General features: G+C 50.8%; 2 protein-coding genes, 1 long non-coding RNA gene and 1 pseudogene across 17 annotated transcripts; 1 reads left to right on the forward strand and 3 right to left on the reverse strand.

Annotated features, from left to right (window-relative positions):
- Positions 1-22337: 22337 nt before the first annotated feature.
- On the reverse strand, positions 22338-30536 carry LOC125162084 (phosphorylated adapter RNA export protein-like; annotated as a pseudogene).
- Positions 30537-32170: 1634 nt separating this feature from the next.
- GNAS (GNAS complex locus) lies at positions 32171-86913 on the reverse strand. Of its 12 annotated transcripts, none has more exons than XM_047851932.1 (14): positions 85065-86913; positions 46927-46999; positions 43734-43778; positions 43206-43208; positions 39406-39460; positions 39196-39315; positions 37209-37306; positions 34010-34064; positions 33803-33876; positions 33629-33687; positions 33402-33522; positions 33131-33261; positions 32750-32817; positions 32171-32523 (listed from the first exon to the last, which is right to left on the reverse strand). In XM_047851932.1, the coding sequence occupies exons 1-14, from the start codon at positions 86911-86913 to the stop codon at positions 32377-32379; spliced, it is 2898 nt and encodes a 965-aa protein (XP_047707888.1). In that variant the 3' UTR covers positions 32171-32376. The 12 variants fall into 12 exon arrangements, with proteins under 12 accessions (XP_047707888.1, XP_047707886.1, XP_047707887.1 ...); XM_047851930.1 differs by lacking the exon at positions 43206-43208 and adding an exon at positions 84751-84870; XM_047851931.1 differs by lacking the exon at positions 43206-43208.
- Positions 86914-89383: 2470 nt separating this feature from the next.
- LOC125161531 (uncharacterized) lies at positions 89384-120674 on the forward strand. 4 transcript variants are annotated; one of them, XR_007150659.1, is made up of 8 exons: positions 89384-89709; positions 91292-91472; positions 92042-92098; positions 95801-95883; positions 97235-97396; positions 97843-98323; positions 118402-118569; positions 118739-118905. It is a non-coding gene; the product is annotated as an uncharacterized LOC125161531 (long non-coding RNA). The 4 variants fall into 4 exon arrangements; XR_007150657.1 differs by lacking the exons at positions 92042-92098; positions 118739-118905 and adding an exon at positions 119137-120674; XR_007150656.1 differs by lacking the exon at positions 92042-92098.
- LOC125161530 (neuroendocrine secretory protein 55) lies at positions 99248-100000 on the reverse strand. Its single transcript, XM_047851197.1, has one exon. It carries the CDS (start codon positions 99998-100000, stop codon positions 99248-99250), a length of 753 nt encoding a protein of 250 aa, XP_047707153.1.
- Positions 120675-141192: the final 20518 nt, after the last annotated feature.

Here is a 141192-nt window from a genome sequence, read left to right on the forward strand (position 1 = left end):
TGTACATCTTCTTAGGTTTGGGTTTTTTTTTTCCGAGAGAGCGAGCCTGTGCACGCAAGTGGGGGAGGGGCAGAGAGAGGGAGAGACAGCATTCCAAGCAGGCTCCATGCTATCAGTGCAGAGCCAGATGCAGGACGCGAGCCCACGAACCTCGAGACCATGACCCGAGCAGAGATCATGAGTCGTTCACCCAACCGACTGAGCCACCCAGGTGCCCCGGCCACCTGCACGTCTTCTGTGCTGAGTTGTCTGTTACGGTCTTAGGCCCGTATTTTAAATGTGTTTTCATGTTTCTTCCTGTCGAGTTTTAAGAGTTCTTGGTATATTCTGGATAGCAGTCTGTTATCAGATACGTCTTTTGGAAATGTTTTCTCCTGTTCTGTGTCTTGGCTTCTCATGCTGTTGTGACACTGCGTTTTGCTGAGCAGCAGTTTTTACTTGGGGGGCACGTGGGTGGCTCAGTCGGTTAAGCATCTGACTCTTGATTTCAACTCAGGTCATGATCTCAGGGTGGTGAGATCAAGCCCTGCATCGGGCTCTGCACTGAGCAGTGGAGCCTGTTTAAATTCCCACCCATCCCCCGACCCTCTCCCCCGCTTGAGCTCTAACTAGCTTTCTCTCACTCTCTCTCTGTGCTAAAAACGACAAAAAAAAAAAAAAAAAAGTTTTTAATTGTAGTGAAGTCCAGCTCATCAGTCATTTCTTCCATTGATTGTGTCCCTGGTGTTTTGTCTAAAAATGTGTCCCTGTGTCCAAGGTCACCTTGGTTTTCTCCAGTGTCATCTCATAGGAGTTTTAGAGTTTTGTGTTTTGCATTGAGATGTATGATCCGTTTTGAGTTAAATTTTGTGACAGGTGTAAGGTTTGGGTCTAGATTCATTTTTCTGCGCATGGACCTCAAGTAGTTCTAGCGCCATTTGTTGAACAAACTGCCTCTGCATTTGTTAAAAATTAGTTGGCTGTATCTATGTGGGCCCATTTCTGAGCTATTTGTCTGTATTTTTGCCACTTCCCGATCTCGATTACTATAGTTCTACAGTAAGTCTTTTTTTCTTTTTTTTTTTCAACATTTTTTTATTTATTTTTGGGACAGAGAGAGACAGAGCATGAACGGGGGAGGGGCAGAGAGAGAGGGAGACACAGAATCGGAAACAGGCTCCAGGCTCCGAGCCATCAGCCCAGAGCCCGACGAGGGGCTCGAACTCACGGACCTCGAGATCGTGACCTGGCTGAAGTCGGACGCTTAACTGACTGCGCCACCCAGGTGCCCCAGTAAGTCTTTTTTTCTAATGTTTGTTTATTTTTGAGAGAGAGAGAGAGCACAGGCAGAGGAAGGACAGACAGAGAGAGAATCCAAAACAGGATCCAGGTTCTGAGCTGTCATCACAGAGCCCAACATGGGGCTCAAACTCACGAACTGCGAGATCATGACCTGAGCTGAAGTCGGACGCTTAACCGTCTGAGCCACCCAGGAGCCCTACTTTACCGTTAAGTCTGAAAATTACGTAGCATCAGCCCTCCAGCTTTGTTCTCGTTTATTTTTTTTTTTTAATTTTTTTTTTCAACGTTTATTTATTTTTGGGACAGAGAGAGACAGAGCACGAACGGGGGAGGGGCAGAGAGAGAGGGAGACACAGAATCGGAAGCAGGCTCCAGGCTCTGAGCCATCAGCCCAGAGCCCGACGCGGGGCTCGAACTCACGGACCGCGAGATCGTGACCTGGCTGAAGTCGGACGCTTAACCGACTGCGCCACCCAGGCGCCCCGCTTTGTTCTCGTTTAATATTGGGTTGGCTTCTCTGGGTCTTTTGCTTCTGCACATAAATTTTGGAATTTGTCGATATCCACAGAATAATTGCTGAGGCTTTGATTACGACTGCAGTGAATCAAGTTGGGAGGTCAAGTTGGTAGAAACTGACAATCTGACAATAGTGAGTCTCTTACTTCACGCACATGGAGAGCTTTCCACTTCGTTCTTCTTCGATTTTGACCAAAGAAGTTTCCTCACGTAGTTTTCCTCACGTAGATCTTGTACATATTTCGTTAGATTTATACCCTAAGTATTTCATTTTGGAGCGCTGACGTAAATAGTACTTTGGAGTGCTAACGGAAACAGTCTTGTGAGTGTGCGTGTACGTGTGAGTTTGTCACACTCCACTTATTCATTGCTGGGACGTGGGTAAAGCAGTTTACTTTTTGTATTTTAAAAGTGTGTCCTGCAAGCTTGCTATGATTGCTCATTAGCTCTGAGAGTTTGTGGTTTTTTTCCCCCCATTCTTTTGGATTTCCTACATGCATGATCATGTCATCTAGATGCAAACAAAGACAATTTTATGTCTTCCTTCCCAATCTGTGTACCTTTTATTTCCTTTTCTCATCGTGTTGCATTAACTAGGAATTCCAGTAGAGTGTTGAAAAGCAGTGGTGAGAAGGGCCATGCCCCGTTATACCCGATTTTAGTGGAAACGCTTTGAGTTTCTCTCCATTCAGTGCAAGGTCAGCTGTGGGAGGAATGGGTTGCAGATATCCTTTATAAAGTTGAGGAAGTTCTCCTTCATCCCTGGTCTACTAAGAGTTTTTATCATGAACGGTGCTGAATTTTGACACATGGCTCTTCCGCACTTATTAATACAGTCATGTGATTTTTTTTCTCTACTAATATGATCACGTGGGATTACATCACATCCATTGATTTTCAAATGATGAACCAAGTTTCCTTGCGCCCCTCGGATAAACCCCCTCAGGTCATAGTGTATCATTCTTTTTATCCATCATTGGATTGGGTAGGCTGTTTTTAACAGTTGACCTAGAGTTTGCAACATACGGTGACAACGAATCCAGATCCACTTTAAGTAACACTGTTCTGCTCTACCCCATCACAGGTGGTGCAAGAAACTGTTCCTTAATCTTTCCTCCCATCCTTGTGTTGCTATGCCATTCATTTCACTTCTACACAATCATAAGTAAGCACATGCATATACGTTAACATGCATAACTGAATACATTATTGCTGTTACTGTTTTGAACAAAGTATTAAGATCTATTATTAAGAATATGAAAAATAAGGGACGCCTGGGTGGCTCAGTCAATTAAGTGTCTGACTTCAGCTCAGGTCATGATCTCATGGTTCACGGGTTCGAGCCCCACATAGGGCTCTGTGCTGACAGCTTGGACCCCGGAGCCTGCTTCAGATTCTGTGTCTCCCTCTCTCTCTCTGCCCCTCCCCCGCTTGCATTCTGTGTCTCTCAAAAATAAACATAGTAAAATTTTTTAATAAAAAGAACATGAAAAATAAAATACAAAGTTTTCATCTGATCTTCAGTATCCTATTCTGACGCTCTACCTTGCTGTAGGCATGTCTGACTCTCTGAGCACAGTGGTTTTCTTCTCTTTAAAGAACTTTTAGCACTTCCTGCAGGGCAGGCCTACTGGCAACAAATTCCCTCAAGATTTGTTGGTCTGAGAAGATTTTTTAAAATGTATTTGTACAGGGGCGCCTGGGTGGCTCGGTCGGTAAGCGTCTGACTTCAGCTCAGGTCATGATCTCACGGTCCGTGAGTTCGAGCCCCGTGTTGGGCTCTGTGCTGACAGCTCGGAGCCTGGAGCCTGCTTCCGATTCTGTGTCCCCCTCTCTCTCCGCTCCTCCCCTGCTTGTGCTCTGTCTCTATCTTTCAAAAATGAATAAACGTTAAAAAAAAATTTATTTGTTCAAATTCTAGTTGGTTAGCATACAGTGGTATTGGTTTCAGGAGTAGAACCCAGTGATGCGTCACTTACATATGACACCCAGTGCTCGTCCCAGCACGTATGTGCCCTCCTGAGTGCCCATCCCCCACCTCCTCCCCTCCACAAACCCTGCTTGTTCTCCGTATTTAAGAGTCTCTAATGGTTTGCCTGCCTCTCTGTTTTTATCTTACTTTCCTTTCCCTCCCCCCGTGTTTGTCTGTTGTGTTTCTGTCTGAGAAGATCCTTATTTCTCCTTCACACAGTACAGACTTGTAGATCGGTGGGGTTTCTTGCCTCTCAACACTTTGCAACATTTCGTTTTATTCTCTTCTTGCTTGCGTGGTTTCTGAGAAGTCAAATCTAATTCTTTTTTTTTTTTTTTTTTTTTTTTTTTTATGAGTGGTAAGCTCTTTGGTAAATATTTTTATTTTATTTTATTTTTTAAAATGCACATCCAAGGGGCGCCTGGGTGGCGCAGTCGGTTAAGCGTCCGACTTCAGCCAGGTCACGATCTCGAGGTCCGTGAGTTCGAGCCCCGCGTCGGGCTCTGGGCTGATGGCTCGGAGCCTGGAGCCTGTTTCCGATTCTGTGTCTCCCTCTCTCTCTGCCCCTCCCCCGTTCATGCTCTGTCTCTCTCTGTCCCAAAAATAAATAAACGTTGAAAAAAAAAAATAAAATAAAATGCACATCCAAGTTAGTTAGCCTCTAGCGCAACGCTGGTTTCAGGAGTAGATGCCTCAGTGCCCCTCCCCCATTTGGCCCGTCCCCCCTCCCACAGCCCCTCCAGCAGCCCTCAGTTTGTTCTCCATATTTGTGAGTCTCTTCTGTTTCGTCCCCCTCCCTGTTTTTATATGATTTTTGTTTCCCTTCCCTTGTGTTCCTCTGTTTTGTCTCTTCAAGTCCTCATACGAGTGAAGTCATAGGATTTTTGTCTTTCTCTGACTAATTTCACTTAGCGTAATACCCTCCAGTTCCATCCACGAAGTTGCCAATGGCAAGATTTCATTCTTTTTGATGGCCGAGTGATACTCCATTGTATATATAGACCACATCTTCTTTCTCCATTCATCCATCGATGGCCATTTGGGCTCTTTCCATACTTTGGCTACTGTTGATCGTGCTGCTGTAAACACGGGGGTGCATGTGTCCCCTCGAAATGGCACCCCTGTATCCCGTGGATAAATGCCTAGTGGTGCCATTGCTGGGTCGTAGGGTGGTTCTATTTTTAGTTTTTTGAGGACCCTCCATCCTGTTTTCCAGAGTGGCCGCACCAGTTTACGTTCCCCAAATATAATTCTTACCTTTGGCCTCTATACGTAAGATGGTGGATGCTTACCTCCAGCTCTTTTAAGGATTTTTCTATTCATCTTTGATTTTCTGAAAATCAGAATTTGAAATGATATGCCCAAGTGTAGTTTTCTGTTTTGTTTGTTTGGCACTTATCCTGCTTAGTGTTCTCTGAGCTTCCTGAGTGTGTGGTTTTCTGTCTGACATTAATTTGGGGGAACTTCTCAGTCGTCATTGTTTCAAATATTTTTGCCGTTTCTTTCTTCTGCGTCTAGAATCCCCATCACACGTTACACTGTTAATTCTCTTTGCATTTCTGTTTTTGAGGATCCTACTGAGATATCCTCAGCTGGGAGACTGTCGTCAGTCGTGCCCGGTCAGCTCATAAGCCCAACAGAGACGTTCTTCGTTCCGGTGTTTTTTTTTTTTTTTAACGTTTATTTATTTTTGAGACAGAGAGAGACAGAGCATGAACGGGGGAGGGGCAGAGAGAGAGGGAGACACAGAACCGGAAGCAGGCTCCAGGCTCTGAGCCATTAGCCCAGAGCCCGACGCGGGGCTCGAACTCACGGACCGTGAGATCGTGACCTGAGCTGAAGTCGGACGCTTAACCGACTGAGCCACCCAGGCGCCCCCGTTCCGGTGTTTTTTTAATCTCTACCATTTCTTTTGGTTCTTCCTTAGGATTTCCATCCCTGCCACACTGCCTATCTGTTCTTGTGCACTGCCTACTTAATCTGATAGTGCCCGTAGCACAGGCACACGTCAGAGGCCTTGTGGGGCTGGTTCCAAACAGACCACCAGTAAAGCGAGTGAAATGAATGTGTTGGTTTCCCAGTGCATATAAAACTTACGTTTACGGTATGACCTAGTCTATTAAGTGTGCGAGAAGAGCATCACTTCTGCAAAAATGATGCACATACCTTAATTTAAAATACGTCATGCTGGGGCGCCTGGGTGGCTCAGTGGGTTAAGCATCCATTTTCAGCTCAGGTCACGATCTCACAGTTCGTGGGTTCGAGCTCCGCGTCGGGCTCTGTGCTGACGGCTCGGAGCCCGGAGCCTGCTTCGGATTCTGTGTCTCCCTCTCTCTCTGCCCCTCCCCTGTTTGTGCTCTGTCTCCGCCTCTCAAAAATAAACATTAAAACATGTAAATAAGTAAAATACTTCATGCTAAAAAATGCTAACCATAATCTGAGCTTTCAGCAAGTTGTGACCACTGATCGTAGATTACCGTAACAAACATAATAATAATGAAAGAGCTCAAAATAATTGCAAGAGTTACCAACATGTGACACAGAGACACAAAGTGAGCAAATGCTGTTGGTGAAAATGGCACTGATACACTTGCTCGACACAGGGTTGCCACAAACCTTTGGTTTGTTTAAAAAAAAAAAAAAAAGCAGTGTCCACAAAGCACAATAAAAGGAGGTGAGGTATGCCTGTGTGTTTTCTTAATTGCTTAAAATTTCCTGTCTGACAGTTCCAACATCCCTGCTGTGTCTGGTTCTGATGCTCTGTCTCTTCCAAGTTTTTCTTTCTCTTTTTTTTTTTTGCCTTTAGGTATGCCTCGTCCTTTTCTCTCTCTCTCTTTTTTTTAAGAAACAATTTCTTTTTGACGTTCATTTAGTTTTGAGAGAGACAGAGGCAGAGCATGAGTGGGGGAAGGGCAGAGAGAGAGGAAGACACAGAATCCGAGCTGTCAGCGCAGAGCCCCATGCGGGGCTCGAACCCACAAACCGGGAGATCGTGACCTGAGCCTAAGCCGGACGCTGAACCGACTGAGCCACCCAGGCGCCCCTCTTGTCAATTGGTTTTTAGCCTTTACCTTCCCTGTAGAATGTGGACTCCAAGTGGGCCGGGACTGTGTCTGCTTGTTCACTTGTCTTCTCGGGCGCTTGGAGTCGTGTCTCGTAACATGGAACGCTCGAGTCATAGTTGCTGAATGAACCAGTGAATGATACCTAGAGCCAACCTGTCTTCTGGAAAGGTTGGGCCGATTGACACTTCGAGCAGCCATGCCTGAGCACGCTGACTTTTCTACTGGGAATTCAGTCTTTTAAAATTTTTGGTATGCACGTCCTTCACACATGTGTCACACTTCCATTGTCCTATCTTTTCAGAATTGTTTATTTACGTCATTTTTTCAGACTTCCATCAGGGTGTCCACCTTGTATTCATCTCTAAGAACTCTTTAGCATAAATGGGGTACCAGTGCTCTGTGTGACCTGGGGGTTACAAGTCCCCCCGCCCCCACCTGTCATTAGTCCCTTGATCTTGCTTGGAGGGATTCTGGTGGTTCAGCTTATTTTTGCGCTGTGGACGTTTAGTATGTGCCTGTGTCTTTATTTATGACGTTGAATTGTAGTGTCACGGTTGGAAAGGCATTTGCCAACTCTCTAATTCTTTCAGTCGCCAATATTTTTTGCCAGCTCTTGAATGGTTTCCTTCCTCCCCCCCCCCCCCTTAAATCCTTGTCCATATAGAATACATACTAACGTAAGGAATGAGGCAGAAATCTGGCATTTCTGGGTCCTGCCTGTCCATTGTGTTTTCTCTCTTTCACGTCCCTGTGGGGCGACCCGTCATTGCAGTGTCGGGTGGGCTGAGCCCATGTAGCACGCATGCTTGATCCACGTCTGATCCATCAGACTGTTCCGTCTCTCCAGCCACAGTGATTGGTCCAGGGAAGGGCTCGTCGTACAGGTTGGGCCAATCAGAATCTCTGCCTACGATTGCATTTTTTCTCTCCTACCACAACGATTAGGAAAGAACCACTGTCTTTAGGCTTAAATCTTCAAGGTGCTATGTGTGTTGGTTATTGGAAGTTACCACACACACATTGGGAGAGCTTCTGGGAGACACGGAAAGAAAGATGGAGATCTGATGACATTATCTGAGCACCTAGATCCAACTGTCCTACTATCCACTAGACTTTTGAGTTACTGGAACCAGTATGTTCGTTCGTTCGTTCATTCCTTCCTTCCTTCCATTCTTTCTTTTCTCCTTCCTTCCTTCCTTCCTTCCTTCCTTCCTTCCTTCCTTCCTTCCTTCCAGAGTGGGTGTGAGTGAGCAGAGGGAGAGAGCAAGAATCCCAACCAGGCTGCATGCTCAGCATGGAGCCTAATGGGGGCTTGGTCTTCCCACTGTGAGATCATGACCTGAGCAGAAATCAAGAGTCAGAAGCTCAACTGACTGAGCCACCTAGGTGCCCCCAAAGCGTTCCTTTTTTTTTCCCCCCAAAAAAATTAGCCTCAACTGAGTGTCTGTCACTTACAGTCAGAAGCATCCTGGATATATGACCTTACTTTTTACATCAAACACTAAGCTAGAGATTAGTGTTTAGATTAGGTTAGACTAATATTAGACTATTAGTCTAATAGATTAGACTAATCTCTTGCTTTGTCTGCCCAGAAGAGTGTCCGTTCCTTCCTCTCTGCCCACTTCCTCCCAACTTGTTCTGGGAAAGTTTTTTCTTCTATTCCTGCCTTGTGGTTTGAATAGAAGCTGTCGGGGGTATCTAGGTGGCTCAGTTGGTTGAGCATCCAACTGGCTGAGTGACCGACTCTTGATTTCAGCTCATGTCATAATCGTAGGATCATGGGATTGAGCCCCACGTTGGTCTCCTTTTTGAGCATGGAGCCAGCTTAATCTATTTTCTCTCTCTGCGCCTCTCCCCCACTCATGCTCACTTTGTCTGAAATGAAATGGAATGGAATGGAATAAAGTAAAAGCTGTCATTTTATAGGTCCACCTTCCCACTCACCTTTGATTGGTCCAGGAAAGGCTCCTGATTCAAGCCTGGCCTATCTTCCATTCTTGAGGTTTTTTTTCCCCAAAGAGTTGGGAGATGAGATGCAGTCCATTAAAATAATCAATTACTTTCTGGCAGAACAGGAATATATACGTATTTGTCCACATCCAAAAGATACTAACGGATATGCAGTAAAAATCTCTACAAGCAACTCTTGAAAATCAATAAGAAAGATATGGAAACCCTAATAGAAAAAATATGAACAAGCAATTTAGAGAAGAAGAAACCTAAAATCAATAAACATACAGAGAGATACTTAAACTCATTAGAAGTCAGAGAACTACAATTTAGAGCAGTAATAGCTCTCATTTTACACCTATTTGGCAAAATTTTCAAAACTGGTTATTGTCAAGCATCGGCAAGATGTGGGTACAAATGCCCGTAGCGTATGATGGAGCAGCCGTTGTGGAGAATGATCTGGTCCTCTTAGTGAAATTAAATACGTGCCTGCCTGCCCAGAAGCCCCACTCCTGGGCGCACATCCGAAGCGGTGGTCCAGTGGGCCTGTGGGGGACACGTACGGGAGTGTTCATCAAGGTTTGGGGTGGCAGGGGGGTGAAGGCAGCATCAGGGCATGTGGGACCACTCGCCGGGACCGTCCGTGACTGTTTCGACTCTCTTTCTATAGCTGCCTGGTAGGACTGAACTTCCCCGCCGTTAACAGTTAGGTAGAACCACGTGACACGCTCTGGCCATCGGAATACTGGCAGAGGGGATGTGTGTCACCTCCGGACGGGACTCAAGTCAGTGCCTGCTTTGCTATGTTCTTTTACCTCCGGCATGGCACCTGGCAGCGACAGAGCTGATGCGTCGGTCTCTGGGCGATTCAGTGAGCAAAGCCCTCCTGCGGTCTGTAGTGGGCAGGCAGTATGAATGAGAAGTAATCTTTGTGGCTTTCAGCCATTTCATTCTGGGGCGTATTTGTTGCCGTCGTGTAAGCGACGCTGACGGGTACAGTGGCCACAGGTAGACGTTGGAAGCTGTGCACTAGGGCACACACAGCAGTGTGCATAGGTCTTGGAAAGAGTTCTGGGTAGGGGAGAAGCTGAATGAGATCTCTCCCACAACACCATTTACATCAGTTAAAAATAATGTGCCCCAAACAATTTACGCATTTTTCCCAGAACACGTAACACACAAAAGGCTATGCCTCGAACATACTAGAATTGCTGCTGATGGTGGGAAGGGAGATACAGCCAAGGGGGCACGAGTAAATCACCGAAACACGTGACCTTGCACAGGCCAGTGAGGGCCTGGCCGGGACCTGGGGTGACAGTTGGCTCAACTCTTCTCCCGAGTTCCACTAAAGGGAAAAAGACTTCCCCCTTGGAACCCCCTCCTGAAACCATCTAATCATGCTTTGTTTACTGTGTATCCTGTTAGGGAGTTTATATCATAAATCTAGTGTAGTGTAGAATGATAAGTTATATATACTTTAATACGTAATATAGCATCTTATACATGTGTCGTTATATGAGCTATGTAAATATGTAACAACATCACAATATAACACAATTTAATCTACAGTAAGATGAAATTTATGATGTAGCATAGCGTATAAATTAATCTATAATTACATACAAACCATATTACAGAACTACATCCGTAGCAATGTGTTATGAATAATTTATACTATCTTGCGACATGGCACAAATAGTATTTAAAATCTCTGAAAATCGATAAAAGTATTAAAAAGTATTTGGCCCATTGTAAACACTCAGGAAATACAAAGTTTTACTATTACAGTTGTATGTATACGAGTAGCAAAATACTGAACGGTACTGGCACATGGTAAGTCCTCTGTCAGTCGTGGCTTGTATCACACAGTCGTACCTATGTGAGTCCTTAGCACAGTGCTGACTCAGTAGGTGTTAAGTCTAATTACAGTACACGCAGCGACTATTCTTTGGGGTTTTCCTGAGCTGTACGATCATATCATCCACAGGTAATGATGGTATTTCCTTCTACTTCCTCAGGTTTTTAATTCCAATAGTAATTATTATGTTTGTGGAATCGTACTGGAAGTGTAACCAGACCTTCCAGAGTGGAATTAAATAGCAGTGATGAGAGCAGGCACTGTTTTCGTTGCTCCTGACTTCAAGAATGGTGCGCATATCACTGGCTGCTGGACCCATGCTCACTTGGGAGATGTATACATGACGTGAAGGAGATATCCCTTTTATTACTCTCCTGCCAAGGGCTTTAAAAAACAACCAGGAAGGGACCCAAAGTTCTCCAATGTCTTTAAAAAAAAAAAAATATATATATATATATATATATATATAATTAATTGTCAGGTTAGCTAACACACAGCGTATACAGTGTGCTCTTGGTTTCGGGAGTAGATTCCTGTGATTCGTGACTTACGTACAACACCCAGTGCTCATCCCAACAGGTGCCCATCCCCCATTTTCCCCTCTCCCTCGCGCCCCCCCCCCCCCATCAACCCTATTTATTCTCTGTATTTAAGAGTCTCTTACGGTTTGCCTCCCTCTCTGTTTGAAACTATTTTTTCCCCTTCCCTTCCCCCATGGTCTTCTGTTAAGTTTCTCAAGTTTCACATATGAGTGAGAGCATATGATATCTGTCTTTCTCTGTCTGACTTATTTCACTCAGCATAATACCCTCCAGTTCCATCCACGTTGCTACAAATGGCATGATTTCATTCTTTCCCATTGTCAAGTAGTATTCCATTGTGTATATAAACCACATCTTCTTTATCCATTCATCAGTTGATGGACATGTGGGCTCTTTCCATGATTTGGCTATTGTTGAAAGCGCTGCTATAAACATTGGGGTACATATGCCCCTGTGAATCAGCACTTCTGTATCCTTTGGATAAATTCCTAGTAGTGGTATTGCTGGGTTGTAGGGTAGTTCTATTTTTAATTTTTTGAGGAACCTCCACACTTTTCCAGAGCAGCCGCATCGGTTTGCATTCCCACCAACAGTGCAAGAGGGTTCCTGTTTCTCCACATAGTCGCCAACATCTGTTGTTTCCTGAATTAATTGTAGCCACTCTGACCAGTGTGAGGTGGTATCTCGTGTGGTTTTGATTTGTATTTGCCTGATGATGAGTGATGTCGGGCATCTTGTCATGTGTCTGTTGGCCATCTGGGTCTCTTCTTTGGAGAAGTGTCTATTCATGTCTTTTGCCCATTTCTCCACTGGATTATTTGTTTTTCGGGTGTGGAGTTTAGCCTCCACTACATCATTACTTTACATCATTACATTACTAGTGTAGTCATCAAGACAGTATGGTTCTGGCACAAGAACAGACACACAGACCTATGGAATAGAATAGAGAACCCGGAATTGGACCCACAAATATATGGCCAACTAACCTTTGACAAGCAGGAAAGAGTGTCCAATGACAAAATGACATTCTCTTTAGCAAATGGTGCTGGGAGAACTGGACAGCAACATGCAGAAGAATGAAACTAGACCACTTTCTCACACCAGACACAAAAATAAACTCAAAATGGATGAAAGACCTAAATGTGAGACAGGAAACCATCAAAACCCTACAGGAGAAAACAGGCAGCAACCTCTTTGACCTCAGCCGCGGCAATTTCTTGCCCGACATATCTCTGAAAGCAAGGGAAATAAAAGCAAAAATGACCTACTGGGACCTCATCAAGATAAAAAGCTCCTCCACTGCAAAGGAAACAATCAACAAAACTAAGAGGCAACAGACTGAATGGGAGAAGATATTTGCAAATGACCTATCGGATAAAGGGTTAGCATCCAAAATCTACAAAGAACTTACCAAACTCAGATGCCTTTTGAACCTTCATTGAGCAGCGTGATGTGTCTGCTTTTTGGACCCTTTGATATGGAGAATCCCATTGGCCAGTTTTGTGATCCTGTGATCTGGTCCTGTAAACCCCTCTGGCTGTTGTCTGGATCCCATTGTCTCTATGTAATCCATCTCTCACTTTATAAGTAGTGTGTCAAGCATCAGGGTCAGAAGACAAAGCCTCACTATCATTTTAGGAAGAACCAAATGGGCAAGAAGCAAGCCTAACATGACAGCATCCTTCTAAATGTTGCCAAGTTGTTGAAGCAGCTTTGACAAACGCAAAGCAGCAGTGGAATGCAAAAGAACAACGGTCAGAATTGCTTTTTCTACAAGCGGGCATGGGTGGAAACCTAAATGCATCTGAAAGCTCATCTAAATTTAAACTCTTACATTGAAGGTTCGGGTTTCCGAAGATGCACTGAACTATACCTGAAAAAGCCCTTGCCTTGATCACGTGTGTAGGTGAGTTAATTCTACGTGCAAACTTAAAATTCCTAACTGAAGAAGAAGCAGGTGGCCCTTAAGTAGAATTTTTATTTGAGGTAGGTAGGTATAAAGCAAATCCTGGGTTTTTGTTTCTGTCTTTGTTTCTGTCTTTGTTGGGTAGAAAGAAACGCAAGACTGAGCTGTTGATTTCAGCACATCAGCGGGTTTCATTGAGGATTGAACCTTGGTCACGTGGACTCTTATTGTCACAGGCACACACTTGGGACTCCTGTGGCTTCCATATTAGTGTTACTACTTAATAAGAGTAAAAGCCTTAAGGCAAATGATAAGCTACTATTACAACTTCAATTTAATGCTGAAACTATTATAAGAATATTTGAACCTCTATATGAAGATAATGGAAATGTTTGTAGTTGTGGATGGAAGCAATTATAGAATTCTATATGGGGAATTTCTCAATTGGTTGTATAATAAGCTATAATTTTATGGGTAAAGGTTTAATGCTTTGTTACCATGTACTGTCGCTTTGAATTTAACCTGTATTACCTACTGATTTTTAGATTTTCACTTACTAATTAAGGAAAGACCTCTTCTCTTGTGAAACGTATTCATTTCTGTGTTGGACTCGTGTTCCAGGAGACAAATAAGAATTATTCTAGCTATTCCAGTGACAATAATTCCTTTCTGTGTGAAGGCAAGAAAATGTGAATTTTCCCTTAAAACTTTCTGTATTAACAGTCTGGTTTCTGCCTTACCTGTTAACCATTTGTCTTTAGGAGCCTCTGTTTCCTTGATCCACATCTTTGTATGGCCAATCTATTTGTGACCTGTGTTTTCAGTTTGAAACTAAGGAAAAAATTGTAGCACCAAATTACCCAAATGAAACTATATTGAGGGCTCCTTGAACTTTAGGAGTCTGAGACATTTCACACTTGAGAGGCATCAGAAAAAATGTCATTGTGGACACTGCCAACAGAGGCTGCTTAATAATTGAGAAACACAGAACAGTGGGAGGAGTACTGAATAATTGCAGATTTACCAAATACAGTGTGATTTTGTTTTTGCGGTGTGATTTTTAATGGGTCTTCAGATGTTTGCTAAGCACTATTAAATTATAAAACCCTAAAGAATGTAGTTTCATATGCCCTCACTGGCCACTTAGTACAATGTCGAAGGATCCCTAGTTTGAGGGGCTGTTTAGTAATCCCAGCCCTGTGTGCAGTTATCCATTTCTTAAAGTCTTTGTTCACGGAAACCCTATTTAATGGAGACTCTCTCTCTTTCTTTTGAGGTACCCCAACCTTGGTACCGCACAGCATTTTTTTTTTTTAATTTCTACCCTTTTGGAAAAAGGTGAGGAACCGATTCTTATCTGTGGCTCATGGATCCTTCTGACAGCTGAACTCAGTTGTTCTCAAACTTGAACTTCATCTCTGAAGCAGCCGTGTGTGTGTGTGTGTGTGTGTGTGTGTGTGTGTGTGTGTGTGAACGGTCTAGGTAAGTGGGGGTCAGGGAAGTCCTATGCTCGCCTCCCCGATATCAAGAGCGTCACGTTGACGAGCTTATTCGTTTCACCAGAAAGTTGATTGAAATGCCGTCCTGTTTCTCCAGTGGGTTCATTCCACAACTGTCATTCCAACAGGTAGTCTTTCCATCATCATTCACGCTCCTGCTAATCCCACCCCCGAGGCCACCCCTCCCAGCCAAACTCTTCACTTTTGGTTTGTGTTTCTGGAGAACCTCAGTTTGGAAAGGAAGGACCGAGGTGCAAGGCCAGAGGTCCCAGGCGTTGTCGTAAAAGTCCTGAATTACAAGCACACATTTGGGTCTCAAGATGTGTGCTTCGGGGACATGGGGTGCACCAGGGCCTTGCTGGGGGCTGTGCCCTGTGCCTGAGCTCCCCTCTCAGCCCCCACCCTCTGCCCACATTTCTGGGCTCAGGCCAGTGTCACCCCCTCAGACACACTTCCCTGACCACACCTTCTTTTTTTATTTTTTAAATTAAAAAAAATTTTTTAAGTTTATTTATTTATTTTGAGAGAGAGAGAAAGTGGTGGGGAGGGGCGGGGGGGGGGGGGTGGCTGGGGGAGAGAATCCCAAGCAGGCTCCACACTGTCAGCAGCACAGAGCCGGATACGGGGCTCGAACTCCCAAACTGTGAGATCTTGACCTGAGCCGAAATCGAGAGTCAGATGCTTAACTGACCGAGCCACCCGGGCCCCCCTTATTTTATTTGATTTTTCCCTGATCACACCTTCTAAAGTGATGCAGCCACCACCACATCGCAGGGCTTCAGGTGGACCTGGTGACCCGCTGAGTCACCTTGATTATTTATTACGTTACCCTTTTACTGTCTGAGTTCTCTCTCTAGAACGAGAAGGCTTTCCCTGCCCTGTTTGCGGCCAGCGGTGCCTACACAGCGCCGGGCAGATAGTAAGTGCCCAGTAACTATTTGCCGAGCGGGTGAAATGGTCTGCGCTGTGGCAGACAGGGAAAGCATCTTTTTAAGTTTCTATTCAATCCAAATGGTTAACACGCAGTGTAGTATCAGGTGTGCGATACAGCGATTCAGCACCTCCGTCTGTCACCCGGTGGTCGTCCCGCAAACGCGCTCCTTAAACCCCGACCCCTGCCCGCCTCCCCTCTGGCGACCATCAGTGTGTTCTCTGTAGTCAGAGTCTGTTTCTTGCTTTGCATCTCTCTCTCTTTCTCTCTCTCTTTTCCCCCTTTGCTCCTTTGTTTTGTTCCATTTATTTATTTATTTTAGAGAGAGAGCGTGCGCGCACAGGGGCGAGGGACAGAGGAAAAGAGAGTGGGAATCCCAAGCAGGCCCCACTCTCAGCTTGGAGCCTGACATGGGGCTTTATCCCACGACCCTGAGGTCACGACCTGAGCCAAAACCAAGAGTCAGACGTTCAAGTTCAACCAACTGAGCCACCCAGGCGCCCCTGCTTTTGCTTTTTAAATTCCGCCCGTGAGTGAAATCATACGGTAATTGCTCTTCTCTGGCTTATTTTGCTTTCGCACGCTAATTACTAGCCCCATCCGTGTCCTTGCAAATGGCAAGCGTTCTTTCTTTTTTGTGGCTGAATGCTATCCCTGTGTGTTGGTGTGCGTGTGAACCACATCTCCTTTATCGATTCATCAGCCGATGGACATTGGGGCCGTTTGCATAATTTGCCAACTGTTGACAGTGCTGCTGTAAACCTGGAGGAGCACGTATTCCCTTGAACTAGCGTTTTCGTATCCGTTGTGTAAAAACCTAGCAGTGCCGTGCTGGATCATGGGGAAGTTCTCTTTTTAACTTTTTTGAGCCACCCCAGACCGTGCTCCAGAGCGGCTGCCCCGCGTTGCCTTCCACCAACAGTGCAAGAGGGTCCCCGTTTCTCTGCATCCTCACCGACACCTGTTGTTTCTTGTGTTGTGTTTTTAAACTATAGAAAAAATTACTCTTAACAGATTTATGCAGAGGAACTACCAGAATACTGTGTTGATAAAAGACTAACCCCAAACTTGATATCAACAGTCCCCTTGAGCCTGCTTCACTGAGCCCCGTAACAGTGAAATACCACATTAGGAAAGTACTTTGCCTTCCTCCAGAGGCGTGCTTCGTGAAGACGGGAGCCACATCTGCCTTGGTCACCGTGATCTGCTCTGGTTCTGGTCTACAGGAGGCACTCACCAAGTTTGCGATGAGAAAACAGTTCCAAACAGTGTTTTGTCAGTGGGCTGCATCACAGAATTTATTTCCAATCTACCAATTTGGGGTGGTTTTTTAAATTAAGCGGGGTACCTGGCTGGCTCAGTAGAGCATGTGACTCTTGACCTTGGGGTCGTGAGTTCGAGCCCCACGTTGGTCTTAGAGATTAGTTAAGGAAATTAAAAAAAATTATAAATAAAAACAAATAAAGTGTCTTGGGTCAGACTTTAAAATTGCAGGTTCTGGGGGCTCCTGAGTGGCTTAGTCGGTTAAGCATCCGACTTGGCTCAGGTCATGATCTCACGGTTCGTGAGTTTGAGCCCCACTCTGTGGGGCTCTGTGCTGTCAGTGTGGAGCCTGGACCCTGCTTCCGATTCTGTGTCTCCCTCTCTGCCCCTCCCTTGCTCGTGCTCTCTCTCTCAAAAATAAACATATGTGTATATATATATAAACTATATATATATAGACAATAATATATATAATGTATATGTATTTTTTGCAAGTTCTGGAGCCTGACTGCCTGGATTTGAATTCCAAGTCTGCATTTTTGGCTGCGTGAACATAAACCAAAGAAATTGTTTGGCTTTTTACTCCTCAGTTTCTTCATCTGTAAAACAGGATACGAATAGCCCCTTGCATTATTCCTTGAAAAACACTTAAACCAGGGTGGAGCAGGTAGCATAGTAGCTGTTACTGCAGTCACGGACCACTGATGTGCTCATGCAGTTCCTAGTCATAATTGTTTGCAATGACCGATTGTAACATTAAAAGATTTAAAAATTTTAGGGGCGCCTGGGTGGCTCACTTGGTGAAGCGTCCAACCTCGGCTCAGGTCATGAGCTCGCGGTTGGTGAGTTCGAGCCCCGCGTCGGGCTCTGTGCTGACAGCTCAGAGCCTTGAACCTGCTTCGGATTCTTTGTCTCCCTCTCCCTCTGCCCCTCCCCTGCTCACGCTCTGACTCTCTCTGTCTTTCAATGATAAATAAACATTAAAAAAAAAAAAAGATTTAAACATTTTAATCTTGAAATTTAGGGGTTTTCATTTTTTTTGGAGATTTCTTGTTTTTTAAAAAATACTTGTGGGGTACCTGGGTGGCTCAGTCGGTTAAGCGTCCGACTTCAGCTCGGGTCACGCTCTCCTGGTCCGTGAGTTCGAGCCCCGCGTCGGGCTCTGGGCTGATGGTTCAGAGCCTGGAGCCTGCTTCAGATTCTGTGTCTCCCTCTCTCTCTCTGCCCCTCCCCCGTTCATGCTCTGACTCTCTCTGTCTCAAAAATAAATAAACGTTAAAAAAAATTTTTTTAAATAAAAAATACTTGTTTTGAGAGCGAGAGAGTGAGTGGGGGCGGGGCAGAGAGAGGGAGACAGAGATCCCAAGCAGGCTCCACGCTGTCAGCACAGAACCTGATGCGGGGCTCAAACTCACGAACCCTGAGATCATGACCTGAGCCGAAATCGAGAGTCAGACCCTTAACCGACTGAGCCACCCAGGTATCCCAAGGATTTTTCTTTTTAAATTTTTGGTTGAAATGTCAAGAATATACAGGATGACATGGGATTGTAATGTACAGCATGGTGAAGATAGTTTACTGTCCTGTATTGTGTGTTTGGAAGCTCCTGAGAGGGTAGGTCTTAAAAGTGGTCATCACAGGAAAAGAAAGGTTTTGTAACTATGAGTGGTGTTGGATGTTGACTAAACTTCCTCTGATGATGGTTTTGGGATATATATACGTATATCCAATCATTATGTGGTGCACCTAAAACGAATACAATGTTATGTCTGTGATAGCTCAGTAAACAAATTTCGAGAGAATAGTGTAACGAACCCCCATCCGCGTCACTCGGTTTCAGCACATATCCAGTCCCAGCCCGTCCCGTTTCGCCTCTGCCCCCGTTGGTGACGTGCTGTAGCTGGGTCGCCCCGTCTGCCAAGAGCTCCTCCCTTCCCAACTCCGTGCTGGGGGGGTGTACTACTGGGAGCGATGGGCGTGCTTATGTCGCGGAAATTGGCAAATACTTCAGACCAGGACTCCCCTGCCGCCCCCCCCCCCCCCCCCCCCCGTGCCAGGGAGCCTGCCGTTGGGCCGTTAGCGGCACGCCCTTGCTCCCTCTCCCACCCTGCCCTCCACCCGGCTAGATTATCTGGGAGCATCGTTATTTTCTTTCAGTGGGTACACCTAAAAGATTAGAATTCCTTCAGACCTTTAACTCTAATTCCCTGTCACACATAAAAGAGTTCATTTTTTTTTAGAATGTTTTATTTATTTTGAGAGAGACAGAGAGAGAGAGAGAGGGAGGGAGACAGAAAGACTGAGGATGAGCAGGGGAGGGGCAGAGAGACAGGGAGACACGGAATCCGAAGCAGGCTCCAGGCTCTGAGCTGTCAGCACAGAGCCCGACGCGGGGCTCGAACTCACCAACCGGGAGATCATGACTTGAGCTGAAGTCAGACGCTCAACCGACAGAGCCCCCCAGGAGCCCCAAGGACTTCCTTCTTTTTTAAGACTGAGTAGTATTCTATTGTGCGTCTGTGCAACATTTTCTTTATCCGTTCATCTCTAGACAGACTTAGGTTGTTTCCTTGTCGTGGTTATTGTAACACCAGTGAACACGGGAGAGTAAATCTCTCTTCAAGATACTGATTACATTCCTTTTGGCTCTCTGCCTAGAAGTGGGGTTGCTGGATCATGAGTTCGTTCTGTTTTAATTTTTGAGGTTTTCCGTAACGGCTGTACCAATTTACATTGCCATCAGCAGCGTACAAGGATTTCCTCTTCCACACATCCTCATCAACACTTACCTTTTTGCCTTTTTGACAACAGCCGTTCTGATAGGTGTAAGGTGATGTCTTATGGAAGTTTTGATTTACATTTCTCTGGTGATCAGTGATATTGAACACCTTTTATATACCTTTCGGTCATTTGTGTTTCTTCTTTTGAGAAATATCTATTCAGGTCCTTTGTCTATTTTGTAATTGGGTTATTTGGGGTTTTTGCTATGCTTTTGGATATATATTTTGGGTATTAACCCCTTATCAGATGTATGGTTTGCACATACATTCTCCCATTCCATAGGTTGGTTGCCTTTTCACTCTGTTCATGGTTTCTGTTGCTATGCAGAAGGCTTTTAGTTTGATGTCATCCTGTTTGTCTCTTTTGTGCTTTTGCTGCCTCTGCTTTTGGCGACATCCAAAAAATCATTGTCCAAACCAGTCTATAAGCTGTTCCACTATGTTTTCTTCCATTAATTAGAATTGCTCTTACATTTATGCCTTCAATCCATTTTAAGTTGATTTGTGTATATGGTGTGAGATAAGAGTCCAATTTCATTCTTTGGCATGTGGATATCCCGTTTTCCCTATACTCTTTAGTAAAGAGATTGTCCTGTTCTTCATTAGTACTCTTGTCAGAAATCAATTGGCCATAGATGTGAGGATTTATTTTGGGGCTCTCTATTCTGTTCCATTGGTCTATATGTCCATTTTTATGTCAACACCATAGTGTTTTGATTACAGTAGCTTTGTAATATGTTTTGAAATATATTTTAAAGTGTGATGCCTTTAGTGTTTTTCTTCTTATTCATGATAGCTTTGATTATTTTGAAGTGTTTTGTTCCACAATAATTTTAGAACTTTTTTTCTATTTCTGTAAAAAATGCCTTTGGGATTTTGCTAGAGAGTACATTGAATTTGTAGATAATTTGGGGTAGTACAGACATTTTAACAATATTTATTTCCCAGTCCATGAACATGGGATGTCTTTTCATTCACCTGTGTTGTCTTTAATTTCCTTCATTAACATTTTATAATTTCAGTGTACCAGTCTTTCACCTCTTTGGTTAAGTTTATACATAAGTATTTTATTTTTTTTGTTGTTGCTGTTGTGAATGGGATTTCCTTCCTTTTCTTTTCTTTTTTCTTTCTTTCTTTCTTTCTTTCTTTCTTTCTTGCTTGCTTGCTTGCTTTCTTGCTTGCTTTCTTGCTTTCTTGCTTTCTTTCTTTTTCTTTTCTTTTCTTTTCTTTTCTTTTTTGCCAATGTAACATTTTTAATACCCAACTTTTTATTTTTTTTTAATTTTTTTAATTTTTTATTTTTTTAATTAAAATTTTTTTAAATGTTTATTTTTGAGACAGTGAGAGACAGAGCATGAACGGGGGAGGGTCAGAGAGAGGGAGACACAGAATCTGAAACAGGCTCCAGGCTCCGAGCTGTCAGCACAGAGCCCGATGCGGGGCTCGAACTCATGGACCGCGAGATCATGACCTGAGCCGAAGTCGGCCGCCCAACCAACTGAGCCACCCAGGCACCCCTATACCCAACTTTTTAAACATAAGGCAAAATAGTCTTAGGCAGGCAACCACTGCAAAATTTTTAAATATCCATGGTGATTACACAGGTACGGATCACATGTAGTATTTAGCGTATGGTCAAGCTAATTAAAAAGAAGTCGAAAACAAAGTTAAAGTTAAGAAACAATACTGCTTTGAAAAGCTTCTGATGTTAATTTACTTCTGGACAAATAAGTGGGAAAAGCCATCAGTAGGAACCTATTTTAATTTTAGTCTCTATCCTTAAAATTGCCTAAAAGTTCTTAGAACACAGAAAAACTAAATTTGAATGCATTTGTAATAGCTTAGCAATTTATGTGCCTTATATTAAGATCCTTTAATTGAATGTTTTGAAATCAATCATAATTCACTGCAATGATAAATCAGAAAAAGGAAGCATTTTTAAATGGCATGTTACTATGGCCTGGCCAAAAGTAATTATCGATTAGTAACAACACATACAACAGATTGAGAAATTAAATCCTCTGCTATATACTTTTAAGTATTTTGTCAGACTTGAGAAATGTTTCTGTCAATAACATTCATTTCCCCACAAATGCAATTCTTTTTTAAACAAGAAAACAGTTCTTTCTCTCCAGATTTTTTTGTTTATCAGTGCAAAGTGAAACAAAGCAATCTCAGTAGAAATGGCTTATTACAATGTTATTTTAGGGGCGCCTGGGTGGCGCAGTCGGTTAAGCGTCCGGCTTCAGCCAGGTCACGATCTCGCGGCCCGTGATTTCCAGCCCCGCGTCGGGCTCTGGGCTGATGGCTCAGAGCCTGGAGCCTGTTTCCGATTCTGTGTCTCCCTCTCTCTCTGCCCCTCCCCCGTTCATGCTCTGTCTCTCTCTGTCCCAAAAATAAATAAACGTTGAAATGTGATTTTAGAAAGGCTTATGCTTCAAAATGTACTGAAAGATACCCAGTCCAAATCGTGAGAATCATCACCTTGATGGCTTCTCTGCGGCCACCTTTGTCTCTCCCCGGCCTCCCAGGGGCTTGTCAAGAGAGGCCAGCCCCAGGGGCGCCTGGGTGGCTCAGTCGGTTAAGCAAGCATCTGACTTCAGCTCAGGTCATATCTCGCAGTGTATGAGTTCGAGCCCCGCGTCGAGCTCTGTGCCGGCAGCTCAGAGCCTGGAGCCCTGCTTTGGATTCTGCGTCTCCCTCTCTCTCTGCCCCTCCCCCGCTTGCACGCGCGCGTGCGCGCGCTCTCTCTCTCTCTCTCTCAAAAATAAACATTAAAAAGAGAGAGAGGCCAGCCCCTCATTCGTATCACTTGCAGAAGTTTCTCATCATGTCTTGTCAACTTGTTGAACATCTAGATGCTTAAATAGCTTGTTTCATCTTTTTCCCCCCAACGCTTGTGTTCCTCTCTTCCGAGCAGCCTTTTTATGTTCATACTCCTTTTGATTTCCAGCGCAGAAAACGTCCTTAATTTGTTCCTCATCGACACTAGGAATGGGTTTCAGGAGATTCAGGAAAACGCCACCTGGTCTTCAAGCAGCGTGCATTGTGGAAAGGCCGCCATTGAGGCGACTCCAGCGGTTTCCATCAGAAGTTCAGCTGACCCTTTGTTCCCCAGTCAGCCTCACTGCTTATCAGATCTCTCTTTGGTTTCTGCAACCTGAATGAAATTTCATCAGCCACTTTCTCTTGCAGATCGTCCTCTGCGATCTCCTACCGGCCTTGATAGTTCATTTCTAGTCTGTCCCCCAGACTCTCTTTAGCAGGTTGTTTCTGTGTGAGATGACCTTGCCCATTTTCCTCTTCCTTTGACCCCACCCCTTTTTTTTGCCACCATGCATATATTCATCTACATGTTTGTCTGATTCTTTTGTGTATGTTCTTGAGATTTCCTCTTCAGTTTCTTAGCAAGCAAGTAGTTGTAGGTCTCTGATTGTCTGCCTCTGACAGTAGCAGTCTCCGTTCCCAAGATACCAAGTTCAGTGGCCACCGCATCTTGAGTCTATTCTTGTAGCACAGCACCCCCTGTGTTGTTATTAACCTTCTTTCCTCCAGGAACAGCTGGTTTCTGGCTTCTGAGGCCAAACTGAAAAGGCCTCTGGTGTGGGAGGAGAGTTGAAACATTTCTGTTGCTGGGGCGCCTGGGGGGCTCAGTCGGTTGAGCGTCCGACTGCGGCTCAGGTCATGATCTCGCGGTTTGTGCGTTCGGGCCCCACGTCGGGCTCTGTGCTGACAGCTCGGAGCCTGGAGCCGGCTTCCGATTCTGTGTCTCCCTCTCTGCCCCTCCCTTTCTCATGCTCTGTCTCTCTCTCTCTCTCTCTCTCTCTCTCTCTGTCAAAAATAAATAAACGTTAAAAAAATTGACAAAAAAATTAACTTCCTCTTTGGATAGTTTGTTGTTCGTGTAGAGAAACGTGACTAATTTTTATGTGTTGATTTTTAATTTTGCAAGTTTGCTGAATTCATTTATTCTAACAGTTTTTGTTTTTGAGTCTTTAGAGTTTTCCACATACGTGAATCCAGTCACCTGCAAACAGAGATACGTCTGCTTCTTCCTTTCCGATTTGAATGCCTTTTACTTCTTTTTCTTGTCTAATTGTTCTGGCTACAATTTCCAGTACTATGTTGAACAGAAGTGGCAAGAGTTAGCATTCTTGCCTTGTACTAGATCTTGGAGGACAAAGCTTTGAGTTTCCTCCCATTGATTATGGTATTAGCTGTGGACTTTTTTCATGTTGACCTTTACCGGGTTGAGGTGAGTTCCTTCTGTACCTATTTTGTTGAGAGTTTTTACCGTGAGTGGATATTGAACTTTGTCAAATGTTTTTCTGCATCAGTTGAGATGCTCATGTAATTTTTTATCCTTCATTTTGTTAATGTATTGTATCACATTGATTGATTTGCATATATTGAATTATCTTTGCATCTTAAGGGGTAAATCCCACTGGGTCATGGTGTATGATCCTTTTAACGTGCTGTTAAGTTTGGTTTGTTAGTATTTCACTGAGGATTTCTGCATCTGTGTTCATCAGAGATATTGGCCTATAGTTTTCTTTTCTTGTGGTATCTTTATCTGGCTTTGGTGTCAGGGTGATACTGGATTCATAAAATGAGTTTGGATGTCTTCCCTCTTTCTCTGTTATTTTCAAAGAGTTTAAGAAGAATTGGTATTAAATCTTTGAATGTTTGGTAGAATTCACCCATGAAGCCATCTGGTCTTGGGCTTTTCTTTGTTGGGAGAGTTTTGATTACTGATACAATCTCCTGCATTGTTATTGGTTTGTTCAGGCTTTCTGTTTCTTCTTACTCAGTTTTGGTAGGTTATATGTTTCTAAGAATTTATCTACTTCTGCGTTATCCAGTTTGTTGGCATAGAATTGTTCATAATATTCCCTTATAACTCTTATTTCTTTTTTTTTTTAATTTTTTAATGTTTATTATTGAGAGACCAGAGAGAGAGACAGAGCATGGGAGGGACAGAGAGAGGGGGAGACACAGAATCCGAAGCAGGCTCTAGGCTCCAGGCTCTGGTCTGTCAACACAGAGCCGGATGCGGGGCTCGAATTCACGAATCACGAGATCATGACCCGAGCCGAAGTCGGACGCTTAACCGACTGAGCCACCCAGGTGCCCCCATTTCTGATTTTTTAAATTTGAGTCTTTTCTCTTTAAAAAAAATAAAAATAAAAAATAAAAATAAAAAAAAATAAAAATAAAAATAAAAATAAATTATTTTTAAGCAATTTCTGCACCCAAGTTGGGACTCAAACCCAGGACCTCGAGATCAAAAGTCACTTGCTCCACAGACTGAGCCAGCCACATGCTCCCGAGTCTTCTCCCTTTTTTTCTTACTCTGGCTAAGGGTTTGTTGCTTTTGTTTATCTTCTCAAAGAACCAACTTCTGGGGTTTCTTTCCTGTTGTTTTTATATTTGATATATGTCTGCCCATATCTTATTATTTCCTTTCTTTTGCTAGCTTTATGCTTAGTTTGTTTTCTCTAGTTCCTTGAGGTGTAAAGTTAGGTTGTTTATTTTGAGATCTTTCCTCTTGTTTAATGTAGGTGTTGATCACTATAAACGTCCCCCTTAGTACTCTGTTCGCTGCATCCCTTAGGTTTTGGTGTGTTGTATCTTCATTTTTGTCTGTCTCAAGGTACTTCTAAAATTCCCCTCGGGGTGCCTGGCTGGCTCAGTTGGTGGAGCACGTGACTCTTGATCTCAGGGTTGTGAGTTTGAGCTCCGTGTTGGGTGTAGAGGTTACTTAAAAAGAAAATCTGGGCCACCTGACCTGGGTGGCTCAGTTGGCTACGCGTCCAACTCTTGGTTCTGGTACAGGTCATGATCTCGCAGTTTCGTGGGTTTGGTCCCCACATCGGGCTCTGGGCTGGCAGCGTGGAGCCTGCTCGGGGTTCTCTGTCTCCTCCTCTCTCTGTCCCTCCCCCACTTGCACTGTCTCTGTCTCTCCCAAAACAAATCAATAAACCTAAAAAAAATTTTTTAAACAAACAATAAATAAAAATCTTAAAATTCCTTTTAATTTCCTCTTTGACCCCAAAGTCATTCAAGAATGTATTGTTTAGTTTCTACATATTTGAATTTTCTCATTTCTTACTGTTACTTAGTGATTTCTAGTTTTATTTCATTTTGGATGGGAAAGACACTTAGAATAATTTTGGTCTTCTTAAATTTGTTAAGATTTGTTTTGTGACCTAACGTTGATTTATCCTGTTCCTGCTCAGAAGAAAGTTCTGTATATATCTGTTAGGTCCACTTGGTCGATAGTATTGTTCATGTCAGCTGTTTATTGACTTCCTGTCTGGATGTTCTATCTGTTGTTGAAAGACTACTGATTTTTCATGTTGATCTCATAAACCTGTTCTTTACTACATTCTTACTTTTTAGTAATTTTTCTGTGGATTTTTTTGGGGGACTCCTGATACTTACATCATTTGCAGTGAAAGATAAAAATAGAAGTTTTACTTCTTTCTTTCGAGTTCTCAAGCCTTTAATTGCTTTCTTTTGTCTAATTGAATTAGTGTATATTTCCAATACAATGATAAATAGTATGGCAATATGGCATCCTTGTCTTTTTTGTTTCTTGTTCCTGACATTAGAGGTTCCTGCTTGTTCCTGCTTTTAGAGGTTTCTCATTAAGTAAAATGTTGGTTTGGGGAGAAAAAAATTTTATAGATATTTAATATGTCTATAGTAATTGGTTGCATAATCAATTATTAACATAAAGAATATATTTAAATATAATTAATATATTTATAATATTTAGTATATTAATATATAAAACATGTAGGAGATAAAGTATATTTTAGGTACTATATATGCGCATATACGGTGTACTACGTATATTATACAGAGATATATATATATACTTTATATATATATATATATATATATATATATATAGTATACATGTAGTCATTACATTAAGAAGGCACCCATTGATTACTGTTTTATTGGATTTCCAAAAATATAAATGGGTATTAAATTTTGGCACATATTGCTGTTCTGCTAATATTGAACCAACCTTGCATTTGTAGAATACATCTCCCCTAGGCATGATGTCTTATTATTTTTTTAAATTTTTTTACGTTTATTTATTTTTGATAGAGACAGAGCATAAGTGGGGGAGGGGCAGAGAGAGAAGGAGACACAGAATCCGAAGCAGGCTCCAGGCTCCGAGCTGTCAGCACAGAGCCTGACGTGGGGCTTGAACTCACAAACCATGAGACCGTGACCTGAGCCAAAGTTGGACGCCCAACCGACTGAGACACCCAGGCGCCCCAGGATGTATTATTTTTTAAGTGTAATACTGGATTCTGTTTGCTTCTATTTTAAGATTTTCACACTGATACCATAAGTGAGATTGGTCTATAATTTTATTTTCGGATGCAGTGTTTGGCATGTCTTAGAATCCATGTTATACTTGCTTTACAATAATAACTTTGAAATTTTCCTTTGGTTATACTCTGCAATAATTTAAGCAGCATTAGAATTATTTGATCTTTAACTGTTTCGTAGAATTCTCTGCGAAACGACCTGGGTCTGGTGCCTTCTTCCTTTCTCTCATTTCAAAGTATACATTTGTTAAGTATGCAGACTGAAATCTGGATGAATCATAGGTGTATAGCTCAATAAATTTTCTCACAGTTGTTTAATCAGCAGTTAGGTCTAGAAACAGATGCCCCCAAAGCCTCCCTCATGTTTCCTTCCACTCACTGCCTCCCCACTCCAGCAAGAGCCCCGAGCCTTCTTGTCATGGTGCTTCACTAGGCTCTGTATTCTGGTAACTGATTTGCTTAGAATTTATTTATTTATTTATTTAGTCTCCCCTGGGGTCAGTTTTGAGATACAGCGTTTTTTCTGGACAACCGTCTATTTCATCTAGGCTTTCAAACTGATTTACATAGAATGCTACAAATTAATCTCTTATGATTTGAAAGTTTCTTCCTGTCTTCTTCCCCAGTCCTTAAAAACTGCAGGAACTCGATATATCTTTCTAGATGTTCCTTCAAGGTCTGTGCCACAGAAAATTATTAATCGTGTGTGTGTGTGTGTGTGGGTGTGTGTGTGTGTGAGAGAGAGAGAGAGAGAGAGAGAGAGAGATACTGTTATTAAATATATATTTTTCTGTCTGCCCAGCTACCTAGCTACTTATCTAGGCATCTAAGTATCTTGCTATCCAGGCATCTGTGTGTATTTCACATGGTGGAGAAAATGGAAGGGCAGCTACAAAGCATTTGCATTCCTGATAAAAGAGGGAGTTGGCTGGACTGTCTGTCCCTGTCCTCTCTGCCTTGGGCTAAGATGTGATACCGTCTTGTGAGCCTGCGAGAGAAGCCAAGAGAATCGTGGAGGCCTCGGCCTGCCATTGATGAGCTGCTTCAATAACATCAGAAACCACCCTCAGAATTCTTCAGGATTCTTGTGAAGTGACTTACAAGCCTCTTTTCACCTGTGCCACTCCAGGTCAGGGGTCTGTTATGTACATTCTTAACCGATACAGAGGATAAATGAGACAAAACCAGAAAACTTGAGTTGTTCATAGTATATGAGTGTTTAATTAAGCACAGAAAGATTATCACAGAGACACCAAATCCCCTAACTCGAAAATAGGAACCTGGGTAGCAATCCCTCAAATTAAGTGCTTACTGCGGTGGCGTTTTTAGTGTAACTGTTGTTAAAAGCATAATTTGCATAAATTATTCAGAGTGTTTAGATGCCACTTTTCACAATTTTATACAGTGGGGTACAGATTGGGTACATCTTGTACAGATGATAGGACGCATCCTCAAAGGGTTTCAAAGAGGTTAAATGAGATAGTCCACAAAAAGGGCCTAGGACAGCACTTAATCCCGTGGTAAAGTAACCCATAAGAATTAATTATAATGTGTGTTTTTTTTAGTTTTTTATTTATTTAAATAATCGCTACACCCAACGTGGGCTTGAACTCATGACCCCAAGATCAAGAAATGCATGCTCCACCGACCGAGCCAGCCAGATGCCCCAATTATAATGCTTTAATAATCAATACTAATAAAAAATACTGATGTTAGCTACTCCTATATGGATGGCTAGCCCCCTCTCATCTTTTGCATTCCCATAAGAAAAGTCACCTCCCTCGAGAGGCCCTCTCTGGCTCTTCTACCTCAAGTGGAATCCCTCCGTAAATACTTCCCATTCCCCGTTCCCCATTGCCCTAGTCTTGTCGTTAGCTCAGAGATGTTGTCACCATCTGGAATTCTTTTGATTATTTATTTAGTAAATGTATGCCTCCCCTGATAGAATAGAAACCCCACGAGAGCAAAACTCTCAGTGGCTGGCTGAGGTCCCACACGGGATCCCCATACATTTGTTGTATAAAGAGATGACCAGATGTCCAAGAAACCATTAGAAGAGAATGCCATTTGACATAGAAGGGTTTTGCAGTGGTGGTCATTTTGGGGGTGTGATTTTGCCCACGTTTAAATAAAAATGAAGATGGATAAAGATTACGCTCGGGGCGCCTGGGTGGCTCAGTCGGTTGAGTGTCTGACTTCGGCTCAAGTCGTGATCTTGCGGTTCGAGAGTTCGAGCCCCACGTCGGGCTCTGTGCTGAAGGCTCAGAGCCTGGAGCCTGTTCGGGTTCTGTGTCTCCCTCTCTCTGCCCCTCCCCCATTCATGCTCTGTCTCTCTCTGTCTCAAAAATAAATAAAACATTAAAAAAATAATAAGATTATGCTCAATTCTAGACCCTCCTCATATTAGGCCTTACTGGGGGCTTGGTGGTTTATTACTATGTTTTTATTTATTCTCTAAAAGGTCCGTAGTTATATGTAGTCTATGTACCTTTGGGAAGTGGTATCTAAAACACCGTGAGTAACAAAAGTGATACCTAAAACATTGTGATTAACAAACTGTTACCTGTAGAAAAATAGGTTGTTCTGCATTCAAACAGAGATGTAAAATTCAGCTGAAATTTTAAAAACTAAAGGCTACTTGTAATCGAAGATTTAAATGAAATTCTTCATAACTATTTGGCTTTCTGAAGATCTGAGATTTTAGATTTTAAAGTAGCCCTCTACAAGTTATGTTTGGGGCCAGCTCAGAGGGAAAACAGAAATGGGAATGTTTTAAGTAGGAGTAAGTCCTGAGGAATAGAAGGAACCCTCAGACACATTTGAGTGACCGACAGTGGCCCCACAGCAAACCTCTGAACTGGTGGGAGGGCAGGAGTATGTCCAACGCCACTGTCTGAGGGAACAGGACCCCCTCCCCGCTCCATCACCAACCCATCTGTCCCATGACCACCTGACTGGCTCTGGAATCCAGGAGAGCCCTGCAGGATTTCCCTTTGGGGTCACAAGTCATGGACTCCTGACAGCTGGCATCCTGGAAAGAACAAAGGAGACCTTTCCCTCTTTTTTCTGTATCTTCTAGGACAGTATGGTGTGGTAGTCAAGCAGTGGGGTTTGGCTACCTGAGTTTGAAGCCCATTTTCCCTGTTTACTAGCCATGTTTCTTGTAGCAAGGTGCTTTGGCCTCTCTAGGCCTCTGTTGACTCCTTGGTAAAATGGTGGTGATGGCCAAAACAAGCTCATTGGGCAGTGGTTGGCACATAACAGGTACTGGATAATTGTGGCTTTTATGACCCTTCCTCTGGAGGTCATTATAAAGTGTCTGCCAGTGTGGACCAGCGAGGGGGGTAGGGTTCTGGGGTATCATGTTCTTGGTGTGACTGCTCTATGGCCTGAGGATTTGTTTGCTAATTTTGATGGATCTGTGGCTAGTGTTACGGTAATCTTATGTGGATTATTCAGAGAAGGTTCTGGGATTTCTACGGAGGGGGCATACAGGCAGCCATTTTGGAAGAGTCGGTCATCTTGGTGGGCCGTGGTCTTGATGGCTGGTACACAGGTTTTAGTTATGTATTTGGAGTACTTTGGAGGATGATGGGGATTGGTGGGCTGGTCTTTGGCCATATTTGCATAAACTCTTACGTAGACTGCTATTAATTTGGGGGAGTGTGTATTTGGGGGGGCTTTTAAGGGTTGTTTTGCGATTAAATCTGCATAGCATACACAGAGTTTTTATGTGGACGGAGTATTACATAGGAAGCTTTCGAAGGGTTTATGGAAATAGGTTATTTGCTACTTTCTCTTCCCTCCTTGGGGCTTAGATTTCACTCACTTCTGATGAGCTATGTATGCTAGAGGATTAATTTGGTTCGGATTAACTTTACCTGGAAAATAAGTGGAGTTTTGGTCTGATTTACAGAATCAACTAAATATTTCATTTGACCAGTTTCAGAGGGTGCGGTGGTTGGTGGTGCACTTCCTCCCGCTGCTCCAGGAAGCAGTGCCGGGGGGACCACAAGCTTAAGGGATGAGCCCGGGGATGAAGATCAAGGGGGCTCCAGTAGACCCCAGGTTCAAGCCACGGTTCATTATAGCTTTAATGAGTTCCATGTGGGGCCTATGAAGGCTGACCACCGCCCCCCAACAATGCAACTTTGTCGTGCATTAGGAGACTCCCCATTTTTCCTGATGTTGTGTCTTCTTTTTTAAACTGTATGTTCGCATACTTTGCACTTCTACGACTGTTGATTAGCTTTTAAGAGTATTGTGCTTATTAGGGAAATCAACTCTTTGTTAGAGATCTTCACCCAGTCTCCACCCCCCTCATATTTTGTTTCATGTGATCTTCGTATCGTATAGTCCACCCCACCCCTGTGGCTTTTGGATATTAGGTCATGCCTAGGCCTTCTACAAACCAGTATTTTAACTGTAAAAATACCCTTTTTCAAGTACTTCTTTGTATTTAATCATATGATTGAGCCACATAAAATTCCCTGGTGTATGGAACAAGGTAGGGATCAAGCTTAAGTTTCCCCCCAAATGTTTAACCATTTGTTTCAAAACCGTGTCTTTCTATTCGATGGCTCCCGTTCCATCGTGTCCCCAGCTTCGAGGGATAACCGACAGAATCGTAAGATATGTAAAGTGCACGACGGGGTGACTGGCTCCGGGCCCACGTCGCACACCGTCTCACGAGTAACCCCACCTTCCCTTGTGCATTGGCAACACTGACTTCCTCCCATTTCCCCGCACATAACTGAGTCCATATCCTCCAGCTAGCCGGGGAGCCCCAGACCTGACACCCATTTGGGGGAGACTCCAGGTCCAGCAGGCACACTGTGAAGACGTGTACAAGGGAGGCTGATCGAACGGAGAAGGCGGCCGTCGATGGTCAATGCCGAATTCTTTACACTGGCTAATGGTTTTGTGTGGGTCCCGGGCTTGGGTCCAGGGCAGGGGTGGACTTTATCTGCAAATTGTTTTCAGAAACCCACGTTAGGTTAACGACTTCTGATACGTGGTTAAGACCACGAACGAGGGGGCTTTTGCTCGAAACCGTAAATAACTGGCAGGACTCACATCCTTTTGCTCACATTTAATTTTTATTTTGATTTTTTTTAATGCTGCACAAGACAATATTTATTTCATTTATTTCTTTTATTTCATTTATTTCTTTTATTTCATTATTTCTGTTCGCTGCTGTTATTTTATTTACTGAAAGAGAGAGGGAACTTTTGTGGCCTTTGTTTTTTTTTTTCTTTTTCTCTGTAGGCCGCCTTAAGCTTTCTAAATTTGGAATATTTAAGCAAGCTGAAGGGAAGAGGGGGTTTCGCAAAATCACTTGGGGGGAAAAGGAAAGGCTGCATTGTTAATCATGCCCTATGGTGGGTGATCAACTGCGTGTACAATTACGTTTCACTCTTAATTGTGCTTAAGGCTTGACTTAAATTTGGGTGTTCCCTTCTTAGAGCAGCTCGTACTGACGAAGGTGCATGCGCTGAATGATGTCACGGCAGTCGTTGAACACACGGCGGATGTTCTCGGTGTCCACGGCGCAAGTGAAGTGGGGATAGCAGTAGTGACGCCCGTCTCCACTGGCAGTGCTGATTCTCTGTGGCACAAACACAAGACGACACAGTCAGACCACACCGTCCCCCCCGTCGCCCGCGGGGCACCTACCACAGACTATCGACCGGCTACCGAGGTTCCGCTAAAGTTCACACCGGTCCTTGGTGAAACAAAAGGGAACTGGAGAGGTCAGTCCCCACATTTAAGTCAGTCAATTCACACCGCTGAGAAAAAGAACAAGAGAGAACCAGAGAAGGGTCTCTACTCACCAGAAATTCGTCGCGGATGAAGTACTTGGCCCGGGTCACGCGTGGGTCCTCTCCGGGCTCGGGAGTAGCTACGAAGAACAGAAAAATCGGGGTAAGGTCATTCAGCGAGCAGAGCCAGAGAGCTGGCATCACCGGGGCCCCTTCATTTCTCCATAGGCAAACAGGCAGAAAGAAGCTTCTCTTGCTTCCCTACAAGCTCCCTTAGAGTCTGGGGGCGGGAACGCGGAGAGGCTTCCTTTCTTCTAGAGGTTGTTCATTGAGGGGACTCAAACTCCACTGGCATGAAAACCCTCCGGGAACGGACACGTCCGGCATATTCAGGAGCATACAGGCCCCGTGAACCCGAGAAGGGCCCGGCCCTCGACAGGAGGTCGTACGTACCATCCTCGGGAGTAGTGTAGCGAGCAAATTCTGGAAAGTAGTCCTCAATTTTCGATTTTCCAGCGAGGACTTTCTCAGCGAGCAGGTCTTGCTTGTTGAGGAACAGGATCACGGAGATGGTTCGCAGCCATCTGGCAGAGAGGGTGCAGGTTTAAGGTCCGGGAAAAGGACGCACTAAGGGGTTGACGCGCTTGCACGGGGCCTGGAGATCGGGGACAGGACCGCGGGGTGAGAGAACTGGGAGAAGCCGGGGGGGCGGGGCACCACACACCTGTTGTTCCAGATGCTCTTGAAGAGGTTCAGAGCCTCCTGCAGGCGGTTGGTCTGATTGTCCTCCCGAATGACCATGTTGTAGCTGCTGCTGGCCACCACGAAGATAATGGCAGTCACATCTGCGGCCCAAGAAAGCAGAAGCAGTGTGGGTTAGAGGCGACAATGACCTTTAACAGTCAAGAGAGCGGAGTGTCCCCAGAGCAGAGCTCCTCGCGGCCTGCGTACCGTTGAAGCACTGGATCCACTTGCGGCGCTCGTCACGCTGGCCACCCACGTCGAACATGCTGCGGGAGACAGAGGACACCCGGTCACCCCACAGGGCTGACACCGTCCCGCCACTCTGCTGCTGGCGGGGCCGAAGGAAACGCGTCCGTTCTGAGAAGGGGATCGCTCACTTACTGGAAGTTGACTTTGTCCACCTGGAACTTGGTCTCAAAGATTCCAGAAGTCAGGACGCGGCAGCGAAGCAGATCCTAAAAACGAAACCCGGGTCAGTGGATCTCACTGAATCCAACTGGAATATTAACAACCGCCCACTGGGCGCAGAGATCCCGACGAGCTTGGAAAGGGGGCTCCAAGTCCTCTGATTCTGAGAACTCTGCGTACCTGGTCACTGGGCACGTAGTCAGCCTGCTTGATGACATCGATCTTGTCCAGGAAGCTGGGAGGAAAAGACAGACACACCGGGGTGTTCCAAGAGCTCAAGCTGCATTTGCCCGCAATTCCCGCCTCGCTGTACAGTTAGTTGAGCTCAGTGGAAACGACGGTGTCATAGTTAGGCGCAGGAAGTCAGTGGGGGCTTTGTCGTTCACGCTTAGGCCTCGATGCCTATGAGGGGTTAGCGCGGGCAGCGTTTAAGGTCAACCTATCTGGCTGGTAGATCTAGGGACCGGGAAAATGGACTCTCGCTGGGCGGGGTGGGGGGCGGGGGGCGGGCCCGGCCTACAGGGAGAGCACGGGACGAGCGCAGGGCTGGCTCTGGTCTCAGTTCCGCGCCCGGCCACCGGCAGAGGGCCCGAAATCAGGCCTATCTGAGCTCGTGCCGTTGATAAGGACTAAAAATTTAAAATTTTCAAGTTATCTGGCCTTGACTAAAATGACAAGTAATTCAAAAACTGTATGCTGCCCCACTGCATTCCACTTTTTTTGGGTAAAGAGTAAAATGGCACACTTAAAAGCAGCAAGGATTTTCCCCTCCAGGGACTCATGAAAATGAGATTGTTTGAATTACTCAGAGTGGGTATCCCTTCCTCCTACTTTTTAAGAATCTCGCTTATTAAAAGAGAACAAAGGAGGCGGACACAAAGGGCCCCTTTCTGCCCTAACCACACCGAACAGGAAATAAGCACACAGTGCCCTTCCGTTCTGTTGGGTCCATGAAATACAACACTCCAGATAGGGGACTTTGCGTTTTTCAGAAACCTCACAGCCATCCAGGTTATGGATCTTCCCATGGCAAGGCTCCTGCACAGAAGAGGGGCTCAGAGCCCCAGAGCCCATCATGCACGCTAAGGAGGCTCTCCGTGAGGAGCAGGCAGTGGCCATAACTTCCTTCCCAAAGCAAGGATGGTCCTGCCCGTGTTGCTTCACTGGGCACACCATTAGGAAAACTAACTCTGGAAAGATTGGGGTCATTTAATTAATATGGAAAATTAAGTTAAAACCAGGGGGTTATTTTTGGGGGGGGGGGAGAGGGAAGGGGGCTTGGAATTTGTTTTAAAAGTGGGGTAATCAGGAAAGAAAATCCCCGAGAGAGAAAAATCTACTTAACAAAATTCTGTAAGTTTTTTCCCCCTTCCTTTTTACCACTTTAGAGTTAGTCTGGCTTAGAGGATATACTAACTTGCCCAATCAGTCCTACATTAGAGCACCAGTCCAGAAATAGCTCCCCAGCCGCCCTGGCCTCCAGCACGTTGCCATGGCAACAGAACCACAGTTCTATAAATAGATCATCAGCACCAAATCTTGTGAGAGAGACATCTGGAGCCGGGCCAGCCAAACCCCAGCTCAACAAATAAAAATAGGCAGCTTAAGAAATAGTCAAGGTACCCGTATGGCAACCTGAACCTAAAGGCAGTTCAACCAGAAACATGCTGGTCAGTGTGCACAGAGGGCTGTTCCAATCATCCCGCCAGGGAAGACATTTTAAAAGTTTTAAGCCATGTTCATTCCACACCCCCCCCCACCCCCCCACCAGTTTCCTTAAAACTTTCCATAAACGGTGCAAATGTTGCCATTTTCTGATAAACTTGCAGGAGCAGTTTAACGTTGCTTTAAAAGAAAACTTTTAAATGGTGTGAAATAAAAACAAAAAAAATGCCGGCTAAATGACTGTTAATGAAACTGTCACGCCCTCCCCCTTCCAGAACACTGAAAGCTGGGAGGGTTAAACCCTCCTAATGTTGTACCTGTACTTCTGACTTGGATCCAAAATACAAAACGCAAACAATTCCAGGATTTCCATTTGTTTTGAGTTACTATAATTAGCACTTCCAGCTTTCAGTTCAAACTTTTGAGAAAATCAGGGACTTTGTTGAAGAAGTGGTAGGGGGTTGGGGTCACAGGGACTGGCCAAGATGGACTGTTTTTCTGTCCTTGAGAAAATACACAGATTTGCCTGCATACCCAGCCATGAAATAGCCCTCTATGTGACAAGTGGAAATAATCCACTGTGCACTTCCTATGGGAAGGCGGGACCAGGGAAAGATAAATTGATAGGTTTCACAGACCCTACCAAATGCCTCTGTGATTTGCAGATAACAGGATTCTAGGGAACTTGCTGTTTGTTTGCTGCTACCTCTTCCTGCCTCCTATTTATTCAACTGGTATTCACAATAAATTCCTCAGTAATGCAATTTCAGCTTCTGGTGAGCCAGCCTGGAACCCTGGTCCTGAGTACTTAGTATTTTCTACATAACAGCAAAGCCATTTCTGAGTTTCAGCTACCTATAGAAGAAAGGTTGAAACCCCACAAATGTCTTTTGCCTCCCCCACCCCCCACCTGCCCGGTCACAAGACACTCCAGCTTCCGAATATTTTAACTGCGACCCCTCAGCATGTTTGTGCAACAGCAGCCAACAAGCAATGTTAAGCATTTTTTTACGCCTCTGACCATCACGTATTCGCTATCTAACATGTACAGGATGAGGGAGGTGGTAAGCTATTTAAAAGGCAACTTTCCAGGTATGTATTATCATGTCCACTGGAAGGGGGGACAGAGAAGCACCCCCCCCCCCATAGGGGGAAGCATCCTTGAATCGAAGCCCAGTGTGGATGGATAAGGGTAGGACATGGAATTCAACACAAAACCTAACTCGACTAACTGTAGTCACTTACCTGATGGCAGAAATAGCAAGGCAACCGCTAGCTACCGAGGAGGGGGGAGCTATGTTTTTGTCCTCACCATTTCCCTAGGTTTTTAAATTATAGCAATAAAATACAGCATTTTTACGTTATTCAAAGTACGAGAGCTGCCCGCTCTTTCTAAAAGCTTGGAGGTCAATCCAATTAATTACCTCAAGCTAATTAATTCCGAGCGTCACCTTTTTGCAAGTAATTATCATTTTGCTCTAAAAGGCACTAATTGTTTATATAAAATAATGTCGCTGCACTAAAAAAGTGTAATTAAGGGCTTTATAGAACAAATGACTCCAACTAGAACTTTCTAAGTGCAGGTGAGAATGACTGGCTGGCCTCTGTGAACGCAACTCTTCCGCAAAGAACTTGACCAGCGGGAGTAGAGGCTTCTAGCACTTTCTCAAGGCGCGCCCGTCCCGTGTGCGGAGGCAGGAGAGAGGTTACTCACTACTGGGCGCAGTCAATCAGCTGGTACTCGTTGGAGCGCTCATAGCAGGCACGCACTCCTTCGTCCTCCCACAGAGCCTTGGCGTGCTCATAGAACTCCTGAGACACACGAGAGAGAGCACCGATGAGCTTATGCCCAGGCCGTCACCGCGCCGCCCCCCTAACCCCCACACCACGGTCCACAGTGTGACCAGCACGGGGTGGGATTCCCAGTTGAGAGCCAAGTTAACGACTTCATGCTCAAAAGGATTTTCACTCAATTTGCGAAACGTAATTAAAAGCCAGAGTAATTAATTCCTGCTGTCTCTTCTTGTGAATTATGGGTCTTGGGTAGTTCTCCTAGGTGTGGGTTTTTTTTGGGGGGGGGGGGGGCGGGGGTGGTGGTGCGGGACATAGTCACCTACCGAATAATTTTGCTTCTTTACACAATTGCTTATATGGGAAAGATATACATTAATCTGCATTAGGAGAATATGCCAAGAAATGATTCAGTGTTGTGAAAACAAGATATTTCATTTGTAAGATGTGCTTGGGATGAAGTTCCCTTCCAGGAAAATTTGAATTTTACCAAAAAAGTAATATGGTTGGGAACCACTGGCAAATGTGGCCCTGTCAGTGCCTGTCCTTTGGGAAGGGTCCTAATGGGAACAAAGGAGCAAATAAACTGTGTCGTTTTAAATTGCAATCGGTTATGATTCACGTGTCATTTGAACACATTTTTAATTCTATGGGGGCAGTCTTCCCTTCCAAGGCAAGAGAGGGTTTTTCTTCAGTGTGAATTCAGCCAAGAGAAGGATTAAAAGTAGGTAGGGGACACAAAGTTCAGATGTCGGCACGACTGATAAAAGGTTACTGTTCTGGTGCATTTTCAGTAGGCTGCCATTTTCCCCTCTATTAGAAACATGCATTACGTATGTTGTTCTTACTGCTGGAGTTTTCTTCAAACACGCTATTTAAAAAAAAAATTCACCTAGCCATACTTATTAATACTGCTTCCCTGCTAGCGTAAGTTTGCAGCCAAGCCCATTTAAAATACACAAACACAAATTCCCAGGAAAGCCTGACAAAAGGCAACAATAACTCATTGTTCTAACTGTAGACAAGTCTTTTCCTTCTGGGCCTTATAAACTGGTGCATCTTCCCATCTTGTTTCCCGTCCCCCTCTTATAAACTACTCTTCCCCTACAGAGGGGTCAAAACGTATGTTTGGGTATGGCTCCTTCTGTGTTCCCTAAAAATAGTTCTTTATGGAACAGAGAACCTTTGTAAACAGGGTCCTGCACATCAACCAGGATGGGCAGAAGAAACTCTCCCAAGTTATAATTTAGGTGAAAGTCCTTTCTTTTCTTTTTTTCAAAGGAAAAAAAAAAAAGAAAAGGAAAAGGTTTCATCTGCCCCAAGGCAAGCAGATTTTAGAGAAAAATAAAAAGAAAAAAAAAAAAACCTTAATAAAGGTCAAATAGTAAACTGTTTAAAAGGAGAATGTCTTCCATTTATAAAACCCAGGGCTCACACTTCACTTCTGCATTCCTTGGTATCTTTGGATACTTTCATTTAACTGGACAATTAGCATTTGTGTGCCATATTTAACATACAGTTTTGTTTGTCACAAGACGTGTACGAGGGAATAATTCAGGCTGCCACAGCTCACGACGTTTTCCTTTATAAAAACCTACAATCTAACGTCGTGAGAATGAAGTGTGATGCTTACTTGTGGGGGGGGCGGGGAGGGAAGATTTACAAGGGGTGACAGAATTCCACTCACCCATCTTGAGCAAAGCCCTAATGATGATTAGGATTTTGAGCCCTCACGGAATTCACTTTTTTGTAAGAATCAGCGTCACAGAAATGTGTTCGGCCCGAACTGTGGCTCTGACACAGGTGTGCCGATTTGCGATGCACAGGTGACCGGTCACCAGAGCTCATCACCCTGTGCCGCCCACTGTACAGGGGAGGGGGCAAAGGAATGATTCAAGAGCTTAGCTTACGGGAGGGAAATCAAAGTCGGGCACGTTCATCACGCTCAGAATGTAGTCCACTCTGAACTGGTTCTCGGGGTTGGCCAGCTCCACGGGGGGGACCAGGTTGCTCATGGCGGCCACGATGGTCTGAAAATGATTTAGCAAAGCAGTCAGGGGGACAGCACTGTCTGAAAGGGAAGCTAAGAGAAGAACGAGACAAAGGACCCAAACACATACTTCGATGGCCTCTTTCAGGTTGTTTTTGATGTCCTGCACTTTGGTTGCCTTCTCACTACAGTGGGATTGAAAAGAAAAAGAAGTCATATTGCATCACATTGGCAAACAGCGTCTCTTTAGTCAAGATATTCCAACTAAAAGCATAGTATTCTGTTCTTGAAAGACCTGCGGATTCAGATCTGTACAGATTGGAGGTTCCTGAATAAAGGTGGTTTCAAATTATAACCTCCCAAATGTGTCCCGAGGACACGCCCGATTGGGGCAGATTAGCAGATTGGCATCGAGATAGGAATCAAGGCTACTGTACCAGAAGTCAGACCTGGTTCATGGACTATTTCAGATGTGGTTCCAGTTTTTTTTTTTTGAAGCCCCCATTGCACACCAACACTTCCTAAAAGGCTCCTCCTGGCCCTTATCAACATCCCTGTGTGTGCGTGCGTGTGTGTGTGCGTTTGTGTTGGGGGGGAAGAGGGTGATGTCCATCACATACTAGGGAGGAGAAAAAGTTTCATGGTTCTTCTTGGGGCTTACTTGGTCACTGGCTTAGTATACAGAGAACCAGTGAATGCAGATGGTGAGATTACAGATTCTGAGGCTTTGAGGCCATTTTTATTAAGTCATCATGTCAGTCAGCTAGCAACGACATTCCTAGGTGATAATATACATTGGTCCCTCAATGTAAATAGGGATAAAATGAGATTCTGCCCCCCAGAAGTCTGTGGTCTGGGACTCGTGTGCTGGGGTGGGGGGGTTGGAGGTTAGAGGTTTAGTGGCCTTTTAATTATGACCCGAATGTAAGTCATATAGGACATGGTGATCTTTATTCAGGGTCACTGGGACCATAAGTAAAGGTCACACCCTTTGGCTTCTGGGGTCCCCTGGAGGAATGTTTACACCCAGTTACATCAACTCAAGTGCTGTAGGGGTCTTCCGGCAACTGTCCTTCATTGGAGACACGACCAAAGAACATTCTAGAGTTTGTGTCTTCAGGGGATAAAAAGGACCTCTTGCTCGGGGTATAAATCTTAATACACCCATTGCCTCAACCTTGTGGTGCTGGGTGGGGAGCGTGGAACCAATATTCAGGACATACGTATGGTGTACTGAGCCCCGGGACAAGACAGCACGGTCACGGGGAGGTTAAGGTGCTCCCCCCTCCCAGAGGAAACTGAGGCTGAAAAGTGCGCCACAGAGGCAGGAGAGGGGACGGGGCTCACTTTTCCTTGCTGTGTATAACTTTTAAAGAAAATGTCAAAATTCCTCATTTTTGACGCTTTCACTTGGTTGATTTCACCAGGAGTCCCGGCATGGAGGTAGAGATTAAACCCGTGGCCCCTCAGGAGCAGAACGCGACAGTGTGTTAGTGTAGGGAAGACGCGGAGGGGGAGTGACAGCAACCGCAGCCTGGCAGCATGGTTAGGAGTGCGGAGTGGAGAAGAGAGCTCTCGAAGGGGGAGGGGGGCGGCCGTGTGCTCGCCTGCCAACAGCTCTGCCCCCGCCTCCGAAGATCCCGCTCGTGACTTTTTTCAAGGAGCTGTAATAGCTAGCATTAAGTATTTCATTCTTACCAAAATAAAGATCTGCCTATTGATCTGAGGGGTGGGTCCACACTTCCTGATTTCATTTCCCCCCGTTTCCCAGGCAGGGTCAGCCCGCTTTCTGTTAAACTGGCTTTGGAGCAACTGCTTTTAACGTCAGACTAAAAAGCTGGTTTACAGGTGTTCTTATCAGTGGGGGAGGCTGGGGGTAAAAGACCGTACCAGGAACCCCCTCACGGCCACTTACAAGTGCTGGGAGTCGGGAGAATTTGAGGAACAGGCAGGACAGCAAGAGGGGTCCTGCAGAGCAGGAGCGTGGCATCCCCGCCCCGACGGCAAGGGTGCCCCTGGCCCCCAGACTCCTGCTTACTGCTGCCACCCTCCATGGAAAGGGACGGGAGCCCTGAGCCCTGTGGGACCTTTCTGCTCGTGTGTGCGCACCCCTGAAGCTCATTTCTGAAATCAGGAACCATGTCCAGACTCGGTGCTAGAGTCTGAGTCGGTTACGTAGACGTCAGAAACGTTGAAAGGATGCGTGTTTGCCCCTAATGTTCGCACACAGGCCCAGGTTTACCTAGAACCCCACAGGACAAATCCCATTCATTAAAAACGGGCTCCATTTCCATGGTAATGAGAGCCATTACGTCACCCTAGCTTTCAAGGTCCCACAGTGGTTAAAATTAGAGATGTCCGGGTATTAACTACCCAGATGTACATGGAGCAAGAGGAAAGTACTTCCAGAAAGGAGGTTCTTTCATTCAGTTTGATATTTTGGTCTAAGTAGTAGTATGATAATTGGAAAACTTCCAGTCTTAAATACGGATATTTTGAGAACGTGTTCAGTATTCATCTACGTATGTGAATAGGTGTGGGAGTAGATCAAGTATAAAACAGCTAAAAGAGAAATCTAAAATCTAATTCGGGTGTGTAATACTAAAACATAAAATTCTTCCATTGAAGCAATTACTATGTAGATGGAGACATTATCCTGGGGCTGGCAGGTTTATCATTTTTACTATCGCTTAATGAATTTAACGTTGATGGTGAAATTCAGAGAGAATTCCTCAGATGTCTCTAAACTACTTAACAAAGCCAAGTTATGTATCAACCGCTACGGTTTTGATCTGATGGACTAAAACACTGGGTGGGGCTGGAAATGCTTTGGGGACGTGGCCCCCTCCCTCCCCCAGTAGGTCCATGAAGCTTGTCGCCTGGGGTTTTATTTTAAAAGTCCCTTCCCCCCCCCCCTCAGCTAACCAAGTGGTGGGGGAAGGCTATGCTATATTAAGTTTCTTTTGGTCCTACACCTTTCTCTTTGTGCATTTGTGGGAAAGGACAGACAAAAGAAGAAAGACAGAAGACAGACGCAGGATACAGGGATTGCTGAAACATGCAGAGAATTTTTATTTATCACGTATGTTAATACTTCTATTTACTTGCAGAACAGAGTCACAGATAGAAGTGCAGGCAGGTGTTAGTAGGGTTCAGGGGTCTAGCACAGCATCTAGTACAGAGTCGGGGGGTCAATATGGGCTTGTCATAGTTCTCAGATGCCAACTTTTGGTACAGTAAACTGTCAATTAGTCACTTTTATGTAGATGCCTTTTTTTGATTGCTGTTACACTACATTTGTGCCAATTAAGGATTTCATTCCATTTTTTTTTTTTTGTGGTTTTGTGGGTTTTTGTGCTTTTTTTTTTTGTTTTTGTTTTGTTTTGTTTTCAGTTATCTTTAGAGGTTAGGTGGTAGGGCCCCATCCCCCTCCCCCCCACAACAGAATAGTATTCTTATTAGAGGTTCCTAAGACCAGGCAATTCCAGCATGCAAAGTGGGATAGCATAGCCGGGAAGAGGAGAAACTGTAGCCACCATCTAGGGATAATACATTCTAAAAGAAACAGATGAACAGACATGTGTAAGTCACTTTGTCCACCCCGGTATCCTTTGCCCCGCCCCACCCCCGGCCACAGAAGCTATTTCTTTGAGATGCCCTAGGCTGGGTCAGTCGGCTCTGCGTGTTCTCATGAGAAATAGCTGAGCTGCGATGGCTACCTGGCATGCGTGTGCATGTCGGCGTGTGATGGGCAGCGGGATGTAGGAAGTGAAGAAAAACAAAACTGATAATGAATGGGGAAAAAAAAATAAAAAGCGGATGCCATCGTGAATTACCTATCCACTGGCTAACGCAAAGTGCCTCTGGTTAACATACATTTAAGAAGTTTTAAAAGATCAGAGGCTTTTCGAGACCATTCTTAACAATGACCTCCTCAAGGTGCCGAGGTGTTTTTCCCCCCTCCCCAAATTATAGACGGTGCAGCACCATGTATCTTAATAGAGGAAAAAGATATTTTTTTCCTCTCCGAAAAGTCTGAAATTTTAACATCAGACCAAGCAGCGGGTGGATGGAATTTAGTCTAGTTTTAAAAACGAGTAGCCAATTCAAATGGAGAGCTGGGGGGTGGGGTGGGTGGAGAAACAGAAACCATATGGAAAAGCATCAATACTCGAAATCTTAAACTGATCGTCTAAAGCTGAAATCTGTTAACTTTCCCCCACCTGGATGTAATTACATTTAAAGGATGGCCAGGAAAAAAAAAAAAATTATGTTTTGCACTGCACTTGCTCCGAAATGTGAAGAGTTTATGTGTCATGTGCAAACATGTATACCAAGATGGCTGATGGCCCTGAGATGAGTTTTGATTTCTCCCCGGGGCTCTGCCCTCAGTTTCCCAGGATGATCTTCATGTTTGTTTGTTTGTTACAAAGTTGTTGTGGTTTTGAATGTGCCTACCCATCGCTGTTGCTCCTGGCAGCCTGCGGGTCCTCTTCGCCGCCCCTTTTAAAGAGAGATTGAAAGCTCACCTAATCTGCAAGGCACCGCAATTTCCCAAAAACCCCACACAGCCTCTCTACATTCCTAAACAAACGGTCACCATCCTCCCGTTAATTCTTAGCCGCCTTTCTGGCTAAGTTGCAATGTCCACTGAGACTGCAGGCCGTGGAGGAAAGAACACCACACCTCTGCCGCAGGATTAGCCGAGCCCTCTGGAGACTCTCCGGTAGGGTATACAGAAGGGACGGATAATTATTTTCTTGTGCTTTCACTAAATGTACATGCATCAGGGAGATAAAGCAGTGATTTATCTCACAATTCTTTGGAGAACAGAGCCGCGCATGAGGCTCCTGGATTCTCCCAGATCTCAATCTTTCACCGTGTTGTATCTGAACACACAAAGGCAGAGATACGGGTGATTTTTGCCCATGATTTCCTGGTGCAGTATTAATTTCCTCCCTTCTTGAGGTCAGGGAAACTACCTAGGAAATGTTTTTATTTATATAGACTCGTTCCTGATAACTGTCATCAATTAAAACTATGTCTGAACTGTGAGACAGCAAAAAACCAAAAAAAAAAGAAAAAAAGAAAAAAAATTAAAAGAACAAAACTCACTACACCTCCAAAAACCAAACAAAACCCAACAAAACAAAACAAAACCCAATCTTCCTAAGTGGTAGGAATTTCTCCTTGAAGGTAGGAAGGGCAGGACGGCTAAGCGTTCTACAGAGTTTTTTAATTGATTAGCTTATTAGCTCAACCAGTGTTAATGGCACTCCTTCCCCCCGCCCCCCCCCCCACCCCTGCCCTGGCACTAAATGTAAGGAAGAGTTAGCTTTGAGTTAGGAAAATCCGCACTTGACCTCTGTATTTCTGAAGGTCAGATTAATAGTACACCTTACTCTCAAAATGTAACCAGCACGGCAGTCTGCGGATAGTTAAGGCAAATCTCATAGCTTAGCCCAGCCCTAACAAAGCGCACATTTACGGGAGCGAGGAGGAGAAGGCCCCTGCACCACGCAGAACACCCTTTAGTGGATGGATGTCACCATTTCATAGGGAATTCCTAGTGAAGAAGGAAACCGCTTTTGTTGCAATACCGCAGTGAGGAAAAAGAAAAAAGGAGGCTCAGTTGAAGGAGATAAAAATAAGGTTTCTAGACTCACACGAAGAATTCCCCTGTATGTCACTTCCACGGGCTAAATTTAACGTCCTCAGAGATTACCTATGGCTTCCTCTACAAGGCAGGCAAACTGGGAATGTCGCTTCCTCTTTTTAAAAAGAAAATAGAAAAGAGAAGTTCTGGTTTAAATGCCTCATGTGCATTACAGACTGGCTCGCTAAGGGAGGAGAATCCTTGCTCTAAAAATTAAAAAACCGTAGGGCAGTCTGTAGAGTAATAAAACCTTAAGTAAATTATTGCAAGGATGTCCTATCTTCTACTGGACTCGAGCTAAGGTAAACAGTGGCTGCTGCATCCTTTTAAAAATGCTAGCCATGTCCAGTTTTAATCAAAATATTTATCTAGAGGGTACATGGTCAAATCATTTTTGCTTAACTAGCCTCATGAAGAAGCACTCCCCGGAAAGATGCAAGGGAAATAATTATGCAAGGTTTTTCTTTAAATTACAAATTCACATAGCTAAAAAGTCGGTTTCTGGCTTTTTGTTTATCAACCGATGGCAATCTCTGGAAAGAGGGCTTTATTGAAGGGTGTGTCAGGAATTAAGAGCTGCGAGCGAGCTATTCAATTAACCGCCTGTATATCCATATTGATAACGAGCCATTCATAAAACTGGTAAAACAGCCCATCCTTCTGAATTCGAGGTTCAAGGATAAAGAGCATCCTAAACGAAACCGTCCATTTGTATGTGTGACATCAGCCTTAGCCCCGATTATGTGACCTAAGAAATTCTAGAATGTTCCATAAAGAGCTGCCTTCAGGCGCAGTCCTTGTACCTCTGAAAGGTGAGAAAATTCATCTTTGTTTGCCTGGTGCTTGGTGCATAGTAGGTGTCAGTAACTGCCTCTTTATTGGTCTGTTTTGGGGGCTTTTGGCTTGTAACTGAATTAAACTATGCGACCTTGACTCAATGCCCCCCCCCCCCCATGAAACCAAACTGAGACAAGTTTTCAACTGAATCCAGGTTTAAGAAAGGGAATGGGATTGCTAACCAGCTAGTAATTGTAAACTAGTGTCTTCAGGTGTTTGTAAGGTTAACCGCTGTCATCCAGTGAGAACAGAGGCGGGCAGATTTAGCTCCTTCTGTTTCACATGGGAAGGGCCCATCTGGGGTCCGGGCAGAAAAAGCAAATTCTGAGTGTATTGAACGCTCCCCTCTGTTTGCATGTTTTTCATGGCAAGCGTGACCCCCCATTTCTTACATCCCTAGTACACGCACTCTCTCTTCATCTTTATTCTCACTGTGGTATTGTCACATTGTCCTGTACCAAGATGCCTCGAAGGACTTTTCAAAGGCAAAAATGCCCCTTGACCCAGCCGGAAGTACCTAACTCCCAGTCTCCATCTTCTTTCTCTAGGCAAGACTACTGATTTTTAGAAAGGGAAACAATGATTTGCCCATAATGTTAATTTCCGGGAGGGGGGGGGGGAAGGACGGTGAGGGAATGAGGAATTATTAACAAGGGCTGTCTCCTTCAACTTTGTTTTCATGTGAGAATATTACTGAAACAATGTCCTCCCTAATAGTTTAATACATCCCGCAATGGCGCATTGCGCTGAAATCTGCTGGGGGGGGGGGGGCGCTTCTCTGCAGTGGTCAGGTTGCCTGAAAAGGGGGGTGGTCACAGCAGGTGTCAGCTATGTCAGAGACCCACTGCACCAAAATTTGGGCAGGTCTGCAGCAGACCTGTCATGGGGCCAGCCAGGTGCTCTCTCCCTGGTGGGTGGGGGGTGGGGGGGGGATAGTTTTACAACACTGGTGCTTTATTATTACTTTATTTATTGCTGCACCAAAGAGTCTAAGGGGGGGGGGGGAATCTCCAAAGAGCTCTTCCCTGGATTTTCTATGTAGGCTGAAAAAATTAAGTGAAAATTGGCTGCCCAGCCCCCAAAATCTACCTAAACTTCCTAAAGGTTAGTATAAAACGTGTTAATCTCATTGTGCCCCAGCACAGAGTTGACACTTACTCTCCATTAAACCCATTAACATGCAGAATCCTCATTTGCTTCACAATGGTGCTTTTACCAGATTCTCCAGCACCTAGAAAATGAAAGTAAGTCTCAGGTTATGAGGGAGGCATTTTACACACTTTGGGCAGGGAAGAGGGCTGCCGCGTTTTCCACAGAAGCAGCACGCAAAAAAACAAACAACACAACAACAACAGGAAACACAAAAACACCAAACAAACAAAACAACAGACTTGCAATCTTCCTTGACATTTCGACGCAGAGAAAGCGAAGTAACGTGTCCAACTCTGTGTCTACCTAGAGTGTTTTCACCATCACAGTAACAAGAATTAAAGGGCTTGCTGTTTTCAGGGTTTTGTTTTCTTTTGGTTGTTTTCAAATTTGTGGGGTGGGAAAGCAAGGGGGGGGGGCCAAGACAGGATGACGCAATTTTGTCATTTGAGGGGGTGGGGGGGGAGAAACTTGGAAGTCAAAACTGAAACTGAATAGCATTCACTGGTGAAACATACACATACATGTAGATAGCCACAGAATTCCCGGTTTGTCAGAGGTTTCACGGTTAAAACACCCAGGATTCACAAACAATGCCCAGACACCGCTGTCTTCAGCTCACGGACTGACGCAGCATTTCCCTCCCGCAAATTTTCACAATTCAGCTTCTTTAATGGACAGCTTTTCTCCCCTCGGGCTACTCAGAAATCAACCCCAACCCGCAATTTTCCATTTATCCTCCTTTTCCGCAAAGGGTATCTTCCTAAAGATAAATTCTCTTTGGATACAACCACCATGTTGCGGGGGGGGGGGGGGGTGGAAAATGGAAGACCATCCAGTTTATGTCATCTTCTCGAAAAATACATTTTGGTATCAAATATAGTGCTTGAAAACGACCACATTCGCCTGCAGCAACAACTATGAAAAGTACTGTTAAAAGGACATGACTTTAATCATGAGGGAGCCACTGGATTTTCAGATTCCTCGAGCCCTTCTCAACTAAACAGTAAAAAGGAGCACATGCCTCCATTTTAAATCACCTTTCATTTGTAAACATATATTTTATGGAAAAAGCACAGTTCCACCCAGCAAGAAGGAGGATTGCTATTTTTTTTCATTCTTTTTTTTTTTTTTTTTTTTTTTGCAAACGTATACTCTCTTGAACAAGTACTGTGTATGTGAAAAATTTTTGGCCCTCCTCCCACACAAATCTGTTTGGTTTTTTTTTTTTTTACCCCCCCCCTTTTTCAGTTTTAATTTTATTAATTGTTTTTGTTTTACTGCCCAGAGGGCAAAGCATTCCTCCTTCTCTTGCTTTTTCACAAGGCTGTAATCAATATCTGTAAAAGTTAAAATTAGTTTCCACAGAAACATTGATTTCAAAGCAAACGCTCTATCTTAATGAGCCCAAGTCTAATAAATTAAAATATTAAAGGCACTATTAAGAGATTCCGTGCAGAGAATACAAGGCATTAATCAGAACCTCCAAATTCTTCTGTCAGAAGTGTTAAAATGTGCACCACGTCTCTCTTACAGGCACAGATTTGTGCCTCAGTTTCCACATTTATGTCATTAAGATGCATTTTGGGCATCATGAGGTTTCCTCTTGGGGGGGGGCTTATTAGTTTGGTTGCAGACCCCCCCCCCTGCCAGAGGCTATCAATCAATCATGGTAATATGTAGCCATATAGACTAGGACACCTGGGGTAAATGAGCCCACAGGGATGTAAAAGGTGTATTCAGAGTAACAGTCTCAAATTAAGTGGAGACTGTGTTCACAGAGCAAAGGTGTTAGAAATTTAAGGCACTGTTAAGTGTCACACTTGTTTCTAATTAGTATTCAGGTAACAAGATGGCATTCCCAGGAAAAGATTCTAGACTTTTCCAAGCCGATACTTTGAAATCAAGTTATATGCATATTAATATTCACATAGCATAATTCTACGTTCAGAAGCTGTAGGCAAGACTTCAACATATGTATCATTTAATTATTGAAATTGCAAATGCATAGAACACCAGACTTGTTTCCACTTAATTAATAATTTTCTGCTTTATATAAATCTGGACCCAGGAGAACAAAGAGGTGACCCATCCAGAAACAGCAAACCAAGCACCACCACAAAGGAAAAAATCGGCCTTTTACGTTTTTATTCTTTATAGTCAAACTGTTTTTGAAGTGCGACCATGAACTAGGGTTTAACCTCGCAAATTCACAAATTAACTCAGATAGCCAAATTACTAAGGAAGTGGAAAACTTCCATGCTAATTAATGTTTGTGTCATTCTTGTGGTCATTTCAACAATTTCTTTTGTGCTTATGTTTCACTTTGCCTCCCCCCACCCCCATCAGCACCTTTAAGAAAAAAGGAGAGGCCATGTCCTTATAGTTAACAACCCCCACCTCCCCGTTTTTTTTTTTTTTTTGGCCAAAGAGGAAAAACCGCAATCAAGAGAAAACCCAAAACCAAACAACCAAATGTCACTTGACAAACAACTAATTAACGTCTGCCCATCTCCTTCCACCTGGAAAAAAAGTCTTCTCCTTAAAGCGCTCTCAATGCCCCCTCCCACCTTGAGAAGGACAAAAAAACCAAAACAAACACAAAAAAACAAACAAACAAAAAAAACCCCACGCCATTTGCAGACCAAGAAGCCATTTACAGACAAATGTCATTTTCCAGTTCTGATTTATGAATGTCTTTTTTTTTCTTTTTCACAAAGCACTCTCAATGTGGCCAACCAACAGGAAAATGTGTGTGTGCGCGTGTGTTAATGGTGTGTGTGTGTGTGTGTGTGTGTGTGTGTGTGTGTGTGTGTGTGTGGTGGGGGGGGGGGCGGGAGGGGGCTGTGCTACAATTAATTCTTTGCTTTTCAAAAAGCCTGCATGTCTGGAAGGGGAAAAAAAGGTCATACTGTAAAAATGACGTGTCATTTGGTTTCACTGGGCACTTAGCGTACTAACTCCATTTTTTTTTTTTTTTTTTTTTTTGGTCTCATTTTATTTGATTCTCCTGCTCTTCCTTCCACGGCCGGCCCCGGCCCGGGACACGTCTGCTCCGCGCACACAGTGTGTCCTGCCCGAAACGCACCGAGTCGCGCCCAGCGGCCGCCGCGCTCCCTCCTCCCCGCCCCCCCCCCCCCCCACTCCGGCGCCACGACTCGCCCGCGCCCCCTCCCCCTCACTGCACCACCTTTACCACTCGGATCCCTTCCGAGGGGCTGATGTCACCCGCCCCCCCCCCCACTCTCCTCGGCCACTTCCCTCGCCACAGCCTCCCCTCGGCGAGGTCCCCTCCGCCACCGCGGCGGCCCCCCCCCCCCCCACGTCACCCCCTCCTCTCTGGCCCCTCTTTTCTTCTCCCTCTCCCAACAAATCACACACCCCACGGAGGCGGGTCCCCCTCCCTCTGCCCGCCACCCCATTTCCTGTCCCCGAAACCCTCTTTTTGTCGCAGTCTCCCGAGCCCTGTGGGGCTCCCCCTCCCCCTCCGCAACATGCACCCAAACCCCCGGCGTCGTGTAGGCCTCGCGGAAAACAGAGAGAGGAAAAAGAGCAAGGGGGAGGGCGAGAGAGAGAGAAACAGAGACGGAGAACGGGCGGGCCGGGGGAGGGGGCCCCGCGCCCGCGCCGCCGCGGCCCCCCGCCCCATTTTGAGCCCCCCCGCCCCCCCCGCCCGGCCGAATCTGCGCCCCGGGGTCCCCCTTCCGGCCTCGCCCCCCAGAGACAGAGCCCGCGAGCGGGCGGCGGGCTCGGGAGCGCGCGCCCGGGGCGGGGGGCGGGCTCGGCGCGCGCGGCCTGCGGGGCGCCCCGAGGGGCCCCCGGGCCGGGCCGGGGCCGGCGCCCCCCGCCCCGCCCTTACCCAGCAGCAGCAGGCGGTGCGTGGCCCGGTAGACCTGCTTGTCCTTCTGCAGCTGTTTCTCGATCTTTTTGTTGGCCTCGCGCTGCGCCTTCTCCTCGTTGCGCTGGTCCTCGGTCTTACTGTTTCCGAGGCAGCCCATGGCGGCGGCGGCGGCGGGGCGCGGGGCGCGGCCGGGCTGCTGCGGCGGCGGCGGCGGCGGCGGGGCCGGGCGCGGGCGGCCTCACGCGGGGCCGGGAGGGCAGGGGCAGCGCCGGGCGGGCGGGCCGGGCGCGGGCTCGGCTCCTCGGGGAGGAGCGCGCGGGGCGGACTACGGGGCGCGGGCCGCGGAGCGCGCGGGGAGGGTGGTGGCGGTCGGACCGAGGGGAGCGCGTCGCTCCCCGCCCCTCGAGCCGAGGCCGAGGGGGCTGATGGCCGCCGCCGGGCCGAGGCGGACCAGAGCAGGAGCTGCGGGAGCTGCTGCCGCCGCTGCCGCCGCCGCCGCTCTTATTGCCTCGGCCCGGGCCCGCCGCCGCCCCGACCCAAAGCTTTGCAGCGGGCGGGGGGAGGCGGGGGGAGGAGGAGGAGGCGGCGGCGGCGAGGGGGGTGGAAGGAGGAGGAGGAGGAGGAGGAGGAGGGATGAGGAGCAGCCGCGGCAGCGGCCGCGGCGGCGGGGAGGGCGGGAGCTGGCGGAGGGAGGCGTCCCCCCCCCCACTCCCCGGGTGCCCGGGAAGGGGGGTCCCTCCGCCCGCGCCCGGCCCGGGACGGGCCGGGCCGGGGAGCCGCCCCCCCTGCCCCCCTCCCTGGCTCGGGCCCCCGGGAGGGCCCGGCCACGGGAAAGGGGGGGGGGGGAGAGGGGGCGGCCCCGAGCCAGTGACGACCCCTCGCACGACGCCAACGCTCCACCCCCCGGGCCGCGTAGCCCTTGCGGCCCCCAAGGCCGAGCCCCCCCCCCTCCTCCCGCGGGCGCCGCCGAGGGGCCGGGGTGGGCGGAAGGGGAGGGAGCGCCAGCCCGAGCCCGGACTTCGGAAAATTTTCGAAAAGAGAGAGAGAGACACAGAGAGAACCAGAGAGCAGGGAGTGTGGAAAAAGCGAGGCGAGCACGAACCAAAGGACAGAGCAACCGAAAAGGAAAATGTGTCCAAACACACACACAAATACTGAATAAAAATCCACACGACACAGCGATGGTGGTTTCTGGTGGGGGCGGCGGTGGCGGGGGGCGGGGGGCGGGGGTCTGACTAGATGAGCCGCTCGTCGCGCCCCCGGCGCCGGGCGCCACTGCCCGGGCCGAAGGCGCCGCTGGCCCCCGAGCGCCCGCGGCCTCTGCGCTTGGCGCGGCCGCCCAAGTAGGAGAAGAAGGCGCAGCCCAGGAACACTCGGAAGCAGCAGGTCGCGCCGAACACGAAGCCGCAGCCGCGGCCCTGCTCCGTGCGCTTCTGCAGCAGGAAGTTGAGCACCCACGAGGGGCTGCGCACCGAGAAGACCAGGAAGACCACGAGCGGCAGGTGGGCGCTCAGCGCGCCGGCCTTCAGCGGCCCGGGCCGCCACACGACGCCCCCCACGCGCGGCGCCGTGTAGTAGGCGTCGTCCTCGTCGCCCGAGTCCGTGTCCCACGCGGCCCAGGCCCTACTCGTGCCCCCGCCGCCGGCGCCCTCGCCGACCCCGCCGGCGCCCTCCGCGGCGCCCTCGTCGGCGGCGGCGGCGGCGGCAGCGGCGGCGGCCTCCGGGCCTCGGGCCTCCTCCCGGGCTTCTTCGGGCGCCGTCTTCTTCTTCTTCTTCTTCTGCATCTTCTCCAGCTTCTTCCTCTCCTTCTCCTTCTTCTTCTCCTCTTTTCTTCGCTGCTCCAGCAGCTTCTTCTCCATCTTCCTGCGCTCCTTTTCGGTCAGGAACTTCTCGGGGGGCGCCTCCCGCGCCGCGCTCTTCGGGGTCCTCTCGGAGTCCCCGCTCTTCCGCGGCGCGAGCGGCTCTCTCGGCTCGGCCAGCGCCGCAGCCGCCGCCGCAGCTTCGGCAGCCACCTCGGCCGCAGCCGCCGCCGTCTTCTTCTCGCTCTCCGCCGCTCGGGCTTTGATCTTCATGGCCATCTTCAGCATGGTGGCTCGGCCACCTCGGGGTGCCGGGCTCGCGCCTGGCCCGGGCGCCCTGCTTGCCCCCGGCCTCGGCCTGGCCGGACCCCGTGCGCCCCGTGTCGGGGGGGAGTCGGCTGCGATCCCCGCCGCTGCGCTGCCCCCGGGGCCGCGGAGCGCGGCTGGCCCGGGCTTCGGGCTGCTGGGCTGGCTGCCTAAGAGTTAGCGCCAAAAAGGATGAGCAAACGAAAAAAAGGGGTGAGAACAAACCAAAAAGCACCCAACAACAGCGAGAAACCAAAAAGCACCGAGAAATGTCAAACAACTCAAAAAAGAAAAGTGCAGAGGCGCGATGGCACGAGTTTGCTGTTACCCTCAGGCGCTCCTCGGTTTGGCTCTTGGGCACGCCAATGGAGAGGAGAAAAGAGAAAAGAGAGAATTGGGGGGTGCCCGGCAGGCGCGGGGCAGGGCGGCGGCGCCGGGGCGCCCCTGCCCCGTCCCGGCCCCGGCGGCTCTTGCCCCGCGCCGGGCGACTCGCACTTCCGCGGGAGGCCACGGTGCACCCGGACTTACATGTGAGTGAGATGCACTCACACGCAAGGCAGTGCCTGCCTGCCTGCCTGCCGGCCGGCCGCCCGCCGCCGCCCCGCGCCGGGACAGGGGTTCGCTCCAGCCGGCGCCGCAGCCCCGAGCCGGAGAGCCGGAGAGCCGGCGAGCGAGCGGGCGAGCGAGCAAGCGAGCGGGCGGGCGAGCGCCGCGCCGGGCCAGCCACCTGACGCAGCCCGCTCCGCGGTGCCGACGCGACTGAGTGTCCCCGCCGAAGACCGGCGCTCCTAACCAGCCCGATGACGCCCCAGCCTCTTCAGAGGACGGACCCACAGCGGCGGCCCCTATAAAGCGAAGGGGAAGCCGAAAAATCGGCCCGCCGGGGACGCGCCCAAACGGGCCGCCGCGCACCCAGGGGGTGCGGGCCACCGTGCGGGTGGTGCGGGTGTGGGCGGGGGGCGCGGGGGGCGCGGCGGCGCGGGGCGCGGGGCCGCCCAAGGCGGTGGGCGCCGGACCCCGCCTCCCAGACCTGCCTCCCAATTTTCGGTGAGTGGTGTAGCCCTGGGCGGCGTACAAAGTGTGCGACGGCGGCGCTTACCCCTGTTGCGCGCCTCCTTACCTCCAGTTTCCCGGTTAGCGCGCGCGGGGACCGCCACCCCACCCCTCCCTTCCCCGGCGGCGCGTGCCCGTGGAGCTAGGTGTCGGCAAGACTAATTAATCGCGACGCCTGGAAAGGGTTTCGCTCTTGCGGTGAGAGGCGCTGTGCGAGCGCAAAGCCAGCCCTACCGCCAAGGAGCAGGAGGCGGGCGGCGCGCCGGCGACGAGCGCGCGAGAGCCTGAGCGGCGGTGGCGGGAGGCCGCAGAGTTGGTGCGCGGCGGCGGCGTCCTCCCAGGCCGGAGGGGTGGAGGGCCGAGGGGTGTCCTGGAGGCCCGCGGCCCGGCCCGGGCACTGCGGGGGAGCCCCTGCAACAGACGGAGAAGTAGTTTATTGACCACGAATTTGTTGGAAAACTCTCAAGTGTCCCCACCCCAGGACGTGGTAGGAGCGCACTGGGGTTCAGGGCAGCGACGCTAAAGTTCCTCAGAGCCGTCGCTCACTTTTCCTGGGACCCTGGATGAGTCACTTGCTGCCACACGGGTGTCTGCTTGGGTACAGTTCATTCTTTCATTCATTCATTCATCCATTCAACAGGTGGTCGGGCCATGTGGCCCACCTGGCGCCCAGGTGATAAGGCTAATAAGACTCGGCGACTGCCTTGGGTGCGTGGCCGGCCTACCTGCCAGGAAACCCAGACGGGCAAAGTGGTCATGAAACTGTCTCCCTTACTTTTGGCCTTATCTGACTTTCTCAACAGTCAGGAAAGCGTGGGGTGGCTAGGGAAAAAGGAAGGAAGGAAGCCCACCTGTAAACGGAAACACGCTTACCATACCTAGGGGTACCGGGAGGGGTGGGGGCTGTGGATCCTTCCAGAGGCCTTGAGTACACTGTCTGTAACATTCTAAGTTTTCTTTAAAAGCAGAAGGACACTGTTAACCATTCAGCTGAACTACTGAAATCCCCCTTTGCCGAAAAGTAAGAAGAGGTGGAGAGAAGGAGAGGTTACCTATTATTTCTCTTGGCCCCGTCAGGTAACACCTCTATCCCTGCTCTACAAGCCCCCCCCCCCTTTTTTTTTATGGCTCTGAAAGACAACGGAGGGCAACGCAAAGTCGCTAAAGACCCTGGGCACGAAGAACAGGAAGCAAAAGACGCTCCGGACCCTCAAAACCTGCAGCTGCTAGGCCTCCGACCTTCTCCAACCTCCGAGAACTGCTGAGCCCGCCTTCCCACCGCCCACGCACGCAGACGGAGCCACGTCTCCCATGACACTTCCGGCTGCGGCCTGGCCTCCCTTCCACCCCAAAATGCACCTTCTTCTGAAAAGAGGTCCAAAGACATATGTTGGAGGTTAATGCTTTTCCCCTAAACCCAAGTGGATGAAGATGGTAAAGGGATAGACCCAAATGCACCTAGAGGCCGCTTGGACGGGAAGGCCTCACGGGCAAGGATTCCGCGGCTTTTTGAAGGGGTCACCGCTCACTCACAATCATTCACCGACTAGCCCCGAAACGACTGGTTATCTTCCCCTATTCAATAAAAACTTCTTGATTGAATTCGACGAACTGATCGTCATTTTTGCAAACTGGCAAAGACGGATAAGGAGGAGGAACAGGCCAGAAGTTTCTGTTACGCTCCATTTGTTCAAAAGCATCTTCCTTCCTGCTTCTGATGTGGCAAAACACAAATACACTGTATTTAAGAGGAACAAGCTAAAGGGTAACCAATACAGACGGCCTCCATACTTCTGCCAATAGCTACACATCACTGGGGTGACTCTACTGCTCAGTCTTCTTATTTGGAAATCCTGGAGCTGGGTTACCGTCTCCCCCCTTCTCGATAAACATCACACCTGAACTCTGAAAGGGGTGAAGCTGTCCCGTGTCACACACAGACACATATTCCAGGCAAAGGCACAATGGGGGCTATTGTCCCGGAAACGTATCCAGCAAGGTCAGGGCTTCACTCATTTCGACTTCTAACCCAGCAGGCCACCCTCCAGGGGTTTTTGTTTTGTTTCGGCATAGGCTTCACCTATATGGCGTTGTGGCCGCTGGCGGACACACAAGGCATTTACTTTGTAAATAAATGACAGCAGGTGGAATCAAGGGTTTACAGGTAAGCAAATGGCACCGAGCGCCCTGAAACACAAGCTCGTTGTGGTCTGTCCGGCTTTCTGTTTTCACCCAACACAAACGGAAAGACGAGATTTTACTTAATTGGTGTGGTGAGCTGACACCGGCTATAGTTTTCCGTCTCGCATTTGACCTACCCCTGGCCTTAAAAGTTTTAATTTTTAAAAAGGGCTTTCACATTTGGAGGCCACCATGCATGACCTTTTCATATGAATTAGTAATTTATTCTAATAGGTCGTTGCCATTTTAAGGACCTGGTTTACGCTTTGAAAGTACAAGCCATCATTAGCATAATTCTTGGAACAGCTCAGACTAGAGTTTTGTTTTGTTTTGTTTTGTTTTAATGGAGGGGGCCTCTCGTTTGGCTCAGGGAGAGATGGAGGTCGTGGAAACTTCAGGCTCCAGAGAGGAGCAAAGGGCCAGAATGTCCCGGGCATCAAACGTCCAGGGAGGGCACAGGTCCCTGGCTCAGGTGACCTGCTTCCTTCCAAAGCCAGCAAATTGGGATGACGCACCCTTAACCTAAAACACGAGGTCTCCTAATGATACAACTGGGTGAGACAGACGCTGTCACATGCTACCCAGAGCGACGGCCTAGCGACAGGTCCTTCCAACGCCACATTTGACGGCGAATTCACGTGTCCGAGTTTGAGTTTTGTGGTCTTGTAAGCTTCGTATTTACGGATGGATGTGTTCCTTGGCTCCTTTACATTTTCCTGTCTGAGCAAGAATGCCTTGTCTGCTTTTAGAAGCAACAGACTCACTATAGCTCGGAATCGTGAAAATATTGTTACACTTAATGATGTAATTCAGTTTTTGGACAAGGGTGTTCTTGGCCTTTCGTCAGCTGGGGTCATGGAAAGAGCCCAGAGAAAATATAATAATATTTTAATAGCCTAGGAAACAATAAATAGGTTTCCACTGAAACAGAAACCTCAGCTATAAGATTTTAATAGCATTTAATGCCTCCACACAGTGTTTTTTCGGTCTTTAAGGCACCTTCTGCGCTTTAAGTAGAATGAAATTGTTGCAAATGGATGTGACGTGAAGCCTGTGCCATACAGATGTTGAAAGTGCCGCACAAGACCCAGGGAATCCCTGCTAAAGAGGTTCTATCGCTTATGGCCACAAAGTTCTTAAAATCTAACCTAGCGATGACCCAGGGCATTTTTTCTTGTCATATTCCCTAGTTAGTGACTTCAATCACAGTGTACTTCTCAACTTGCATTCTAGATGACACATGACGTTCAAGTTAGTAAAACTTCATCTCAGAAGATTCGAAGTCAAAGAATTAACTACCTGCCACATGAACTTTCCCTCTTTAGTTTCCGTTGACTAATTCCAAAACGATCTGTTTCAAATGTAAAACACAGCTAATCCAAACGGACTGTGGGGAGCACCCTGGCCAAAGTGTTTGGACCCAATTCCTCTAGCCAGTGCATTAAGACGCCATTCAAGCATCTATGGTAGACCACGGTGCACAACTGTGAAGGCACCTGGGATTTTCTGCACCTTCATGGAACTTTTTGGACTCTTGATGAGTGGGCCCCATTTGTGAGGGGAGCTTTCTGGTCTCCACGGATGCCCAGTCGCCAAGGCTGTTAGTGCCTTCCTCCCAACATCCCCAAGAGTCCCAGAGTGGTTGGGAGTAGACTTTTAACAAAGCCACCACCGACCTTAAAAGGCAGAACCGGTCAAAAGGAGACTATATGCTTTACTCTGTTCCTTTTATTTTTTTAAGTTTATTTATTTATTTTGAGAGAGAGAGAGAGATATCAAGCATGAGCAAGGGAGAGGCAGACAGTGAGCCACGGAGCACCACATGGGACTTGATCCCGCAAACTGCGAGATATGACCTGAGCTCAAATCAGAGGACGCCCCCCCTCCTCTGTTCCTTTTAAAACTTAAATCTAGGGGGCTCCTGGGTGGCTCAGTCGGTTAAGCACCAGACTTCAGCTCAGGTCATGATCTCACTGTTGGTGGGTTTAAGCCCTGCGTCGGGCTCTGTGCTGACAGCCCCGAGCCTGGAGCCTGCTTTGGACTCTCTGTCTCCCTCTTTCTCTGCCCCTCCCCCACTCGTTCTCACTCTCTCTCTCTCAAATAAATAAACATTAAAAAAAATTTTAAACTTATATCTAAATAAAATGATACCCATGGTAGCCTTGACTGAAGATTCTAGAGGGACACGCTTTGGACTTGGGGCACAATGACATCAAACAGAGACCCATGGATCCACTGACTGGAGTTTGTCATTGGGTTAAAAAAAAAAAAAAAAAAAGAGCTGTACAAGTGTTAACTGCTTGAGAGCAGGAAAATTAATTCCCCTAAACTTAAAATATTTTTAACTCCCCGTGGGGGGAAATTTTTTCTTGAGGGCCAAGGTAATGGCAACGCCTGTGGCTTAGAGCTTTTGCGTTGGCCATGAGGATGGAGACTCATCCAGGATGGGGAGTGATGGAAGGAGGGCCGGCTAACTTCTGTTTTCATTTTCGAGGTGCCTTATTTAAGTGACATTTTGATCCAACATCTTACTAAACAAGTATCGACAGGAAGAAACAAAAAGCCAGTTGGCCCAATCGATAGAGTGGCATCCTAATAAGACCTCCTCAGATTTTAAAGATTTTAGGTTTTTGCCATCACGTTCAATTCTTCAAATTTAGCCCCCTATAATTAAGAGTTTAGACAGTCAAACGCTCTGGCTTCACCGGGTAATAAGTTTCCTTTCATTAAATGCTGCTTTGGCTTTACCTACGTACCAATGCAACGACTTCGAGATACAAGTTTTCCATCTCGGGTTTTACTTGATCGACCTACCAACGGAACGTCGGCGACCCCTTTCAAACAGCCTTGCAACTACTGACCAGCCTGTGTTTCAGATGCCCGAGGTTCCGGCCAGGCCTGGGCGCTGGCCTTCCCCGCTGGAACCCCTCCCGAGGCTCACTTCTACCTGCTGTTGGTAAACCCTGAATTAAGCAATTAATGGCACATAATTAGTCACGTGTCTACTTCATCTAGGAATGGGTCTATCTTTTCATCTTCTTGTGTTTGCCCACACACATTGAGACTGAATTAGAAAAAATGTGTAATTATACTTCAGGTCCACCTATCTGCCCGGGTTTTTATTTTGAGGGGGCACAAACAGCCTGGCTCCCAGACGGGGAAGGCGGCCTTCTGCTCTGCACTGAGGCTCCAAGCAAGCCCCAGCTCTCCTCCCGGCCGCCCCCCTCCCCTTCCCCCCAGTCTCCATTCAGCCACCATTTGGTGAGATGCCCAGGCTGCACCACCCCCCCCCCCGACACCCTCCCTCGGGTGCTGGGGTCTGCAGGGGTGCACCGCGCCCCGCCGGCCTGGTGGGAGCCCGCTCAACAGCAGCACAGCCCTATTGGCACGGTGGCTTCCCCAGGTCTTTGCCGACCACTGCAAGTTAGGAGGAGAAAACCGTTTGGCCAAAGCATCGGCCATTTGCCCCCGGTCTGGGGATCAGATGAAAAGGAGAGGTTTCCACGAGCTCCAGACCTCAGATCTACCCGCAGCCGCGTCTCGGGGGTCTCTGCACGCCACCCGGGCTGTGAAAGCTGCTGGGCAGCTTTCTTGAACATTCCTGCCTCTCCGTTGCCTGAGTCCCTACTACCTTCTCAGATTACGGGCCCCTTTTGTGCTAATTACACTGAAAAAATTGAAAGAATGTCGCTGACTTTACAAAGAACACAAAGCAGGATTGCCTTAAAACCTAAATATAGCCGATTTCTTTCAGGAGGCGCACAACTCAGCTTTCACGACTTGTACCGCGTGGATTAATTGCAGATGGCCGGCTCATTTATTAAGACCCAGGTGACAGAAGGGCCCAGCGATCGGGAGGACAAACTGCTTTGGGGGTCCATTTACATAAAATGAGAAGATCGGATTATTGATGAGCCCCCCCCCCCCACTTCCTTAATTGTAAATTATGACTTGCCAACAACGATGGCAGGCTAATGGAAGCAACCGCGGAAAGAAAGGAAGTTGGCCACCTGGAGAAAGCAATACCTGTACTATGCAGGTAAAGACATCAATGAAATGAAAGTCTAACTTCTCCCCCCTCCCCACCCCGGGGGAAGGCGGTGGCTGTGGCACAGCGAGAGGATGCGGGTTGCACTGCCCCTGTTCTCCCCTATGTGGGAAGCGTCTTGTACAAGCCAGCATTGGGAAGGACGAGCTATCCCTGCAAAGCCAAGGGAGCTATGGGTTAGACCGCCCCCCCCCCCCCCCCCCCGCTCTGAAATCCCCTAAGGGTTAATAGGTGAACAGTAGCAGCTTGGAATGATTTATTTTTCTAAGGAACATTAAATACTGAATTGCTCAGGCTGAAATAATGCCACAGCTGTGCCCCGCAGGGCTGGATTTTGGACACCGGCTCGAGTGACAGGTGTACTTAATGAATGCCCAGCTTGGCTGAAGTGGTGCCCCACTCAGATTTTCCCCACCGATTAATTGGTAGGGGACTCTGGAGCCAGCCAGGAAAGTGCCTTTCGCCACAGACACAGAAGACCATGTGTGCTCAGCCATCAACAAAAACGCCAGCCTCAGGGTGGCGGGGGGGTGGCGCACGGAAAATGGAGGCATTGCTCCCTGAACATAAAACAAGAAAATCCGGACCCTGGAAGGTGGGGGAAAGACCAGGTGGGAGCCGAGAGAACTGATCAGGACCAAACCCTTCCAGGTTTTCAAGCAAACGGGTCTGTCCCTATAACCGCCTCTTGGAGGGTTTTAGCAACCGAAGCGAGCCCGGGATTCTAGGAGACGTGTCACCAAAATTGGTATTATTAGAGGAAGTGGCACCAAGCTAGAAACACGGAGCCTAATCTGCAACATACTAATTATACCTATTTTTACCCCAGGGTTGCAGTGACCTAACGCCAAGAAATGAAATCTCTAGAAAACTAGCCCTTCACGTGTACGAGACGCAAACACCTTGGGGGTGGGGGCCGCGGGGCATCGGCTCCACGGAGTCCGTGGGTCTCCTCTGGGGTGAGAAGTCAGCGGTCACCTGCGAAGGCAGTGGATTTTCATGGGAACTTGGCAGCAGTGGAGGAAGCCAAGTAAGGCTCTAGACCAAACCTTGGGCGTTCTGGGCTGATGTCAGCATGCTGGTTAGAGGGCCACTCTGGAATGTCAGTCTGGCCTGGGCACAGTTGACTACTCCCACGGGGTGTCCCGGTCTACAGAGGGAAGGAAGGCGGCCAGACTTTTTGTCGAGCCGACATGGATCCTTCACAAGGCTTTCCTTGGTCCGTCCCCCGTGTGCACTGGGCCCCTGTCTCTTGGCAAGATGGGGCTGATGGTAGGGGACCAGCTCCAGATGCTGCCACTTTGGAGACTGGTTCTAGTAACGCTGCTTCTAAGAAGATGGTGGAAGGTGTCGAGCGGCTGAAAGCAGCGTCAGGCTTTTTTGCTTCCTACCCTTCACAGGTAATCTCTGCCTCGTGAGCACCAGGATTCCCTTCATAATTGGCTCCCCAGAGCTGGATCCCACAGAGCAGAGCCGTGAAAGAACCTTTCCAAGGAAGCTGATATAAAACTTAGTTGGGACCCAAAGACCTCTAATCCGCAAGTTAAATGGACACTTCGTTTACTCACAGCCACTAAAAGCATCCCCAAGTCTAGGAAAACCTAACTGACCCCCAATTCCTACTATGATGTTATTAACCCAGTGCCTCAGGGGGGCGCCCCAGAGCAGGGTAACTGAAAATCATTCTCAGCCTTAAAAGAGAGTCTCTTAGATGGTTTGCTATTAATTAGGTCAGCAAGCACTCTAAACACATCATTTCAATGAGCTGGCTGAATGCAAAATGTGGGAAAACCAAATTGTTGACTGACGTGATCCCCAAGGACACTTAATGTTGGAATCTTAGATACAAAATACCTGTGTATTCCCTTTACCTTACACGTTCTTAAATGTGTTAAATAAACGTGTTTTCCTCAACCTGGCGTAACGTCACCACGTTATCTGCGAGATTTACTGACGGTACAGAATGCAGAGAGGGGACTCGGTAAAAAGAAAGAGGAAAAAGGACCAAAGGAGGGAAGCCTGCCGCAAAAAATCTCGTCTCTAAAATGGATGCCAAAGGCAGGAGATTTGGGGAGAGAAAACACGCGTCGCTTCTAAAACATGTAAAGCCAAACAGCACGTCTTGCAAATGAAAAAATTTTTAAAAGCTATAGCGGCACGCAAACCCCAGGGAAACAAACGAGAAAAATCACTCTCATTTATCGTAATTGAACCCTTGCTTAACCTTCCTTCCAATACCTGGTAATTCTGTGAAATCACCCAGCTGTCACTCTCTTCCTTTCAGAAACGTGACATTGATTTGTCCGGCAAACACCCATTATTAGAATTCTGAGGTCTGCCTAATGGGGCTACTAATAAATCTAAGTCATCAATTTTTGACCTTTTTCTCCTGAAATTCGCGGTATGTGGTAAACTGCTGAAAACACATTTTCAAGGTTCTGTAACTCTGACATAAAAATAAAGGATCAAGGCTGGGTGGTTCTGGGGGGTTGAGCACATCTGGGCTCTGTCCTGCGTGCACCCCGGAGGGAAAGGAAGAGAGACGGGTTAGAGACAGTATCTGGGGGTAATAGCAATGCTCCGCTCTGGGCTGAGCTGTCTGCAAATAGAAATGAAATCCACAAGGCTGCAGCACACAAGGGAGGTGTGACAAGGCAGCCGGTACCCTTCCCCTGCCTCTCCTCATCCCCTTCCTCCTCCACCTGCCTGGCTGTTTACCGCATTGAAAGATCCGGGGGAAAAAAACCAACAACAACGTAGCCTGGAGAGTCTAAATTTGCTATCCACAGGAGAAAGAAAGAAAAGGAGAGAAGATTGATGATCTTGTTCTGGTTTGGGGGACCGTGAGATAAAAGGGGGGGGGGGTGTCAGCTTTTTTGAGAAACTGAATCATGGACATTTTTTTCTTTTTCCATAAAAGCTACATTTCTCATCCTTATTATTATTATTTTTTTTCCTGGTGGGACTGAGCTGGTTGTAACCTAAGGCAAAACAGGGGCAGGCGTGACTTCAGCTTCCTCTAAATTCTAAGATGGCTGCAGGCACCAGACAAATCTTGACCTCGATGGTGATGTTGCCGAGAGCCAAGTCATAAAGATGTCTCTTGCACCAGCCTGCCTCCCCGAGCCGGGCTGTAAGGACCGGCTTGCCACTTGGCACCCCCAGCGTCCCTCTGCAGACTTCAGATGGCCACGGCAGAGAAAGCAGGACCCTCCAACACCTTGTTCATGCCCTGTCTTCCTCGTCCCTCAGAGCGCAGCCTCGCTTCTACGGTCTCTTCCCTCTGGTTCCAAAAAATAAGTTGATCTACGGCATTTGGGCTGTGTTGGGGTGAAGTCAGGGTAGGTGGTTGGATGAGCTGTTCCCCTGAAATATTCAGGCAAACTGGCTGTCTGTAGACGAAACAACCAGATGCCTTTTCACAATTCCATTTTTGACCAAATCCTTTGGACGCTTCAGTGTGAAGAAGGCAAAAACTCAAAAGTCAAAAAGGTCACCAGAAGAGACATTTGGGGGCAATAAGAAGTCATAGGATGGTGGAAGGCGTTCCATTTTCCTAGCAATGAAAATCCGAGTTTTCAGATTGTGGCGAGTGACTCAGAATTTGCCAGAACAAAGCCATAGCAGAAAGAATGGATGTTTTTAAGGCTTACATTGTTCCTGTTTATTTGGTGTTGCTGTGGCCAGAAAGTGGCTCGAGCCCTCCTTTTTAGCACTGTATAAAATGTAAATGGTCTAACTTAAGAAGCCATCTAATCCCAACCAATATTAATTCTGATGTGAAAAACAAGACCAATTCTCCAGATAGGAATACGACCACCATGGCTTGACGTTAACCGATCACTTCACTGTGCTTCTCAAAAGAATGGGATGTTTTCCTTTTCTGAAGGGCCCATTTCTTTCAAAGAGGGGATGAAATCCTCACTCTGTCCCTCTTCTGACGTTGGAAAGGCACAGTCTCCTACGGTGGGCTAGCCTGGACCGCCCCCCCCACCCCCCCGCCAGCTTCTGTATCTTCTCTGTTTTCTTTTTCTCCTCCAAGCCATAAAATAAAATATCAAACTACCCCAAGGTTTGTAAGTCAAGATGCTGTCCTGGAATGTTTCTCCTTGCAGACGAAACTGCCGGCTCCTAATATTATTTTCCAAGCAAAAAAGGGAGGGGAATGGGTTTCAGCATATTTTTCTAACGTTCTTTCTCCCCTCAACTGGCCCATTGAAATCAGCAGGATCATGGCGCCTCCACGATCCATCTCTGCAGCGGGCAGAAGCGCCGCGTGTCTAGCTAGAGCAAGGATTTGCATCTCGGCTTGGGGAGACTGCGCTTGTTCTAGGGGAAGGAGGCATCTCAGCCTAGCCTGCAGTGCCGCCTCACCATTTCCAGACCGCTGGCCCCTCCTCTAAGATTCTGCACATGTTGCATTTCGCTTGTTAATCCTCTTGTTAAGTGCAAGAAATAAAGTGGGGTTACTTGTAAATGTCCATAATTCATCCACCACAAAGCCCTAAGTCCGCGCTGTTTCATTATCTGCTGCCCGTTAATAATCGTCAACATCGGAAGTGTCTCCAGCAGCATGCCAGTTTTTAGTGAGGGGGATAAGGAGCCCAGAAAAATCGCAAATTGTTTGGGGGACGTGACCGCAGAGGGTGCCTCCTGGGAGGGAGATAATGCCCATCGGTGTTTAATTCAAGGCCGAGGGGCGCTTTCGGCAGCGACATCACTTTGAGCAGAGACACTGTGTAATTCAGTTACACAAAAGCAGCCTAGATGAGCAGGTTCAAATCATCTCTCCTGTTCTGTGTGATTCTGTGCTGGAGGCTCAGGAAGCTGTCTGCTCTGTATGTTGCAGGGCATGAAAGAGCCCTAAAAGGGAGGAGGGAGGTGAAAGGTGGCAGGAAATCATGCACCTTCCGGGTCTGTTTTCTCTTTCCTCTGCTCCCTTCATCCCTGGGGACCCCGCAGCTAACCTGGATGTGTTTTGCTCTTCTCTAGCCTACGTCCTCATTCACAGGAGCCGAGGCCGTATGCAGCTGAGAGAGGCTCCTTTTCACTTTTGTTTCTCTCTAAACGCTGCCAGACTGGAGTCCCAGGGCCACCTTCAGGGGGTGCAGCAACCCACTTGGGGGGGAGGGGCTCCCTGTGGGCTCAATGCCTAAGGTCAGGGCGGGGATTACAGACAAGCCCAGGAGGGTGGGAGGGGGGGAAACGGGGCTCCTTCCCTGATTCTTGCCTGAGCCAAATGAAGGCCAACACCTGCTTTGCTAACTCTCTCCTCACTCCAAAACACGGCCTCTCTGCCCATCAGAGAGCATCGGTCCCCGGCCCTCCCTGCGGCGCCAAGGCCCTTGCTCGTCCATCCGAGTCACGCACCTGACTTTAAAGAAAAACATTATTTTCAGCAATGGGGTGTGTGACCGCTCAAAATCCCTCCCCGGCTTTCAAAGCCGGTGGAGAAGACAGGCTCCTCGGGGTGAAAGTCACAGCTCACCCGCATGGAAGGGAAGGCAGAGGCCACCCCCCAGCAGCTTGCTGAGCTCTGTCCTGTGGGCCCTTCCTATTCACACTTCACAGCAAGGCGTGACCGGGGGGCTGGGGAGGGGCCCGGGGGCCAAGGGCAGGGGGGCGCTCCCCCTCCCGGAGCATCCATCACTGGGTGACAGGCTCTGCAGCCGGCACCTCTTCCAGAGGCCCCTTCCCTTCCCCCCGCCCCCAGCCTACTCTGTAAAAACCAAAAACCATCTTGTTCTTTCATCATAATTAAAGTGCTGTCAGGGAAAATGGCATGGCTGATTTTTGCCGCAGTTGAAATGACCCCCTCATTTCTCTTCTCTCATTTGCTAAAGTGGTCCTTTCTCCGCCAGAAATCAGACCCTTCGGGGATGGAAATTTTAGCTGGAAGCACAGAGTTCGAAGCAGAATCCTAACCTTGGGGGGGGGGGGGGGAGAGAATCGATGTTTGGAGCGGCCTCTCTCTGCGGCAAGGTGCTGGCGAAGCCATCTTAACGGGCAGGACTGGCGGCCGCGGCTACCTCTGGGCTCCCATCCACGAGGGCTCCCTAATTACCAGTCATTGTCAGGGTGCACAATCCAGCCGAATTTGGAGGCTGATTCTCCCCGTTGACTTATCTAAGGGGCAGGAGGAAGCTGTTTGGGAGGAAGGTAATAGGTTCTGGATCTGGGAAGATAAAATCCAAATGCCTTTCACGCTCACACAGAAAGCGTGACTGCGTATTTAATACCGTCCTCGGCCTGCGTGTTTGTGTTTGAAATAAAGCTGTAACTTACACGCATAATTAAATGCCCTCCTCCTCCTAGCCGAGCGCCACTGAGCCGCTGGGTGACACTCCTTGCCTGTCACGGACACTGCAGTGTTCAGGGCTCTTGCTAAAGTCCTGGCAATGGCGTCTCATGTCATTTTGTGAGAACGTCACTCTGATCCCGTCGGCCCTCACAGAACTTTCCGAAAAGAGCATTTCAGGTAGGGCACGCGTCGGCGTGTGAGAAAACAAAAGAGGGCAAAGAAGGAAACAATGAGGAAGACCAGAAAAAAGGAAAAAGAAGCCAGAAGAGAGAACCCACGGCCCTGAGTAGCTTTGAGCTCTGCCGTTGGAACCCATGACATATGTTCAAATACGTGTTACGTGAGGAAATCATAATATTCATCCTAGCCTTCAACTACTTTCATTTTAAGGAAACTCGGATGTCAGGAGCTTTCAAAATGAGCTTAATTTCCTTTTCCTAAAGATCACACATCTTGGAAGGGCCCCTTTTGAGTTACACTGGGGAGCTTAACTGGCAGGCTTCCGGGTTTCTATGAGGGTATGCTAATATCCGGCAAGTCAAAATGGCAATCCAGGCCTCCCTCCGTTGAATCATTAGTTGTTAATGCATCTCTGAGTAACTGGAAGCTAAGGTGTGAAATCAACCCAAGTGTCACTAAGCACCAGTTTTTCCCGAGGCTGTAACGCAGGACAGTTGGGGGGGCTGTTGATGTCGCATCTCGGCAACAAGGTTGGTTCGGCAGCCAGCCGGGTTATTGTCCTGGCCTGGCCTCCTGCCTCTTTGCTCCTCTTCCCCGCCACCCCCGACATTTTTTCTCCCCCTTCTTTTTTTAAAGAAAGGCAAACAACCATATAGCACTCGAGCCTTTTATTTCCTGACTGTTCTGTGTGTCATAGCCGTGGACGCTAGAGGAAAAAACACGGGCTTGTTCTTATCGATCTGAGCTGAAATGAGTCAGGCACCTGAAGGCTTCGATCTGGACCTGACTGCCACTCAGATGCCCCCCGCCCCGCGTGCACCCTCCCCCCCAGCTGCCAAGCGGAAACCAGTAAGGTCGCGTGGTTGTACCTGGCGAGCTGGGGTGGGGGGGGGGGGGGAGGGACCCCCAAGTCCTAGAGGGTCACAAGGGAAAAAGCCAATTCAGTGAATCCACTGCATTGGGGGTGCTGGGCTGGGGGGAATGGGGGTACAACCGGGACAAGGAGTGAGAGGGAAGCCCACTGTCCAAGATCCCCCTCCCCTAGCCTTTCCCAATGCCTCCAGTTAGAATTCTACTTTTCGGGGCTCCATCATTAAAAATGTGGCTCTCTGGGGGCGCCTGGGTGGCTCAGTCGGTTAATCGTCCGTCCGACTTCAGCTCGGTTAAGTGTCTGACTTCAGCTCAGGTCACGATCTCACGGTTCGTGAGTTCGAGCCCTGTGTCGGGCTCCGTGCTGACAGCTGGGAGCCTGCAGCCTGCTTCGGATTCTGTGTCTCCCTCTCTCTCTGCCCCTCCCCCACTCATGCTCTGTCTCTCTCTCTCTCTCTTTCTCAAAAATAAATAAACATTAAAAAAAAATGTGGCTCTCTGCTTTTTGGGCCTCAGAGAGCTCTTTATTAAAATGCAAATTTCCCTTAAGGGTAGCCCTGTAAGCCTTTGCCAGCTAATGGGATTAACTGAACCGAACACAGCCACCTGCAGGGAGGTAAGGGGGCTTGGGGTCAAATCTCCGCGTCTCAAATTTGTCTTTGTCACAGGCTCATCTTAGGGCGCCCAGAACGCAGAACACAGGCACCCATCCCTGCTTCAGGTCTCTCTGAAAGGGGACTCTGAAACCAGGGCCCAAGTCCCAGCTGTAGGATCAGGGGCTCACTGAAAGTCTCTGGGCCTTGGCGTCCTCCTCTCTTTGAATCAATTCCCTGAGGACAGACGCCGCTTTGCAAGTATCCCGACAGCTCGGTCGGGATTAGCAGAGTAGCATCAGGCTGGCAGTGGGAAAGCAATTGCACAGAACTAATTCATTTATGGAGGCGGCCACTTGTAATAAAGGACGCTTTCAAAGGAACTTGGGCGACTGATTTTTCTGATCTGGCAAACAAGCTTCGGTTTATGTCCTGAAAACAAGTTTTTGGTCGCGTTGATGGCTCAGTGAGCCCCTCGGGTGCAAACAAGGTCGGGCGGGGCAGGGGTGGGGTAGGGGGGCTGAAACTTAATTCTGTAAACCTGAAATGCACGCATGGAACAAATCCAATCTGTCATCCGGGAGCTCCTTCAGTCCGGTGGTCTTCACTAAAGCGTTTCCCTGGCCTTAGATCTAAAGTAAAGCATCTCTATCTGCAGATACCCACATATTAAAAACAAAACAAAACATTTTTTTTTTCTTTATAGAAAGATCACGTATGTGGTGAGCATTACAGGAAGCCTATGGGTAAGACACTATTCCAAGGGTAATGAATAGATAAAGGTATTTGTTAAAAGAGAGCTGGAAATTAATTCTGGAATTCAAGGTGTGTTTTCCTTCCACAATGACTGGGAATTAATTATACTACTTGACTATAGAGTATTTCCATCTGCATCAGAGAACAGAGAGAAGAGGCGCAAAGTCAGGGTCCAAGATGGAGGCCTGGAGCTAACATAGCAGCCTAGAAGCTAAAATGAAAGCACTCCACTGTCCATCAGGACCTGTGGCAGCACACTCTGAGCACTTTTCCCAGCCCGCTCTCAGAGAGGAATCTCAAAGAGGACTCTAAGGTTGGGTGAAAGACTTTGGGCCCATCCCCTAAGAGAGTTTTCAGTCCTAGAAGATTCTGGAAGGCACAGCTTGGTTCCAGACAGAGCAGAAAAGAGAGAGAGGCTGACTAGGGGCATTTCCCTGCACCAGCCCCAGCCAGGCCTCTGCAGCCCTTGAGAAAGCAAGCCTGTCCCCCCAGCACGCCAGCCGCCCCCTGGTTACACCTGGGGAGGAAGGCCTTGTTTCAGAACCAGGGAGGATGCCCCATCACCCATGGGGCCCGCACTGGGACCCACTATAGAAGGCTCCATCCCTGCCAGGGTACGACGTTTCAGCCTCAGCCTGAAATCCCAATGGTGGTGCCTGTCCAACATGGAGACTCTGTTGTTTGTTTTGACCCAAGCAGACCTTGCAGGTTCCTTGCGTTTTAGTTAGCGGGGAGCAATCATTTACGTGAGCCCTGATTAGGTTTGCTCAACCAGCTTGGAGAAGGTTTCTGAAGTCAGTTTTTTGAGTCTTTCCATCTGATCTTAACTGTTCTATCCGTGCACCATTTAATTCGTCAGGAGAGACTTCTTGGGTTTGTTCTGCTTCTAAGACCATCAAAGGAGCCGCAGTCTTATACCTTTGTCTTCCCCATGGGGAAGGGCACACCTTAGGCACTCAATACATGTGTATTGAACAACTGAATGAATGAATGAACGAATGAATGAAAATGCCCAAATTAAGGCAAACTCACCGACCCGGCAAGGAGTTCATCCTTCTGAGAGGCTTGGCAGACACACCCTCGGCTACTGCAAGCTAAGAGATGCTACTAGAAAGGCAAAAAGGAAACAAAGCTGTTTCAACATTCAAGTTAACCCTCAAATTAGGAGATAACTTATCAGCGAGGGAAAATGGGTACATCTGCCCCACGAACCAGGCAACATTCCATGTTCTTTGCCAAGTTGGACACAATCTGCCTATGAGGTAAACCTCAGATCTGCCAATAGTCGAGAATTTGAAAAATTAATTTGTGACAACTGTTTTCATTTGGAACCACGATCTTCTTCAACTAGGCATACCAGTTTGTGCTCAATTCCCATTAAACATTTCCCAGCCACCCTTCTCTTTTTCTGAAGAACAACCACGACCCCCTTCTCCCCCCAACAATTCCTAAATGTCATAGAAGGCCCATTTTATAAACATATTCGAGGCGAGTCCCTTTTCTTGGCCATTAGAACAGCAATCGTCCCCCGCCCCCCCCCCCACTGGCCCCTAATCGACCATTTGCTAAGTCTCAAAGCAATACAAATTTAGGTCAAATCAATTAGTAACACATTTGTAACTCTTGGCACTTGGGAAGAGTGTGAACTTTTCCTGATGGAGAGAAGCTAACCCTTGAGAGCAGACTCCAGCAAGGTCAACCCAGCAAATGCCTTCTGCCTCCGTGGGCTGTGCTTTTAAAAAAAAAAAAAAGGCAAAAACTTAGGACACTGGGGTCCCGCCACAACAGATTAGGACAAGACTTTGATTTTTTTTTTTTCACTTGAGTTAATGAATAAAGCCCAGGATAGAGAGGCAGCTGACAGAATATTTTCCCCACTAACTCCAGGAAGCTGAAGTTCTGTTGCTCCTCGGTACGGCCAGAGAGATGAGCACCTGGGTGTGGTGGTCACTCTTGACCGCCCCAGACAGAGCCATCAATCTTGTGAGCCTCCTGTAGCACACAGCCCTGCTCCCCCCTTCCTCCCCCCATTCTTCCTTACTGAATAGAATGTCTCCCCTCTCTAATGAACATACCCAGGAGAATAAAACTTGTTTTTCCAAAGGGGGGGGGGGCGGCGGGAAGAAAGGAAGGAAGGGAGGAAGGAAGGAAAAAAAAAAAAAGAAAACAATGCCTATACTCGGTCTGGCTGAAGCCAAATTCTCGAGGACAGCAACCTGTAAACTTCTAAGGATTTCCTCAACATCCGAGACGTATACGTAACGTACAGGGCGTTTGCTTTTAACTTATGATTTGCTTTGTTTCGCTTTGACTAATTATCGAATCAAAGAACTCGTGAAGACTGGATTTTTTTGGAAGGACAAAAAGGTCCACCGCGCGCCAGATTTCTTAAAGCAAAAAACCAAGCCACTGGGTGGGGTAGGCATGTGAAAAACGGCTTGGAAAATCAGGTTGTGTTAGAAGGGGCTTGTTACTAATTAAAAAAAAAAAAGCCAAAAATTGGACAATCACCATAGGATGGGGAAAGGAAACCGGGGAGGCGGAAAGGGCCTACTGTGTGCAATGGAGGTGAGGGTCAGAGTCGCTGTCCCTGGCCCGCTCACGCAGGTGTGCGCGCGCACACACACACACACACACACACACACACACAGCCCCTGTTTCTCTCAGTGAGCTCCTGGCACCAATGTGGGACCCTGGGGGTGCAGAGGGACGGGGAGTGATGGTGCCTCCCCACTCCTGCCCCGGGTCAGGCCCTCAGCTCTGCTGGCCACTCCCGGGGGTTGGCCGCCTTCCATCCACTCTGCCTGCTGGCACAGCCTGCACTTGGAATCAGATCTTCCCTTCTCCGCCCTTCTCGACTAGAAGTTCCCAGAGGGCAGGGACCCCGTCTGTCTGAGGCTTAGAGCTAAATTTAGGAGAGGTGCCTTTTCTTTTTCTCGCTTTTTAAAAAAATGTCATTTAGTCTCTGTATTTGACCCTTAACTTCCTTCTGCCTCTTCTTTTTTTCTCTCGCTCTTTCAACAGTAAAGATCAGGCTAAGGGGAGTTGGGTTTTTAACTGGTGAGTAGTTCACAAGCATTCTGGGATTTTACAAGTTCAGAGGAGTAAACACAAAGGAAGGGAGTTCAGATTCCTTTTCCCCTTTTCCCACCCCAGAGAAAGGACTAGAAGGACTAGGCGAGCAGAAGATGTGGAAGGCGCAATGGAGAACGTGGGGAAACATCTGAGGAAATCAGTGTGTGTGTGTGTGTGTGTGTGTGTGTGTGTGTGTTGGGGGGGTGAACAGACACAGAATGGTTTGTATACTGTGCTTAATACTCTCTCTAGAAATATCCATACATTTGGCTGAAGAACAGGAGATAAAGATAAAGTAAAATCATGGCAGGATAAGGGCGGGGTAGGGGGATTTCCTGGAACATTATAATGTCATTTTTACAGTAAAAACAACCCTCTGGAAGAGAAAGGGAAAGGGGCCAGGGAAAGTATGGGGTGCAGATTCCCAGTCCTGTGGGCAACCCAAGTGGGCAGCGTGGTCACATGGGGAGGCTCTGAGCTCTAGAGGGCGAGGTCCCCTATAAGGAAAAGGGGTATCTGTGTGTGTATGTAGTGGGGGGGGGGCTGCACACACTGGCAAAGAAACCCACCAAATGAACAGACCAGAGCCCCCTGTTCCCCTCAAAGCACAGAACGGCGGGATCGGCGTTAACACTGATCCCCCCAGGGACCCAGGACAGAATGAGACCCCAACCTAAGATATCCCTGAAAGGTGGGGCTGTTTTGCGTCTGGGCTTCCTACATTCCATCTAGAGAATTCTAAGTGATCCCACTTCCTGCCAGCGGGCTTAGCCATTCTGAGCTCTTTGCTGACCTCTGGTGGGAGAGGAGCTCTCACGGCCCAGAAAAGGTGTTTCCCAACAGGGGCAGCCCACCTGTCCTGTTCCCCAGGACCCCCACCATCCGGAGTAACACCCCCAGGGGTGACCGTGGTCACTAGCCCTGGCCAAGGTTCCGGGCTAGAAGTTGGGAGGTGTGGGGAGCGAACTGAGCAAACAAGGCTTTAAAGAAGGTCCCAGAAGATTATGGGCTTAAGGCAGGAATGTTAGAACCAAGTTTGTTAACTTAGAAGAATTTTAATAGCAGGGTGGGGGAAGCTTATGCCTGAAATTAATACATTTTGTTCAGTTCCTTTGACTTTTCAACGATAAAAGAGTGAGGGAAAGTATCCAGGCACGTGTGCAGAGGATAAGTTTCGTTGGAAAGGAACGAATTCCCATTACAAGACTTCGTAAGCCCTCGCGTGAGAAGCTCACATGGCCCTTCTCAAACGGATGACCTCATGATTTTATAGCTGCTGCGGGCAGGGAGGGAAGCGGGGGGGGGGACGGAAAGAACTGGCCAAAGGGTGCCTGTTCTTTTTGGAACCAGGAAACCTGGCCCCAGATGCTGTCAGGGCCAGCTTCCCCTCCATGGAATCTTGGCCGGAAGAAGGCAGACAGGGCCTGCCCCACATCCTGAAGTAGAAGATGGGGTCCCATCCCGAGGCAGGAAAGCCTCAGTCAATAAGAATGCCCTCGGTGCCTTGTGGGTTTGTGGCACTGAGAAGTAGAGAGGGGCTGAAATGAAAAAATTAAAACTGGCCCTGAAATCTCAGAGGCTCTGAAAACCCCGGTGACTCCCCGGCGACTGAAAGAACAGTGGGAATTCACCCTCAGCCAGCACCTATTCTCGTAAGAGAGACAATATTGAATCTTCCTATACTGTCTCAAACGCTAACTCCTCCAGGAAGGATCCCTGGGTTTCCCTGCTAGAAAAGGGACTCTGCCCACCTCCGAATCTCTTCTCTAGCCCTCGACCGGGGTGGGAAAGACACGCCACTCACCGCTGCTTCCTGCAAAGATTCTCCTAGCAATGGGTACCCAGACGTTGCTAATTATTTACCGAAGGACAACGGATTGGCCTAAACTTTCCTGTACCATCTGCCATTTTGGAAAGGACACTTGGCGGGGGGGGGGGGGGGGGGGGGGCAGCATACCTGTTCTAGTGAAACTTTTTATACCAGAGAAATAAAGTTTCGCCGTGAGGAGGACACACGTCTAATTGTTCAGATGAGGAAAACTGGGACCCAGAAGATAAAGCCATTTGCTCAAGGTCTCAGAGCCCGTGCCTAGAAGAACCAGGGCACATGCGGGGGCTGGGAATGTGGAGGTCACGGTGACAGTGGTTTTTTCCGGCCCTTGGCGCAGGTCTCCGGAGCCGCTAGTTGAAAGTGACAGGAATTTGTCCTCAGATACCAAGCGTCCAGCTGAAAAAGTCTTGACGACTATCCCTAGGCCCTGAGAAAGAGGATTAGGGAAGGGGTCACCGAGGCCCGCCTGGGGCAGAGCACACGGGGAGTTTTGAAAAGCCAGGCTCCCAACAGTAAAAGCCGAGTGCCATCTGCCGGCCAGCTCTGAACAGTTTTGCTCCATTTTACTGTTTATTGTACTTCCCAGCCCCAAATACTGGGGGCTCTCACCTCTTTCCCTCGAGGCCAGCTCTCTGCTGCTCAGAAACGCCCCTAAAACAAGAATCTCATGTTTTAAGAAATCGCAAAAGAGAGGAGAAGTAAAAGGAAAGCAAGAAAGCAGTCAGAGAATCTCCCCAGAAGGCTGATTTCTGCTCCCATTTCTGAGCTGGGCAGATCTCGGGGGGGTGGGAAACAGGATTAGCCCCGATGGTCTTTTCTTGACCCCTTCCTCCTCCAGGATGAAAGGTCAGCTCCCAGTTTTGAGCCTGCCCTCATCTGCGAAGTCAGACCCCATCTCTGGGGAGTCAAGGTTTCAGGGCCAGAAAGCAAAAGAAAAGAGAGCCCTCCGCCCCCTGTCAGCTCAACTCTCAGGTGAAGACGTCTGCAAGGGTTCTGATGTCCTCTACCCAGAATCCTTTTCCCCAGCCCTGCCCACCTGCCCACCTCGTTACACATAAAACGAACCCAGAGATACCGCCTGGTTTTCTCTTGGACCACCCGTCAAACTTAAGTCCCTCCCTTGACCATGGCAGGACCCCAGGACTACTAGGCAGAATCATCACAAAACGAAGCCTTGTCAACACTTTTCAGAATCAGACTTTGGCCCTTTCTGGATGTCACTTGGCAAATTCATGGAATCCTGGAATAGAGCGCTAGAAACAACCAAGGTCCCAGGAATGAGAATCCCCTAACGCCTCAGCCAGTGCTCTCTTTCCACTCTCCTAGGGCCCTCCAAGAAAAGTTGAGGATCCTCTGCCCACCCCCTCCCCCATCAGATCAGACTCCCTCCCCCCCATCAGAGCAACCGCGCAAAGAACCATCACCGATGCCAAACCACCCCACGATAAAGGATTTCCTAAGAGTGCTCCAAAACGACTGGATCCCACCAGGAAAAGTTCCCCAAACTCCCACTCGGAAAGGGGAAACCCTCCTGCCAGTGCCCATCTTAAAACCAGCCCCGGCCATTTGTTTGTAAGACAAAATGATCTAATACGCTTCCCTTTTAGCAGCTAAAAAGGAAGACGTGAAATCACAGAAATGTTTAATTATAAGTAGCTATTAGTTTTCTGGCAGCCCAACTTTTAAACATTTTCCCCTAATGTCTGGCATTGGTTTCTGGGTTCTGCCCGGAGCCTTCTAAGCATTTCCTTGGAAAGATATTGTACTTGGTCCCAGGCAAGATGTCAAGATCAACATTCAAAAAACACGCCTTGGATAATATTTCGAGGATTCTGTAATAAGGATGTGTTAGTTAGGGGAGCACTTCACTTAGCTAAACTCGAAATATCTAAAAAAAAGGATATCTTTAAATTTACATGTCCAATATATAATTTATCAAACTACCACTTTCCGCCCCTCCCCCAAAAGTAATCCTTATACTAAAGGCAAAAGTGTTTCAATTCGTACAGACGTCTGTGGGGGGAGAGTAGTTATTCTCTTACTCCCCCCCCTCCCCCCGGACTTTGCAACTAACTTAAAGACCACAAATTCCAAACACTCTAAGAAAAAAAAAAAAAAAGAAAGAAAAAAACCACTTTGCTTAAGAAAAATTAAGTTTCTGGTGAATCTGTAACATCTAAAAGTTCTGTCAAAAGACCAGACCGGGGCAAGAATGTAAATGCGTTGGGCTCGAAATATAATAAAGAAGCAATAAAGTCTTCTTCCATTACAACTACCTGGGGGAGAGGCTGTTTAGGTGCAAGGTAGTGGGGGAGGGGGGTGTCGGGCCGCTGTTCAAAAATAAAATTATGATCTAGTCTCGTTACGATTATTACAAGAGATACTGCTTATAGAACCGGCCCTAGCATGGCCCAGGGGGCGTCAACCGTCTTATCAAAGACCAAGTACAAGACTCTCCATCAGGAAACGTCCTTGGGTTATCACTTCCATTAGCACAAGTACGGTTTTACTTCTAGAAGATCCTATCTTACCTTCCTTAGGGAGTCATTCAGAGGCATTTCTTCCACTGCCCCCCAGCTCCCTGCAAAGGTAACTTCCTGCCTTGAAGTATCAGTGGCTAAAGGTTATGGGTCACCTCCGTGCGGTGGGCTGGCTCCCTGTGGACCCGGGACTGAGGCGACCCGGCTGACAGTCTACATTCTCGTGTGTGCGTGCGCACTCCCAGTTTAAGATTCCACTAATGTTCTGCGGGAGACATACACCAACGTGGGACCCAGCCATCCCAGCGCGGATATATTACATCTGGGTACCAGTCCTGATTACCCTGGCATCCTTCTCTAGGCTGCAGAGGGAGTTCATTTCGTAGACACAAGACAGAGGGAGAATTCCCAGCCTGCGACAGACAGAGGCCCCCGAAAGAACCTCTGAGCGGCAGGAGTGATCATGGAAGGGTTAAAATCTATTTAAGCCTTGATTTATCCCGGCCCATTGATTAGCTATGGGACTGACCTCGTTAATCAGCGTCTTAGACCAATTCATTACTTTCTTCCCTGGAATCATTCCCTTTCCCGTTCTGTGTCGGGTCATCTGGGTCACCTTCTTTTCTGAGATTTTTTGGAAATGACTTCCACCCAAGAATGCAGGATTGCTACCGTCGCAGTAAACATTTCGGACTGGTTATTAGTAACTGAAGTCAACAACCTTTTCCCTGACGGTATCTTCTCTTTTTAAGGTGTTCAGGTTATGATATGTATGATCTCTGTCTTCCCCAGAATTGGATATTGATAACGTTAGGGCGGTCTGTTATCAACTGGGGATGATATTGTCCCCCAGAGCCCACTGGCAATGACTGGAGACAGTTCTGATTGTCACAATGTGTCCGTATGTAGTGGGGTTGGGGGGTTGGTGTGCGTGGGTGTGCGTGCGTGGGTGAGAGAGAGAGAAAGACAGAGAGAGACAGAGACAGAGACAGAGAGAGGTGGGCATCCAGTAGGCAGAGGTCAGGGATGCTGCTAGACATCCTACGGTGCCTCCAACAGGCAGCCTTCGTGACAGAATATCAATTCGACTGCTATGAGGACCCTCCGGTAAGACACTGCCCCTAAAATGCTCGGAAAACCCTAGGGCAGAGCCAACAGGGAGATGTCACAGCTTAAAAACAAAAGGCCGGGTTTGACCGAAGCTTTGGGGCCTATTAGATGTGGCTTTGCCGGATGGGGGTGACAGCAGGGCAGGACCCTCCCCCATCCCCCGCAGCCTGTCCCCTTCCCCTCTCATTTAATCATAGATGTGTGACACCTTTCTTCTGCCTTACGCCGCCTCACCATCTAGTGGCCACCTGAAATATCAACTCACCTTCGCCATCTCTGGGCCCTACTAAAGTCACTCCTTGAAAAACTCATCCCTGTGGGGGCAGTGGACAGAAAGACCCCTGAATGACGGATGTGATTTCGTTCATGTTAATTAAGCACCTTGCAGGCCTGAGGTACCTATACAGACAGGGCTGTTAAGGAATTAAAATGGACACTTTCTAAGATTCGAGAAGCCCAAGGCCAAAAAGCTCAGGGACTGATGACAAATGTCTGACTCGTTATAAACGAGGACCTCAGAGACTTTTGCTTAAGTCCTTTGGACACTCAGGAGTGACCATAGACAAGATGACACCTGGTGAGAACAACGTGTTCACGTGCCCAGGAATCTCAATACCCATTATCCTTCCTGAGTAATGCCATCTACTCTGGACAGGTTGGGCTTTTTATTTCCCTTTTGCAATTGGGCCAAGGCCGGTGAAACAGGCCGCCTCGGCCTCGGCCTCCATCATGCCTCCTGGCTTTAGTTTTGGGCCATCAACATAAGCGTTATTGCTTCTTTGCAAAAATCCTGCAAACTTACCTGAATCTGGGCTCCCTGTAAAAAAAATCTCACAGTCATCTACACGCTAGCAATCAGTTTGATGAAAGGAAAAACTGTTCAAAATGGAACGAGGAGGGAGGCTACAAGGTTTGTCGGCTGGGGGGAGGCAAGGGCCGTGGTAATCAAGGGCGAGCCTCTCGCCCCGATGACCTCCCGGGGAGACGCGACTGTGGTCTCCTGGTGACACGGGGCCGGACCATGGCACTCCTTAGAGAGTGGGTACAAGACATTTTCCTTCCCTTTTTTAACGCACTGAAGGAAGCTTCAGGTACTTAACTCTGTCCCACACACCAAATGTGTGAGATGTGGGAAACGCTGACTGACTCATAATAAATTGGGGATCAGATAACAATTTATACCTTTACACCTCTTTCCTCGCCCCAAATTGAATCATTAGGAAGCATTTAGTAAGATCTAATGTTCAAGTTCTGTGGGCAGAGCTCCACGAGTCAAAGGCTCCCGAATTCTCCTGAGGTTTAACAAATTACTCTACAAAGCAATTTGGGATTTTCCCTCTAAGAGAGTACGAGAGAGGCACACTTTCTCTTCATCTTCACTGCTCTGTCACAGATCGGTTCCTGAACATTCTGCCTGTGCCACAGCCCCCCGCTTTCCACGGGGGGGCAACCGTAACTCTAACTTGCAGGGGGAGCACCTGGGTGCCGTTTGTCAGGGACCAGAGAGCATCCTACGTCTCAATGGAGTGTGTGTTGATCGACAAGAATTAAAAGTCAAACATTGCTTTTTCTTGTGGTTCCTACCTCATTGTCGGAGGTCTCTTCTTCAATCCCCACTGGCCGGCCTGCTTCATCATCTGGCTGTCGGGAAGGAAAACTAAAAACAATCTTTTTTTTTTTTTTTTTTTTTTTTGCATTTATGGTAAACATAGAACAATCTGTGCTCAGGTCCCTGGGTTCAACCACAGTCTGGAATTGGTTTATAGAGAGGAGGATAATATAAATAATAAAAAGAGAAGGGTGGGGGGTGGGGGGTGGGGGAAACTTTTTCAGGACAAGCAAAAAAAAAAAAAAAAATCTCCCCTCATCTTTTGGCCAGGTCACTCGCCTGAGAGTGACTTCACGCAGTCATAAATTTGGCAGGTGTCGTCTGTCTCCTGCTTGAGTTGACCTTTACTTATAAAATGTGGACAAAGAGCGTACTCTGAAAGGTGGAGACAGAAAGAATGGGCGCCTAGTACTTTTAGAACTTACAAGTAGCCGTCTCGTGGGGAGTATAGAAAACAGAACCCCCTCCCCCCCCAAAAAATCTTACCTGGAGCAGGGAGAGAAAAGTCTGAGAAGTAAATTTCTAAAAACAATGGTTACCATTTATTGGGCACTTACATGTGGCACTGGGTTGACAATTTCTAGAGGGAAAACTTCACTTGTAGTATCTGGTCCTCTCTTTAGAAGAATCCAGGAAGAGTAACGTCTCTTCCTCGGCTTCTGGCAATGGCCCTCTCCTCCCTCATTCCGAGGCTCCCTGGCCTCCGTGGTAGTTTGTATCTGGGGTACCCCACCTCTCCTCTTCATTTTGGGAAAGGCCACTGAGGATTTGCTGATTCTCCGGTAGGAGAATCTCTCCAAAGAGGGACAGACTCAGGCTGAGTCTCCTTCCCTGAAGAGGTCAGGGTCTCCTGCCCAAGGTGACCACAGGCCAGAATAGGAACTTGATGGGACAAAGTCCCTTTTGGTATAACCCAATGAAGTCTGTTAAAGGAGAGCGCAGCAGGGCCACGGTCTCAGAGTTCCTGTTACTGCGGGACCACCAGGGCTGGAGAGGGTTAATGAGGCTGACCGGGGCTTGACTGTTTCACTTGGTAGGGGGCGACCCTCTCTTACCAATTGGCCCTGCCCCTCCTATTTTGAAAATTCCTAATCTTCCCGCAAAAGGGGACTTTGAAATGGACAAGTGGCATGTTAATTTCACATGCCACCAGGAACCCCAGGAGGCACGAGGTGGGTCTGGAAAGAACCCCTTCGCCACCAGTTAAAGAAACCAAGTGTAGAAGCCAACTTTAATTCTGTTGAGTGAAGGGCTGTCTCTGTACCTCCTGAAAGTTACTTTAGGTAGAGGCATGGGAAGTGACACAGCTTTGCTGGGGGTGAGGGTCAGTTTTATTTGGTGGGAAAACTGACTCTGAAAAGGAGAGGCATGACGGTATGAGAAGTCTAGGCAATTAGGCTACCTTCTCTTAAAAAAGGTATACATATATTCATTTACTTTTTGCTTAATACCAGCATCCCTGCATAAAAGTCAAAGGTGATCATTCTAAGGCTATGTACTGACTCTTGGTAAGGAGGAATTAGCCCCAACTAAAAGTAAGGACTACTTAAAAAAAAAAAAAAATCACCAGGAAGACTATTAAACAAGAATTATTGTAATAGGGTTATTAGATCCAGGCCAAGATGATTTTAAACAGTCTCTTAGTCTAACACTAAAAATGTAGGGCACCTATGCATAAAAGTACATCTATTTTGTTGTTGTATTATTATTATTATTGGAACTCTGAGTAAGAAGGAAAGCTTTAGACCCCAGTGAAGGAAACCACAGAGGATTTAAACAAGATTCCTAAGAAAACCTGCAGTGAAAACAGAAAAAAAAAAAAAAAGCCCAACAAACAAAGACTGCAGTGTTGGCAGATGAGTTAAAGCAAATGTGGAAACCAAAGATCACCATAGCGATGACAGGTTATCTCAGAAATGGGGGAGCTCACGGTTCACGTACACTCAATGGACGTTTATAACCCAGGATCTGTCGGGCTTGGCTACACTTCAGAAAGCAGACCTACTAGGCACCTGTCGTTTGACAAGGGATTTGAAGAGCACACAGCACTCTTAACAATCATGCTTTACATTTACACAACGCGTTATCGCTTATGACCACAGCTTGTGTTAAGCACTGTCTTATCCGAATTAGGAACTTTTGCTTCCTTCACTTACCTTGCAGTCTTTGAGCAAAAGTCCCTGACATTTTAATCTCTGAGCTTTTGGTTTATTTGCCTATGAAATGGGGTCCTATCACATTTTTATTGCCCAAGGCTGTTTCAAAGGGCAAATGTGACTTAGATGAAAGGCTTTTAAAAATACAGAAAGAAGGTGGTATCATGGCTATGTGATCATTACTATTACTGCTTACTAATACCTGAAGGCAGGGAGGCTATCCTTTCAAGCCAGGAGGGGGTATGCAAAAGGCCCAGGAACCCAACTTTTCTTTGCCTGATTCCAGGTTCCCACGATACACATGATGTGGGCAAATTATAAAGAGGAACCTACCTGTATAGAAAACTCTTTTTTTTTTTTTTTTTGCAAGAAGTCTATGGGAAATTGGATTTTGAAAGGCAAGGAAGAATTTTGGCCTCTGAGAAGCATGAAATACTAGTGGGAGACAGAGAAAATCGTAGAAGTCTCTCTCAATTCTACAGATTTGGTGGCCTGATAAGCTATGTCCTTCCCACTGCACCAAAGAGTTCAGTGGAGGCATTCTGAATCCAGAAAAATGTCTGTGCTGGGGGCGAGGTGGGGGGCAGGCGCTCCTGCATGATGGGACGCAATGTAGCCTTGTTGCACCTGGTGCCATAAATTATCATACAATTAATTGAGATTCGCCGTATAAATAAAGTGTCATGGCAGGATGGCCATTATTATATACAGCATTTACCCAAACACTTGTAATAAACGTAGCAGATACTACAAAATTCTCATCTACAAGCCCCTCAATTCTTAAAAAATGGGGGATTCATACCCAAGTTGGGTTTCCAAAAACATGGAAATAGTCTATTATTGAATACTGTCAGATAAGAAAAAAGCTTCCTCTCTTACATATTCTAGAATTTTAGTCATGTTATTGATGATCTACCTACCTACCTATCTCCTCTAAAAAGTTCCCTATAATGTGGTTAAAGTGGGCAGGAAAAATGGAAATGGTATCTATACACACACAGACACACAGACACAGACACAGACACACACACACACACACACACACACACACAATTGTTAAGCACGTCACAAATCAGGACCCATATCAAAGAATGGTCTTTTGACCTGCATTTTCAGTGGCAGGACTATATGGATGTCTTGTTTTAGGTTAGGATTCTAGGATTTGACTGTTCGTGAGAACTCTTGTCCTAAAGGTAAGGAAGTCCTCATCCTTCGTCCCCCACCCTCCTCCTCACCGAGATGGGGGCCTCTCTCGTCACTTTGGCCGAATGAAGCCTGGCGGGAAATGAGCCTGGTTGGACAAATGGCATTTAATGCAGCAGGTGACCCTGGCTGCCTAGTTCAGGCTCATGTCTGATGTAGCCTGAGGTCAGGGCTTCTGGACCCGTGGCACCCTGAGAGCAGAGTCAGGGCAATCGTAGGATGACCCCAGCAAATTTCTTTTCGTTAAGGTGAATTTTTCACCCTGGATACAAAACAAGGGTGAGCAAATTAAGCTTCTAATATTCTTAAGACCTGGCCCCAGACATGGACGGTTTGCGGCAGGACTGGCATTTGCATAATCTGTGGTTGAAGCCAACAGTCCTGGTTTGAGGGGACCGTGCTGATACCCCCACCCCCCACCCCGCCCCCAGAATAGGGGTCTCCACACATGGAGGTCTGCTGGGAAAGCTTCACTGCACAAACAAGGCAACTGAGGCCCCAGCGTGTCAGGGACGCGCCAACTAGGGGCCAGGTGGACACGGTCACCTGGTTTCCCGTCTGTACCCCCTTGTGTCCCCTCCTCACCAGAGGCCAGCTTCTCGGGGCTATGCTTGGAATACTGCAATGAGACTGTGATGGCAAAACCAGTCGTCCGCAGAAACACAGAGCCTTGTCATTTAAGGGCTCTGTCTGTGGCTTCAGCGGAGTTGGGACATCCCACGTTTAAAGCTGCTTCCCTTCTCTTGGTGTTTGGGAAAATGATGATGTCGTGATATCCCTGGGTGGGCACAGCTAATGACCACTGCATTTAAAACTGTGATGTGTGAAAGGCACACGTGTCACAAAAGCAAACAGTCACGTGCCTGATGTCATTACTAAAAAACCATCACACGTTATATGATAGGTAACAAACAAATGGAGCACGGCTTTAGAGATTGTGATCTTCAAATCCCTTGAAAGGTCTTAGAGAACACAATAAAGAAATTCAGACTGTGAGCTTCACTTGGGAAATTTTCATTCAAGCCACACATGCAGACCACCGCTAACGACTGCTCTAATGACCCGTGTGACAGGAGAAGCCCATGTCTCAGACGGGAGCTGAGGTGAGGCTGGAAGAGGGGAAGGAGAGGAGGGGAGGGGAAGGGGGAGGGGGGAGGGCAAGGGAGGGAGGGAGGTGGGGGGGGGAGGGCCCTAGAGAGGGGAGGGGGCTCGGAGAGGTGGCAAAGATGAAGAGAAGGAGGGGAAGAAGGAGGGGAAGGCGGAGGGGGGGCGGGACATACCCGATGTGCTTAAAGAACACAAGACCTTTCTACATTTCTTGGTATCCCAAGTCCATTGGCAGAGGATGTTACCTTTGATCCTCTTTGCCCCCAGCTAAAGCTGCTTGGAAAGATTCACATTTACATAGTTCACAAGTCATATTCACAGTTTTTACCACACTTCGTCCACATGCTTAAAATACAGTCGAAGCATTTAAAAACAAATTTTTTTTTAATTTTAATTGCATTTCAGAGACAAGACAACATTTCACTCCCAACGCCTAATACTCTTTTTAAACCAAGCCCCTCCTACTGTGCTTTGTAAAAGCGTAAATGATTGGCTTACCTCGGGGCTCTTCCCTAGGAAAAAAAAAATCATTTCATATTTTTTAAACACAGCCACGCCCACCCTCTTGGAACCAGCCCCGTGTAGGTTTGGATCCAGACCTGCCTTTAGCAGATTAAGTGGGGGTTTTGGTTGTTGTTTGTTGGTTGGTTTCTTTTCTTCCCCCTCCTCCCTCCATCCCCCCCACCCCGGGTGAGCTGAGTGTGTGCAGAATATCGAACTTAATGTGTGTCGCCCCCGACGCCCCAGATACCTGCGTGTCTGGTTTTTCAACCGTAAAGGCGGGAGGGTTTGGCGAACGAATGAGAAGTGAGGAAACGCTTAGCGCAAAGGGAAAAAAGAGAGAAAGACACACAGAAAAAAGGTTATGGAGGCCGGCGAGAGGCGGCCCCCTGTCCCCCGCGCCAGGGGCCCAACTCATTCCCCGAGATGCCCCACCACCTTCGCCTCCGCATTCTTCGCGCCGCCCGCCGCAGAGCGCCAGCGCTCAGGTACCTCCAGAGTGAGTGCAAACACGGAAAGTTTTTGCCCGCGCCATGGCGCAAAACACAAGACAGCCCGTTCCCCAGTACAAGTACACGGTCGGCGGGTAATTTGGGGGTGCCAGCGATGGGAACTGGGGGACACGTGAGCATATCATGCACAGGCGGACACAATATGGACACCAACAGACACCAACGACAAGCTGTCTGCGTCCAAGCAGCAGGGCCAGGCGAGGCGGGGGCGCACCTTTCCCCAACGACCCCAGCCCCCCCCACCCCCACCCCCTGCCCGCGGCCCCAAACCGGCTCAGCCCGGGGGACCCCGGGGCCCCTCCCCGGCAGTTCCTGGCTCACCTGAAGCCCCCGCCTTCCTTGCCGGCCCCCACCCCAGGACTCGGGGGCATCTTACGGTCGCTGGCGCTGGCTTGTCCAGCCGGAAACGACCCTCAGTGTTGCTCGGCACCACTTTTCTCCCTGGAGGGCACATACTTCGACCACCCACACCCAGCCGAGGCCCCCTCCCGCTCCCAGGGCAAAGTTCGGGCCCCTCGCTGGAACTTTCTAGCAGTCTCTTCCCGCCTCGGCCTGGACACCCCCCTCCTCCCGCTGCCAGGCCCCGAGCCCCACCGGGCAGCCCTGCTCCCCGCGGGCAGAGTCCGCCGCATTACCTAGAAGCAGCAGGCGGTGCGTACACATGTACCCCATCTTTTCTTCCTGGAGTTGTTTGTCGATGAGCTGGCTGCGTTTCTTCTCTGCGCGCTTCTGGGCGCGCTTCTCCAGGGCTTCCTTGCGCATCTGTCTGCGCTTCTCTGCCAGGGGAATCTTCTTGACCTTGGGGCTGGGGGCGGCTTTGGGCTGGGGGCTCTCGGATCGGCCGAAGCAGCCCCCGAAGGCCTGCATGAGGAACTTGCGGAGCAAGTTGCGCCGGGGCTTTCGGCGGCGGCGATTTCGCCGGGGCTGCAGCCAGCGGCGGCATCCGGAGGTCCCATCGTCGGATTCATCGCTGCTGTGGTCGTCGTCGCTGCTGACCGACCTCTCGTCGTCGTCGCGGCCGCGGCCAGACCTGCCCCGCCAGGCAAATGCGCGAGTAGGCTGCGGAGTAGGTGGATCGGCAGCCTGGATCTCGGGGCTGGGGGGTCGGAGGAAGCGGAGCTTGGGTCGGGCTCCAGACGCAGGGGCGGCAGGGGCTGCCCGGGCGGCAGGAGCTGCCCCGGCGGCCGGAGCGGCAGGGGCGGCAGGAGCTGCCCTGGCGGCCGGAGCTGCTGCCCCGGCGGCCGGAGCGGCAGGGGCGGCAGCGGCTGCCCCGGCGGCCGGAGCGGCAGGGGCGGCTGGAGAGGCAGGGGCGGCCCCGGCCGCTGGGGCTCCGTCCCCGGGAGAGGGGACTTCTCCTCTCCCCGCAGCAGAGGCGGCGGCTGAGCCTCCTTCCATCTCGGCTGCTTCTCCCTCAACTGGGGGTCTCTCTCCCTCTGCTCGCTCTCTCTTAACTGGGGCTCCGGAGACCTCGATGGGCGGGCCGTCAAGCGCGATTGGGGGGCTGTCCATGTTGACGGGAGCGTCGTCGACCCCAACGGGGGCGCTGCCAATCTCGAGCGGGGGTCCGGAGATCTCCATCGGGGGGCTGTCGCCCGCGAAGTGTGGAGGAGATCTGACAGCCTCTCGGGATGGGCTGCCGATGGCGCCGGGGACCCAGAGGGGGGGCTCGTTCGCGGCGGGAGCGAGGAGGACCGCACTCGGGACCGCGACTGCCGCGGGCTGGCCGATGCTGCCGCCGTCGATTTGTGGGATAGCTCGGGGGAGCCCGGGGGGTGGGCTGTCGTCCCCAAAGGCTGCTCCATCAAACTCAAATGGCATAGCCTCCTCAGGGGGAGGACTACAGTCTCCTCTGAAGCCTGTGGTTGCAGGCTTGAGGGCTCCGGGCTCCTGGGGAGGAGTGCTGAAGACCCCTGCACCTGGGCCTCCTGGAGCGAGGTCTGAGACCTGCAGGAGAGGCTGGCTGCAACCTCCCTGTGCAGGCTGCTCAAACTCAAAGGGCATGGCTTCTTCAGGTGGAGGGCTGTAGCCTCCCAGGCGGGGTCTGGCATCATCGAAGGCTCCGGGCTCCATGACCGTTGGGCTGAAGACCTCAGGGCCTGCCTGGGCCCCAGTGGTGTCTCCGGGCTGCTCCAGGGTAGGCCAGAAGCCTCCTGGGCTGGGCTGCTCGACCTCGAAGGGCATGGCTTCCTCAGGAGGTGGGCTGTAGCCTCCGAGGGCTCTGGTTTCCTCGATGGCCTGGCCCAGGTCCTGGCAGTTGGGTCCGGAGACCTCGGGGGGTCCACAGGCCTCGCCTTCAATCTCGAGGGGGACGGGCTCGCTGTGAGGCGGTTCGGTCTCCATCTCTTCGGCTGCGCCAGGCCCAGGACTGGGGGCAGCTGCCCCTGGGGCCTCCAAAGGTGGTTGCTCGGGCTGTTCCCCGAGTTCAAGGGGGATATCGCGTTGTCCTGACATATTATTGCCGTCGAGGCAGTTGCGCACGCCCATAACACGGTGGCGGACTCTTAAAATAAACTTGGGGCCCCGTGAGACGGAGCACCCAACCGAACTAGGGTGAAAAAAATATCTTCGAAAAAATTCAAAGTATCAGCTAGAAAGTTCTCCAACCTCACTTTCCAACCCTCTTGAGGTCTGGGGCTTGAGGGCCTCAAACCCAAGACCAAAGCGGAAGCAAGTCTATTGTTGCCGGTGCAGTTTTGGCTCCTTCCTGGCCACTTTTTATCCCCTCAGGCTGCCCCTCGGCGCCCCTCTTGGCCTGCCCTTGTCCCCTCCTCTCTCTCTCTTTCTCTCTCTCTCTCTTTCTGTCTCTCTGCTCCAGGCCAGCCCCGCCTGCTTGGATCTGAGGAGCGTGCCGATTCGGTCCGAAAATCGCTCGTAGTGCTCGCTGTCTGCCACCAGAGGACGCCGGCCCCGGTGCCAAGGCAGCTCCGGGAGCCGGATCCTGGCGCCGGCAGCCCCGGACTTTGGGTAAGGGGGCCGATGAGCGCAGGCCTCGCAGGGATGTTTTGGCTCCTTCCACTCCTCTCCCTGACTGATTTGGAGTCTTTCTCCTCTCTTATCCCCTGGCCAGAGAGAGAGAGAGCTCTCCTGCGTTGCGGGACACGTGACGCAAGACGTGGGCCCGGGCTGCTTGAGCGCAGGAGCTGAAAACCCTCCCTCCCAGACCCAAATGACTCTCCTCGGGGGAGGGGGGAACCGCAGGAGGGTTTCATCACCCCAGGATACCCCTGAACCCCTGAGCCGCAGCCCCCAGACCTGGGCAGCCTCCAATCTTGAGCTCCAAGTCCGGAGTACAAGCCTTTGGGCGCGTGGGAAGGGGGCGCGGGCGCGCGCGGGGATGCGACAGGTGGTCGTAAGCCCACCGGCAGAGCGGAGAGAGGCGAGGGGCGAGGGGCTGCCGCGTGTGCGCCCACAGTTCGTTTTTAAAACGCCTTAGGGTACTTTCCACCGCTTCTGCAGCGTTTGTTTGCCGGTTTGCCCAGGCTGGCTCCCGTAAAAACACTCAATGTCCCCCATCCCCATCACACTCTGGGGGTCCCTGCGGTAGTCTAGAGTGGCGCAGGCAGGGTTTTCCCCCCGATTATTTGGACGATGATGCAGGGGAATAAGAGGGTCTTGGGCGCGCACCACGGAGACCCTCTAAGCGGTAGTTGCCGCGGCACGGAACGGGGGGGTGGGGTGGGCACGGGACACACGCGGAGACCCCCATCCGGTGCAGGCCTCAGAGTTCTGGGGGGTTCCTACTGTTCTGGGGAAGGGTTAGAGGGATTTGTGTTGGGACCTGCGGCTGGCTTAGCGTGGTCTCGGAGACTGGACAACCCTGTGCGCGCAGAACCCAAAGATACACACTGTGCCGCGCCGGCAGCAGCGGCTGTGATGTGCCGCTCTCGGCCGCGGGCGCCGGCTGCAGGGTCGGTCGGTCCGCCGCCCCAGTTCCTCTCCAGCCCCTCGCCGGCCCCCCTCCGGCCCCTCTCCTTTCGCTATGGGTATCCCAGGGCAGTCGCTTTACTTTTCCACTGCTAGAGCCCCCAGAGGCGCGGCATTAAGCCCGGCCACAAGTGTAGCGGTCGCCTGGCTGTGCTCCTGTCGCCGAAGCTCGTGTGGGTTTGGAGCCGGCTGGGGTAAATACCCGCACCGGTGGGGTGGGCTTGGCGCGTGCACGCGCACTGCTCTGGGTCTAGGGTCTGGTGTCTGCGGAAGGATTTGAGTCGCGGGGAGGCGGGCGGGAATTGCTGCTCGCGGGTCACGTACGACCCGGGACGTGGGCATGAGGGCTGTCTCGCCAGCGGGTGACACGGACCTGCCAGCTACCTTTAGGTGCAAGGCAGCTGGGCATGAGGCAGGTGGTCGCCTGGCGTGCGGGCGGGGGAGAGATGGCGGGAAGAGTTTCACGAGGGGTGGGCGGCGGCGAGCGGGAACACCGCTTGGGTGGCTGTATCTACGAGCCGCAGGCGGGTGAACCACGCACGGTCCAATCTCGTTAAGTCCAACGCATCCCTCTTAGAACGATGGGACCACAGCCACGGCGCACCACTGTCCCGCATCCGCCACCCACGTGGCCGTGCTGCGGGAGAAAGCTGACCAAGTTGGACTCTGGGCAACGTGTGGGGCCCCCCAAAGGCGTGACAGGTCAGCTCCATGGGTCTACACACTTGGAAATGCCAACACTGAACTTTGGCTCAAACTTTGTCCAACTATCCCCGTGAGCGATGGCTCAACCCTCAGAGCATCCAACTGAATGGGCCAACTGGGTCGCGACCGTCCACTCACTCCCCTCCGACCCCAGTGCCGGGTCAGCCATTGGGCTGGGGTCACGCCAATCAAGGTTGCCTGGCGAATGAGCAGGGGGCGTCCGACCGGAAACCGGATATGAATGGGAGGTCCAATAGGGGGCGCCGCGTTGGAACGCCCTAAGAGGTTGTGCTGCTGGGGTGGTTGGAAGCGGTTGGTGGGCGGGCGTATGGCGGCCAGGCCTGGGACGCCTCGAGGCCGGCTGGCGCCGTGGGGTCACTCTTCCTGATGCCACAAGTCACAAAGGCTGGAAGGGAAGGTTGGGGGCTGACAGGGGTCAACCCTAGGTCTCGCAGGTGGCGGTGGGCAAACCCTCCCGTCCGGGGGAACCGCTGCTGAGACCAGGCGAGGAGGAGGAAAATGTCCAGGGCCTGGAGGTAGAGGGCCAGGACCCTGAGGAGGGAGAGGGCTCACTGCCCCGATGCAGAGGAGCAGTCCCAGACGGAAAAGGAGTTGAGGCCCCAGGGATGCTGCGCCCTGCCGAAGTAGAAGGTCAGTAGACATTGGGGTTTGGAGCCCCAAAGGGACGGGTTGCCCTCGTTCCGGGCCGTGCTTCCCCAAAACACTGTTCATCAAGGAATGGGTACAGGGTCTCTTTGTTTGACATCCTCAGGGGCGTCTGGGACCCCCTTTGTTCAGCACTCTTTGGTGTCTTTGGTTCTTTGCCTGGGGAGCCCATACACTGAGGGGATAAAGGCCGGGTAGATACCAACACTCCATCCTAAAGGATAAGCAACATAAAAATGAGAGGAAGGACCTCTACTGGTGGTGGTGGGGCCGGGGGGGGGGGGACTCGAAAGTGTTGGTGGGGAAAATGGCGTTTCAAATGGGCCTCCGTGGATGGCTAGGGCCCTTGGCTGCCAATGGGGGGGGGGGGGAAGGGGCGGGTGGAATGATAGGTGTGGGCCCACCAGGAGCAAAAGGGGGAAGCTGGGTAAAGAGGACAGGCCACAGCGCAGAGTCTTGGAGGCGCAGTGGGAGTAAAGAGGGACGAATGAGGTAAGATCTCTCTGAGGATACCAGGAAGTTTCAGGGCAAGCACTCTTGAGGCTGTTCTGGTAGGAAATGGAGATGATGAATGTTAATTGTGCTGCAAGGGAGGCTTTGCGCTTAGTTTTAGTAAAGATGGAGGGAGTGTGGAGGATGGTCCCACCGGAGCGAACAAAGGACGCCGTAGCTGGCCTTGACCTTTAAGGTGGGGAGACCCACGTGCAGTGAAGGAAGCAGGAAGGCTGAATGAGGGGACTCAAGAGGGATCCCAAAGGGCCCTCGAGCATCTCCTGTGCTCCCAAGGCACAAAAGGTGGAGAAGCCAAAGTGTGGCGCCTGGACGGTGGGACACAGGTGACACAGGGAAGTGGGGAGGATCTCGGGGAGAGGTGGCATGGTGGCGGAGCCAATTTGGGTTTGGACTTGGCAGAGGTGAAGGAAGGATGGGAGTCGCAGTGGAGTTTTTCACGGCCTGTTAATTAAGAGCGTGGGCCTGAAGTTTCGAAGGAAGCGCGAGACCTCAAGTTCAAAGTGACAACCATCCTTATAGGATATGGAATCAGTGGGTCAGATACCACCCTCAAGGGGAGGAATAGATCTGGTGACAGAATCTGGAGCACTTAGCGCACTAGAGGAGAAGAAAAGCTGCCTCAGGAGAGAGCAGTGGGCTAGGAAGGACTGGCGGGGGTACACGGGAGGGGAGGATCTAAGAAGCGCCACGTACCTAATCAGGATTGTGGTTTCTTAGGCTCTGTGCTGTAGACATCGGGGCCAGATCATTCTCTGCTGTGGACTGTCCTGGGCACTGTAGGGTGTTAGCAGCATCCCTGGCCTCTACCCACTAGATGCCAGTAGCAGCCCCTTAGTTGTAGCAACCAAAAATCTGTTAGATTTTGCCAAATGTCCTCTGGGAGGCAAAATATCGCCCCCGGATGAAACCACTGCTGTAGGCTGAGAAAGGACCCTCAGATTGGAGTAGGAATCATTGTCATTGAAAGGTAAATTAGGACCAGGGAGAAAACATTACGTTGTTTAACTGCGATGCTCCCTATTGTCTACTCTTACTATTTTTTTTTCTTCCGTAGGGACTGGCCACCAGAATCTGAAACCTCAAATCACTCACGTGAGGGGGTTCAAAGCTGAAAGCATCACAGATCAGCAGTGGGACTTGAGACGCCTCAGAAGTGCGTCCAGATGTTTGAGGAGCTGGCCAACGTGAACGGCAGCTGGCGGGCCTGGCCACGGGGACCTGAGGACCCCGCTATGGTAAGAGCTGGGGGCGATTAGCTGGTGGGTTGACTGGGGGCGGGTGGGGGGAGGTGCTGTCTGGTGAGCATACTCTAGACTGGTGAGCTTTCTGGCTCAAGACAGAAATGGGGCCTGGCCCTGGATGCAGATTGGCCAGTGACAGGTGGTAGTGGGTAGCCTAGGCCAGATTGCCAATTCTGGATGGATTTCTAGCAGAGAAAGGAGTCTGTATCTGGTAGGAATAAGCAGGAACAAGGAAGGAAGGTCAGTGAATGAGTTCACACCGATGATGAAGAGGAAGGCAAGATAGGCTAGTCACAGGGTGCCCGAGAGAAGGGGGTGCTGGGGTCAAGGGCAAAACTGTGTGCCAGGGTCTGGGCCCTGTCCCCACAGGGAGCGAGCGGGAGCAAAGGCGTGCAGTGAGACGGGTGTATCCATCAGAGAAGGAAAGGGCGGGCTGTCAAGTCCAGGTGAAGGTCTGTGGGAAACCGCGTATCCTTAAAAAGATCCTTAAAACTGCTACTTAGAAAGAATATAGATTGTCTACACTCCACGAGTCAAGAGAGGAAACACTGCTTATGTTTCAGTTAACCCGCATTTCTGAGGAAAGTCTGCCCGTTCACCAGAAGGCCCAGGTCCCTCAGGTAGGCTCGGCTCTTTGTAAGCGAGTAACCCCCAGCGGAAAGCAGGTATTTCTTCACTCTTGGCTCTCTGAACAGCACCGTCGCCATCTGTAGGGACATGGCCCCCTGCCTCGGTGACCCCGTGTGGCGCCCTGGGCTTCCCAAACTCCCATCTTCCTGCTATATTGACACCTGCACCAGCACACGTCACACTCCGCAAATGGCCGTTAGTACACTTACATTGGGGGATTCTTACTCGTTGTCAAAAGCACAAGGCGCATCCAGAGTTTAAGTAGCTGCCTGTCAGCGTTCTCATTTCATCCCCGTATCCAAGAAAGAGAAAGCAAAGCAGGCAGACAAGGAGGTGGTCGAGAGGGAAAGGAGCAGAAACCAGGCAAAATGATCTTTTTTTTTTTTGGCAGTGGTATTTCCTCCTAGCCTAGCGTTTGGGGTGGGGGCCGTCTGCAGAAGAGCACTCTGCAGACCACTCCCGTCACTGCTGTCTGTCCGTGGATTTCTTTGGAACGCAGAAAAGGAGAATCCTTTCACCAGCTGGGAGGAAAAAGCCAAAGCCAAAAGGAGAGAGAACCCGGGCAAGAGGATTCCGGCAACTGTTCTGTGTTTCCACCTCCCGGTGACCAGTGTTTTCTGAGTGCGAGAAGACTTTGAAGCCTGTTCGGTTAATCACCGTTCAGTTAAGACCTGCCGTGCTCATCTCTCTCCGTTCTAGCATCTCCTCTGCCAGCCTCGGCCGGTGGAGGCAGCAGCCTCCTGTCTGCAGAAGGGTCTGCGTGACCAGGCTGTTTCAGGCAAACGCCAGCCGGAGAGAAAACGCCTCAGATGGAGGTCAGGGGCAGGTGCACGGCTGAGATTACAGATGGGCCGAACCAGACTTAGGGAGACACTTGATCCGCTCAGATTAACAAACCCCGTGCTGCAGCCCCAGGGGCGGAGGGTCTCCTCCCGGGAATTCAGACCCCTTCATTCAGCTCGCTAGCTAAACTCAGCAGCCCTCGACCTGGAAGGGTTACCCATTTCTGCTGCGGCCAGGCACATGGCCGTCCTCTGACGGCCTGTGCTAGCGCGGTGGGCCCGCACATTCTCGACAGTCGCTTGGACTGGGCCGTGGATTCCTTCTCCAGGCTAGCTGATGATGCAGCAGAGAATGTGGAGGGGAGAAAAGATGAACAGTGCCCCGGGAAGGGGACTAAGAAAGGGGTAAAAGTGGGGACTAGAAGGGCAAGAGGGAATCCCAGAAGATAAATCTGGCTTTAGCGGGAGCTCTGTTTAAAATTCCGGGAAATCATGGCGGGACTTCCAGGCACTCTGGGAGCATCTGGGCACCGTAACCGCATTTAAGGGGAGTGGTGGGTCTCATGTTAGCACAGAGCCTCAATTTCCCAGGGTGCGTTCTCCTCTTGAACTCTAATGGAGACAGCAACATAAGCCAGAGTATTCAGCAACCGGCTCTCGCCTGGGGGAGGAGAAACTTGTCTTCAGCTGGCCGCCGTCCTTGGCCAGTGTGAGAGTCGGGGCCTCTCCCTGAACTGAGATCCAAGATTTAGGACTTGAGCTATAAAACGACATTTCCTAGGTTGTAAATCTTTCCTTTTGGTTGAAGCCACCGAGGCACGTTTACAAAAACTCCCCTGTACCTATGGAATTGAGACCGTAGAGACCCTCCAGGGAGAGGTGACCTTAAGGGTACCTAAGCTGCGAGCCCCAGGGTGGCCCTCCACCGCTATGCCTGGCTATTAAAAATGCTGTTCCTGATGCTGCCTCTGCTGCCACCAGATTTTTGAAGACGGCCACGGAGTTGCCCCTGAATCTCTTCATCCCTGAATCTCCCCTTATTTGTGCGTGCTAGTCTTTATAGCTCTAACACGGACGGGCTTTGTGATTCCTGTCTCCAAATCTTCTCTTCTGTTCCTTCCCTACTGTTCGCGTCTCCCACTACCTTCCAGTTTTTTCCGTGATCCCCCAACACCTTCCTTTCCCTTTGTTGTTCGCAAACCTTCCCGCACGTTAACAGGCACCACTACCTTCTGTGCACGCTGACCCCCCCCCCCCAGTTACTTTGCAGCGTGCCTACCCTAAAATAAGCTCATAGAATAAAAATAGGCCGTGTCCACATGCAAAGCCAGGAAAGCGGCCCCCCCAATTCTACCTTGCAGTGGGGAGTCTGCTGGCAGGCGGGGCCTGTGGCGCCAGCTCCTCTTGGATCTTGGATGCCCTGCCTTTACTGGCTGAGCGTTGTCAACAGGTGACAGGGGCCCTGCACTGCAGACTCTTGGCCTTGGGAGAACTAAGTCACTAGGCTGTTTACTCTGGCTTCTCTGCTATGTGAATCGACTGGGCACCAGCACCAGGATAGGTACCAGGGGTTCGGGGGGGGGGGGGGGGTGTGAGATTTTTTAAAAAGGGAAAACCAAACATTAGTAAGATTTATCTTATATGTAGCCTTGTAATGTGCAGCCAAAAAAAAAAAAAAAAAAAACCAAAACTGGGATGTTCAACCATTACTTTTTTTTTTTTTCTTTTCTTTTTAACTCCATTTGCTCCGCTAGCCCGTGCATTTGCCATGGAGGAAAATTGGTTTAGGGGGAAGTGCAAAAAAAAAAAAAAAAAAAAACCTTAGCCATTACAAGGTCCTGCAGTATAGAAACAGATATACAGTACATTTCTATAACTATGGTATTAAAATTTCATGGGAGAGAAGCAATTAAGGAAAAAAAAAAGTCTGAAAAAGCTCTCGGGAGGGAAGGATAATAAAAACAAACACAGGAGCTAAGGAAATGGGTTTATCCTAACTAGCTGCAGCCTCGGAGCTGCGTTGGCAGGTCTGGCCTAATCAGGACACTTACGAGTGACTGAATAATACATTCAAGCACTCGTGGTCACTTGACACGACTCATTGCTGTCAGACCGCTCTCTCCCAGAGCAGGTAGCATCATCTCCAGGCTGCAGTAACGCTGGCTTCAGGCCCCCTGCTCCCACTCGGAAAAGCTTGTTTTCACAGACGAAGATCGGGGAGAGCAGGCGAGGGGACCAAGCAGGCACAAGACAAACACTTAAAGATCTGCTCCGAAGGATGGCCATTTTTCCTCCTCAGGCCAGTGACAACCCAGCGGGGATTCTGTATTCCCTAACTTGCCTGTTGAACCAGTTTTTTGCCACCCATTCAAAAACAGATCAGATAAAATCAAAATGAGAACAACGCAAAACAGATTCCTTCACAACTGGTGCTTTTTATTTGGTCACCCTTGAACAACTTTTTTTTTTTTTTTTTTTTTGGTTCCGTTAGCGTTAAAGTCACCGACGGAGTGAGACTGGGCAAGCCTGGGCTTTATCGGCCTGCACGCATTTGGAGCTGAAGGGGATACTGTGAACATCTCATTCAGTTCCTTCCATTGTCCGTGTGAGGAAACTGAGGCAGTGAGGTGCTGGGGCTGGCCCAGGCCTAGAGGTCCTTGGGGCTTACAGGTCCTGCTGTCCACTCGTGGGGCAGCAAGATCAAGGAAATGGTCATGAATGTCAAAACCCCGAAGGGAGGGCGAGGTGTCCCATCCCTCATTCTGGAACAGGGGGATTAAAGATATAATGTGAGAGCCTGATCCCTCTTGCTGGGCAATTTCTAAGAGCAGGGCAGCACTTGAGCCGGCGTCTCACCTCTGGAAGCTTAATTTGATTTTAGTAATTTGTTTTTTGTTGTTGTTGTTACAGATACATGCTTTCCCCTACACCATGGTTTCTGCTCAGTTTCCTCTCAATAGCTTCCGTCTGCAGGAAGAGCGGCGATAACACAGGTAAATTAAGTAAACTCCATTCAGATTATTAAAAAAAAAAAAAAAAAAAAAAAGACCTCATTCTTACCCACATGGAAGTTTCAGCTTCCTCATGAAATCTTCCATCCCAGCTGCTAGAAGTGAGGGCTAAAGAGTGAAATGGCTGTAAGCAGTTCCAGGGGGCGAAAACCAGCTTCGAGTGCATTAAAGAAACATCCTCTTAAAACAATTCCAAACTTTACACTTCCCGGTTCTTGAATTCTGATAAACATAAATGAAAAGTTTTGTTTGCCAAACTTTCGAGGTCAACCTGGGCCAGATGGCTGGACAGCACACAGCATGTGAACACTGCTCTAATTTTCCAACTCAGAAAGTTGAGTTTTAAGAGGACCTCTGTCCAAGAAAAAGCAAATTTCTATTAAGTAAATGATTCACGGAGCAAAGGAAAATCCTAATGCCAGAGCAGACCATCACATTTAAGTAGCTTTATTCTCTCCCCCCCCACCCCCACCCGAGAAATAACTACGACTGACTAGTAATTCACTTACGGGGTCAACTAGCAGGGGTTTTGTTTTGAGCGAATTTCCTCACCAGACACACCCCACCTAAACTGAAAGAGCCAAGTGAGCCCATTCAAATGCTAACCCCAGTTCTACTGGGTGAGACAAAGGGCCAATTTGGAGCCTAGTGAGTCGGGAATGCTTGGGAGAACTTGCCAGAAATGCCTCTGGGGAAAAGAAAAAGGTAGTGGAGCCCCAGTGTCTCAGGTAGTTAGAGGGTTTGAAGTGTCTGTAGGGCAAAATCTCTTCCTTGGGGGGGGGGGGGGGGGGGGGTCCAGGGCACTTCCTCGGGGGCGGGGCGGGGGGGGGGGTAATCTGGCATATTTCTCAGCTGTTCTGGATCATCTCTGATGGCTGTTCCACCCTGACACAGGGCTGGAGGGGTGGAGGGTGGGGGAAGGGAGCTGAGTGGGGGAGGGGCGTGTGGGTGGGTCACCGGGTTTCACAACCGGAGGCACTTTAGGAAAGAGGGCAGACTATCTGTGTTCCTAGACGGGGACTTCCACCCCCCAATAATGAGCTTGATGTGTATTGCTGACAGTCAGGAAAGCAAGTGTCTCAACATCCAGGCTTTTGTTCAAAAACAGACCAAGACCGAGGTGAACATTGTGGGCTTGGGCACTGAGGACTTCCTAAAAACCTCGTGTATTCTCCCTGCGACACGGCAACATGCTAATTCCTCCAATGAAAAACCTAGCTCTGCAGGCCAAGCAGACCCCCCCCCCCCCCCCCACTACCCGGTCTGGGAAGACAGCTCCCGCACGGAAAAGCACACCAAAAACCAGCCAAGCAAACCCTGGCTTCTTGTGCAGATTCACCAAAGACGTGGCACTTGGTGAACGCAGGCTGCTAAGACGTTACCACAGGAAAAAAATAACACGTAATGCCACAGAAGGAGCCATATGCCCACTGGTGACCTGAAGTAGAAATTTCAACTTCGGAGAGCTCCATCTCACTTAGGCAATTTCACACTGGTAAGCCAAAGGCAGCGCGCGCCTGGCCCTGCTGCGCCACCTCGGCAGCCTCCGGACTCCTGACCCCTCCCCGCGGCCCAGGGAAGCCCCCTGCTACCAAACCGCCCTCCGCGTCCATACTAGTGAAGACACACAGGCACCCAGCAGCCATTTGCGCCGCAGCCAGCATAACTAAGTTCTGGCGCGCCGGGACTCCTTTCCCCGAGAGGAGACCTGGAAGGAGGACCAAGAAAAGTGTGTTCCTTCCGGCCGCATCCTTCCCCTAGGAGTTTAAGAACCCGACTGATCCTTTCCTTTCGAGCCTAAACACGGCTCACTCCCCCGTCCCCCCAAATCCTTCTCCGCAGACTAGCCCAAACCCGCGCAAAGCGAGACGCACGCGCGCACCAAGAAAACATCAATTTCCATACCGGGTGAGGTTTTGTAAAATACATTTCATTTGTCAGTCTTTTCCTCCAGGATTGGCAAGTAAGACACACTTTACGCACCGAAGACGCGTTACCGGATTGCAGCCGTTTTTGTGCTCGGACACCAGGGCGGTTTCACCTCCAGGTTATGGATTCCAAACTTAGCTCCACCCGAGCCGAAAATGGCCGGTGCGCCGCCTCCCCTCCCCGAGGCTGCCGAAGCCGCCGCCGGCCCCTGCCCCCTCTTGACCGATCCCCCAAGGACTTGCGTCGGATCGGATCCAACACCTTTCCCCGGCGCGGTAGTGCCGTGCTCTTTGGGGACGCATTGTAGGGTACCCCGCTGAAAGACGCGATCCCCTCTCCAGCCCCGTTCTTGTGCCGCTTTACCTTTCCGCTCGGCACCGCCTCGCGGGCCTCTTAGCCCCTCTCTTCTATCCCCAGGTCCGTGCGCAAACAGCCCCAGACCTCTCCAGCCAGGCTGCACCCGGCCCCGCCGCCAGATCAGCTGCGCCAAAAGGTTAGCGATGCCCCGACGTGACCAAGCCCGCGCCACTAACCCTGGTAGCCGGTAGGGGCACCCCCTAAGACTCCCGTACCTTCTCTGCCAGCCCTCCAAGTACGGTTCCCCTCGTGGGGAACCGCGGGCGGTCCCGAGGAGGTCGGCTCTGGAGCGCGCGGGCAGGTGCGCACGCTCTTTGCAGCGGACTCCCGCCCCGTGAGCGCCCGGAGAGGGGTGGTGGCGGCCAGGACTAGCGCACTGGCGCCGAGGTCCCGCGGCTCCAAATTGGCAGCGCTGGGACCTGGGCTCCAGGCTCGGAGTGTCTTAAAGCGCCGGGCGCGACTTTTCCCGGCGCCGGCAGTCTCCGGAGTTCTCGCCCAGTCCCGGTGTGATTACTTTTCGCACATTGCAACAGTGTCGCTACAGCGCGGCCGCTCTCGCACGGTGAAAGTTGGCGCGCGCACCTCCGAACCACGTTTCGGGCGCCTGCCAAGGCCAACCGGTTTGAGGCCAGTGTTTAAGAGGGGGGAAAAGAGCGCATGAAACAAGTGACTTACCCGTGCCTTTTCGGTGTGCAGCTGGAAACCTGGGGCGCGCCGGGGATTCTGGGCGCGCGTCCTGGACACCAGCTCGGAGACCTCAGGCTGTCTCCAGCCCGGCGCCAGGAGCGCACCGTCGTGCAACAAGCCTTTGGCCACCTGGGCGCCCCCGGCGCCGTCCCGGCGCCCAGGGGAGCCTTTCCCAGCCTGCCGGCGGCACCCCCACCCACCTCCCGGGCTGGCTAGCTGAGCCTGCTGTCTTCCCGCCTTCCTCCTAACCTGCCTCTCCTTCTTCCTCCTCTCCTCCCGCGGGCTCCCACACCGACCCCAGGCTTCCCCAGTTTAGCGGTGGGCAACTAACCTGAGTCAAAGAAAACAAGGAGAATCTGGACGGCGTCCTCCATTAGTGACGCCGGATGGGGATGGGTCCCCTCTTGGAAGGGGACTCCGGGGATGGGTCGCGGCGGGTGGGCTTCTTCGGCTTGCAGCGGCGCTGCTGCTGCTTCTTCTCCTCCTCCTTTGGCTCCTCGGACTCCTCGGGGTCCCTCGGATCCTTGTCCTCGGGCTCGCGCTCGGGCTCCTCCCCCTGCCTGGGGTTCTGGGGCTCCTGAGTGCTGGGCTGCGCACGACTCGGGGAGGCGTCGGGGCTCCGCAATCTCAGAGCGTGCAGACGCTCGGTGAGAGATTGGCCGAAGGTGGTGTGCTTGGGCACCACGGGGCCGCGCTCGTCCTCGGGCTCGGTCTCGGGCTCAGTGGCGGGGGCGGTCTCAGGCTCGGTCTCGAAGTCGGTCTCGGATTCGATTTCAGACTCGGTCTCGGTCTCGCTCTCGGATTCGTAGTCAAACTCTTCCTCGTACTCTAGGCACTCGGGGAGGGACAGCTCGAGGTCTGCCTCCTCGTGCTCGTGGTCAGATTCGGGGGGCTCGGGGAACACCTGGGCGCCGGAGCGGTGGTGGGCGTTAAGGAAGCTCCGGCGCTGCTGGGCGGCCGCGCGCTGCTGGGCGCGGGCGTTGGAGGTGGCAAGGGCGCGGAGGAGCGCGATGGAGCAGGAGAGCCAGAGGAGCGCGGTGGCTGCCCGGCGGCCGATAGGCGGGCACAGATCGTTGTAGTTGTGGCGAGCTCGGCGCCACTGCTGAGCCCGGGACCTACGATCCATTCTCTTAGGCGCACACCGAGAAGCCCACCCGCCCTCTGGCTCTGCAGAGAGCGGCTCCGATGCGCATCGGCTGCTGGAGCCGAAAAAGGTGCACCCCACGAGGTGAGAAGCTGGGTCCGGAGGTCCCAGCCCCACCTCGGTGTGAGGGGGGAAAAGGGAAGCACCTACCTTCCTGACCACTCAACTTTCTAAAGCTCCGCGCCTCCGCTCGCCTCTCTGAGCAAGAAGAAGGGATGGGAAAAGGGGGAAGAGAGTCTGTCTCCTCCCAGGCTCCTCTCTCTAAGTCTCAGACTCTGCGGTCTAAGACCCGGGAGAGGTGCCTCCGCTGGTCCTCTCGCCTGGGAGAGGAATGAGGAGACTGAGGCGGGGAGGGACGCGGCGGAGAGGTTCTGCAAAGTTGCGCGCCCGGACTTCAGCCGGGCATGTGCAGTAAGGAGGCGGGGGCGCCTCCCCGCGAGCTGCGCTGTGGCGCCGAGCCCGTGGCGCAGACCCTAGTGGGCCGGCAGGTGGCAGGAGGGAACCTTGTTTGGAAGGATTGGGGCGAAGCGAGGGGCGGGGGCCCTGGCGGGTGCCAAGGAGCAAAACGAGTGAGCGAGCTAGCCACAGGTTAGGGTGGGTATGGGTTCTCCGAGGGGTCCATACCCCTCCTCGGCCGCAGCATCCTCGGTAAAATAAAGCTGAAAACCAGACCGCTAAGTTGCAGATACTCGGCGGAATGAAATGAGGGTCTATGCGTGGGTATTAATGATCCAGCCACAGGCGATTTCCAAGGGCTTAATAGTTTGAGGATGGTAACCTCAGGCAGTCATTAATCAGGAAACCACCTTTGGCGGATCTGTTACAGAGACTGTAATTAAGAGCGTTTGGGAAAAATACTCGCCCCCCCCCCCCCCCAGTCTCAACTGGTTAATTACCTCATGGACAAACAAGCATCTTTCCAAGGAAGGGCCCCCACAGGCGGGGTGATGGGTTGCAAGTCCACAAACCCATCAGTGGACCGCCATGAGCTCTGGCTGAGATCGGGCGCTGGAAGACAGACTTTAATTAGCTGGAACCACTAGTTAAGAGAAGTCGTTCCGAGCTGATATTCAGCAGGTCTAGTCAGTTCTCTGCCCCTGTGGGGCGCTGCAGGCTGGTCAGCTATCAAGCAGATCTCATGGGGTACCCCTTAAAGCTCTTTCGTTTCATACAGAGATAGGTTTTCAACAAAGCTAATTCATTCGGCGAATATTTATTGACTGCCTAGCATGCGCCAGGCTCTGCTCCAGGTGCTGGAGTTAAAAAAAAAAAAAAGAAAGAAAGAAAAACGAAAACTTACATTAATTAAGGAAAGGCTAGTTAGGACTAATCTGCTGGTAATCAGAACGTTAAACGACTCAGAATCCCTCCTTGCGCACCAATGCTTGATCCAGCTCGGGTTCTGCAGGAGAAAACTATTGGGTAATCAGAGTCTTGGGGCTGGGTGGTGGCTACCCACCCCAGACCCTATTGAACCCCGAAGGCTAAAAGGTTGGAGGAAATGAATACATCTCTTTCTCAGCCCTGCAAAATCAAATGCGTCCTCCTGAAGGGGGATCCTTGGAGTTATTATATCTTTGCTCAGGAAAGGATGGTCCTCCGGAAGCTTTTGAGTTCCCTCTGTGATCCGACCGCCTCTTCTGGGTTGTGCACGATGGCTTCCCTGGTGAGGTGTGGACCACAGTGGTGTAATTCAGAGCCAAATCTCTTCCTAGAGGCCCTGGATGTGTCAACAAAGTTGCTCTGCGTGGGACAGGTGGGGTTTTGCTGGTTTGTTTTGTTTTTGTCTTTGACTCAATATGGGGGAGCTTTGGAGAAGCATGACCTCTCGTTAATTCTGGTTTCCCTTTCGAGCCTGTCTACCAGGCTTTCCCTCCTGGTGCTCCCTCCTTGGTGTCTAAAGAGTCCTGCCTCTCTCTACAGCGGTTAGGCGGCCTGGTGGAACTCATCCTCATATCGCCAGCACCATGCCCGCATACAGCTGTCAAATCCAGAGTATAGACCTTAGCAAGATTCCAGCCACCGCTGGTGCCATGTTGAGGTTTTTTTGTTTGTTTCTGCATCTTGGCTGGGGACATTCTAGAATGTTCCTGACCTGGCTTCTTGGCTGTGTCTCTCTTGCATCTTGTGTTCTTCGAGTTAGCTTGTGGCATTCAAGTACTGATTGGTCTAATCAAGTGGCATTGATTTGGCAAACCCCATACAAGGACACGTGTCTGTAGTCTAGCTGTGCCCCACTCTCACACTCTGCAGAGAAACTGAAAGCGTTTTACTGTCACAAGTGCCTGGCTGCCACCATCATGTGGAAATTAGTGTGGGACGCCGGACGGGCTGTTTGGAGCCGCCCAGCTCAAATCCTTCTCGCTCGGCCCCCGGTGAGGAGGGACGGCTCTAAAGGTTTTACTCACGTTGACCCACCTGCTTTATTCGTTTCAATTAGCGCAGCCTCCCTGACGGCGTAAGGAACATAAAGACATCGTTCAAGTGGTTTTTCAAGGCACGCTGGGAAAAAAAAAAAAAATCAGGAATATGTGGGGGCCGGTGAATGCCCTTTCAATGGAGACGAATGCCAGCTGTCAGCAACGAGGTGGATTATGATTCTTTAGGGTTCATAAGAAAGTACTCCGTTTTTCAGAAGGAGTGCTCTATGCCTGTAATGGAGATGGCAGCCGCGAGCTGATCCACTAATACAGATACACGGAGATTGCCTGCGTTATTAACAAATGTGCGTTACATAATACGTATTTTTGGACTAGATTCTGCATTAGTAATGCACTTTCTTTGCAAGATGCATTTTAATCAGCAAATGAACATTTAACAAAACACTGCATTTTAGAGCCCCAGTCCTGTACGGTTACAAATACTTTTCGGTACGCATTCCGCACGGGCTCCTGGAGCAGCAGGACCGCACTGAAATACTGTTCCATCTCGCACTTAGGGCCGAGGTCGAGCAAATGGATCTGGGCAGAAAATGCTGTTTAAAATGCATTACGTGCATGACTTTAAAAAGTGCTTGCTGCAGAGTGAATTTCAAAAAGGAGCAAGCCAGTGATGAACGACCTCGTGTTGTTAGCAGGCTAAGGAGCGAGGGGCTCTGTCTGTCTGCCGGTAAATAAAGTGTGGTCATATGTCACCTTCGCGCTCTGCCGGAGGGAGGCTCCTCAACCTGTCGGACAGGAAAGCGTGGTTCCCGGGCCATCAGAGCATCATACAATAAGGTTCTGATTGGGATGAATTGCGGAGAACATTGTCTTCAGCCCCTTAAAGGATTGTCCTGTGGAACGGGCACTGAGATGTATTTTATGTGGCTCCAGAGGGCAAAATTATAAGCTATGGGTAGTAGTTACAACAGGCAGATTTCAGCTCAACCCCAGGAAGAATATTCTAACAATTAGGGCCCTGAAATGGAACGGCTGTCAGGAAGCAGTTGGCTCTTTGTCAGAAGCGGTGTTAAATCAAAGGACAGATGAGCACATATTGGAGATGTTTTCCATGGGACTCATGAGCCGGGCAGAGTTGGAACTTGATGCGTGCCAAAGTTCTTTTCAACTCGGATTCTGATTCCATGAGAGGCATTTGGAGACCTTGGGAGAGGGGCTGGGGGCTCTACTGATGGACATGCCCTTCCGAGTCTGCTTCTATTTTAGAAGCATTTGAAAGTGCGTGCGGCTCAGTGACAGGAAGGAATGTTCGGGTGGCAGTTTCGGGACATGAGCAAACAGGTGTATGCGATGGAAGCGGCTGTCCGCTGTGCACAGCTTTCATAGCCGGGTCCGGGCTCTGAGGTGCTTGGCTCCACAACTCACTTGTCGGAGCAAAGAAATGAGTGAAGTCTATTAACTGTACTCCTCCTCTGCCTCCCAGAGCCGTCCCGGAAATTAGGAATGAAATTGACTCTTCAGCCATGAGGAGTTGAGTCACTTCCGTGAGCGGGATGCTGTCGCAGGCACCGTGGGGGGCGGGGGGGGGGGGGGAGACAGTAGTAATCGAGGATGAGCCGCGGTCTCACCACCCCCCCCCGACACGCGTGCAGCGCGAGGTGCCCCCAAATTCTAAAAAGGGGGCTGCCAACAGGTGCCGAAATAACAAATCCTACACGAGGTACATAAGCTGCTGAGGGAAGAGGCTGAGGAAGTGTTTATGCGAGCAGAGGGGGGAGTTCATCTGGTGGGTTTCTGAAAGAGGTGGGTTTTTTTTTCCCCCCTCGTCTGACTTTGGAGATTTTCTTGTTTTTTAAGAAGCCGTGAGAGGCTTGCTCTCAGTCCATCTGTTCTGTGTGCCTACCGTGCACGAGCTGTCGCTCTGGGGGAGACCGAGATGGAGTACAGGGGTTCTCAAAAGGCTTGACAGGCTATTGTCATGGGTCCCCTAGACACCAACACAGCTTCCGAGATGAGACATGAGGTAAAAGATTGGTTCTGTTCTGCCAGGGGAGCGGGTATAGTCACGCTTGAATGTATTGTGTGGTGTTTTTTGTTTTTTGTTTTTTTTTTTTTTTGGACAACCGTTGGAAAGGACTGCTTGTCAAGATGGAGAGCTTTACAAACTTTCTTTTGGGTAGAAATGAATTCAGGGAGTTTAAAGTATCCCCCACCCCTGCCCCGTGGCAGTGAGCTGCAGAGGCTCAGGCCCGCTGAGAATCTGGTGCTGCCCCTCCCACCTGGCCCCCAAAGAGGTCTGGGTACAGTACAGAAGCATTTGGCTCATGTCTCTGGGGCGCTGTTTTGCTGTTATTCAGACTGCAGTGGTATCGATGGGCTCTCACCAGTAGAAACCGTGACAGCCCCAAGCTCCTGATTTTGTGATTTGGGGGGAATGCCATCTGGAGCTTCAAGCAAATGATAGGGGGAAAATAACCTTCTTTTTGACCCGTCGGGCTTGTGTCCGGGCCATCGGTGGGGTTATGGCACCCTATGTATGTCCTTTGTTTTTACAGGGAGCCAGGATCAGAAGTGAACCCTGTTCCCGTGTACAGAGCCGTTAGGAGGTGTCTTCCCAGAGTGGCCTTGCCGTCCCTTGGGTTTGTGCTCTACCAAGGTTCTCTCGCCGATCCAACACCCACCCACCAGCCTCCCTGCCCACCCTCCTCCGCCACAGGAGCGATTTCTAGGCTCCTGATCCAACGGGAAGGGTCTGGAAGCTCCCTCATGGAGACAGAGCATAAGCTTGGGCCTGCAGGTTCTTGTTGGTCATGGTGCCTGCCTTGCCCTGCTTTGGCCCTAGCTCTCCGCTTCCATATGGTCCCTGGTTCGCACTCTGGACTCTGGCCATTTGCCTGGCCTTCGTCCTGTCGAAATCGGGTCGGGTTCTGCCCATCTGCCCACCCCCAACTGACACTGTAGCTCGTCTGGTTCTTTCCCACGGCCGGCTGACACCTCAGTGTCCCAAGTCGCCCGCAGTCCGGGTGGTTCTAGTCTCAGACGTGCCCCCTGCCCTGCACACCAGGCTCGTCCTGTGGCTGGTGGGCTGCTGCTTGCAGAGGACTGGGCCACCCGGAACGTCCTCCGGTGCGTTTTACCTTGCGTCCCGCTCTCCTGGCCACCCCACCTCTTCCTCCAGCCAGCAGCACTGACACGGAGCCTCAACGTTGTTTTTCTCCCATCCGCCGAGACTCTGACTCACCCCTTCAGACTTGGTGGGGGAGTGAGCAAGCGAGCAGCGAGCCCAGAGGGGAGAAACTCTTAGTTGGTGTCGTGGTTCAGGCTCACGCTCATAGAAGCCCTTTCCGCTCGAGCTCTTCAAAATATGATTAGACCAATTTTACACATCTAGTCACTGAGGCTCTGGCAGATTGGGACTGTTTCTATACGTGCGAAGTGAAGTGGGGAATTGAGGCAATTATCTTCAGGCAAATGGCTCTGGGCTCTGTAATCAGGCCGTCCTGGTAACGGGGGGAATCAGCCTCATTCACTGTAGCGCTGCTTTGAGTTCAAGAGGATTCGAGGCATTGTTTGTTGTTTGAGCCGGGCTTTGTTTCTCCAAAAGGCTGTCGGTCGGTCGGTCGGTCTGGTGAAGCTGCATCCGGCCCGGCACAGGTGTCCGGGTGTGTGGCTCCCTTTGGTTTTGCGGGGCGCCGTGGCCCAGGCGGACGTGGGGGAGAGTGATGCGGCGCTGCATGCGATCAACAGCGCCCACCTCCGCTTCCGGTGGGGGCGGCCCTGGGTTCGCCTTGTCTTTTCTCCCCGGCCCTTCCCTCCTCCCGAGACACGCGGCCCCGGCGATCTCCAGGCCCGTCCCCGTGCGGGGACCGTACAGATTCCAGCGGGGCCCACGGTTGGGACACCACGCCGCACGTGCTAAAGGCAATGTCCTAAAACTCGGGAGAATAACACAGCAGAAGGGAGCAAAATCAGAAACAAAAACTCCTCGCCCGGCCGTGGCTTCTCCCCCTTCCACTCATGGTTTTGGCTGCAAAGCATTGTCCGTTGGGAGTTCTTCCCTTTGCTGGTCTAGACGCGGCCTCACGGCCAGCCGTCTCTTCCCTCACAGAACGAGAGACAGAAGACTCGTGTTTTTCCAACGCGCAGGGGTCTCTTTCGCTTTGAGGCCAGTGCAGCCTTCAATCCCAATTGCCCTTGAGAACAGTCCTTGTCATTAGGAAGCTAACCAGCAGGTAACCCGGGCCGCGTGGGGCCTGCTGGGTGACACGGGGCGCAGGGCCCTGGCCAGGGAGCCCGGCCGGAAGAGCCGTGTCCGTCCGCCTCTCGCATCTCCCTCACCCACACTCGCGCTTAGAGTCCGACAAGAGGATGTCATTAATAAACACGCCAGCAAGGAGACAGTGGGGCTTGAGATGGCCGTGGGAAAACACAGAGGAAGCAGAAAGGTGTTTTGTTTTTCTTTTTTCCGATTGTCGGAAACCTTCATCTTTGCCGCTTTGAAATTTCCTGATGTTGCTCAATTAGTTAAACCTAAAACTTCCTGTCCACACTTGAGATAAGAGGGTTTTGAAAAACATCCAGCCAGACTATCGTGGCATAATGTGGCTTGTGTATTTTTTTTTTTTTTAAAGCTGATAGCTAGTTTATTCCTGCTCCGTTTGTTAGATCGTAACATCTTTCCCCAGTGTTTTGCTGTGATTGGTTTACAGCCTTAATGATCATCGTTTTATACTGTATTTTAAGATCTGCTGGGGCAAATGCCTTCTTACGGCATACTATCTCAGAACCCTCTGATCGTTTTGGCCATTTATTTTCCTCTAGAATTTAAGAACCATTTTTATCAAGTTCTGTAATGACCTTGGTGATATTTTGACTGGAATTGCATTCAGTCTATAAATTAAGTTGGGGAAGACTGTCATCTTTTCTGCATTTAGCCTTAGGCCCCAGTATGACCTCACTCTTCATTTACTTGAGTTTCTGTCTCTCTCATTAAGGATTTGTGTTTTCTTGACATGATTCTGGTATATCACATGTAGAGTCTGAGATGTGAAAATATATCCTGTATCTCCCAAGCATTTGCTACTTGTGTTGCCATTGTGAAAGGGCTCTCTTTTTTTATTATATTTTCTGGCTGTTTATTATGTGTTTATAGGGACAGTATTGATTTGGGGGCGTTTTTCTCAGATTCGGCGACTTTTAGAATTGGTTGGTTTATGAGGCAGCCAGCAGCCTGCTCAAGCAAACCCTCAGCGAAGGGTGCAGAGGATTTTGTCGAAGGGATTCCTGCGTGAGGGAGAGAGGTGAAGTCAGTGATCCTTCCTTCCTTCCTTCCTACCTTCCTTCCTTCCTTCCTTCCAAGATTTTAAGGAACCTCTACGCCCAAAGTGGGGCTTGAACTCCCACCCCAAGATCAAGAATCCCACGCTTCCTGACTGAGCCAGCCAGGCCCCCCCCCCCCCCAGACTGTTCTTGATAATGGAATCTACATAAGCTTCCTTCCTCTTAGTATTTCACTGTCCTCTCTTCTTGAATCACAATAGATAGTAATTTGAGTTTTTTGTTTTAAGATTTTTGAGATTTTTTTAGGTTTTTTTCCAAAATTTTGTTTTCATTTCATTTTTTTAAACGATTTTACTTAACATTAAAAAAAATAAGTTGGCAACCCCAGCTTATTTGGGGTTGGAAGCTCACATTTCTTTGAAATTTTAGCATTGTCTGAAATCTCTAAATCAGGAACTTCCAGCCCATGTCCTCTTGGACTGTATAGTTTGTAATATTTGGTCATTCTGGGCTTTTTTTTTTTTAAAGGTCTTTTAAAACGTGTATTATTTTTGAGAGAGAGAGGGAGGGAGGGAGGGAGGGGCAGGCTCCCGAAGCAGGCTCCAGGCTCTGAGCTGTCAGCACAGAGCCCGATGCGGGGGCTCGAAGCCAGGAACCGCGAGATCATGACCTGAGCCAAAGTCAGGCGCTCAACCGACTGAGCCACCCAGGTGCCCCTGGGCTTCTGTTTTTATTTAAAAATAAATTGGGTGTATTCTTCTGGTTAGTCGTGTCATTTCGTCAGGTTGGTGTTTTAGGTCTTCTCACCCTCCCTAGTGCCTCTCCGTGCTCTCTGACGGCAGAGTAGAGTCCTTACTCCTTTACTAAAGAGGGGACGGGATGGGGACATCCTCATGGTGTTTCTGTTTTTAAAGGGGTTTTCTCTCAATGTCCTTTCTTTGACAGTATTTAGGTGACTTTTAAGAGGAAACAAGGTGGCATCTCCTGAGAGGGCCCCAACAGAGAGGCGGAGAGGGGTAAGAGGTGAGAAACCAGACTGGGGACCAGATGGCCCTGGGTGTGCGTCTTGTACCCCTTTGCTTCATAGCTGACCAGTGGCATTAACCTGTCTGGCTTTCTGTCTCCTCAGTTGCAAAAATGGCCTTTTAAAGGTCCCCAAACCCCTGCCTTCCAGGGTTACAGAGAGGATCAATGAGGAAAGAGAGAGTGCCTAGCAGTGGTCTGTAAAGAGCAAACTCCGAACCAGTAGTTTGACTAGTAGTTTGACTGGTGGCAGCTGTCACTGACGGTGGTGGCCGGGATGATGGTGGTGGTGAAGGTGGTGGCAAAGGCCGGTAGGCAGGAGAGCGATGGTAAAGATGGGAAGGAGCCCAGTGAGAAAGCACCTGCTGGAAAGTTGGAGAGGCCAATGACATCGGGTTTTGTCCGTATACGTTTCCAGTTCCCCTGTGGTGGCTTCTGTACCTGGTTTGAGGTCCAGAAAGGCACCGAGGACCCGCTACGGACGCGCCGGGCACCAGGAATATGCTGGCGAGCTGGATCAGACTCGTTCTGTCCACTTGGTGCATTCAGTGGGGGATCTGGAAATAATGAATCATCATATTAAGGAGAGTGTTGTTGCAGCCCAAGCTAAGGGCACTGGAAAAGAAACGTGTTTTCTTTTTTCAGAGTGTACGGGAGAGGAAGCTGTCCTAGATTTGGGCATGTCAGGGAATACTTCCCTGAGAAAATGATACGTGCACACTTGAGCCGTGAACTGAAGGATGAGCATGTGGTGGCGGGGGGGGGGTGGGGGGTGGTGCAGTTCCAGGGCAGGAATAGCGTGTCCGCGGGCCCTCTGCTGGGAGGGACCGGACGCGTGAGGGGAACCTGCAGAAGGTCAGCGTGAACATGGGGTACAGAGTGAAGTGAGTCTGGGGGCTGGACGGGGGCCGCCATGTCGGGCCTCTGGCCCGCCAGGACGACGTGTAGTCTTGTGTGTTGAACGCCCTTAGGATGGTGGGAAACCCTTGTCCTGATGGCTGGGAGGCGCCACAGTCAAGCCGTCTGTTTCAAAAAACTCTCTGGCCATGGGCTCGGGGGCTGGAATTTGAAGGAAGCTAGAGATGATGGGAGTAGTTGGGTCTACGATGGTTCTGTAAATGCATAAAACCAGTGGTAGTGAGAGTGGCCTTGAGAGTCACTTGGGAAGTTGACTAGCAAGGCTTGGCAGCCGCATGGATTCAGGGAGTCCGCTGTGTGAGGAAGGATGCCTGGCCAGAACCAGAGGGAAGCCCGTGCCTTTCGCTGAAGGGGCAGGGGTGGGGAGTGGGGTGAGTTCTGTCCCTGCCTCGTTGAGTTAGAAGTGCGCCGCACGACCTGTGAGGAGGAATCCACCAGGCAGAAGGATGGGGCGGGTCTAGAGCCCAGGGGAGGCGCTGGAGTGGGAGCGGGGGAGTCTCGTGGGAAGGGCAGTACAGGAGAGGCCCCCAAGTTGAGTTTCCAGCCAGAGTCGTTGTGGATAGAAGCTGTCCGGTGCTGCGAGGGACTGGAGATCGAGTCGTAGCCCCTTGGTCGTTGAGATGAGGAAACGGAGGCTCGGAGAAGGCGGCCCTGCTGGTTTGTGGCAGAAGCCCTCCTAGACTGGATTCTTCACCGTCCTGCTTCGGTCCCCGTGCGGCACACCGAGTGGAGTATCTTCACGTAGACACAGAACGTGAACCGAGGGCTCGGATGTCCACCCCCTTGATAGCAGATCTATTTTTTGTTAGCATCCAAACGGACAGCTCACAGCTTCGCCTTCTCCTCTTGATCACTTTAGAGCTGACATTCTGCCGGCTCCTTATTAAAGAAAGAGCAAAGCAAGAGCTGGCTGGGAGTGGTTTCAAAGCTCGAAATAGAACTATACCATGCCCTTAATTCTCAAGCCTGGCAAGGCCCACACGGCAGCCGGGAAGGACTCGGGCAAGGTTAAAGCTAAGATCATTTGGCGACACTCTTTTCCTGCTGGTTATTCAAAAATCCGGCCAAGTCCCAGAGCACCGGTTATTACTTAAAGCTGGTCCCCAGAATATGGGGATTACGTACAAGAAAGGCAAATCCGTCGTTCTCAGGACCCTTTTTCAAGATGCCTCCTCTGTGAGACCGGTGAGGTGTCAGCAGCTTCTCCTGGCTGTTACTTTAAAAAAAAAAAAAAATGCAGTGTTTAATTACACGTGGAGCGTGTGGGTTCGGTTTATCATAAATAAGTTGATAATACAGACTGGGGCTAGGCCAACGTCGGCTTTAATGGCCTGCCCCCACCAGCCATGGTCTCCATACTCCACCTCTCAAATTCCCCCGAGGCTACCAGCTTCACGTAGAAAACTGCCTTGTTGCAAAAAACACAAGTCACGTTTCTGTCACTTGGCAGAGTCAGCTTGGAGGCCCTTGGTTGGTTCACCCAGGATCTCCCTTGTTCTTTCCAGTCGTCACCCTGTCATCTCTGGTCCCGGTAGGAGACCGTTGACGGTCACTTCCCAATTGATGTCCACTTTGGCTTATTTCCACTCGGTCCCCCTGTCCTGGCACGTTCTTCTGCGCACACGTTTACAGGGGTTTCTCTAGGGTCAGTCTTAAGCGGTAGGACTGGTAGGCCACAGGTACACACGGAGCTTTGACTCAGTTTTCCCTTTAGTACAAGACTGCCAGTCTGTCCCCACCAGCGGTGTGTGTCTGTCCTCACACCACCCAGTTGCTCTGGCAAGAGAGCAGTGACACCAGGTCTGTGGCCAGACCCCCTCCAATTTGGAGCCAGATCCTGGAGCTGTTGTCCTGAGGGCCATGACCTTGGCGGTTGAACTTCAGTGAGATAGATTTCCCAGACCTGCCACCAGGGGAGGTGGGGGGAGACCTCACTGAGGGAAACGAGGCGAGAGGCGGCTGAACAGGCTCTGCGCCCAGTTTCTTCGAGTTCTTACGAAGGGGACGGGGTTCTCTGAGACACAGCATCGACACACCGCTCTTGCCGGTGCCCCCTCGGGAACTCTGAGCAGTGCTCTGATCACGTGATCATTTTGGACCTGCTTGGTAGGCGTCCTCCCCCGATCCCTGATCTAGACAGTGTAGGTTGGGAGTGACCACGATTGAAAGAATGCCCTCCAGCCAGCCCTTGAGATCGAGGACCCTGTCCCCCGCCCTCCTTCCTGCCCGGCTCATTGCCGGCATAGACGAGGTAGTCACAGCGCATAACCAGAGTTCCCTTATGATTTCTCATCCAACACGGACATTTTTGAGTGTGAAAAGCCGTGGTAACTGGAGGGGGGTGCTGGGGTGACAGGGGTTAACCAGGGCTTTCCTGCAAACCGAGTTGTAGGGGCGTCCTAGCTTTTCTTAATAGTGATATTAGTATTGTTATTAATATGATAACACTGTTACATATATACATAAAATTAATGACATTAACATTGATATTACTTTTAGCATGTTCAAAAGAGTAACTTCCTATCTCCAGCTAGTTTTAAAATAGGCTTCTCTCCGAAGAGAGAAAGGTCTGCCGTGGGAGCCCCTGTTAGTTAAACTGGTTGAACTCTCTGCATGAACAGGGAAATTTGCCCAACTGTGTTTCTGAAGTCACGGTGGAAACACAAGGAAAAGAGCAAACTGGGGAGAAAGAAAACAGGAACTTTCTCTGAGACCTTTCCTGGGGGTTTCTGACCGGAGAGCCGAGGTAAGTGGCCACATGTTGTTGGGGGCTTGGTTCGGCATCAGCGGCCAGGACTCTGGGCCCCTCCTCCCCGCTCCCCTCCCCCCCCCCGCCAACCCACGCACTCCATGTGGAGGGCCCAGTGTACCCTCTCTAGCAGGGCCGTTGGAAGTGCCCAACACGTGGCTTGCCTGGAACAGAGAAGGTGGGAGGTGGCCTGGAGTGTGGAGGGAACGGCCATTTTTAGGCAGAGAATGTAGGCAAAAACTTTCTGAGTTCAAAAGTACTATAGAAATTAGAAAAAAATCTATAGTCCTTTAGAAGTATTGAGATTCTTGCTCAAACTTCGGTTGTTTCCGTACTAGCTGGATGATTTTTGCCTTATTCCCGTTCTATAGCTACGCTTCACGGTGTTCTTTAAATCAACTTGCTGTATTTATGTAAATGAATTTAGTTTTAAAGGAAAATTATTCCAATATCACTTGGCTCCTGGCTAAGAAGTTTTTAAATGCACAAGGAGATAAACGCATAGCTCTTAAAATGGACAGCATTGGCTCTTGGCCCCTTGGAATCCCCTCGGCCCCGCCTTCGTCCGGGGCGGCCCTGTCTTCCCCTCAGCACGCGGTGAGGGGCTGAGCCCGTTCATCCACCGGGGAGAATCCCCGACTGGACCCTAGCGAAGACAGCGTGACAGGTGGACTTCCCGTCTTGTGTGCCGTATTCTTGCCAACAGACATTTACCATCGAGGGGGACGGAGGAGATTTCGACCCTGGTACCTAGGAAGGCAACTCCTGGCTGAGGAGGTGGTGGGAAGGAAGAATTCTGCTTCCAACCCGCTGAAGCCTGTTGAGCTCCGACAGGACTGAATTACTTGGGGCATATTTTCTTTCCATGACATTTGCCTTCTAATAATAAATCGACAGATGTAGTTGTCTCGATCTGCCTTTACCATGACATTTGCCGTCACCTCACGTGTTTTTGTTTGCAGACGCAGCCAAGAAACAGGCTTCTCGGTGAGGCTTTAACCCATGCCCTTGGCCTCCGCAGAGCTCTGTCCCAAACAACGGGAGCGCGAGCCCAGGCACCTTCCACTTCCTGCCGACGTGCCTCGCAGGGGCCCACCCACTCCCCCGCTTTGTGCTGAGGCCTTTTCTCTCACAAGGGGCTTTTCCGGGGATTTGGGGCGGAGGGGGGGAGGAAGGCCGTCCAGTAGATGCGGTTCCCGGCTGTGTCTTGCTTGGGTTGGCTCATTGTGTGTTTGTAAGTCCTAAATTTAAAAAGTATGTGTTGAGACGGTCTCCATGGGTCAATGGAATGGGACAGTTGAAATGAATCCAGGGCATGCGAGGAGGGGACCCGTTGTGTCCCGGCCGAGGACGTGGTTTTCGGGCCAGGCTGTGACCGGCCGGCACACCGGGGCTCCGCTCCCCCCCCCCCCACCCTTTCTTTCATACCAAGTGAGAAGTGTTCCTGGCACGTGCTAGGTTCTCAGCAGTTTGTTGGGGTTTTTTCCACACATGTGTTGTGAATATGTGTTGGGTATTTTTGAACGTCGAATTCAAATTTCGTTGCGTTTTGGTTGACTCCTTTCTCATGTGCGTACTTTTAAACTTGTCAGCCTGTCGTTACGGAGGTTTCCAAGCGTGCGCAGGTGGAGGTGAGACCCCGGGGCCCCGCACGGCTGCGGTAGCCTGTCAGCGACTGCTGCCTCCTTCACCCCTCCGTCGTCTTTGGGTGTCTTTTTAAGGCCTGGCCCGGAAATCCTACCGTTGCACCAGCTCTTTCTGGACTCTTCTGGGGTCTGGAAGCCAGTGTCTTCCCCGCAAGGAGAGCAAGTCAGGTAGCTGAGCCTGCTCCCTGGCCCCCCCCCCCAACCCCTGAGGCACTCCATCCCTGCACGGATCTAGGGCACCCTCGCGAGGGGAGGAGACGCCAACCCCTGGAGCCCCAGGAACCTCCTGGAGCCACCGCCCCTCTCCTGGGTCCCCCGGTAGAGGCCCCCACATTGATCGCTGGACACTTTCCCGATTCCCAAAGTAGCGCAGACCCATTTTTGGTGACCAGGCAAATCCCGGCTCTGCTCTTTCTAAAAGAATGCACATTTGGAACATACAGAGCCCAAATCAGTGTGATGTCAGTTGTCACTGTCCGTGTGGAAAGATTTTGCCACGGCCAGCTGCCGGGCCTCTTCGCGCTGTATTAATAGCAGGGCCGTGGGGCCCGATGGGGTCGGAAGCCAGGGAGAGGGGAGGGACAGCTGTGGCGGACATCACACCATGCTCCAGGCATGTGCTCCCGTGTCACGGGCACACAGATGGCCCACACCTTGCCCTGCCGCTCAAAGCCCCCCCAGGCCTGTGCCTGTCTTCTCCTTGTAGGGTCAGGAATGGGCTCCGGCGGACGGTGCACTTGACAGAGGAGCCAAATTAAGATGGGCACGATTGGAACAGAGGGTTCGGGTGGCCCCATGTTCTGGGTCAACTTACGCTTTTACTGGAAGCACAGGCATGTGCCGGCCGAACGAGTCGGTGGTATTTAAACAGCTGGGGGTATTGGGTTCTATATGCCAAGGCCGGACAGATATTTTTAAATGTCACAGGCCAAATGGAACCTCCGCTGGCACCGGCCAGAGGGGCAGGGGGATTTGGAGGACACCGCACCACCGTGGCTGGATATGGCCCGGAGAGCGGGGGGAGGATTAGTGCCTGGGAAGAAGCCCAGCGCGTGAGGTTCAGCGACGAAAGAGCGGGAGGGTCATTTGAGTAAGCGGTAGGCGCCTGACGGGTGGGGTCAGGGGCAGGTGGACATGTGTGGAAACGCCAAGGACTCATCCGGAGCTGGGAGGTCAGCAGGGTGGAGCCCCCGAGCTCACGGGGGAACGGGCCGGGGAATCAACCCTGTGGTCAAGGTTCCTGGCTTTGGTGTCCTACAGAACTGAGCGCTGACCTCAGCACCCCAGTGCCCGCCCCACTCCCTTGGGGCAACTCATTGATCTGCCCGGGTGGTTCCCCCCACCCCCCCGAGTCGGAGGGAAGGGACCAGGGCTCCTGGAGGATTAAGCTGGACGAGTTAGCTACCTGACGTTCAGGAGCAAGCCCCTAAATGGTGGCCGCTGTTGTTACTAGCGAACGCGAATCTGTGGAAAACCGCCATCGTGGAATGGCTTGGAAACCGCCCTCCAGGCCCATCCCACCCGGAGACATGTTGTGTTTCAACCGCACAGAGTATTGTCTTTGACGTCGGAGTTCTGGTAGCCGCCAACGTTTGGATACCGGGAGATGCTACCAAAACTTTTGGAGAGTTGACTTCTCCCGGCCTGTGGGAGCCTCGGGTCGGCCAGGACTCGTCCGCCGGCAGCCGTAACCGAGGGGCGGCTGCCCCCTGTCGGCGAGCTGCAGACCACGCCGGGCGCCACCTGGTCCCATCACTCACCTCTGAGCAGGGCCTGGCCTCTGTAGGCATTTGCACTTGCTGTCTCTGCAGTCAAGTGGAGCTATTATTATCTCAGAAGGGGCGAGGACCATCAGAATTAGCCACTGACTTGCTGGCTGGGGCCTCCTTGACTTTGCCCTGACATTGGTCTTGGGAGACCTGGGCTCATGGAAGAGCGCTGGGTGGCCCGGCCTGGGACGGGGGAAGCAAAGGAAGGGGCGGCGGGCTTTCACGAAGGCCCCTGCCAGGCCCCCGGAGGCAGCTCGCTGCCCGCTTTTCTCCCCGTGGCCCCTTAGTAACCTGAGCAGAAACACAACAGGGTTAGGGCAGTTACTGCCGCAATGCCAACGCCCTTGTGGCCCTGGGCCTCTCGGTCATGAGGATGGGGCTTGGGAAGGCTCGAGGGGGCCAGGGTGGGTCTGGAACCTGGATGTGGCTTCTTAGCACCGGGAAGGAAGGCTAAGGGGGCGTTCGGTGGCGGGGGGGGGGTCTTGGGGCCCTCAAGTTCATCCCTGTTGCTGCGCAGAATCTCTTGCTTGTCCTGTGCGGTTCAGACTCCCTCTTCCTTGTCCAGGCCCCTGGGAAGACCCCGTGGCACCAGTGACCCAGCTGGGCCTCCGGGGCCACCTGTATGAGGGCTTGGGGGACCCTCCTCTTCTGAGGAGTCTTCCCTGTGTACACACAGCCAGGCTCAGACTCGGAGAAGCCCTTCCTCCTGGTCTGTCTGCTCCTTCGCTGGACTTCCTCTTTCCCAGATGTTTGGGAAATACGTTGATTTCATCTTCACGGCGATTTTACAGGGAACCTGGGGTTCAGGGAGGTCAAATAACTTGTGCAAGGCCATCCAGCCGGACAGTAGTAGAGTCTGGGTCTGAACTCCAGAGTCCACCTTCTAAACCACTGCCTTTGAATGCTGCTTGGGAGATATGGGGGTGCTCCAGGGAGGAGTCTGGGATGACGCTTGGGCTGAGGCAGGAGCCCTCCCTGGAGCAAGTTGGGGGTAGGCCCTGGGTCGCGGAGAGCGGGCCATGGGCTCCAGGGACAGAGGGACGCCAGCCCGGCTGCAGGAGTTGAGAGGGAGGCGAGCGGGGGTGGGTGAGGGCGTGTGGAATGCCGAGGAGTCTAAGCCGTGGTCTGAATCCACATCTTCTAATGCTTTTTTCTGCTACCCCGTGGAAGAGGGGTCGGCAGAGGCAGAGGAGTGGCTGGGAGACCAGCCGGTCTCGAGGAGGCCTGGCTGGACCCGCCAGTGGTCATGATGAGTATGTTTGCGATGCATTTGGGAGGCTCGCGGCCCCGGCCTGTGGATGTGCCACAGGTCAAAGGTCACTCTAATTTGACCAGGGTCTGAGCTGGGTTAGCTGGGCCTGCTTCCTGAGGTGGCCCAATCTGGGGAAGGCTTTCCCTCTGAGGCCTCTCTCTCTCTCTCTGGTTCCTTCCAGCCTGGAGCGGACATGGCCTCAGGGCAAGGCAGCCTTGGAGAGCCGATGGGTGTGGGTGGTAGGCGGGAAGTCGTGGTTAGGAAGACCAGCCACAGGCCGGACGGACACCAGTGTGCGTGTGGTGACCCGATTTCCAGCAGTGCCTTCCCTCTCACCAGCACTTCTGGAAGGGAGCAGTAGGACCTGTTGATACGGTGTCATAGGAGTTTTCTGATTGTAACTTTCTGGCGGACAGTGAGCCTTGAGAGGTCTGTGCCTGAAGCCCCTCCTCAGGCCCATGATGAAAATGGGCAGCTGGATTGGGTGTGTGGGTGGCCCGTGCTCCCTGTGGGTGCACCGTGAAGGGGTCTTGTGGACACCCCTAGGTTCTCCTGCAGCCCCGCCCTTGTCCTCTCTTTGGGTGAGGGACGTTTCTGGGGGCTCAGGGAGTGGCACAAAGTGCCCCAGTCCCTCACCACTAGGTGGCACAGCTGCAGTGGTGATGTTGACGGGGCTTTCGATGCCCCTTTCTCAGGAGAATCCCTGGGTAGGGGTTCCTGTGGTCCCCTTGGCCCTGGACGCTTCCAGGACCTGCTCTGGACCTGGCCGTGTGGTCTCGGGTAAGTGATGGCACCTGCGTGGCTTTCCGGAATGACAGTTGGGTCCGGAGATGATGGGTTTCCACCAGCACAGTCATTTCGCGGTGCATGAGGCCCCAGGTCCAACCGCCTCATTCCCTCTGTTCCCCAGCCTCTGTCCCTGCTCTGCGGCGTCATCGGGACCGCCGTGGTTCTGTCTCCTTCCTAAAGGCTTCCGTGAGCTTGACTTCTTGTGGTCTGCTCTTACCGACCAAGGCTCTGAAGTCAACTCTGAGCCGGCGATTGGCCCAAGGTCCCACCAGAAGGCCTTGGAGATCGTGACTCCCAGGCGATCTCATTAAGCGCCGGGTCTCTCTCATCAGAAGAGGGGCCACACTTCCAGAACCATTACTGCTTCTCTCAAGTCCACAACAGACAACAGTCCGAAGATGGCCCCTCAATAGAGGTTGCGCTGATGGCTGTTCTTTGGAAGAGAGACATCAAGCTGAAGAGCCACCCGAGTGTGGCCGTGGGGTGTCGTCGTGTGTGTGCACGTGTGTGTGTGTGTCTGGTTTGTTCGTCCTGTTAACCCTTCCTTCCCCCTCTTCTCATCCTTTCCGTCCCCAGCCTCTTTGTTCTCGGGTGTCCTCGGAGCCTCCAGCAGCCGTGTCCCCGCTAAAGCTCTGGCAGCACTGTGTGTCGATGCTCCTTGAAGCTTCAGCCTCTTCTCGATGGGAGTTTAACCTTTGCTCTGAAGCGAGGTTTTGCTAAGAGACACGGGTCTGTACAAACGAGGTGAGATCAGCCTTCGCCTCTTACCAGAACCGTTGTTCGGAAGGGTTTCTGTGCCTCATTGTCTGCAGATGTCACTTGGGAATTGAGTCCTATTTAGCTTTGAGGAACGGCCCAGCAAGGGGGCCCCTCCCAAACACCTTGCCCGAGCTTACTTTGGGTTCACCCCCAGGCTTCTTGAAGATTAATTCACGGTGGCGGCTCCCCGCACCGCCCCCCCCGCCCAACAGCACCTGAGCTGAGAGGACTTTTACCCTGCCGGGTTACCGCCGAGCTGTATCAGGTGAAAGTGGGAACCTCCAGACCATCTGTTGTTAAAAAAAAAATAACGGAACACGTATAGAGCAAACACTTTGTACTGCTGCATAATAAATGTGGAATGCAGTGACCTTGGTTGAGGTAGTCACGGGCTTGCTGCCCACTCCCTGCTCGTCTGAGGCGCCAGGCGGTTAGGTTTGTAGTCTTCTGCCCTCCCCCAATTCCCCCCCCCCACCCCCGGGAGGAGAACTCGGGAGCCCCAAGCCCCTGACAGGGCCCCTGTCCTGGCCACGCGGGGATGTCCTCTTCCAGCTCTGGCCACATTCAGAATTTTCTGTCTGCTCTGCGCCACGACGAACATTCCAGGCGACACGTCCACTCCCGCTGGTGTTTCTCATCCGCCAGCGCCGTTGGGCCAGAACCTCCGGAGGCTGTCGGCCCCAGAGGAGGACACGAGAGGGTGCAGGCCGAGGGCAGAAGGCAGGCGGCGCTCCCGCGGTCTCCCATGGCTGAGAAGGACCAGCCTCGTGCTCGGCTCAGGAGCCAGCTGACAGCCCCTTTCTGATTTGCAGCTTTTGTTCAGAACTGGGCGGGGGGCCCCCCATCATCGTAGCACTCGAGTTAGGCAATCATTCACAGACTCTTCTCCTGGGGCCCCATGCACAACAGCACCATGGCGCGTGGCTGCCACTCAAACCAAGGTAGCGACAGAACCTTCTGGGAGAAGCCTTCAGAAGATGAAATGTTGAGGCCGGCTGTCAGCGCGTGAGGCCACGACAGAGCTGTGATGAAGTTCTTTTCCGTGGTGCTCGGAGCCTGCCACCAAGGCCCCGGCAAACCCATGTTCGAAGGCCGTTTCTTCAAAGTAAACAGCGCTGCCTTTGAACCGGGAAGGGAAGCCGGCTGGAAGGCAGGTCCCTGTGTGCGTGTTTGAATGGGGTCCATGAGGAAAGATGTCACGCGGGTCTTTGGCTTATGGGTCGCATAAGCCCTTGGGGTGCAGAGAGGGGCCGCCGGAGTCCTGTGACATCTTTGTCCATCTGGGAGCACCCTAGGTTCCAACGTGGGGCAGGGTCGGGAGGAGGGGCGGCAGGAGCCCCCGGGGCCACGTCATGAAGTCAGGGAAGGGTGTGTGAGGCACAGCCCTGGGTGGGAGGTGATGATGCGGGTCCTTCCGGAGGGCCCCCCCCAATCCTGTTGTGCTCAATTCAGAGGGTTGGGTGGAGGCTTTCCTGAAAGGCTCGGAGGAGTGCTGCACCCACGGGCTGTGCGGTCAGGAGGCGAGACACGGGGAGCCACACAAGGGAAAGGCCACGCCGTCTGCCTGTCCCCCCTCCCCCCCCACACAGAGGCCCAACTCCACCGGCGGGTCCCCCACGTGGTGGCCAGAGGCCACTGACCATGTTGTTGTTCTGCTCCAAGCCTCCGGTGGCTACTTGGAATACAACCCCGCTCTGAGCTTGGCCTTGACCACCTGCGTTTCCCCCACATGCCCCACATGCCGTTTGGCCCCAGCTGCCTGAAGACCCGGACCTGGGCCTGCTCCTCCTCTCCTTGGGTTCTGCCTCCCTCTCACCCTGGCTTCCCGCCTGCAGGGAGCACCCCCTGCCATCCAGCTGTCACTGGCATCACAGCCCCTGTCGTCTCTGTCCCTTTGCCAGTAATGTGTATGCTCCCACCTCATAGAGTCTGTGAGCTTGCAGGATGAGGGCTGTAGCTGCCCTGAGGATTATTACGTTCTCCAGCTTGGTCTCCTCCCGTGGTATGCAGTAGGTGCCTAATCAACGTGTGAAACTGAAGGGCGCCCGGGGGGCCCAGTCGGTTAAGTGTCCAACTTCGGCTCAGGTCATGATCTCAGTTTGTGAGATCAGACCCCGCTTTGGGCTCAGCGCTGACAGCACAGAGCCTGCTTGGGATTCTCTCCCTCCCTCTCTGTCTCTGTCCCTGCCCTGCCGATGCTCCGTCTCTCTCTGTCTCAAAAATAAATAAACATTTTTAAAAAAATTATCAAAAAAGTAGATGTTTGAGAATGAGTAGGATGAACATCCTTCTCTGTGTCCGTTCTCCACAGAGCTCTGCTCTGCACCTGCTGGTGTCCTAGAGGCAGGCGCGGGGCTGTGGCTCACCTGCCTTCCTCAGTTTCCCTTGGTTGCTGCTGGGGGGCTTCTTGGGAAGCACGATGCCCTGCCTCCACCCAGGCCAAACCAGGTTCCCCCCCCCCCCCCCCCCCCGCATCTTCTCCCATTACAGTTTGCTCTTTGCCTCCATGGCATTTGCCAGAATGTGGAACTTAAAACTTATCCTCCTAACGCCTGGCTTCCCCGGCCGGCCGAACCCCAACGGGCAGGGCCTGTCTTTCTCACATACTTGGAACAGAGCAGGCATTTAGGTGATATAATTGCTGGCTGGACGGATGGATGGACAGAGCAGAAAGATGAAGAAGGCAACTGAAGAAGATCCCGAGTGCAGAGTGGCTTCCTGACAGTTGAGGGGACACTCTGGGCGTGGGACAGGCATGGGAGTGAGAGGTGGCCCAGAGCGTGCTGGGAGTCAGATGCCTCCTTCCCGGTAGAGGAAGTGCGTTCTGGTGAACAGACCTCCTTGAGAAGCTGACACCCATCCCCATCACAGCAGAGCCGATGTGGAGTCCTCTGGGCTTGAGGACACCCTGGAGCCCAGCTCTGCAGGGAGGCGCGAGGTGTGCATCAGCGTGGAATGGGGGGGGGCGGTGTTCTAGTGACAGACTCGGCCCCTGGGCCGCTCTGCCCCCCACCCCCGGTTATAACAGCCAGGCTTGGGTGGCCCCCGCCAGTGAGGTACCAGGCAGAGAAGGGGGCCTACGCAAATGGGACGAGGAGGCCCAGGGCGCGGCGGGAGGCCCCCCGGAGACGGGAGGGAGGGAGGGAAGAACGGGGCCTTTGCCACCAGACAGCATGTGCCACAGGGAGGGCTCTAAGCCAGTGGCTTTGGAGACGGTCTGGGGGTGTGTGTACAGGGCGTCCTGGTCCAGCTCCGGCCCCCTCCCCTTCTGAGTGTTCCCCTGCACCCAGATGGTGGCACAGCTGGCATCCTCCCTGCCCCCGCCCTGCCCACCCCAGTGCGGCCGCTCGGTGTTCAAGGAGTAGCTCCGGGTCAGTGTGCATCGTGGGCAAGTGCGCATACACGGCTCCTTAGCTCTCTGTTCGGGGCCCTGGAAGCCCTAGGACGACAACTCCCCCAGCAGCAGGCGTGTCCCACCCTCAGACTTTGGTCTCTGACGCCTTTGTCCAGTAGAAGCAAGCAGGCTTCTTGTTAACGAGAGCTTGTTGCTGGGCCTGCTGAGGCAAGGGCTGCGGACGAGCCGGGGAGAGTGTCGCGGCAGGAAGGTGAGGAAGTGCTCCAAAACCAAAATGGCGGCACGGCAAAGGACACGGGAGCCCCCGGAAGTGCTCCCAGTCGCCCCGAGGGGCAGAGTCTGACTCACAAGCTAGCCCTGGATTATGATCCCGGTGTATACTATAAATATGCATGAGTCTACACGGTTGTCAATAACGGAAACCAGAGAAATGGGTGCGAGAGACCAATCCCTTGTGTGGAGAATTCCAAAGAATTCAGGCAAATGCCCCTCAAGAAGCGGGGACGTAACTACACGTCCCTTTAGTCTGCAGAGTAGAACCTTGGCCACAGTGGGCACCACACACCCGCCGGGGCCAAGGCTCACGTGGCCTGTGACAGTCCCGTTGCCCGCACAGCCCCAGACAGGACGAGAAGACCTTCATGTCTGTGAGCTTCCTCCCACATCCGTCACCCCAATACGAGCGTCAACCAAACATCAGGGACATTTTATAGGATACCTACCAGCACCCTTCAAAATGGTCAAGGTCATCAAAAACCGGAGAAATCTGAGAAACTCCCAGCCAAGAGGAGACGTAACAGCTGCGTGTAACGTGTCCCGGGTGGGATCCTGGAACAGAAAAAAAGGGCATTCGGTAAAAACCACCCATGTTCCGAATAACACGTGGAGTTGAGATCAGTTAATAACGTGTCAATGTTGGTTCATGAATTGTGACGAATGACCACAGCAGCATAACGGTAGTAGAAACCGGGTGCTGAGCACACAGAAACTCTGCCCCATCTTCATAACTTTTTTGTAAATCTAATTAATTGTAAATTAATTAATTAATTGTAAATGTAATTAAAAACCTACTTACTTTTTAAAAACGTTTATTCACTTTTGAGAGAGAGAGAGGGCATGCACAAGTAGGGGAGGGGCAGAGAGAGAGGGAGACACAGAATCCGAAGCAGGCTCCAGGCTCCGAGCTGTCAGCACAGAGCCCGACGCGGGGCTCGAACCTACGAACCACGGGATCATGACCTGAGCGGAAGTCAGACGCTTAATGGACTGAGCCACCCAGGCGCACCAAAAGTTTATTTAAAATACAGGCGTGAGTTTCCGATTCTGTGTCTCCCTCTCTCTCTGCCCCTCCCCCGTTCATGCTCTGGCTCTCTCTGTCCCCCAAAAAATAAATAAACGTTGAGAAAAAAAAAATTAAAAAAAGTAAATAAATAAAATACAGGTGTGTGTGGCCCAGCCGCTGAGAAACAGAAAGCAAGGCCCCAGGCCCTCCTGTATGCAGCTCCGGGCTACACGGAGAACTGAGGCCAAATGCGCCCTGACCGCACGCCCACGTGGGCCCTGGATCCCCACCCCCACCCCCCATCCCGATCTTCTCTCTGTGCCGTGACTCCCAGCATGTGCGTGTTTACGATGTATGCGGTTCCTCTTCTGCCTGAATGCAGGCTGCATGGCGGGGGCTGCTCCCCTCTGCCTGCCGGGGTCGTCCCCGTCCTGGCCAGTGTCCAGGTTCACCCTCATGTGGGTGAGATGGACGGGAGGGAGGAGGTTGGCGGGCGGGACGCACGGTGAGGCAGGAGAGTTGGTGTCTGGGAGGCGCCCGGGGCCCTGGCTGTGACCACACAGGGTGTGGGCCAGAGGGGCAGTGTTGGGACGGAGGCAGGGCCCAGGAGGGCGGCTGGGCTTTCTTGCCCCGGAAGAGCCCCCGCTCCCAGTGTGTGCACCCGGGACACCCCGCTCGGGTGAAAGGCCCAGGCCTCCTCGGACTGGAACTGCTGGTTCCAGAGCCTCCCTGTCCCCGTGGCCCTGAGTGTCCGTGGGGCCCGGCCTGCCCAGCCGCTGGCAGTGGCTTGCAGAAGTTGAAGAAAACCCAGGGTGCTCTGTGGGCAGAAGGAGATACAGGGGAGGCCCCGTCTGCCCCCACATTATCTCTCCATACTCCCCTGACGTGGTTCACTTTCTCAAAAGGCAAGATGTTCTCATAATCCGAGGTGAATTGGGACCGATGCCATCTTCTCAGAAAGAGAACGTGCCCGCGTCCTGGGCATTCGCACTCCCCTGCGAACGGGGAGCCATCTGCGGCCTGGTCCTTCACAACGAGCTGTGATGCCTGTGGCCCGGGCCGGGGCTGTGAGGGCGGTGCCTGCCGTCCACTACCCAGACTGGGGAGCTTGTGGGGGGCACCCCCCCCCCCCGCCCACCGCTTTCTTGAGGCCCAGCTTCCTTCTGGGAAGAGTTCTGAAAGGGGCTCGGACAGCAGCACCCACCCGCCAGCCCGAACTTCAGGCACCACAACGTACACTGTGGTCCTCTCTGCCTTTGATTAAACAGCTGTCCTCAGCCGCAGCCCATGTCCACAGCCACCGGGTGCCCTTTCTGCATGGGTGACTCACCAGAATTAACGTTCATTTGATTTTTACTATAAATTACGCCTCACATAATTTCTCCATTACGGGCGGGGGACGGCCCCTCGGAAAGGCTGGAGCGGGCCATTCGGTCCCTCGTGCCGGGGACACGCTGACTTGTTCCTCCTCCCACGTGCTGGATGGCGGACGGCCATCGCAGGTGGCTTAATGGACGTGCCCCCCCCCCCCCCACCAGCCCACATGGGAGATGTTCACCTCGGGCCCCCAGGAGGGGTGGAGGGGTCAGGCAGAGAGCGAAGATATTCGTGAGCCACTTGAATGTGGAAGGTTGGGATGTTAAAGGTAAGAGAAAAAAAAATGACGCTTTTAAAGATGGAGGGGTCTCCCCTCCCGCCTTCCCTTCGTCCTGCCTGCCTTCCTTCAAATGCTCACTGACTGTGCCCAGCGTTGTGTGAAACACTGACACTGGCAATACAGTACTGAGCAAAATTAGGGCCTCCGCCCTCAAAGCGCTTGTGGCCCAACAGGACTCATTGGATAAACACAGAAGCACATGTCAGATCGCCACCAACAACGATGTGCAACAGAGGGGCTGGTCCCTTCCTTCCCAGAGGACGCCACGTGGGGCTGAGGCCCAAAGGACGGGGAGGCATTACCAGGCAAAGAGGCGGGACTGCATGTGCAAAGGCCCTGTGGGAGGGGACCGAGGGAGCAGGCAGGACCCAAGGAAGGCCAGGTGAGCAGGGGGGAAAGAGGAGTCCAGGCAGGGCTTGTGGGCCCTGGAAAGAATTGTGCTTGTTATCCTGAGGCCAGGGGGTTGCACTGATGTTTGAAGGAGTGGGGGTCATTCTGTGAAGCAGTCAGCGGCTCAGCCAAATCCCGCTGGGATGGGTGAGGGGGGGAGGGGCGCTTCCGTCTGCAGACATGGCCCTGACCGCCCAGTGCTGGGCTCTGCATTTCCAGGACGAGGGGAGGGGAGTGCGCGCAGAGGTGGGGGAAGGGCATGCGTGGGGGCGGGGAGAGCAAGGACCCAGAGGCTTTTCACCAGCGTTGAAACCATACGCTACTCTGTAAAAATCCGACTAGCCGAGGACTGTGACTCATCCACCCCAATTCCCCCGGCAGTGGAATAAACCAATTTGCTTAAACCTCCAACTGATCTCATACATTTGTCTTTTTTTTTTTTTTAATATCTAAAGCTCAAAAGAAACCAAAGTTTACAAGAGAAGAAAAAACCTAGCACAGTAGATTGAAGCAGACGTGTGCTTATCTGTTTTCCAAAAGAATTGAATTAAAAACAAAGCCCACAAACAGAAGCTCACGACACTGTCTGCACCAGGCACCTGCTGCCCCTCTTGCCTCGGTGCCTGGAATAAATCACCCTGCAGCCGGCCTGTCCTCCCTGGGAAGGGGCCAACCTCCTTCCGGTCCGGGGGAGGTGGGGGGGGGGGGGTGTTCCTGCCGCAGGATGCACAGAGCTAGGTACACAGCGAGACCACCCAAAGGACAACTTTGGATGGAACCTTGGGGTCATTCCTGACACAGGCGCCCTATCGCTGTTTCTGTAGACGACAAAAAGGGAGGCCGGGAGAAGTCAAGTAATCTACCTGAAGCCCTGACCTCGTAAATATCAGGCTGGTCCAGACCTCCCCCACCCCCCACCCCTTTAATGCTAAATACCAAAGGACACAAAAGTCATAACCTTTTTTCTCTCCCTCCAAACACTGGGTATACACAGAGCTGTAGGTGCATGATACCGTTTATCTCAGGGATTCTCAACTAGGCTCAGCCTTGCCCCCCCCTCCCCCGCCCCAGGGACATTGGGCCATGTCTGGGGACATTCTGGCTCTCACAGTTCAGGGGTGGGGAGATGCTCTTAGCATCTAATGGGTAGAGGCCGGGGATGCCGGTGCACACCCTTCAGTGCCCAGGACGGCCTCACGGCAGGGAATGATCCAGCCCAGAATGTCAGTGGCAGGTGGAGGCAGCCTGGAACAGGAGAAATGATGTGTGTAAAATGCAGGCACACCCTCCCGCAGACAGGGCTGGAAAGATAAGTATCAGAATGTCTACGTTTGTTTATCTCTTGGTGAAAGGATTTGGGTAATTTTTTATTTTTCTTCCTTATGTTTTTCTGTACTGTTTGAATTTTTTAAGGAACAATGTGCATGTATCATTTTTATAATCGGAAAAAGAAGGGCTGTTTTCATTTTGTAAAAATAAAAAAAAAGGGATTCAGGACTTATCGATTCTGATGCAGTTCTCCCACTAACTAGCTGTCAGGAACAGCTCTCTGGAAAATATGTCTATCTGGAAAGTGAGAAGAGCAATCTTTCTTGCATTATATTATAGGAATATAAAGTAACGTTGTCCTGGAAAAGCTCTCTGAGCTCAGAGGAGAAAAATTGTTAAGAATACGGAGATACTGTTTCTCTCATATATTTCCCCTCTGAGCTGATGTGTATGTTTTTCGCAGCACAGACGTTTAGGAGATGGGGGTGGGGGTGCTCGGTGGGGGCCTTCTGGTGGGTCCAGGATGCCTCCCGCCCTCAGGGGAGAGGACCAGATGCTTCCACCTTTCAAAGATAGCATTTGGTCCCCCGACCATCTTGATTTCGTCTCAGTGCTGGGGTGAGGCTAGCTTTCTCAAGCAAGGCACTATTGGTAATTGGGGCGGGGTAATTCTCTGTTGGGGGGGGCATTGTAGGGTGTATAGAGCTTCTCTGGCCTCTATCCAACAGGATGCTAACAGCTCCCCTCCTCCCCCCAAGTCTTGACGACCCGAAACGTCTCCGGTCAAGGCCAAATGGCCCAGTGCGTGAGTCTCAAGACCGTGGGCTGCGCAGAACCCCTGCGTGGACATGCTTGGTGGCTTAACGTGACGGCCTCCTAGAGATGGTTCCGGCTTCTGAATCGGGGCACAGACCTGCTGCATTTCTGAGTCACTGCCCATGTTTTCCATCTTCAAAAGTGTTCCCTTTGAGGGGCGCCTGGGTGGCTCAGTCGGTTGAGCGTCTGACTTCGGCTCAGGTCACGATCTCGCGCTTCGTGAGTTCGGGCCCCACGTCGAGCTCTGTGCGGATGGCTTGGAGCCTGGAGCCCGCTTCGGATCCTGGGTCTCCCTCTCTCTGCCCCTTCCCCGCTCACACTTTGTCTCTCAAAAATGAATAAACGTTTAAAAAATGTATATATATTTTGAAGTGTTTCCTTTGTGGCTACCCGGCCCAGGACAGCACCTTGCGACAGCAGGACCCCTGGGGGTCCAGGAGCCCCTGGGTCTTTTGGGCAACTCCAGCTCCCACTAGGCGGTGGTGGGGCCTGAGGCGGGGGCTCCTGTTTTCCTACAAACAGCGACACGCAGGCAGGCTGTGTGCCCCAGCGGCCCCGTCAGCAGGAAGCACGGAGAGCTCGTGTTTCTCAGGAGCGCATAAACCCACCGGCCGATGGCGAGGAGGCCTGGGGACGTGCCCCGGATGCCGCTTCGCACGCCAGCGCCTCAAGCAGCCGCCGGGGCAGGTGAACTTCCAGTGAAGTAAGATAAAACCAGTTTGGAAATTCAATATCTCACCGCCCTTCCCATCTTTTTAAAAATCCATAATTCACGGAGAACCCAGGCAGGGGGTGTGCAGCTCAGCTGAATTACCGGTTTTTGTTTTTTGGGTTGTTTTGTTTTCCCAAAGATCGAGACTGGGGAGAGGCATTTTCTTGAAACAGAGAAAATAGAACGCAACTCTTTGGAGCTCATGTCCCCTGACGTTGACCTTCTTGGCCCAGACCTCCATCCCCTTGGGACAGGAACATCACAAACACATGTGAACAGCATTCTAAAACCCTTGCTAATTGCACTGCCAGGAATTTATCCTTCCGATGTCCTATACGGGGCCGGGATGATGAATACACAGGTTTATTCATTGCCGAGTGGTTGGTAATAGAAACAGACTGGTAACAATGTAGATGCCTGCCGCGGACGGCTGGTTAAATAAGCCCCGTTCCTTCCTTGCAACGGAGTTACCGTGTGGCACTAAAAACAGAACCCGGAGGCTCATTGTGCAGCGAGAGGAGATGCGTCACCACATTGTTGAAGCCACGGCGGGGGAACAATGTTTATAGTGCATGCTACCATCTGTGTTTATAAAAAAAAGGAAAAAATATACACGTATGCATCAGCTTGTATATACCTAGTGTGTCCCTAGGCTGGCTGGCTCCCAGGAGGGGGATGGGGAGGCCAGAGAGAGAGAGAGAGAGAGGCCACAGGACGCCTCCCTTGCACGCCCTTTTGTATGTTTTGGTTTTTGAACCAGGAATAAGCGCTCAGAAATAAATATATAAAATTACATTTCCTTTACGAGAAAACACAAGCCAACCACACACCGTGCTAATTTGTTCTGAAAAACACATCAGGGGGAAGGCATAGGGAATTGCTATGAGGAGCTCAAGCGTGTTGCCTTGGGGAGACCCAGGCCCCTCTCTGGACCTCGGAATTTTGCCAAAATGTGCGATAGTTTTCTAAGGATTTTGTGTGTGTGTGTGTGTGTGTGTGTGTGTGTGTTGCTAATATTCTGTATTACTTTGGTGCCTTCCACACTGTAACACATCCACCAACACCGTCTGGTCGTGGGCTCTTGCCTCCGTGGTCCCCAGTTCCCCAAGCAAGCTGGTGAGAGTTTCTGTTATTACGTTTGATAAGGTACAGATGTGTCTTTATGTGTACTTCCTATTTGTGGGATGCGTTGTTCACGTTCTCCAGGGTCAACTAATGCCCGAAGTGCCGCGATTCCTAAGCTGATAAGGGAAGCCTGATGAACCCCGCGGTTTGGCTGGATCAACCCCTGCCTGCAGCCCATCTCAGATACGTTGCAGACAGCACCAGAAATGGGTCCTGGGATAAAACTCCCCCCAGAAGATGTATGGTCTAAAACTGGCTGATAGATGAGATGGGATGCTGCTTTATGGGGCACTTAACCAAAAGTGACCTCTGAATTACGTGTCAGAAACGCACGGCAGCGGCTCCGGTGGAGAAGGGCATGATGATTGCTCCTGGCTGGGGCAAAGAGAATCCTAGCAGAGTAGGCTGAGGGCCCGGGTGTAGCCACAGCTGCACAGAGGCGGTATTTCACAGGTCCCTAGCTCTCCTACACCCCAGGGTGCCTGCTATTTGGGACTGGTTATCTCCTGGGTTCCTGTGCCGGAGACCTCGCACACCTCCCGCGTTGTTATTTTCTCCTAGAAAGCCTAGTGAACCCTTCTGTCCAACTTTGATTAGGCCCGAGCTTGGGAAAGGCAAGAAGATGGCGATTCTTAACCCAGATCAGCACCTGTGTACGTGGGGACATCGAGGCAGCAGGAGCGTATTCTCAGGGAGGCTATGAGGCCGCCTTCCTCAGGCCCCCTGTCACAATGGCGTGGGCCCAGCACACACAGGAAGGAATGGGCACGGGGTGGAGGTCCGGGAGGCAGGCACCGGACTCAGTTGGCCGTGCGTACCCAAAGACGCCGTTTTATAGAGCAGGGTCTAATGCAGGTTGCAGGTGAATGTGAATGGAGATGAGGAAACAATTATCCAAGCCGGGAAGCCTCCGAGGCCCTGGAGGCTGTGATTTTGGTGCTAATGGAAATGTGGCAAAGGGGAGGGGTGGCCGGAAGCGAGGCCGCTCTCGTACTTTCCTGAACTTGAGGTTTCTGCTTCCCGAAAGTTCTCGTGGGGGAGATGAGATGCCGCCGTGGGGCTGTCGCAGCCTGCATCAGAAGCAGGCTCCCTCCTTTACTCCCAAGTGGGGGGGTGCGGTGGGAAGGCGTGAACCTGGGAGCCTGTTGGAACGTCCTGACTCCTCAGACCCAGAGGGGCTGGGCAAGAGGGGAGAAGGGCCCCAAAGGGATCCAGTCTTTCCACCCATCTTGCCCTGGTGGTCAGGTCCCCGAGTCCCCTCCCTCCTGTGGCTTCAGAAGAGGTGTTGGTCGGGGACGGGCCTGGGAGAGGACGGGCAGGGGCCGTCCAAAGACCAGAGTGCCCGAAACCCACACCAGGGTGGCCGGCTGGGTGGCCTGGAGGCCCTGGCTTCAGATGCGACCTCTGGCCCCCCTCCCCCCCCCCCCCCCCCCCCCGTCGGAGTCCCGCTGCCCTGCCCCCACACTCAGGTAAGATCCAGGATTGTTTTCGTGAGTGGAAGGGGCAACCACCAACAGATATCTGCCGCCCAGAGCTTTCAATTGCTCCCGGCTTCTTGGTGGTGCCCACCTATTGTTTCTGGAAACCTGACTGTCCATTTTGGTAAAGCTGCAGGGGGGAGATAAGACTGACCTTGACGTGCTGCAGGCCACAGCCTGGGTTCCACCCACCCAGTGTCCCCTGTCCCCTCCCCATTTCCTGGAAGCGGGGACAATCATGGAACCTGAGAGCTGGGGCCAGCCTGGTCAGGGGCCTGTGAAGCAACACAGACCTCAAAGTTGACTTGTCTCCAGGGCCCCCCCCCCCACATTTCTTGGGGGTCTGGATTGTGCTGCCAGAAAGGAAAGTCCGGCTTCTCACTGCTCCCGTAATTTCAGCCTTTGGGGTTCAGCCGTGGGTCTGGAGGTGACCCTGGGCAGGCCGTCCAACCTGTTAACGTCTGGCTAACCTGCCTAACTGAACGGGCGTGAGTGGGGAGAGCGGGGAGGGGGGGGGGGGCTTAGCCTCGCTGTTCACGGACCTTTAAAAAAAGTACAGGCTCCTGGGCCCCACCCCAGACCTGCTGGTTCCGACTCTCCAGGGTCGGGGTCCCGGGTCCGCGTTCTCATTTAAAAACCCCTCTCCCCCAAGCCGACCTAGGAGACACTGGCCTACAGATAATTCCAAAATGGATTCTTCATTCAAAAGGATTCAGGCTACAGTTGAGGATGACTGGCGAGCAAACCCACTTGATTTGCATGAGGGTCGGGGTTGGGAGAGGTTTCCACTTCCTTGAGATTTGCTCTCCGAACAGCTGGAGGCGGTAATTATCCATGCAAAGTGAAGCTAAAATTTCAGAGAAGTATCTGGAGAATTCAAGTCAGAAGAAGCACGCTCATCTGAAATACCTAGATAATTAAAGAAAAAAATATATTCATTGCATAAATTGCTCATTAATTCACTCCTCTGTGGGGGCACACAGCTTAAAAGCAGGCGCTTTGATTAATCCAAGCTATATTAAATCCTCAAGATGCTTTTTTTTTTTTTCCCCTTCCTGTGCCTGGATCTTCATATTTCCTTCCTCCAAAGAATCATAAATAAAGTTGTCCCTTTGCAAAAAATGAATTTCAGGTTTGGCTTGGCAGAACTAGCCCTATGGAGTTGGGAGAATCAATTTGGTTGCACTTTTTCTTTCTTAAGTACACGTTTTGAAATCAGATGCATTCTTTCCCGTTCACTGGAAATGCTAATTTTTTTTCCATCACCGTTCGAAGTTACATTGTGTGTGGCTAAGCGAGTAACACCCAGAAAAATAGCACTTCAGAGAGACTGAGGAGGAACATGATCCCAATCAGAGTGAAAGCCAGACAAATGGTTAATTTCAAAGGCAGGCCACTGATTGGGGAGAAGAACCTATAGAATTATTTCCTTTCGGGGGGAAAGAAAAACCCCTGAAAATTCAAAAATCACTCGGAAAGAACAAGCGTCTAATCCTGACAGGTTGATTTTCAAGACCCTCTTTAATGAAATTTCAGCACATCTGTTCGCCACTCATTCTCCTGCCTGGCTACCCAGGGTACTTCGGGCCTGGCTCGCTTTTCATTCCTCCAGCTGTGTGATTCGGGTGTAATGGATTCCACTATTCCCCATCCCTCCGGGTCGGCCAACCCCACACGGAACGCCTCCTTCCGGGGGATTTGGGGGAGTGAACAAAAACATACGCCGAAGTTGTAGATTCTGTCGTGCAGCCTTCAAAACAAAGCAAGGCAAAGCTAGCCTCTTCTCACTTGTTGGCTTGAGCCAACGTGTCCTCTGTGTCTTCCTTGGGGTCGACGTGAAATACTTCGCAGAGCCTTGGTTTTCCAGAGCTGGCGGAGGAGGGCGGAAACATCCTGTGTGGAAAAAACCTTTTGTAGTTTATAGGGGAGACGTAAATACGGGCCATTTCCAGGTGCTGCGCCGATACTCCGGTCCAGGCAATGAACACACTGAGAGATTGGTCTCCAGATATGGGATTTGATAGGGCAGTGAAAAAAAAAAAAAAAAAGAATAATTAGAGGGGAAATAGCCACTTTGTATCTTACCCAGAAAGGGCTTTAGAAGGGAACCACCTTCCAAGGCGAAGTCTTGTGAAAGGAAGAGCATTTATTTATTTATTTTTTAAAGCTTATTTCTTTGGAGAGAGAGAGAGAGAGAGAGAGAGAGAGAGAATCCCAAGCAGGCTCCACACAGCACAGAGCCCAACTCAGGGCTAGAGCTCATGGAAGCTTAACCAACTGAGCCAACCAGGCACCCCAGGAAGAGCTTTTAGACTTTCTAAGGGCAACACAGCCAAGGACAGAATGTTGGAGCCGATGATGTCGTGTATTCATTCAACCAACATGTGCTGAGCACCTCCCCTGGGTCAGCAGCAGTCCAGGCCCCCGGGACACGGGGGTAAACCAGGTCCTGCGGCACACACCGCCCTTTGAATTCAGGGCGTCCAGCCTCGTGAGAACCTCACTCCCTGTCCCTTTCTGACCCTCCTTCCCCCCGGAGGTGCACCGAACTTGAAAGAGGCCATGCTACTCCCGCTGGCCCTTTGCCAAGCTAGTCTGTGTTTCCCCCTGAATTGGGAGGTCGCACCCCTTGTGTGGGCGTGGGGCACCTGTGCCACAGCTCCAACACGGCCCCAGCCTTGGGTCTGACACAGCGGGCTGGATGGCCGGTGGCTGGTGTGTTCTACCAGAAGGGCGGCCAGTCAGCAAACATCTCAAGGACAGCTGAGTGGCAAGAAAGAGGCAGAAGAGGTGGCCCACTTAATCTGTCCTCCTGGACACCCCAAGAAAGCCACCACCCAGTTGGAGGCATGTCCCCAGGGACCCAGCTAGTGCCGAGGGCAGGGTCTGGCATCAGAAGGAGAGTTGCCTGTGACCTGCCATGGCGCCGGACCCCCTGGCCATCTGTCTCTGCCCCTTCCTCCTTCCAGGAAGCACCAAGAACGTCCTATGAGCCACACGGGACACCCGTGTCCTCTCCCGCCAGCTGCGAAGGGCCACTCAATGGTGAAGACCACTTCTGCCTTCCTCCTCTATAGCACTGATGCTGGAGGCCCAAGGCTGAGGGTGCATCTGTCGTTCGGTCATCAGAGAAAGATGGGGACCTGCCCTCATTCCTTCCCTGACAACCATTTTCTCAAAAAAAACCCCAGAACCCAAACTGTTCACGCCTCGTCCTAAGGGGGCTGCAGCAGGAATGGGGAGAAGGAGTGTATGGGGAGCAAGAGGAGACCCCGCTGGGAGCTTGAGAGCAGTCATGGGCACACTATGACCCGCCCAGCTAGGGACGATGGTTACATTTTTAAATGGTTTGAAAAAAAAAAAAAATCAGAAGAAGATTTTCCTTGACACGCGGAAATTATTTATGGGAACTGAAATGTGACTTTCCCGTAACGTTTTACTGGTGGTACAGCCTGTGTGTGTGTATTGCCCGTGGCTGCCTTTGTTAAAGACATTTACTACCCGGACCTTTGCGGAAGAAGTTTGCTGAGCCCCGGGCTAAACCCAGGGATAGACATTCAGAGGGTTCCATGACTTCCCTGGAATTGTTTGCAGAGTGGGCTCAGGGCACTTTTCCAGAAGGACCACGGCTTCTATCAAGCTCTCAAAGGGGCCCAGGTCTCCCCAACACAGGGCTGCCAGTAAGCAAACTCAAACACTGAACCCCTGGTCATACTGGGGTTTCAGAGGAACAACGGACACTTTTAGAGTATAAGTCTGTCCCAAATATTTTGTGGGACAGAATTGTCCTAAAACAATTATCTTTGTTATCTGAAATTCCATGTATCTAAAATTCCTAGTATCTGAAATTCCATGCATCGGAAATTCCATGTCATCTGAAATCCCATGTATATGAAATCCATGCATCTGAAATTCCATGTATCTGGATTTCCATATTATCAGAAAATTCCATGCATCTGAAATGCCATGTTATCTAAAATTCCATGTTATTTGAAATTCCATGTTATCTGAACTTCCATGCATCTGAAATTCCATGTATCTGAAATTCCATGTCATCTGAAATTCCATGTCATCAGAAATTCTATGTTACTTGACATTCCATGCTATCTGAAATTCCCCGTCATCTGAAATTCCATGTATCTGAATTTCCATGTTATCAGAGATTCCATGCATCTGAAATGCCATGTTATCAGAAATTCCATGTTATCAGAAATTCCATGTCATTTGAAATTCCATGCATCTCAAATTCTATGCATTTCAAATTCCATACATCAGAAATTCTATGTTATCTGAAATCCATGCATCTGAAATTCCGTGTCATCAGAAATTCCATGTTACTTGAAATTCCATGTTATCTGAAGTGCCATTTTATTTTATTTTGTTTATTTATTTATTTATTTTTTCAACGTTTATTTATTTTTGGGACAGAGAGAGACAGAGCATGAACAGGGGAGGGGCAGAGAGAGAGGGAGACACAGAATCGGAAACTGGCTCCAGGCTCTGAGCCATCAGCCCAGAGCCTGACGCGGGGCTCGAACTCCTGGACCGCGAGATCGTGACCTGGCTGAAGTCGGACGCTTAACCGCCTGCGCCACCCAGGCGCCCCTGAAGTGCCATTTTAACAGAAGTTCCATGTTACTTGAAATTCCATGCATCTGAAATTCCATGTTTTCTAAAATTCCATGTTATCCGAAATTCCATGCATCTGAAATTCCATGTTATCCGAAATTCCATGCATCTGAAATTCCGTGTCATCAGAAATTCCATGTTACTTGAAATTCCATGTTATCTGAAATTCCATGTTACGTGAAAGTCCATGACCAGAAGAGTGAGATGGCCAGCTGGTGAGGGTCCCCTTCTCCTGCCCCCACTCTTGCTCCCTAGCAGACCCCCCTTCCCTCCTTTGTTTCCCACCCCCCCCCCCCCCGCTCCTCCCTCCCGGGTTTCTTGAGCGGTGTAGTGGTTTAGCAAGAATGTGAAGTTACATTTATTCTCTCAACATCGATTTTTACATATTTTTATGGCATAAACTCTTGCGATTATAATAGAAATCCATGCTCATTGGAAGAAGCGAAGTCCTTACAAATGAAGGCAAAGTACCCGCGATCTGGCCGCCGGCCGCCAGCCGCAAACTGTGAGGGGCCGACGTCCTGTGTGTCCTTCTTGCCTGTGCCAAGGCCTGCGTCCGTCCGAGCACATCTGCGGTGCTGGCCTCTCCGTGTCCTGATGGACATAGACGTCCTTCCACCTGGTGCCCTTTAGCTGCCGAGCCCCTCCCACTTGACGGCTTCACCATCGCGACCTACAGACAAACCTGGCGTAAGCCATTCCAGAAGGAAGTGGAGTACTGCTCCGTTTTCTTTTTCAGCAAAGTAATGCATGCATGTGATCTTTTTTAAAAAAAAAATTTTTGTTTTTCATTTATTTCTTTTTGAGAGAGAGACAGAGTGTGAGTGGGGGAGGGGCAGAGAGAGAGGGAGACACAGAATCCGAAGCAGGCTCCAGGCTCTGAGCTGTCAGCACACGGCCCGACGCGGGGCTCGAACCCACAGACCGCGAGATCATGACCTGACTGAAGTCGGACGGTCAACTGACTGAGCCACCCAGGCGCCCCGCACGTGTGTGATCTTAAAGCCCAAGGCTTGTGAACGCTTAGGAAGAGAAAGGCCTCGGTCTCTGTGCCCTTGGGCCCCTACGCCGCCCTTCCAGTGCTTTCCTCTCCAGGTGCTGAGCAACGTGTCTCTGCGGCTGCTTCTGTCTGGGACGCTACTCACTGGGGTCCTCAGAGCCCAGCTCTTCTCCCGGAGGAGCTGTCCGTGTCCCTGGGACCCCATCTGCCCAGGGCCACCTCAGCCCCTCTCCCCTCCCTGCTGCGGCACCTCCCGCCCCTCTCGACGTGGACCTGAGACAGAGCTCACATCACGCCCCTACTGCTCCGTGCAACCTGCTTTTGTTCCAACAGTGCCCTTGTGTCTGCCGAGCGCCAGCACTGAAGGGGAAGCAGCAGCCCTGCCCTCGACCCGCCCTTGGCCTTGGCTGCTGCCTCTTCTGCAGGCGCCATTTGGGAGGGGGTCATCGAGCATCGTGGAGTCATTAGGCGACGCGGCCCAGGGAGTGGGGGGGGTAGCGTTTGGGGGTAAATTCAGATCCTCCGGCCCCCGTTTACCGAGGAGCCTTCGGATGCCAACACGGAGGTGAGGCCCCTGCGCACAGGGCAGCGCGAGGGCTGGTCTCTCCCCTGCAGAGGCCGGACCCGCGATGGAGCAGACCCCCAGGGTGGACAGCGGGCAGACAGCCGAGGCACAGAGGCTCTAACAGAGGACAGAGAAGGGCTGCCGAAGGGTCAGCGGGGGACGGCCACGACACAGAAAACACGCGGCCAGCACCCACTGGGCTGTGGCCCCGTCCACGTGGTCCACATAACAAATGAATCCACATACGTTCACCCGTTGAATCTCACAACAGCCCTTGAGATGAGGAAGGTGCCGTGCACACGGAGCAGGTAGCTCACCTGTCCCACGGCTGATAAATGGCGGAGTTGGGAGTTCAACACGTGGACACCGGGGGCCCGGCTCTTGGCCACATGCTGGGCCGGTTCGCCGTACTTAGCACAAAGTAGTCTGATAGTCACGCTGGCAGTAATAATAGGTCGATAATGCTAATCTTGAGATGAGATTCCCGCCCCTCCCACAGGAGGAAGGTTCCGTCAGGTCCCCCCCTCTGTGGAGGAGATAGAGGCTCAGTGATGTGAGGAAGGAGTTGAGGAGACAGCCCCCAGGGCAGGCGGAATGGTGGTTGGCCCTTCTGAGATGTGAGGAAAGATCTAGAAGGTGGGGAGGGTGGGTGGGAGGGGCGGGCACCAGGCCGGACGCTCCCCACGCTCGCTGCACACCCCTCCCCTCAGGCTCAGCTGGGTGGACACAAGGTGTCATGTGTCTCCCGCTCCTGGGTGGCCCTGTCACCTCCAGGCCGAGTCCCAAGCTGGTGAGGCCCCCCTGGGACCACAGCCTCTTCCTCTTCCAGACAGGCCTCAGGACCTCCCCGGCCCGGAGAGCGTGGGTCCTGTGGGCAGCAATGTCACCTGGACGAGGCCAGGCCCAAATAGCTGCTCGGTAGAAGCCAGCCCTGCACATGTGGCTCGGAGTCAGCTGTGGCTGTGCCCACTCTCTGGGGCACAGACTTAGGGGGCACGCTGGGGTCAGGCCCACCGGTGCCTGGGTTCCATGGCGAGCCCTTCATCCCTGCCTCTCAAACACACGCGTGTGCGTGCACACACGTGCTCTCAATGCAGGTACCCCTGGAAGGACCAGAGAAACTCTTTGCCCGTCTCCTCGGTTCGAGGTGGAAACATAGGCCCAGACGGACGGTGAATTTGTGCAAAGTCACCGCACTATACTAGGGGGCTCCACAAGGCCACCTCCAAGTTCAATCATCTGCTAGAAGTCCTGTCAGAACTCAGCAAGCCTTTAACCTCACGCTCTTGGTTTATCCCCTTGAAAGAGGCACAGGTGGTTCGGCAAAGGGGCAGGGCCGGGATGGCAAAGGGGCAGGAGCCTCAGCGGGGCTCTCCGCTGGGACCACGGACAGCGCCCGCTCCTATCCCCACATGCACGAGCCCTGCCCACTCGGGTGCCCCCCCACGCCTCCAACGCTCAGGGTATTTGGAGGAGCTTGGTCATGTGGACATGATTGACGGCCCATTGGCTGACCTCGGTCTCCAGGCGCTCTAGAGGTCAGGCTGATACTGGGTGGCCCGAGGCGCCCACACTAAATCATGTTGTCGGCCCAGACTGCCTGGTGTGGCCCAAGGCCCCCAGGTAAACAAAGACACCCTATCAGGCAGGACATTCCTAAGGCTTAGAGGCCTCCTCCCAGAAGCCTGGGCAAAAGGCAGACCTCTCTTTGGACAGATGAACCCTACCTGCCCAGTTACCTGACATGTCCCCAGTTTAGAATCTTATAACCCCCCCAGTTGATGCAGGCTGGGGGGGGGGGTGTGCTTGAACCCACCTGGGCCATCCGTCCCTGGGAGGGATCCCAGAGGGGCACTGGGCTGACGGAGACTTGTGGCTCTGTGTCCACACAGGACCGGCGTCCCCGCCTGCCTCCATTTCTGGTTCACCTGCTGTCATGTCATGCCATTCGTTCAACGAGCCTTAATTAAGATCTGATGATACTGCAGACACTGGCCCAGGGGAAAGAGGGACGAGCGGGAAAGACATAGCCTCCTTTCGGGTTTTCTACCCGCAGACTGGCTTCCGATGCCCTTCTGCGGGGAAACTGATGAACAATTAGGCGGCGGGCACCGAGGACAATAACCGAGACAGATGGGGTCTCAGTGTCTGACAGGGGAGACAGATGAGTAGCTGGATGGTGTCACACTACCACAGCAGGGAAAGGGCAGGGGGCCGTGGGAATGCACGTGGGAAGCCCCTGCCGTTGACCCTGGGGGCATAGGAGGGAAGAAAGGCCATCTAAGAAGGGTTTGGTCTGAGGCAGCGGCAGGGGAGGGCCCGTGGCATGCCCTTGACTGTCTTCATGCCCCGCTCCGAGTCTGGTGCTCTACCCTCCAAGCAAAGGGCTGGTTGGAGCAGAGAAGGCTAAGCTAAAGGGGCCACATGTGGGGCCTCCGTGGCAGCATCTTGTGGCTTCCCGGTTGGCTTTCTGGGATGCAGCCTGCTGGGAATGATTGCACTCATCGGAACCAACCATACAGAGTTCTGGAAGCTCCACTCCATCCAGGCCTCAAATGGCCAGAGATTGTGAACCTTCTAATTCCGTAGCTGTCCTACTATACATTGGTCCTCCTGCTCTAACACTGGGCCCCCCATGGCCTTACCCCATAGGTAAGTTGTCCCCTGAGTCGTGGAACCGCCTGCTCCTACAGAGGAAAGCAAGCTGATGAGCAAATTCTCACTAAAGTGTGAATGACTGACAGTTGATTACTAGGTTTCTCCTCCCATGGCACTAACCAGAGAGGGTGTGATGGTTTAGAATACAGGATGAGAAGATTAAGGAGATGCGATAGGTGCTTTGGAATGTTTGAAGGCTTGTGGTGCGTCTGAGGCAGTGAGCTTGTCTCTACTCTACTCAGTTCCAGGGAACAGAAGGAAGGTGGGAAGGTGTAAGGTACAAAGAGGCAAGTTTCAGTTTATTGTGCAAGAAACGGTAAGGAATTATAGCTGTTCACTGGGTTGAACAGGAGCCCCAGGGAACTCCAGGGGAGCCCCAGGGGAGCGAGGAGGGTAGGCTGCTTTGGTGGGAGGCGCAGGGCCAGAACTGGGTGCATGGCTGTCCCCAGAGTCCCTGCTCTGAAATTCTGTCTGGATCGTGGAACTGGTGGCACAGGCCTGTCCGCATCTACGCAGCCCCCCTCCCCCCCCCACTGTTCTAGAGCAGCTCCGCCCAGTGAGCAGAACTCCCTGTGATGTTGGAGCAGCCGCTCTTTATCCGTCCCATCAGCTGCCACCAGCCACGTGTGGCTTGTGAGCACTTGAAATGTGGCTCATGCGACTGAAGAACAGATGTTTCATTTTACTTCATTAAAATGAACATTTTAAAACTAACACTTGGCTCAGTTATTGGACAACTGTGAAGTTTGTTTGGAACAACCCGGGTGCGTCTATCTGTGTTTTCGGCTTTACATTTTCCGAAATCGTCAATCCACGTCAAGTACTTCCAAAGGCAAATTGAGCGTCCCAAACTGCAATGTGGCGTCAGAGCAAAACACACGCCAGCTTTTGCAAACTTGCGGAAGGCCAGAAAAATGGCAGATTATTTGCCACAGTCTTGCATGCTCCTTAGCTGCTGAGATTATCGTGTTTGGCGTGTTTCAAATAGCCACGAGTGGCTCACGGCCCCACCCCCATGGCAGAGAGTGGTCCCTGTCCCCCAGGGTGGAGCAGCGCCGTGATTTCCAGAAGGGATTCCTACTCAACGGTCCCGAGACCTCGGGGGCAGGATTTCCTGGGGGAAAGCCTCAATTTTGAATATTCCACTCTGTGGTCTCTTCCCGTGGTGGGGGTGGGGGGGGAAGACGGCCAGTCTCACCCGTGGGCTTCCGGAGGCGGCCGGGATTCGCGAGTCACACTTTCCTCCAGAATCAGGATAAGACCGGTGACGCCCCGCCCAGGGTCGCCGTGCAGGGATGGCGACCAGAACCGCGGGCAGCGAGGAAGACCAAGTAAGACCTCCTCGGGAGGCACCTGCCACAGCAGCCACACGCTTTCTTTTCAAATTGGCATCGTGAGGATAGTCATAGCCACGATCAGTAACTAATCGGTCAGGTGCCGATTTTCAAGCGCTTTACCTGGTCGTCGTCCTCATCCCGCAGATGAGGAAACTGAGGCAGGGAGGAGTCTCAGCCGTGATACGCCCGTGTTCGGCGGTGGTACAACCCAAATCCAAACCCGGTCAGTGTGCTGTCTTCACAGCATGCTCTGCGGTCCCCTCAGCAGGAGGGAGGCGGGAAGCCTGCCGTAAAAATGGCCCCAAGTTGAGTTACAACAAACCACCGGGAGAATC

The sequence above is a fragment of the Prionailurus viverrinus genome, chromosome A3 (assembly GCF_022837055.1).
Source record: "Prionailurus viverrinus isolate Anna chromosome A3, UM_Priviv_1.0, whole genome shotgun sequence".
NCBI lineage: Eukaryota > Metazoa > Chordata > Mammalia > Carnivora > Felidae > Prionailurus > Prionailurus viverrinus.

Excerpts from the sequence above, each read along its gene's own strand:
- GNAS (XM_047851930.1), bottom strand. The coding sequence starts at position 86,913 with ATGGGCGTGCGCAACTGCCTCGACGGCAATAATATGTCAGGACAACGC. Across the intron at positions 84,871-85,064 it reads GCACCGCCTGCTGCTTCTAG|GGAGAAAAGTGGTGCCGAGC; the intron begins GTAATGCGGCGG and ends TGTGCCCTCCAG. Across the intron at positions 39,316-39,405 it reads ACCTGAAAGAGGCCATCGAA|ACCATCGTGGCCGCCATGAG; the intron begins GTATGTGTTTGG and ends AATCATTTTCAG.
- LOC125161530 (XM_047851197.1), bottom strand. The coding sequence starts at position 100,000 with ATGGATCGTAGGTCCCGGGCTCAGCAGTGGCGCCGAGCTCGCCACAAC.